This window comes from Anastrepha ludens, chromosome 3, assembly GCF_028408465.1.
Source record: "Anastrepha ludens isolate Willacy chromosome 3, idAnaLude1.1, whole genome shotgun sequence".
Classification (NCBI taxonomy): Eukaryota; Metazoa; Arthropoda; class Insecta; order Diptera; family Tephritidae; genus Anastrepha; species Anastrepha ludens.
In genome coordinates this window covers 42,783,901-42,928,079 of record NC_071499.1, presented here as the reverse complement: position 1 = coordinate 42,928,079, position 144,179 = coordinate 42,783,901, and the positions used below count along the sequence as shown (strand labels likewise).

The 144,179-nt window shown below is 38.0% G+C and overlaps 1 protein-coding gene across 1 annotated transcript; it reads right to left on the bottom strand.

Annotated features, from left to right (window-relative positions):
* Positions 1-58,962: 58,962 nt before the first annotated feature.
* Positions 58,963-60,339, bottom strand: LOC128856376 (uncharacterized). Its single transcript, XM_054091674.1, has 2 exons — positions 59,354-60,339; positions 58,963-59,290 (listed from the first exon to the last, which is right to left on the bottom strand). The coding sequence occupies exon 1, from the start codon at positions 60,082-60,084 to the stop codon at positions 59,698-59,700; it is 387 nt and encodes a 128-aa protein (XP_053947649.1). The 5' UTR covers positions 60,085-60,339; the 3' UTR covers positions 58,963-59,290; positions 59,354-59,697.
* Positions 60,340-144,179: the final 83,840 nt, after the last annotated feature.

The following is a 144,179-nucleotide window of genomic DNA, read 5'->3' as shown; positions in this document are numbered from 1 at the left end:
GCCTTGCGTTTTTCTGGTGGAATATAACACCTCTTTTGTTGTCCAATTTTGAACGTTTCTGGTCAATCGCTAGCTTCATGAAACGACCCAGTTGTTGACAGTAGGGATCTGAATTTAGTGTTTGTCCATACGAAAGCAATTCATAATAAATAATGCCTTTCAAGTCCCAGCAAATTCACAGTAGAACTTTAGTCCTGGTAAGGCCACCGTTTCAGCTGCTTCATCACGCTTTGAAAACGATCGTTTTTGCACAATATTGTGGTATGTGACCCATTTCTCATCCCCAGGCACCATCCGTTTAAGAAATGGGTGGGTTTCGTTCCGTTTGGCGCTTATAGAAATTCAATCCATCATGGTTTTTGGTTTCAATTGTTGTGGCCCCCAAGGTTAGGTTAGGTTGAAGCAGTCGTCCTGGGAAGCACACTCAGGCTAATATCCCATTGTGATGTCACATGGGGAGCTTGTCCCTATCTCTCCTAAGCCCAGTGTGTGTTTTTTCAGAGATTGTTTACCTACGTTTGGATAGAGCAGGGTAATGGCACATTAGGTGCAAGACTATGCTTATTTTAGCTCAGCAGAGATTCTGTGCGTTTAGCATTGAGAGTCGGCCACAGCTGTCGGGCGATTCTACAGGTGGTTTTATAACTCAATATTTCGTGCGCTGTTCTTACGATTTTTTCAAGGATAAGTAGCTTGCATGTTTGGAAGGGTATGCCTATGCCATTGTATATGTATTCATCGCTCAATTTGGTGCCGAGTCTCGCTCTTTCATCGGCTCTACAGTTACCCTCAATGTCGCGATGGCCAGAAACCCATGTTACCTTTAGGGGAAATAACTCAGCCATATCGTTAAGAGATGCGCGGCATTTCATGGAGGCTACCTTGGAGGTTGCTGATTGTTTTGTGAGGAATTTTATCGCCGCTTGGCTATCAGTGAAAAGGCAGATATCATTTCCGGATATCGTATCATACTGTATCAGTGTCGCGGCTTTCATTATTGCCATCAGATCAGCCTGAAAGACACTACAGTAGTCGGGGAGCCGAAAACTGGAAGAGATCCCTAGATGTTCCCAATACTCTCGAGCTTTGAGCCATCTGTGTATACATGGATATACTCGCCCTGTCTTACATCGTCCCGTTCTCACTCTTCCCTTCAGGGTGGGAGGGTCGTCAACGCTGTAATGGCAAGTGTAGGCGGGAGTGCATAGTCCATCAGTCCGGGAAGTCCCAGAGTGCCTGCCAGGAATTTAACGTGACCGTAATCCATGTTACTTAGAGTGTTCAGCCTTAATGCCGCATTGCGTGCCTGCAGACCTACCGGTAGGAAGCTTAATGTCGCTTTAACCGCTTTCGATGGTGTGATCGACATCGCACCGGTTATAAGAGCAGATGCTAGTCTATGAACCTTGTCAAATTTTGTCATGTTCACACCTTTCTCAACGGTATTTCACCATATAACAATACCATAGTAGAGAATTGGCCTAACCATTGCTATGTAGAGCCAATATAACGATATATCGGTTCCAAGCGCCATGTGGCACCCTAACACCTAGCTTCTTTTTGAATCTTATAGTCAATCTTTAGCTCCTGGGCGATGCTACGACTACTAATATTTGATTATTTAACGGCGTTTTCGACGACGGGCCTGCCTGTGCGGAGTGTATCTTTAACATTAAAGATGACTGAGCGGAAGTGGGGAAAGCAGAATTGTACGTAATTAGCTCACAGCTGTTACAGTATCGGCACCATAGACACGATTTATAATTTCAGCTGCCTGATTTGCATTTTTGCGTTTTCGCTTTGATCAACGAAAAAATTTAAAATATACCGATTTTTCTCTTTTTTGACTTCCATTGTTGACATCCTGTAACTCCCAACTTAATGGAACAAATAAAAATCGGTGAAAGAATTTCTTTAGTGTGGAATATCAGCTTGACAACGAGCCAAAAACTTTAAATTGTTTAAATGGAAGTACTGTGCCCTCTTTTCCCAAGCTAACCGGGTTTCGCTGCTAGTATGCAGGCATACCAAATTTAATTACCTTAGTATTAGTTCTTCCGGAGACAAGCAGTATTTATCTATGGACGATCCCCACGACCTTATCCTTTTTTTTGACTGACGCGTTAACCACCTAAGTGATTTTGGCCGAGCTTACAGCCAGTTGTTTCTCTCTCGTGCTAACCGACACCAATTAAACACACAAACTGAAGCCAAATGTTCCCCCAGTTGATTTTTCTAACGCAGAGGAGAGCTCCAATCTAAGCTAATTGTCTTGAGTCTGAGAGCTACATTGAAAAGTGAGAAAATCCAAATTACCTATAACCGGCAATATTCTATAACCAGACATTTGATATTACATTTACTAATCTAGCAATCAAAAAGCCAACTACCCCATCAATATGGGCCACTCAAGGCCTAATAGTTTCTTTTTTTCCGTTTTGCTTTTCTTGCTAACGGAATGCATAAATATTTCACAAACAAGTTTTGCGGTAATCAATGGTCGCATAAACAAAATTGACTCATATAAACGAAATATCAAAGCAATTTTTTTGCGGTAGGTAGCAAGGGACCTTCAACTTTTTAAATCGAACAAACATGTACAATACTTACATGCATACATACAGACATACATACATGCATACGTGCAGATGCCAAGTTATATTAGCGAATCTTGAGGCTGAAAAGGATAGAGCGGGTAAAAAATTATTGCCACTATGTCAAGGCAGCATGTCGCCATCAGCCAAGCCAAAAACTGTATATACATATGTACGTACTACGCGAAGAGCAGCGAAGAGTGGACAGACTGCCTGCCGACCAACCAAACGAGCAGTAATGTATAGCTGAAGTCTTTTGAGGCAAAATGACGACCACCTGACTGACTGACTGACTGCTTTACTGGCTTACTCGTAAACTGTTCGATTGTCTTGCTTGGCTTTGTTCTCTGCTGTTTGCCCTGTTGGCCGTCACCGCCGGCTGGCTGCCCTAACCACCTTTCGCATTGAAAAATGTAATTGGCACCACGATGACATGTCGTGCTGGCAAAAATGAGTTACGATTTGGTGACACGTTTCACAGCGGTGCACCAATACAAACATAAACACAGGCGTACATACACACACACACATGTATGTATATTAGCTTAGAGGCAAACATTTAGGCAGTATGGCAAGGACACTTTCGCTTTGAGCTAAGCACCGCGGAAAAATTCTACAGTGTGTTAGCGTAGCGGAAGCGACAGAGTCTCGCAATGGTAATGGAATAATGAATGGGGCGAGTGATGGCGGTGCTTTGAAGCAGAGCGAAATTTCTTAACCATGACGCGTCGTAAAATTTAGTTTTACGTCAATTTACTTGTATGCCTTTATTTTTGCATGCGCGTGTATGTGTATGCATGTGTATGTATGTATGTATGTGGGTTTAAATTTTACAGCGGCTATGGCCGCTTTGCCGCAATTTCAACGACAAATAAAATTTATGAAATTTTTCAGTAACAGCAAATTTGTAGCTCTTCTTGGCTGGCAGCCAGACTGACGACGGTAGGAGTTCCGGGTCAAAGCGGCCGCAAATATTGTGCATGCCAAGGAAGCACAAACATACAAACAACAACGCAAGAACGTAGAACCTGTGTGTGGTAGAGTGTGCCTGCTATTGCCATAGTTTTTGTACGTTTCGTACTTTTGCAAATTATTTTCAAACACTCATACCTTTTCAATAGCGCATAGTGAGTAATTTTGCGTACGACGGGTCGTATGAGTGATATTTGTGCGTTCACTTGCTGTGTGTTTTATTTTTATTTTCTTATTCGTTTGTGAGAGCTGCCTGCTGATTTTTATGGACATTCTTTCTTTGTGTGCTATAGAATTTTTTCGCATTTTAGCTGGGGCACATATTTTTGGGGTGTGTGAGTGCACACTCACATTCACGTAGTCACATTACACGCCTTACGCACATCGAGAGATGAATAGTCAAAAGAGTAGACTGTTTATTTATGACACTGATATAAATTTTGCTATTGTTCTTTTTGTATTTTTCTCTTTTTCTAGTTCGTTTTGTCAGCTTGCCATCATCACAAACACATTTTTCTTAAAAAGAACTGCTCCGCAATGCTCGATATCTTTGCTTCTCCTCTTCATTCAGCTACTAATTTATTAGCATTTTCTGTTCGTTTGCTCATATTTTTATGTAGAATTTTTAAATGCTGCTGACATGTTTTGTTTGCAGCAGTTTTTTTTTTTGCTTGCCACTCGATTTGTCTTCACTTCTTCATCACATCTCGTGCAATGTTCTGGTAGTAGGCGTTTTTATACAGATATTTCCTACAATGGGTGTGTGTTGGATACGTGTGTGTGTGTGCACATACACAAGCACATAAATTCCCAAGCCGTGAGTCCCTTTGGCTTTCACTCCAGCGACAGCTTGCAAATCTTAATAATATGCATCACAAAGGGCTTTCGACATTCATCATCTAATATGTGGACAGTTTTTGCTATTTGCTCTCCCACAATGATTGATGGCTTTGTTTCTCTGGAAGTGATAAATGTGACCTTCGACGCACAACTTCAATTAAATTGAGCATTTTTCTTTATTAATTTTCGAAACCTTATTGCGCATATAAGCAGAGAGGTGAAAAATTGTGTGGAATGAAGGTAAGAGGTCGTGAAATTAAATATGATTTTATTTTTCCTTTACGTTACACGAGGAAACGAACAAAAGTTCGGTCAATTGATGCTATTTCACATGTTTTTTTTCTAATCAAAAATAATATTAATTTTTAATCATTTTATGATGACACATTCTTTATAACACATAGGCTGAAAAGTCCCGGGCCCAACAAAGAAAACTTGATTTTGTTTTTGTTCAAATTAGCTTTATTCATCAACTTAATTTCCGGCAAGAATAAGGCAGTCCTTGCAGCGCCGCTCTAACATTTCAATACCACTTTTGCGGAACGATTTATCTTTTGCCTGAAAATAGGCCTCAGTTTCAACGATAATCTCCTCATTCGGTCAAAATTTCTTACCGGTGAGCATTTCTTTAGGTCTGCGAATAGTCACAGTCGTTGTTGCTGTTGAAGTGGTTGAGTATTTCCACTGAAATAATCTTAATTAGTGACCAGCATCGTTTTACTACCACTGTCCTCGTATAATAATTTATTTTTTTGTTTTATTTTATTTTATTTAATTTTTTTTTTTTTTGTTTTTTTTGTTCTAAGTCAAATCTATTTAGTGAGGTCCAAGTATAGCAGCAAATTCTTTATCTCGATGTCTGAGATCTCATTTATTTGCTGCAAGAAAGGCTTACCAAAGGAGCGGAGTCGTGTCCTAGCTAGCCCCGGACATTCACGTAAGTAGTGGAAAAGGGGAGGTTGAGTCTGGCTGCATGCTCCCCTACTTTCCAATGGCCTGTAAGGGTTGCAGTGATGCGTGAGATGTTTGGCCGAGAGCATCCTAACAGATCTTTCGACCTTTGGATTTTGTATGACGGCCATGTGTTTTTTGCTTCCATCTTCTTTCGGCTAAAGCATGATAGTGTGAAGCAATGGATGGTTTTAATGTGTTGAGTGGGATGGAGACTGCCACCGCATCTGCTATTTCTAGTGTCCAACATTTTCTTGCTAGCTGATCCGCTATCTCATTACCCCGTATGTTCCTATGACCGAGAACCCATACCAGAGTAATTTCAAGCCAATGACTAAGCATTTTCAGCTCCTTTCCCCACTGTAAGACTAGTTTGTATGAAATGGAGTTGGGGTCCAAGGCCTTTATAGCTGCTTGATTGTCTGAGAAGATAGGTACTCTTGCACCAACTTCCTTATAGAGCTTTAGTGATTTGCATGCTTCGCTGATCGCTAAAAGTTCTGCCTGGAACACGCTGGCATAGTCAGGAAGATGAATTGACTGAGATAGGTTGAGCGGCTCCGAATGGAAGCCAGCTCCCACACCACAGTTCATCTTCGAACCATCGGTTTAGATTTCGATATCGTATCTTCCAATCAATCACCTTCCCTTTGCTCCATTCGGCTCTCGGTGGAAAACGTACCGTAAAGCCCTTCTTGACGTTAAGGTCGGGGACTGTGTAGTCTGACCTGTTTTTGAGCAGCGGGGGTCCCTGTAGGAGGATCTCACTGTGACCGTACGACCTTGTTGTCCAGCTTCCTATGCCTCTGAGTCTCACTGCGCTGTAAGTAGCTATTGTTTCAATGTGTAAATCTAATGGTAGCAGATGAGTTAGTACATTGAGTGCTTCAGTAGGACAGGTGCTAAGCGCTCCATTTTTGTAATGCAATCTCTGCAATGCGATTTTCACTAGCTCCCCACTCCATTGTTAACAAGCGAAATATGCCACGAAACTGAGTATAATTTATGAGAAGACAAGGCATACGAACTAAAGCATAAAGAACGAAACTGCTCTCTGCAAAATTTTTCCGCCGAGCTTCTGAGGTTGACAAAATCTCAGCTCTCGAACCTCGTGGGTTTTCTCACAGGACACTATCCGCGAGGAGTTGATGCTGTGACTCTTGGAATTACCTCGAGTCCTTTTCGCGTCGGATGTATGGAGGGTGAGGTGGAATCATCTCAGCAGCTTCTCTTTAACCGCCCTGCTCTCGCGGGGCTAAGATTTAGGCATCTTGGCTCCTACTTTCTTGCTACGCCTGCTATAGGCGTTGACATTAAAAATGTGATGAACTTCATCAGCAGCATAAAGCGATTGACGCAAACGCAGTACAGTTATCGTTCAGAATCCACACACTCTAAACCCATCCCATTCCCACCTTTCTACGCCCTCTCCTTTCATCCCAGCGGTTTTCGCCTGCACCTTACTTCATCACCACAGAATTTATGGCAATACTATGTCGAGTCTTGCTTTGATTCAGGTTCATGGTCTTCGTCTCTAGCAACAGTCTGGTGCATAAATACCTAACAGATTTAGGTACCGGCGTGGATACTCCAATCCACTGTTGCTTCCATCATCTCATCATGTTCACCTTCGATCCACCAAGAAGTCCGTGAAGTACGCCATGGGAACTGATAAAACATTTTTTATTTTTGTTAATATTTTTTTGAACTTTTTTTTGTTTCGCTGAAAATATTTCACTTTGAAAATGCTACACCAAATTTTCAATATTAAATAAATTTCAAAATTATTAAATTTTTCCCAAATTTTTTTCTTCTTATTTCTGTTTTCTCTTATTGAACCCCAGTCTACAAATAAACCAACTTTCCAAAAAATTTTGCAAACTTTTTTTTCTCAAAAAGTATATTTAGAGGAAAATTAAATAGAAATTTTCAAAATCTTAAAAAACAGAAGATAATATTTCACTTTAAAAAATGCATACCGAAGTTCAAAATTGAAGAAGTTTTGAAATGATTAAATTTTTTCTTCTTATTTTTTATTTCTTCTCACTTCTTATTGTGGACAACCAGACATTTTTCAATCAATATTGCGTGTTGCCATTAAGAAGACAAGTTGTTAAGAACAGAAAGAGATTGGTGGCGATCTCTTCTGCAATCTTTCTAGATTTTTTTTAAGAATCTTAGCAGTTTGTCTAGTGGCTGCAGTTTTTAGTTCGCTATTCTTGCCTAGGATGGCTTCGTGCCTTAAATTAGTAAACGCTCCCTCCAATTAAGCAGCTCGTTTCGGCGGTACTTCAAATAATATTTTATTGTTTCCGTTTTATTTGAGTCTCAATGTCGTTTGTAATCAGTGTCGGTTTTGTACTAAATCTCGGGTTCGTTTAGCTGCCGTACTCCGTTTGTTTCATAGCCCCTCCGCCAATCCCACGTAGATACATTCGACCCAACATGATAAAATGTTCTGTGCTATCCTCATTGCTCTCCTCAGTGGATTGCGATCCTACTTATAGAGACCACATTTCGTCCTTATGATTGTATCGTCACACTAGGCCTATAAGGGCGTATGGCTCAATCTTATCAAGATTTAACTGAGAGGGAATTTTGTTACCACCTTCGCTAGTTTTTTCAGCGAACGGCTCTTCGGAGGTTTCTAATAAAATTAGACAATTAGATTGGCTTTAGTCCAATTGGATAGTCTAAACGCTCTCAGTTCGTCAATTCATCAACCAATTCGTGACCATGAACACCTCTGTATCTCGGCATTCACATAAGTTCCAGCTCATTTCACCGTCCAACGGAGTTCAGCCTCGACTTACCTTCTTTTGCCTCTTTTGAAGAGGTCCAAGCGGTTGCAGAGCAGCTTGGCTGTTTGATACAAAGAAGTCCGAAATGAAACTACTGCTATAATACGACAAGCAAAACGTTGGTACAGTCACTCAAAACTTAATCCGTCACTTCCAACAGGCGAACTGTGGCGCAACCTAAAAAAATTAAAAATTTATGGCAAGGAAAGTCCCGAATGTGAGATTGACCTTGATGAACTTAATAACTACTTTATTAGTGTTGGTAAGAAAACAAATTGTACACCAAATTTAAAAATTTCCTCATCTTGTGCTACTTTAAAGGAACAGTTCCAATTTATGACACTTAGTGAGGTAGATATCCTGAAAGTTCTATACAAAATAAAGTCTAATGCTTTAGGCGATGACGGCATCTCGCTAAAATTCGTCCGTATAGTCATCCAATATATAATAGGACCCCTACCGTCTACTCTCCCCACTACAATCTGGCTTCAAACAAAGTCTCAGTTGTGCGACAGCAATGATTAAAATACTAGACGATATTAGAATTAGTTTTGACAGCGGTGACTTGACTCTACTTTGTTTACTTGATTTTTCTAAAGCTTTTGATATACTGGATCACAAACTGTTATGTCCGAAGCTTTAACACTATTTCGGCTTCAAAGACAGTGCGGTGAAGCTCATGGCCAGCTACCTTGGTGGCAGAACGCAGAAGGTTAAGACTAGAAAATTAACATCTCAGCCTAGATATGCACATACTGGTGTTCCGCAAGGGTTTATCCTTGGTCTACTTCTATCATACTATTAAAGGACTTTAATCTTACTATGTGCTATTTATATAAATAAATAAATAAATAAAATAATTTTATGCAAATGTTTTATCTATCAAAGTAAGTCCACGTGCCTTAGTAACGTTTTTTGCATAATCTACTTCTAAGCTTTCTCTGCCACGCATGCAAATTCAAACATAGAATTCACGGAGAGTTCCTTTTATGGCCTACAAGTGCAAGTACAAGCATCGGAATGAGCCCGAAAAGTAATTTAAATAAAATTAATTGCTAATTTGTTGCGAACTGTAAACACAAACTGCATTCCAAGTAAAAATGCAAATACAGGAATTGCAACCCAAATAAGCACACGCATAGAAGTATAAATACACACATAGAAGTATAAGTACATACACGCAAACACACACACACACACACTTGGCTGTTCACAATTCTTTACGTTTAACCCAATTTAGCAACAGTGCCACTTATTGTTGTTGTGACTTCTGGTACCATTGCTGCGACAGTGTCTGGGATAAGTGCCTACGACAGCCAACAAATGCTTGAAGTTCGTGCCGAAAATCGTTTTGTGGCAGCTCATTAAAATGCAGAATGCAATTATTTGTGATTCGGATGGTGGACGGAACAACTTAGATGTGGACTTGTGTATGAGCGGGCGGGCTATTGGGGAGAACAGTATTTGTGTTGAGGCAAAAATTGGACATTTCTTGAAATCAACTGTTGCGTGACTGGCTTAGAAAACATTGTTGGCGATTCGACTAAAGCCCCAGATAGGAATGAAAAGTGAGTGTAAAGAGTGGATTCATTTTTTAAAGAAATGCAATACAAAGGGTGTGCATGGCTGTTTTATGTCATATAATAGCTATGGAATTCATTAAATTGGAAATGGAGACTTCGAATAAGTCAAAGGTCTTTTGATGATAAACGTAGTAACTGCATTTTGCTTATGTGGGCTTAAGCCTCGGTAACGATTTAGTTTCGGACACATCAGGGTGGATTTGAGGGCATGCATATATAGTGGCGAGCGGAACTGATTAAATATCTGCCACATTCCCGCATTTCTGATTGCTGTAGAACCATTTTCCAAAAAAAAAACAAAAGTCTAGCAAGTCTTCAGGTTAAATGTTTCATTTATTAGGAAATAAACCATTTTAATTCAAGTTTACAAAATATAAGTGTGAGGGAACAAGAAGCGCACTATTTTTGCGTAAAATTTTACCACAATTCGTTTAAAATTGTTTCATGGTCGATCTTTAGCTCCTGTGCGATGCTACGACTTCAGGTCAACTTCGATAATTTCTGTGATTTTATCGAAATTTTCAAAATGTTCTTTAACATCAAAAAAGCCTGAAGACGAGACTAAATTTGCATGTAATTAACTGTTACACTACCGGCATCATAAACACCATTCACTCGCCTTTATCAAAGAAAAACTGTAAGAAGTACTGAAATTTCTCGTGACTTCCTCATAACTGAATGGAACAAATAAAAAACGACAAAAGAATTTGTTTAGTATAAAATGTCACCTTGACAACGATATTGTCACCTTTGAATTGTTTGATCGATAGTTTATGAGAAGTTCTTCTTTGAATTTCTTGTTTCAGATGATTCTGTTGCGAGTTAAGATATAGAACGCAAAAAACAAAATTTCGCCACACCTCCTAAGATTCACTGCCACTCGCTCGTCTTTAAATATTTTGCAATGAAGATTTACGAAAATATTTTCCAAATGTTGTATTACTATAAATATAAATATTACATGAATAAACTATTCTTTTTTCATCGCGGCCACCGTAGCCCAATGGATTGGTGCGTGACTACCATTCGGAATTCACAGATAGAACGTAGGTTCGAATTTTGGTGAAACACCAAACATTTTTCTAATAGCGGTCGCCCCTCAGCAGGCAATGGCAAACCTCCAACTGTATTGCTGCCATGAAAAAGCTCCTCATAAAAATATCTGCCGTTCGGAGTCGGCTTGATACTGTGTCGATTTGTGGAACAACTTCAAAACGCTCGCCACAAATAGGAGGAGGAACTCGGCCAAACACGCAAAAAATTATATATATATACAGGGTGAACGATATGAAGTGTTACCAACTGCACACTGCTTGTATTTGTAAAACAGCTCATGACATCAACGTCAAAATTGTTCCAATGACAGTTCAATATATTGTTTATAAACCATCGAAAGCAGTTCATAAACACTCAAAACGATCGTGTTTACTTGACCGAACGCTTATACGAGAATTTGAGCCTACGTATGGCCACTCGAAGCAATTTCCCATCGCAAGTAATGGTTTGGGCCGCAGTGACCGCTGATGGACGCTCTCCAATCGTTTTTATCGAGCCTGGTGTCAAAGTGAGTGCGACTTATTATCAGGAAAATGTTTTAGAAGCTGCTTTAGAGCCGTGGATACACAAACATTTCGGTCGTAGACCATGGACGTTCCAACAGGACTCGGCACCGTCTCATAAAGCTCGTGTGAACCAAGAATGGCTAAAAAATCATGTTCCACACTTCATTTCGTCCACACAATGGCTTTCGAATTCGCCAGACGCAAATTCGTTGGACTATTCCATCTGGTCCATTTTGGAGAGCAGGGTGAGGTTTGAAAAATTTGCTAGTATGGATGCGCTGAAAAAAGCGATTATACGAGAATGGGCCAAAATACCTCAAGATCACATTCGGCTAGTTTTATAAACATTTTTAGAAAATTTTGTTGTAAACATTTTTATGCAAACTTGGTTTGTTTAAGCCGCGACAGAAGATCGGTGGACCCTAGCGATTCGACAACAGATAAATCTACCAGAATTTGGCGAAAAATATAGTTTCCCCAGCATTCACTCGTAAATACCTATTTTTAAGTTACATCAACCACATCTTACAAACTCAACAGAAAACGGCAAATCATTGATTTCGGCTGCATTTTGTCCATTTCGTTATTTCAAAAAACAGTAAAATCCTTACAATGTTAAATGCTAATAAAATATATGCAACTCTGTAGCCTACCTACAGAATTTCTAAAAATTATAAAATACTTCGCTCTCTCCATTTCAACCACCGCTGCTCTACTTTTGTCACATCCGCTTTGTTGGGTTCGTCGCATTTGCTCTGGCTTTCTGGCGGCTGTAGTGACACATTTTAATTAACAAGGAAATTAGTTTAAATCCAAGCAGGAACCATAAAAATTAAAATTCCACGTTGATGCCATTATCTACAATACAACAAAAACAAAAACAAAACAGAGCCGACGAACTGTTGCAAACTGACGGCGGCATATTACATATTTACATAATGGCTGCGGCATAAAAGATTAATTATTTTTTTATTATTGTATTATTTTTATAGCGGCAACTTTCGCGTCTATTGCCATGGTTAAGTATGATTAGCGCAGACACATTACTCACTCACCAGGTCGATGTTTTATGACACCTAAATAGCCGGTGTGGGTGGATGATGGCGCAGAGCAGGCGACCAGATGGGAGGGATATCCGGTTGAAAGTGAACATTGTAGGGGAATGAACAAAGTGGCGGCATGAATGAAAGTGAAAAATAAATTAAAACGAAAATGAAAATGAAAAATTAAAATGTGCATAAAAACAGAAAATACTGTAACAAAATCAGAAAAGCAGCTGCAAAATTATGCAGCGCAAGGTGGCAGCCGCACCGAATGGCATTCGAAAATTACTACCAGTCATCATTGGCTCGTTCGTCCTCACCCATCAACATCATTTTTTGATATTACGCACATTTGTACAAATTTACGCCTTGAAGCACAAGTATTTTTTGATTTTTACTTCGCTTTTTTAAAGCAAAAATGTGCGGAAATAATTTGTCTTCAAAGCGAAAATTTAACACAAAGTAAAATGTGTTTTCTCATTAAAAAAATTAGTAAAGGAGTGACTGAATTCGTGTGGAATGGCACCTTAAATACGCGGCGTGGGTTTGTGGTGAAATGTTAGGATATGAAGTATATTTTCGGATGGCCCAAAATCAACTTTGGTTTATTGATGGTATCGCCGCTTAAATTTGATTTTTGGAAAAACAAATTTAAAACTCTAGGTCTATTTATAAGTTCGTGCGGTTTTACAACAGATGGCGTAACTTGATTATTATTCCATCGATCCACATTTCCAAACATTCATTGGAGAGCTACTGTCGTAAGGCACAAACGTCAGTATAAGTTTTTTATTTGAAGCGTAAACAACAATATTTTTACCACACTTGAAAATGTCGAACTTCGTGCCAAATAATGTGTTTTTGCGGAGAATTCTTCTTCATTATTTTAATATGAAGAAAAAAGCAGCCGAAAGTCATCGTATCTTGGTGGAAGTTTATGGTGAGCATGCTCTATCTGAGCGAACGTGCCAGAAGTGGTTTGCACGCTTTAAAAGTGGTGATTTTGGCTTGGAAGACGAAGAACGCGAGGGTGCGCCGCCAAAGTTCATGGATACCGAATTGGAGGAATTGCTCGATCAAGATCCGGCTCAAACGCAAGAAGAGGTTGCAAAAACTTTGGGAGTTGATCAATCAACCATTTCCAAACGTTTAAAAGCCATGGGAATGATCCGAAAGGTAGGCCATTGGGTGCCGTATGAATTGAAGCCAAGAGACGTTGAACGCCGTTTTATGGCATGCGAACAACTGCTTCAACGGCACAAAAGAAAGGGTTTTTTGCATCGAATTGTGACTGGCGATGAAAAGTGGGTCCATTACGACAATCCAAAACGTCGGGCAACGTATGGATACCCTGGCCATGCTTCAACATCGACGTCGGCGCAGAATATTCATAGCCTGAAGGTTATGCTGTGTATCTGGTGGGACCAGCTGGGTGTTGTGTATTATGAGCTACTGAAACCGAATGAAACGATTACGGGGGATGTCTACCGACGACAATTGATGCGTTTGAGCCGAGCACTGCGAGAAAAACGGCCGCAATACGCCGATAGACACGACAAAGTTATTTTGCAACATGACAATGCTCGGCCACATGTTGCACAAGTGGTCAAAACATACTTAGAAACGCTCAAATGGGATGTCCTACCCCACCCGCCGTATAGTCCAGACCTTGCGCCATCCGATTACTATCTCTTCCGATCGATGCAACATGGCCTGGCTGACCAGCACTTCCGTAATTACGATGAAGTCAAAAAATGGATCGATTCGTGGATTGCGGCAAAACCGACCGAATTTTTCACAAAGGGAATCCGTGAATTGCCAGAAAGATGGGAAAAAGTAGTAGTAAGCGATGGACAATATTTTGAATATTAAATTTGTAACCATTTTACGTCAATAAAGTTTCAAATTTCGAAAAAAAACCGCACGAACTTATTCATAGTCCTATTAATTAAATTTTTTTTTTATTTAATATTTCTTCAAAATATATATAGTTTATTTTAATAAGAAATATTTAGAAATCAAAAGCTTTTTCTGTACGGAAATAAATTGCTAAATTCTGAAAAAAACTGCAATTTTCTAAATAAGATAAAGAGATTATTATACAGGGTCCGCCATCTATCGTTATGGATTTGAACTAGGTATTATTTGAAGAATGGTAACACTTAGCAATGGGAAGAACAAAAGCACCGAATGAAGCGTATGTGCGTTACTTCGTGAAAAAAGTAAGAGAACCTGGGTTGCTTATTGACAAACCCACGTGAATCACCAGGAACATTAGTTCACCGTCCTTCTCAACAATTGGACATTTCGGAGACATCATTGAGACGAATTTTGCGTAAAGACCTTGGTATGACGCCGTACAAAGTCCAATTGGTTCGGCAGCTGAAGCAAACCGACCACCCAATGCGTTTTCGCTTCGCTTCATGGGCTTGGGATCGACTTGAAGAAGATTAAGACTTTTACCGAAAAATCATCTTTTCGGATGAAGCTCATTTCCATCTCGGCGGGTATGTTAACAAGCAAAATTGCCGCATTTGGGGCTCAGAAAACCCGCACGCACTCGAAGAAAAGCCGATGCACTCACAACGAGTCACTGTTTGGTGCGGATTTTGGTCGAGAGGCATCATTGGTCAATTTTTCTGCGAAAATGAGCGAGGAGTGGCCGTAACCGTCAAGGAGAGCGTTACCGGGCCATGTTGAACGAATTTTTGTTACGAGAAATTGAAGAGGAGGATATTGGTGGCATTTGGTTCCAACAAGATGGCGCTACTTGCCACACAGCGAATGCTACGATCAATCTTTTGCGCACTGTCTTCGAAGATCGCATTATCAGCCGAAATTCTGATATCGAAAATGTGTTGAAAAATTGGACCGATCGTAAGGGATGGTGCATGGCTAGCCGAGGCAGCCATATGAATGAAGTTGTGTTCCATCATTAACCGGAAGGATTGTACTTCAAAATAAAATAAAAACAGTTTGGAAAAATATTGAGTAGTTTCTTTTTTATAGCATTTTTAATTCCGTAAAGTTATATGGCCGACCTTATATATACCCAATATTTGGTTTGGAAAATTAAAAAAAAACAACATTTAAAAAAATATATTACATGTTATAGAAAATTTCTTACACAAAAAAAAAAAAAACAACAACGAAGAAAAGGGCGTCTATAAAAATAGATTCAAATATACAGTGAGTCAAAAAAGTTCTCAGTGCTATAACTTTTATTCTAATGAAAGTATAAAAAAATAGAAAACGGTATTTTCTAAATGTATTTATTTATTACGTATCTGAACAAAAAACTAAATTAATTTCGACTTAGGTTTACAAGCTCAACCTTGAAAAGTAAAATAAGGCACGAATTGACATCAAAAAATTATTGGCGCAGGTGGCGTAATCAGCTTGCTCCATTGCAGCTGTAACGCGCTAATACTTTATGGGTCCTCCTTTAGACTGAATAACGGCCTGCACACGTCTCTTCATACTATTTACTAGATTTGAAGTTTCGGAAGGTGTTATTTTATTCCATTCAGCAATTATTGCATCTTTTAGAGAATCTCCAGTTCCAGAAGATTCCATACATAGGATACATAGGATTTAAATCCGGCGATTGGAGGGGGTATTTTAAGCTGTTTGCAATGGCATATCAACCACTCCTGCACAAGATAAGCCGAATCTTTAAGAATGTTTTGGGTCATTATCTTGTTCAAGTTTTCAAGTTGAGCCATTAAGGCCGAGTTTTTTGACACTTGGACTTACACTTTTTTTAAGAATGTCGCGATACACATGCTTATCCATTGTCTCATCTATGAACACGAGCTTTCTGACACCAGATGCCGCGAAACACCCCCAAACCATCACATTTCCTCTACCGTGTTTAACTGTTTTGAGCAGGTTGTCCTCTTGAAGCTCTTTATTTGGCTTTCGCCAAATCTTTTGTGTTCCATCTGACCCAAATACGTTGAATTTTGATTCATCACTTAATATGGTGGTGTTCCAAAAAGAGTCGGGCTTATTTAAATGCTGTTTAGCAAATTCTAGCCTCTTTTTCTTATTTACCTTCGAAATGAAGGGTTTGCGTCGAGGAATCCTCATGGCCGGGCCCATACCCAGTCTTAAATAGGGTATTCCGAACAGTTTGGGCATTGAAATTGGTTTCAAATGAATTTTGCAGGGTCTCGCACAATTTGACAGCCGAAGTTTTTGGATTTTGTGTCACTGTGGACAGCCCAATTCGCTAATGTCGTTCGGTTAATTTTTTAGGGCGCCCAGATCTGCTCTCCGGAGCTATTTTGCCGGTATTGCAATAATGCATAACGATGTTTCGTACGCGGGACCATGATTTATCGGCAAGTTTGCCAATTTCGCGATAGGATTTTTTTCCAAAATACAGTTTTATCATTAATTCACGTAGTTCTAGGGAAATTTCAGCATCTAATATATAAAAACAAGATTAAATATATTTTTTGTTCGAAATAAAATTTTTAAATATTTTTTTTGGACATTTGAGACGGGAAATGAATAAAACTGATTTGTAAACTTTTTATACCAAATTTGCGGAAAAGTGCGTTTTGCTCATAGGAATCCAAGGGTAACTTTCAGAGTCGGTAAGAGTCAGATAAATATAAAAATTAATAGCTACCTAATTTTATTGACAATAGAACAAATTGAGGGGGTAGCATTAAGTAAAAAAAAAAAATTTTTTTTGGCCATTTTAGTGTATATTTGAGCTTACATATTTACACTTCATCACATCACTCTGCCTTTTCATATTATTTGCATTATTTTTCATGTTCCATTTTTTGCTATTTTTTCCTAAAAATATAGCGCAATGTGTACAAAAGCATTATGAATAAAAGTTCTACAGTTTGTGAAAAAATTTCAGAATAAATTCTTACAATTTTTAACTTTCTAATCAGAATTTTTCGAAAATTTCTGGGTATACAGTTTCATAGCCTGTTCAATTTTAATAAAATGAAATGTAAGTTCCAAGTTATTTAAAAATCGTGTTAATATTTGCCATTTTTTTGCACACCATGTTGCTCATTTTATACTCATTAAAAGAACTGCAAATTTAAACAGTTTGGTTTTTGCTGCAGCCAGTTGGGTGTTACGGCGTCAAAAAATAAAGATAAAATAGAGAAAAGGGAGTAAAAAGGCAGACAGTAATTCTGGTGACATGAGTATCGAATGTGACGCCTGATCTCGTAGACTAATCGACGTAAATATTGATAAACCATCTGCCTATGTGCACAAATCAAATTAGATAGGAATCTCCGAAATGAGCGAACTGCCATTCTGAGCGACCTTCAGGCGGCACTGAAGACACGGCAATACTGTGAGGTTAAGTCCTCTCTGGTCTTTGAATGTATGGAGAAACTGAATTTTTTAGGAACGCACAATCGCATCACGCTTATATGGGTGCCCCGGACACAGGAGCATAACTGGGAACGAAGTGGCGGATACCTTGGCTACAGAGGCTGTGACCGCGCACATTCTTGCTAAGGGATAACAAACTATCAAGGAGAAGCTTAGAGTGAAGAGGTAAGGTTAAGGAAGGTTAGCTGCCACCAAATAATGGAGCTACGCCAGGCCAGATCCTTACTGGGAGTGCAATCAAAAGAGTTGTAGGAGACTCGCAACTCTCTCTAAAGAAACACTGAGAGTGCTCACGGGCATTCTCATAGGCCATTGCAGATTCGCAAAGTCCTCTGTACAGGATTGGAATATGGTGCACTAACCCTTTGTTGCTTCTACGAACAATTCTCGGAGTCTCCAATACACCGTGTTCTTGAATGCAGCGCTACAGCGCGGACAAGAGTGAGAAATCTCGGCCAATTGCAGCCACAAGAAAAGCAAATACGCTGAGCCCAATCCAGCTTTATCTTATGTTTAATAAAGGAACTGCGGTTAGTTGAAGTGCTGTGATGAGTAGAGTACACAAAATACTACAAGGTTGAAGTGCAAACCTCCAATCAATAGTCAATCTTTCTAAATATCGACAAGATAAGTCGGATCTTATTCCATTGCTCAAAAACTGCAGATTAGCTAAAAAAGCAATTCTTTAAAGAAGAGTTAACCTCGACTGTGGCTTCATGGTAATAGTTTTGTAAACAAAATTTACTATACCCTAATGCCCTAGTGCGCATGGGTATAATAATGAACCAAAGTCCAATTGCGTGCCACTGGCTTAATGACTTTATAATGACGCATTAAAAATTCTAAAACCCTTCCGGCCCCTTTTTTATTGGTAATTGCCAAAATAAACAAAATTACATAAACAACAGTACGCCTAACATCATGCGATTTCATACCATAAAGGAGCGGGAGGCTTTATAAGTTGAAATTTTTAAGTACGAGTTATGGGCTTTATTGCAGTCGAAGCATTTGTAAACACATAAACAACAGCGTTACGCTTTCTGATTAAATCCACCAATAAACGTAAAATTTTACGCGCTTGTTTGTTTTCTTCAAAATTTGCTGGTTTCATTGAAGGATAATACGCAAAAGAAAACGTAAAAGGGTAAAATCTAAATTCACCATAAAAGGTAAATTATTAGTAAACACGCTAATGTTCCACAGCGCCGGCGGCAGCACCATTGAACGTTTGCCTCCGATTGCATTCATTGTTGGTTGAATTCTTTTTTATATAAACATTTGTTAATAAGCGTCGAAGCGAGATACGAATACAGTGGTGGGCATAGAAAATTGGATAGCAAAAAATCAAAATCTTGTGCATTTAAATTTTTTTTTCTTACGGGTGGGCCATATAGCGTTTGCTTTTTGAACCACCTATTTTTTTGAGAATGGTAATACAAATACATGTCAGATGTGCTCATAATGTACTTAAAGGTTCGACATTTACGAAATGGAACGCTATATGCTTGAACAATATTGGAAAATGTTGAAAACCTATTCAAACTTTTGGCTACCGTTTTTGAAAACCGAATAATCAGCCGAAATTCCAATATCAATTGGCCGCCTCGGAGCTGTTATTTTTAGTGGGGAGCCGTTAAGGACAAAGGCTATGCGAACTATCCAGAGACGATTGATGCTTTAAAACACGAAATCGAAGTTGCCATTAATGAAATTGGAGCCCAAACAATCGAAAATGTGCTTAAAAATTGGGTTGATCGAATGGCCTACTGTAAAGCCACTCGTGGCAGTCATTTGAACGATATTATTTTTCATTCTCTCAAATCTTCAAAATAAAAAAAAAATATTGATCAGTTTTTTTATAGCCGATTCAAAAAGCAAATTTTTCCTGGGCCACCCGTAGTTCAGTCCTCTTAGGAGCATAGAGCCTCGCCAAGACCATCGTACCCGGTTCTGTGCTGCTGTTTTTGTGCCGCCCCATGAGATATCGGCATCTGCTAGTTTGCGCAGCATCGACCTTCTCAAAGAGTTTTTTGGTCGACCGCGATTTCTGCTCCCTTGCGGGTTCCAGTCTAGTGCCATTCTCGTGATGCTACCTGGTGATTTTCTTAATGTGTATCCTATCCATCGCTACTTTCTGTGTTTGATTTGTCCAAGGATGGGTTGTTCATTTGTTACTGATGGTGTTTGGCCAGAATATTCTGCACTTTAATAACACAGGCTGAAAAATGTTGATTGTTTTTCAGTACCAAAAACTGAAAAGATTTGACGGCAGCCAAATTGCAATCTTAGCGACTTGATTGAAATATTTAATTTAAATTAAATGTGTAGTTCCAAAATAACATAGGCCAGCATAAATATTGCGTTTTAAAGAACAAGATTTAAATTTTTCGAATTTGAATCTGATCTAAGAATAGCCCCGGCACATAGCTTTCCTGAGTTTAAAAGAACAAAAAAAAATATTTTTTGCCATATGTGAGGTTATGTAACATTCGAAGGTAGTTTTTTTAAGGTCATAACAGTATGTTACAGTACAACTCTTTTATTTGACTTGGACTATTCTCTGTTGAAAAATGTAGCTTAGTTCTTGGCCCAAAATATATGTTCGCCTGTGTTATTTTGCACATATTTTAGTTACTGTATTTTAGTAAAGTCGCTTAGTCAGCAAAATGTCACTTAATAAATTTTTTCAACTGCTGGCAGACGCAGATATTCGCAGTGAAATGGCATAGATGTGTCTGCTTCTATGTATTGGAGCGCACATCTGTATGCTGCTAAGGTTGTGAACTTTGCTATAATTCTGAGCGATGACTTCTGTGCGATTCCACGTCAAGTGATCCAAGTTTTTGGCAAATTGTTGTATTATTTATATATTTTTCTGAAAGTTGTTTTATTTGTATGTTTGGGTATAATAAGAAGTAAAATAGAAAAAATTTTTCAAAATTCAATAGTTTTGCCATTTATTTAATGTTGAAAATTTTGGTGAAATATCTTCAGTTCTTTTCGACGATCTCATTATTATTTGGGTACAAAGTTTTTTCGTCAATTTTTTATTAATAACTCAGACTTTGTTCAGTAATCCTTGAAAGTTTCATAGTAGGCGCTCCATAACTTTTCGAGTTCTACACAAATAGGTAATGGCAAACAGTGAAAATAAAAAAAACGTGCCTTCGATCTATTTCTAAATTAACGTAATTTAACTCGGAAAGTCGGCCAAAATCGTTTACGCGGTTATCGCGCCAAACAAGAAGAAGAAGAATGCAATCACATTATGAGACTTCCGGAGATTATAGAGCAATGCCTCAGCCATTAATGAAAAAAAAAACAATTAAAAAACTAAAAGGTACAAGATGACAAAAAATAAATACGAGGGGTGCCTTTTATATGGCGGGATTTGGCAACCCTGGTGTTGCAATCTGGCAACTGACAGCTGTATCGCAAAGTTTGACATTTTTTGGCTTTTACGTACTCAGAACGTTTTGAAATACCAGCGCTATTTGTGTTGTTTACGGTAACTTAAAAGATTCATCTCGGTCCAAAAAAGGAATTAAATCGAGAACATTTTCGTGCGATTATTTTTTACAACTTTCGACGTGGATTAACTCAGCAACATTGCATGGATGAACTTAATTCATTTTTTGGCGATGAAGCTCCATCAAGGACCAGTGTTGAATTCAATCGTGGTCGTAGTTCACTCCAAGACGAATTTCGTGAAGGTCGTCCAAAATCAGTTGTTGTTCCGAAAACCATTGATGCAGTGCGCGAACTGATATTGCAAGATCGTCATGTGACCTATCGTGAGATTGAGACAATCTTAGGCATTAGTGGGACCAGCATACATTCAATATTGCATAAACATTTGACTTGGATCCCACACAATTTGTCAATCGCTCAAAAAAAGGCTCGTGCCGATTGGTCGAAGGAAATGCTCAAAAAATACGATCGCGGGGCTTCGAAACACGTCTATGACATCGTGACAGGTGATAAATCATGGATTTATGCGTATGAGCCCGAAAGTAAACAGCAGTCGACTGTATGGGTGTTTCAAGATGAGCCAAATCCAAGAAAAGTTGTTCGCGCACGAAGCACTTCCAAGCAAATGGTCGCCTGTTTTTTCGGAAAAACTAGACATGTCGCAACCGTACCACTAGAACAACGCAGTACAGTAAATTCTGAGTGGTACACAACCATTTGTTTGCCAGTTGTCTTCCAAGAAATTAGGAAATCCAATCGCCAAAGACTGATCACTCTTCACTAGGACAATGCGAGCTCTCACACATCGGCGCAACAACTGCATTTTTGTGCACCCAAGTTACTTCTTTTTATTCCCGTACGTAAAAAACAAACTGAGAGGTCAACGTTTTTCGACACCTGAAGAAGCGGTTGGGGCATTCAGAATGCATGTTTTGGAGGTACCTCATTCAGAGTGGCAAAAGTGCTTCGACAATTGGTTCAAACGCATGCAAAAGTGTATAGATCTTCATGGAGAATATTTTGAAAAACAATAAAGTGATTTTCGATGATTAAAATTTGTTTATGTTCTCTAATCCCGACATATAAAAGGCACCCCTCGTATACTGTGAAATCTTCATGCGGAAATTCGCAATATTCTAGCTTCCACAGCTCGCTAACTAGGTAGAGAGCGGTCCGTGCGCTCCTGTACCTCAAACTTTAAACGCATTTATAGTTTTTTTTTTTTCCCCTTTATTTTATACATCAACAATTTGGCCAGGATTTACATACAGCGCTTAATGACCAGTGCCAAAGTGATAGAAATTTTAATAAACGAAATAATACACAATTAAACAATGTACAATACAAGTTTCATTTTACATAAGTACAATTGTACAACAATATAACAGCAATTTCACTATTTTTACATATTTATTGTTATCTAGCATTCATAAAGACGCTTGCTCGAGTTCTCTTTAGACGTCTTTTTGAGTTTTTTTCCCTTTCCAGAAGTTTGTTGATTTCTGCATTATTGCGTCCGTGTCCTTATTTAGCTCGAAACAACTTTCTTCGGCCTGGTGTAGCCAAAAAAAAAAACACGCTATTCAACTGAATCGTCTGAAATTTTAATATGTTGCTCACAATATTAATGGCTATTGCCAGTACTATATCATTCAATTGTGTTTTTTTAATTCAATTATTTCATATTTTTTTGATGAAAAAACTGAAAAAACCCCGATTTTAGAGTGTCAAATTCAAAACTGCGCCATTTTGTAAATTTTTTTTTATTACAGTACGGGTCATAGCTACAGTCATATTGTAGCCAAAATGGATCACACAGTCCAGGTCCAATGTTTGTTTTCCATCTTAAGTGTAAAAGAGGTAATATAAAAAGTCTAACAAATTTAAATATCGTTTTTCGTATTTTTTATTGTAAAAAAAATTCCTGAAAATAACGTAAATTTTCGAGGACCCCTTAAATGAAAATTAGGTGCTTATCATTCAGTTCTTCGCCGTAATACTGTTTCGCACACATTTGCGATTCATTATATTATAACGGCCAACCCAACCCAATTAACTTATCCACTTTTCCTTGCCCTCCACTGTATTACAATACACCCATACATAGGCGCACACACACATTAGAATATTTCGCAAGTAAACTCTTACAAAACCAGCTAACAAAGGGCAGTGAAAAGGGTTTCATGCTTTTAGCTAATGATGCTAAATATTTAGGCAGGAAATTGCCGAAGATGCGCTTTTGATCGTTTTATTCATATTAATGAAATTTACTGTGGTTATTATTATTAATCGCAGCCGCAAAGCTTATTAAATTTGTTACATTTGTTCATTTTTGCTGAATGAACAGCTAAGGTTAGTGGGTCACAAATAAATGTGTTTGGGTAGTTTTAAGAAGGGCGCAATTTAAACAGATGAAATTTGAATTTTTTTCATTAAAAATATATAAAGCGACTATATTTTAAATGGTTAAGAAAGAGGTTCAGCTATTGCCAGCAGAGATATTAAATACTATTTTGTGTCGAATGAAGTAAGTAAAGGAAGAGGTCGAAATAAGTTTACTGAGAATTCAATTCTTACCGACATAAGGCCGTGCTCAAGCTGAAGGTTTGTCGTATTATAGGTTATAGACGGCTGACTCATGTGAGGATAATAGCGTTGGTGGTCACTGTAGTGGAATTTATGCATACAGCCAGCAGGTCCTGGTTTGTGACTATAAGCATAAAAAAGTGAGTCTCTAACAGTGGTCATCCCTTGACAAGCAATGGCAAACAACTACTAATCATATTTATATGACTTACCTTTACGTTGCTTGAGAGCTGAATGCAGATCATCGTCCAATGGCCGCAGTTTTATTATGAAAACTAAAAGATGAATATTCATTTGGTTCGAAAAATCTAGAAGAGAGCCATTGGTTATTTTAGAATATTTTGAGTAATATGTGTCCACTAAACATTGAGACTAACTTCTGGCATATGCCATTTGAAAACAAATAATTGAATTAAAAATTATTTTTATTTGGTACTTCAGTCGATTGGTTAGATATCAAAAATTCATTTAGATTACACTCAATGGACCATTGCCTTCGATTTTTCGTAGAGTGGTGCTTATATCGATTTCTTTCAACTTTCGCTTGATTCGATTAATCAACTGTCGCTTGTTTCGTGCCTAACATCCCTTTTCGTATACCATCCGCTTGAGAACTGCCCAGAAATTTTTTATTGGACGTGCCTGTGGCACGATTGGAGGATTGTCCTTTTTCGGCACAAGTGGTATTTTTTGCTCAGTTAACTAGTCCAATGTTTTTTTTTGCATAATGGCAGCTAGCAAGGTCTGGCCAAACATGATTACGTCGCTATTGTGATATTTATCGACGAATTTCTTCAGTTTTGGCAAGCATTGACCGACATAAACGTCAGCATGGATCGCTTTGGCTTTGTTTTTGCGAATCAATGGTTCTGAAACACCTTCGAAGAAATGGCCACCCACACTAGCACCTTCAGCTCAAATTTTGATTTGCTGGCATATTTAACCTCGTTTGGTGTTGTTTCGATGTTATCAGTGTAAAAACTGTCGTTGCCACTCAATTCAAAATGACAAAATGTAAAGTTCATCGTCTAAACTTAAGAATTTTTCATTCGCAAAGTGTTCACGACGAAGTGCACGGTTGCAAAGTGGTATTTTTTCGAGTTGTTTCACTGTATATTTTGGTGCTCGCTTACGTTTACGATAAATTACATTGTTTTTCTTCAAAATCTTGTGAACGCCAGACTTCGAAATGCCAAATTTTCATGCTAATTTGTGTGTTGATTGACCAACCTTGTTTTTGGCACTTGACAGTAGTTTTTTCGTTGTTGCGGAATTGACTTTTGGTGGGCGACCCGGTATAATCTTATTTTTTGGTTGTTTCTCATTCCAGCAATCTTTAAAACACGAAAAATATTCGCACGGGAGATTGGTTTATCTTCAAACACCTTCAGAATTTCACTTTTACTGAGTCGTCCAAACAGACTGCCGGCAGATTTATGTAAAACCCTCTTGTACGGCATTTTGAATGGAAACTTTTGCGTAATAAGAGTTTGACAGTTAAGTATAATCACACTTGGGCATGACAAGTGCATGCAGCTACATTTGTGTGTTTCTTTATGCACTCAAATATATCGCACCCTCAATACAAAAGGGTCACAATTCAAAATGTACTTCTGCTCAAATATGAACGAGACGTTATCAATAAAACGGTCCGCGGATGACATATGGCAAAAACAAATTTTTTGTTTTTTGGTAGGACTGTTATAAGCTTACATGGCAAATTTCAGCGTGATATGTCACATAGTTTGTTTTCTGTGCTACTGTAAACAAGTCAAGCTCGAGTGTGGAAAATTTTGAGTTGTGCCCCTTTTGTATTTAGGGTGCGATATGTCTGAAGTTAGTCTCAATGCTTAGTGGTCACATGATATCAGAGATAATTTTGTTGTTATAATTTACTCAAAATGTGGATTCAATACCTTCGAAAAAATAAAACCAAGTAGATGCTCGCAGTAATAAACGATTTAAAAAATTTTTATTGGAGAAGAAGGAAAAGAGAGAAGAAAAAGTTCCGGGATAAAAGGGTCTTCATTATCGCGAAATGGTGAACAAGTTGTGACTATGTAGGGAAAGATCTAAGAGGAAGAGAGAAATACGTTTGATGTATATGTACATAAGAAGCCCAAATATATTTATGATATATTGAAAACTAATATATATATTTATTAATTACCAAATTTAACTATTTTAATGTAAACCCTAAAAACTTCCCAAAAGCAAAAGAGAAAAAAAATTATAAATTAAAACCAAAAAAAAAAATTTTATTAATGTATATTTACTTATTTTATTTTCTATTATTATTATTATTATTATTAAATTTGTATAATAACAAGTTATACAAATATAAGGAGGCAGCAGAACTAGCAGCATGGGCTGTCTGATAACAAAAAATGTAAATGTAGTTTAAATAAGGTCTAAGTTAAGTATTATCATATTTAAATGCTTATAACTAAACAAATAAACAAAGGTAAATGTAATCTAAAATTTTAGATCCGTCTTAACAAGTCGTTGGCTTTTAGACATTTGTAGACAGTCAGTATATTACTTACAGGTGGCTCTTTAAGAAAATCCGGTGCGTGGGAGGATCCAAAGAATTGTTGTCTGGAGATATGTAGATTTCGACAAGATTGTAAAATGTGATCTAAGGTTGCGGTTTCACCACAAAAGGGGCAATCGGCTGGCAGCGTACGTTGGAGGAGGTGTGCATGTGTGAGAATTGTGTGGCCCAGACGTAGGCGCGAGTACGGTTTGAGAGCTTTTAATGGAAGGTCGGAAGGAATTGATATCTTTGATCTGGATGGATTTAAGAAAGCGTAGTGGTGTTGATAGCTTTTCCAGTTATCTAACAGATAAATGCGCCGTTGTTTTGTAATCTCTAGAAGGATGTCACTTTTAGAACAGCATTTATGAAGCATTGACGGTAGATTAGAAACGCTTCTTGCCGCGGCATCAACGTTTTCATTGCCGGTAATCCCCGAATGTCCTGGAACCCACATTAGCTTAATTTTGTTTGGATAACTTATGAGTATATTTCTTATTGTATTTATATGAGTTTGATCGTGTATTGGACAACCGATTGTATTGATGCATTATTGACTGTCTGTGCATATAATTATTCTGCCTTTAATTTGTTTGCCATAAATGGAAGCTTCCAACAATGCCACTGTTTCTGCTGTAAAAGCAGAGCATATTGGGTGCAAAAAAACATGTTTGATAGTGTCCCCGTTTTCTTTTGTGATGGCAAAAGATGTTGAGGTTTGGGTTTTCGATCCATCTGTAAATATAAACTGCCATCCCTGTTTGGAGTACTTTTCTTTTTCGGATGTAATTTTATTTTTCGGAAGTATTTTACTCTCTATTTTAATAAAAATCCTTCAAAACGCAACAAAAAAAAAAAAAAAAAAATAATAAAAACCAAAAACAAATTGTATATTACATATTGCTTTTAATTTTTAATTTTTATCTATTAATTTATTGTATTTTTTTTTTGTTTATAATTTTGTAGACATTGGATGACTCAATTTATTAAAAACGTAAACAAACAAAAAAATTAAAAAGTGAAAAAAAAAAATATTTTATATTATTATTAATTTTTGTTTAGTTTTTTGGATTTTTTAATTTTTTGGACATTTGAGAAAGAAATTTAAAAAAAATTGATTTGTAAATATTTCTTTCTAAATTTACGGAAAAATGCATTTTTCCCGTAGGAATTCTTTGGCGACACGAATAAATATGAAATAAAAAAGGAAAACTGTGCACAAAAAATTATATAATTAATTAATTAAATGGATTAATTTACTAAAAAAATGTATGTCTCTTTTTGGCTCGGACAATAGAAAAAATTTAGAGGTAGCATCAATAAAAACATTTTTTTGTTTTTCAGCAAATGAGCTTTGGAAAGTGTAATCAGATTGGAGATACTTCTTCCAATGGGATTCTTTGACAGATCACGCATGACTACTGTCAAACTAAATACATAATTCTTTTCAATATTCATAGAAATTTTATCATGGAAAGACTTATGCCTCAACAATGTTTACAAATCGTAGAATTATATTTCGGAAATCGACGCTCTGTGAAAAGTGTTAATCGCGCGCTCAGGCCAACTTATGGTGTTCAGCGATGAGGCCCATTTTTAGCTTAATGGCTATGACAATAAGTAAAGTTACCACATTTGGGCTAAAGAGGAACCCGAAGCTATTCCAGAACAGCCATTTCATCTATTGAAAACAACCGTGGAGGAATCATCGGCCCATATTTCTTCAAGGACGAAACTGGCGTCAATGTAACAGTGAGGGGCGAACGCAATCGCGCCACGACAAAGGACTTTTTGATGTGGGAAATTGAAGCCCGTGATCTCCAGAACATTTGGTTCCAACAAGACGACGGACGGCGCTACTTACCATTCAGCGCGTGAAACAATGGATTCACTGGGTCGTATTTTTTTTTTTTAAGGAGGTTGAAATCAAAATGTCAGAAACATCTCAAGGGTGCCGTCACACGAGTGGTATGTGGGCCACGCTCCCACTAATACTATAACAATCCTCCACCTCAGCTAATTCTACCCTGGGACCACAAAAGTTTAACTTCTGGGTAGAGCCGCGTTCATGTCCGAAGACACAACAAGTACCTGCGTGCAGGTTCCTTTCCTGTAGGCATATGAAGACTATACACCGTCGATAGTCCCAATTACTCCCACTGGGTTTATAGGTGGTTCCAAAGTAAAGGAGAAATCGGAAAACTTGCAGTAGTGTTATCTTAACTCACTACCGTCTTGTCTTCTGTACGATACTGTATTGAGAGTTTCACTCAAACGTCTGTGCTTGTTGTCGGTTCGTTAGAAACTGTCCGCCTTCTCTGTTGCGGTATCACAACTGAGCAACTGCGAAAGGTGATAGCTGTTGTCTTCATGTTTTCTCATTAACCACTCATCAACACGTGGTATGAGTTTGTAGGTCCAACGCCCGCTTTGTGACTCATCCCACCGCTGCTGCCACCCGCCTATTGCTCCGCTGCTTTTTCTCCTGGTGTGGGCCGCGCTCCTTGTTCGTTATAGAGCCGAAACATTTCATCTGCCAAGAGGTTTAGAGGTATCTTTCTAGGTAATACGCAGATTGCTTCATCAGAGACCGTTCTATACGCGCAAGATACACGCAGCGCGCCTTGCTTGTATGTCTAGGTGATTTCCTGTAGATTAGACTTTTTGGTCCCCGCCCAGATAGGTGCTGCGTAAAGAATTATAGAGTCAGCAACCAATGACAGTAGTCGTCTGCGATTTCCCTAGGGCCTTCCTATATTAGGGAGAAGTCGCGTCAGGGCCCCATTGAATATTGTCGTATGTGCATTTCAATGAGCAATTTATCTCTCGCCTCAGACCAGTGGATTGGCCTCCAAGATTGTGTGATATCTCACCTTTGGAATTTTATTTGTGCTGGTATGCAAAGTCTAAATACTTTCTGGATAAACCAGCTTCGATTAAGGCATTGGAAGCCAACATTACTGAAGTTATTCAGAAGATACCGACCGAAGTCCTCCAACGACTCATTCAAAATTGGTTTCCGGCGCAGTTATGGCCAACCTGCGAAAGAGATTATCTTTAAAAAATAAATGTCCTGCATGGTTCTACATAAAAATAATAAAGATTGCATAGTCAATTTGAATTTAGTTTGTTTTATTTCAATTTAAATCCGATACCTCTAAATTGATCGCCCTTTATTTCATTCAAAATTTGATTAAGCGAATCATTTGTATTTTGTTTTTGTTAATTTGTATTTCATTTTATGATTCCATGAGAGAAAATACGAAAAATTTTGGAAATACGATAGAAAATTTAATTATGTAATATCTTAGAATTGCAAATATTTGAATTTTGATAAAACTGCCTACAAAACATTGGTGCATTCTACTGAATAGGAATTCATGCTGTACGTTCATTGAAGATGTAAATTTGTAGGCACAAACTTGTGTACGAAGAACTGCATACTTAGGCATACACAGGCGGATGAGGAAATTTGTATGCTGGGGGGAGTTTTCTAGACTAATATTTTCTATTACATTTCTCACTCCCATTTTCATCTGATAAACCGTTTATGCATCTATGGAATCGTATTACTAAATGCAAGGAATCTAGAAACAATTCCACATAAAATGGAATAAATAGATACGAGTGAATTTCTATATATCGTTTAAAATATTTCTGATGCATCAAAACAATCAAACAATTCAAGGGAAATAAATTACTCTAAGTTATACGAAAAGTACTTCGTTAAGAAAGTGTTCTATTACTGGAGTTACTGAATGTGAAAATGAGCTATATAACAAAAGAAAAAAAGGGAATTAATTCCTTACTTCCTGCCATTTGTTTCGAGGTATTGATCCCTTCGGCTCATTCTTTGATATGCAATTGAATGGTAAATACACGCATGCTTGTGTGGGGCAAGTGTGGAAATTTAATATGTGAATATTCTAAGTACTGTGGTTTGATGAATGTGTAATATTTAATTTACTTATAAAATCTGTTTTTATGCTTCCAATAATATTTATGAAATGCACTATTAAAATTGCTAAAATAACTTTCGGCTGCAAATTTCGTACGGTATCATGCAAATAAACATTGCTGCAGTTGTGTAAATAATAACATGAAATTACACACACACAAATATTTATTTATATAAGTGCCTGACTTTGATGTGGATAAAAAGTGTGCGAAAGTAGGCTAACAAATTTAAAATTCTTGAATTTCATAAAGCGCATCCAAAAACGGGTCACTAGGACTAGGCGTATGAGTTACCTATGCATACTTAGTAGCACATACACATACATATATGTACATATCATGCAAACGTCCAACAGAGTATGCATCTACCCTGTAGTGAAAAGCTATGCTGCTCAGCTCAGCACTCTAGTTAATCAATAGTAATTTAATGGAAGAAGCCATAATAGTCCGAGAGTGGTTAGAATTGTACTAGTTGCAGAAGTTGTAAATTTACCATGCATGCAAGAAAAATAGTCTTTTATTTAAAAAGATATTTTTTCTGTTCTAGAACGAATATATATAAATGTAAATGGAGTCAATCATTGAATTCACATTTTTTTTGTTACTTCAAAGATTTTTCGTATAGTCAATCGAAAGACAACTACAAGTATATTGAAATAAAAGACAAAATTTAATAGAATACTACTACAATAGAAATGCAGAATTTGAATTGCATATAAATGCCGATAGCTCCAGCTGCTAGTTTCCCGGTTACTGTAATGTATTTATTTATAATTATACTAGCAAACCCGGCGAACTCCGTTTCGCCACCAGATGGCTTCGTTTTTTGTAACATTTCGTTTGGGGACTAAAAGATGAAGAAAAATTATTTTTTTTTTTTATATTTGAAAAGGAAACATTTTATTTCATTTCACAACAGTAATGAATTCTTTTCGATTACAAAAATGCAGTGTAATTTAGTTGAACTTCTCTACGTAAAAAATGAAAGTGAATCCAAAGTGAATCGAAGTGCTATACGTGCCCGCAAATTATCCGTTTCATTGAAGTGCTCTTTGGTAAACCACATTTTTCGTTCTTTGGATGGTTTCCCAACTCGTGAACATGCAACGTATAGCTGCCCATGTGAAAAACAATCATTTTCTAAATTTATCCCGCAAACACTAAGCGATTGGCCTTGCGACTTGTTAATTGTCATTGCGAACGCAAGGCGAACCGGAAATTACAATCGTTTGAAGTCAAACGGAAGATCCGTCGGAATTATTGGTATTCGAGGAATACATACATTTTCACCTGCGTACTTTCCGTTAATAATGGTTGCCTCAATCAAATTCGGCATAAGTCTTTTCAACGCGAGTCGAGTACCGTTGCAAAGTCGCGGTGGACCCAAATTACGCAATATCATAATAACTGAACCAACTTTGAGTTGCAAGTTATGTGGTGGAACTCCTGGTAACTCCAGAGAGTTCAAAAACTCCGTTGGATAATTTACTACATCATCGGGATTTGTTATGGAATCAACGGATTTGTATGCCACCAAAGCGCCGTCGATTTTTGATTGAATGGTGAAATTCATTATTCTTTGCGGCGAGAATTGCTCGTTGAGTTAACCAAGCATAATTCTGATAATTCTCACTAATGTTTGGGAAAACATTTTCAATAAGAGCTAATAGAGAGTCTACAAATCGGCAAAAGTCGTTGGTAAGAGTAATTAATCCAGCTGTCGCATCAACTGGGGCTTTTCCATTTCCAACAGCTAACCATTGTTTGGAGAATTGTGCAGCACTTGGATCATTTTGAAGTTGAACTCTCATATTAGTGGTTAGCGATAATGTTTCTACGTTATTCCACAAAGGTGATGCCTTTAGGCAAGCATTCAATTCATCTGCATGCGTTCCATGGGGAATTACTGGCAACGTCTGCTTGAAATCGCCTGCCGACAATATCATCAAGCCGCCCAAGATTAAGTGAAGTTAAGTGCTTCAAGTGATTTCTTATGTGCCATTGTGCACTCATCCCAAACAATGAGCTTGCGTTGCATCAAAAATTTTCCCATTGCACTGGATCGGGGAATATTGCATGTTGGAGTATCAATTGTGTTTAAATTGAGTGGCAACTTAAGCGCAGAATGTGCAATAAGAGTCGCCGCAATTCCAGATGATGCTAACGCCAAAGCTATGTCACATCTTAATCAAATAGTGGCCAAAATCAATGAAATGACTAATGTTTTCCCTGTTCCTCCAGGTGCGTCCAGGAAGAATAGACACCTAGTATTATTGTCCACCGCTTGCATTCATGTTTCATATACTTATTCTTGCTGTTCATTCAGCAAAGGCACATTATTTCGAACGAATTCCTGCAATGTATCAACATTGTATTGCAGCTCTCGATTTAATTCTTGGTTGAATGCATCGTGCATCGATCGATTTGGCGTAATCCTTCCTACTTCAAAGAGTAGCTTGTTTGCAATAGTCAAGCATGGATCCTCAATCAGGAGCAATCCTTCATTGTAGATTTCATCGGGACTATTCGTTGGAATGCGCAAGCGATGCAAGATATCTTCACATATGTCGTCTTTGTATTTGTTCCATAACAGAATTGGGTGTGGTGGTGTAAGTAATGGATCCAGTTTGACTTTTCTAGCGCAGCATAATCCAGCCGTTTCTCTTTTGAACTTTAACGCATTGCAATATCGGCATACAGTCGTCATTGGTCCAATATCTAAATTGTCATCATCACTGTAGATCGCAGTGGGAACATATTGGAATGCCAAGCGATTGTATGATGCCAACGATTTTCGTGTGCTCACGTGTTGTCTCAATCGGGCATTTTCTCTTATTATATTTTGTCTTTCTTTGTTTAAGTTCTGTGAATACACTTGTCGCTGGCTTGCACGTCTTGTCCGGCGGCCGATGTTCGCACGTCGTCCTCTCAGCATTTTGGACTATGGAGAGACGATCCACATAATTTACCCAGTTCAACTTACCACCTTAAGGACAAATGCCTGCTGTTGAAGTTTAATAAAAATTTGCACATTACGCGTGATTGATTTGATGGTTTCCAATTAAACTGTTAGGAAACGAATAACTTTAACCTCAATTTACCAAATTTCACAGTGAACATAATACCGGTTTTAAGTTGGCGTTTGAAAGAACGTGCGCATAATAAAGGTCACATGAAATTAACTGAGCAGAGTACATGCTATAAACCTCACGGAGCCCGAGACCTTTTCAACGAATGCGAAACCGTGGAAATCGGTTCGTGCGTTCTGGAGTCATAGCGTCAGGAAGGAAAACCCGTCTTATTTTTATATTACAGATTTCACATAAATAAATTAATAAAAAATAGCATAAGCTTCATAAAACATTAAATTTGATAAAAGATATAACAAAAAATTAAAAAAAAGATTAAAAAAAAAATTGTGTTCGCCATAAATTGGTCTGGCGCTTTTTGTGTTTGTTCTGCATTAATTCATTAACTGGTCTACTGTTGATTAGTTCATTACATGATGTGTTGCTGATGCAAAGGCTGACAATTTATATTTTGGAAGACATTTATTTATTTTTTCAATTGGTCCGAAACGAGTGATTTTCATCCAAACTTGGCTTAGTGCTTTTCATGTCTATTATAAATTAGTTCTTTAACTGGTTTAATACTGATTTGGAGGCTGACTAGTTCGTTAAATGGTTGAAGTTGATAATATATTATCTCGTAGGACATTCACTTAATATTTCAATTAGTCTAAAATTTGTGATTTTCGCCACAATCAGTGTTCTTTGGCCCTATTATAAACTAGTTCTTTAAGTGGTCTAAAGCTGATGCAGTGGTTGATAATTAATATCTCATAGGACATTTATTTACTTTTTCAACCAAAAGTGGTGATTTTCGCCACAAACAGGACCAGTGTTTTTTTGGCCCTATTATGAACTAGTTCGTTAAGTGGTCTAATGCTGATGCAGAGATTGTTATTACTATCTCATAGGTCATTCATTTACTTTTTCAACCAAAAGTGGTGATTTTCGCCACAAACTGGACCAGTCTGTTTGTGTCTATTTGAACTAAAGCAACACAAACTGATAGTAAGGTAATTTCGAAGTACCTAGTAGAATTTACTGCAGGGTATATGTAGCACATTTTCGTTTATACAAACAATTCACGCTGCTAAGCATCTGAGCTCCTGAGCAAGATATTTGCAGCTGTTGTGCAAGCTAAGTGAGCATTATGCAAATTGACATGAAATCAATAAATATAATGTTCAATTCCAAAAGTGCTCTGGCAAACAATAAACACACACTTGCACAAACATATAGGTATGGTGTGTTAATGTATTAGTGTACTTTTGCCGTAAATATTTCATGCCCGTCAGATATTGTTTTTTTATATACTTACAACAGCACTTACAGTGTGAGCATACATACAGTTACCTACCTACATAGATTTAGATAACAGTGATACACAAATTATCCTTTGAGTGATGGAAAGTGATGCTCCACTTTGGATGCAATACAATTTCCTGCTTTCACCAGCTAAACGAATGTTTACTTAGATTCTGAATACTTCATACGTACGTACATAGTTTTTGTTGCTTAAATGGTTTTTCACTTGATTTTTGCAAGCTAGCATTTTGAATCGAAGCTAAGCATTCGTTACTTTTCCGGCGGTATTATTAGATTATCAATTGAATTTTCTTCTAAAAGGTAAATATAAATGCGGGAAATTGAAGTAATTACATTTGCAAGGAATGAAAAAAAAGTGAAAGAGTGCACTAGTGCGAAAGAGGGGCGAAAAACGAATAAGGAAAAGTGAAGTAGACAAAAGATTGCGTGCAAAAGAAAAAAATATGATTTGTCAGGAGACCAGAGCAAAAGGGATGTGAAAAAAGTGAATGGTTTTGGGAGCATTTTTTTCACTGATGGGAAGTGCTTGAAAGCCAATTTTTTGAGAGGAAAGAAAGATTGTACAAGGAGATTCTTGGAAAATGAAAAATGCGTGATAAGACAACGAAAAATTTCAGTACACAAGTAAAAATCTTGAGGAGTATGAAAATTCTGAATGGAAAATGAAAGCACAAACAGCTCAGTTTAAATTTTCTTTTTAAATATTTGTTTTTAATATGAAAATTACTGTTAGGCAGTTAGACCACTCAAGTGGCGGAAAAATATACATTTTTCGACATCCTTTTTCAGCGGGTCAATTAAATAAATCAATATTCGAAAAAAGTACAGGCCGCTGAATTTGTGAACGATGTTTATGGTGCCGATACTCTAACAGTTAATAACGTACAATTTCAGTTTCGACTCCTCCGTTCAGACATTTTCGATGTTAAAGAAAATGTCAGAGGAATAATCGAAATTGACCGATAGCTTAGTAGTCGTAGCATCGCTCAGGAGCTAAAGATCGACCATATAATAAAGGGTGGTTAAGTTTCAAGAGGCGGTGTTGATTTTGAATCAAATACAATTTTTTTAAGAAATATAATTGACATTTTTCTTTACTATGATAATATTGGTATGGCTCAATTACGTGTGGAATAAAATATTAGCCAAATGACCGCGGCGGCCTCGGCGGCACACCTCCAACCGATGGTTCGAATTTTCGATGACGCTGAGGCATAATTGAGGTTCTATGCCGTTAATGTGGCGAATTATCTCATCCTTTAGCTCTTAAATTGTTGCTGGCTTATCGACGTACACCTTTTCTTTCAGATAACCTCAAAGAAAGAAGTCCAACGGTGTCTTTGACGATTAGGTGTGGTTCAGATTCAACATCGACCCTCGAAATTTAACCACCCTTTAGTTTTAAAGAAGTTGAATGTTCGGGTGCTCCACCATTTAGTACCAAAAAAGATGATGCACCGACTTTCCATTTGCGAAACCTTGGCCAAACGACTGAAAATGGAATCATTTACCAGGTATACGAGTATATCTATGAAATAAGACTTTCAGCTATTAGTCCATAGATGTCGTTAGAAGTATGTTTAAACCTTCCCAAATGTCTTGTTTTTTAACGTTAAACGTATAGCGACTGGGAATGAGAAATGATGAAGCATTTCAAACGGTGGCCAAAGCAGAACTAAGGGCCAAATGCTCTATTGTGAATTTGGTGGGACGTGAAAGGAATCATTTATTATGAATTGCATCCGTATGACCAAACACTGAATGCAGATCTCTACTGACAATAACTGTACCGTTTGAAGTTAGCGATTGACCAGAAATGGTCAGAATTGGCCAAGAGAAGAGGTGTTGGGTTCCATCAGGACAACGCAAGGCCACACACGCCTGCAGTGACCCGCCAAAAACTTCGGGAGCTTGGTTGGCAAGTTTAAATGCATCCGCCATATAATCCGGATCTGACAGCAAGCGATTACAGCCTTTTTCTCTTATTGCAAAAACCTCCTGAGTGATAAGAAATTCGTATCAAGAAAAGATTGTGAAAATCGATTACTAGAGTTTTACGCGGATAAATATCAATATTTCTATGAGAGGGCTTGCCTAATTTGAAATTTTCTTTCATGTGTAGCATGAGTGCTTGCGTAGTTTCTTCCTCTTGGATTGCTATATGAAGTGGTAGGAGATTAAGGAGTGCTTGCATGTCAGCTATTGGGGTAGTTCTCATAGCCCCTGTGATGCATAGGCAAGCAAGCCTTTGCACTTTTCCCAGTTTTGTTACCGCTGTTTTTTGAATAGATTTGCTCCACCATACTACTTCAAATTAGGTAACCTCACCGGCCACCGAAGTATCCTAAATAAGGTCAAAAACACCATAAACATGGCTGAAGTTTCAGACCACACTGACTCAACCCTCTTTTTCACAAAAGGATACACAGTTACCTTTCCTGAGAGGAACGAGTGAAAACAAACCCAAAATGGATGAATGATGATTCACAAAAATGGTACACTGTTGGATCAAAAACACCTTATGGTGTACGAGCAGGAGTAGTGGGGCCCAGAATCCACAAATCATTCACTCTCATCAGGGAGTAATGAAAGCTGCAAACATCATGCAACGTAGAAACCACAAGAGAGTAAAGATCAAAATACTCTCGGACAGCCAATCAGTTCTAAAAGCTTTAGATACCTACAACTCAAAAACTCTCTTAGAATGCTACAAGGCCCTCAAAAACCTGACATCCAAAAAAAATGTCTTATTAATTTGGGTACCAGAACATGAGGGATAATGACGGCAACGAAAAGGCAGACTTTCAAGCCAAAAAAGGGGCAGATGTAAATTTCAACGGACCTAGTCCCATGTTTGGATTTAACAAAAACAGCCTGAACCAAAAAGTAAAATACTGGGCCAAAACTCTATTAAATCAGCATTGGAACAACGTAGAGGGTCTTAGACACTCCAAAAAGTTCCTAAGTTTCAACGCTAAAAGAGCTAACATGGCCCTCACGTTAAACAAAAAGAGCATTCGCACTCTCACAGGCGCCCTCACGAGTCACTTCACCTGCAACAAACACTTACATAAATTAGGCATAACTAACACCAGCACCTGCAGTTTTTGCTGCGAAGATGAGGAGTCTATAGAACATCTCATCATCGATTGTCCAGGTTCGACGAATAGAAGGAAAACGTTTATAAACAAGTTCATGCTTATAGATGAAGACCTACAATCACTCTCTCAGAAGGAGCTGGTACAATTCATAAGCATACTTAACAGTCAATAGACAGCATAGGGTGCACAAAAGATCAATATGGTCGCAGTGCTAAAGGTCCATATCTTAGCCCTTTACTACCATTAACCATTAACCATTCTATGAGAGGGGGCTGCCTTTAAAATGGCAACAAATTATACACCAAAATGGTGTATATGTGACTTAAAACGGATAATCTGAAATATCTTAAATAAAGTTTTGAATTTTACGCACAAATAAGGGATTTCTTTTCCCCAAACTGATAGGAGGTTGAATTAGTTTTAAAGGTGACACACAGATGGCGCTATTTATCACTTTATCGCGTTGGCAATACTGAATATATATTCATGACAAAGCCTCATCCCTAGGCTTTGTTTATCAGTATCTGTCATTTCGCTGAAGTATAAACAACGCAGTGTTTTCGTGCTCCGAGTATGTCAACTTTCGTGCCGTCGAAACGCAATTTGCGGGAAGCTTTACTTTTCTGCTTCAATTTTAAAAAAAATACAGCCCAAGTCCGTGAATTGCTGCAGGAGGCCTACCCAGACCATACTCCGTCGATTTCAACATGTGAGTACTGGTTTCGACGATTCAAAAGTGGTGATTTTCACACCGAAGACAAGAAGCGTCTTGGCCAGCCCAAAAAGTTCGAGGACGCGGAATTGGGGGAATTGGTAAACGAGGACTCGTGCCAAACCCAAGAAGAGCTTGCTGAATCATTGGGCGTTGATAAATCAACCGTTTGCAAGCGTCTAAAAGCGATGGGAATGATCCAAAAGCAAGGACATTGGGTCCCGTACGAGTTTAAGCTGCGCGACGTCGAACGGCGACTTTTTACGTGCGAATTGCTGATCGAGCGACAAAATCGGAAGGGTTTTTTGCATCGGGTGGTGACTGGCGACGAAAAATGGATCCACTACGATAACCCAAAACGCAAAAAATCATGGGGTTTGCCCGGCCTCGCATCAACGTCGACGGCCAAGCAGAATATTCACGGCAAGAAAATCATGCTCTGCATTTGGTGGGATCAGGTCGGCGTCGTATATTTTGAGCTGCTCCAACCGGGCGAAACAATCACGGGGGATCGTTACCGACTGCAATTGATGCGTTTAAGCCGGGCATTGAAAGAAAAACGGCCGGAAACGGTAAAAAGGCACGACAAGGTTATTTTGCAACATGACAACGCTCGGCCGCATGTTGCTCAACCTGTCAAAAAATACATTGGAACGCTTGGCTGGGAAGTGTTACCCCACCCGCCGTATAGTCCAGACATAGCTCCCTCCGATTATCATTTGTTCCGGCATATGAGTCTCGATTTGGCGGACCAGCGGTTCTCCTCGTACGAGGCTACCAAAATATGGGTTGAGTCATGGATAGCCAAGCAGCGGTCAGAATTTTGGAGAAACGGCATCCGGAAATTGCCCGAAAGATGGGCGAAAGTTGTAGCTAGCGATGGCCAATACTTGGAATAAAATATTTTGTACCGTTTTTTCTCAATAAAGCCCCAAATCTTCGAAAAAAACCTTTAAAACTAATTCAACCTCCCAAAATAGATTTTATTTTTTAGAAAATCAGAACATCTTTTTTGGGTATGAAGAGTGATACACCCTATTATAAGCACAAGTATATACACATACATTAGCCCACATGCATTTACCAACATCACTTCAGTTAGCTGCGCGAGTGCACATCCAAGTAATTTGCTTCGAAATATTTATGCGAATGCAGAAAATGCCATGTTGGTTTTGCTATTTTCGTAGCTGGAGTGCCGAGGTAAATACTTGAATTTCGTTTGACTATAAGTAGGCGTGGGTGTGAGTTGAAAACATGTAACTAATTTCATAAGCTTGCGGCATACCTGTCTAATTATATCTCAGGTACTGCATGGCAATACTAAAGGAATTATCTTGATAGTGGGAAATATTTGGTGTTGCATAGGTTGGAATTTCTGTGGCTATATTTAGATATGCCAATTGATTTACCACTTAAATTTATTTATGTTATAAATATTTTAATGCTCGGTAAGTGTGTATAAGTAGAAATAGTTTTGCGCGCTTGTATTTAGCATTGCGCTTACAGACAAAATTATGAGCTTTTTTATCAGTGAAATATCAAAATTAAAAAATTGTGCCAAGAGCAAATTATCTCAAAACTTGAATGATGGAACGCTGTTGATGATACGCTTTATTGGACAAGCAGCTGTGCATGTTTTTAAGTTTACCTTTAAGTTATGTCTAGAATTAACCTCAGGCTCTATTTTTAGATTCAGTCGCATCTTGTAAATGCCCATCGGTTTTTGTTTACCAGGAGCTTTTTCATGGCAGAAATACACTCGGCAATCTGCCATTGCCTGTTGAGGAGCGACGAATATAAAAAAACAATTTTTTTAACATTAATTCTTCCATTCACGCGGCTAATATAAAATTAATCAAAAAATTCGTTATGGATTTTTTTTTCATGCTAAAATTTCTTCATTATATCTATGGATCATTTTTGTATGGAACATTTCGCAACTAAACTATTTTTTAAGGAGACTCAGCAAAGATTTTATTATACTAAAATTTTCAGGGTTCGTTATATCGCAATATCTTTTCAGCGCTGACAGTTTTGACAATTTGGTAATTTCAGTAATTCTTTTTATGAAAATACAGTTAATTTTCCCATAAAAATCATTTAAATGTAAGTTTTAGACTAAAAAACAAGTTTTAAAAATTTTCATAAAAATTTGAAACTTTTTAATCAAAGTCTCCAGAAAAATTATATGGCGTTGTGTAACCCAATTATTTTTGATAAAAAAACCTTAAATCTCAATCATTTTGATTTTTGATCATTTTTTCCCTGAGTGTGGATGCATATTTTTTCCATATACAACAAATCCAGAAAAAAATTAGCAAAAAATCAACGCCAGTCTTGAGCCACTTTAAATCTACTTTTTGATATACGAAATTTATTGAGCTATAAAACTGCATACTCAAATTTGTTTTTGACTTTAACATTGCTTCGAAATATTTATCCGCTCTAAGAGACCTCCTAACTGGTCATCGGTATCCCATGACTGCTGTTAAAAGGGAATTGCATAACTTACCTCTCAGGAAAGCGCAGAAACGATGGAGCTCTATATCTTTATGTGCTATTTCAAAAACCCTTTGGAGCCAGTACAATGGACGAAGGACTCAGAAAGTTCCTGGGACTTCACGCTATTCAATTTCCAAACTCGTAGCTGTTTTTATCGGCCATTGGACGATCGCCACACAGGTAGAGAAACTAGATTTACCATTTAACGCCCATTGCACAAGCTGTGGGGACCTTTCAGAGAAGGAGAATGTTGAGCCCTTTCTCTGTAAATCTCCAGGATTGGCACCTACACGGTTAAGGTCAATGGGTGCTCTTTTCTTCGACAGCCTCGAACAGTGCACCAATGTAAATCTCATCAATCTTCTCCATTACATCAACAGCTCTGGTTGGCTGTAGATATCGGCCTTTTGCCTGTTCATTTATAAGATTTATTAAAATACTGAATTCTTAACAAGTAATTCCTTGTGTGTTATTTGAGCCCTTAAAAATGATCGGTTCGGTTTCCCTTCGGCCTTAAACTTAAATTTTTGTCGTTCTCTAGATAACAGTTTCGCAAAGTTTCGCTGAGTTTCATGAAGAGCCCGCGTTATGTTGGCGTCCACCACGGCAATCATCTCTAGTTTGCCTGCATAAATCATAGATTTTACGTAGTCCTATACAAATCGTCGAGCGGCGTGAAGTTACACGATCTCTATGGCCTGTAAATATCATCAACAGACGAGCTTTAGAAGTGTTCGAGCTTCTTATTAAATAGTTTTATTGCGTATCGTACAGTAAGGCAAGTGGCGTCATTTTGTTGAAGCCGTTTTTTTGGCGAAGGTTTAAAGTGCCTAATGCAACATCAAAGCAGCCGTCGCAGCAATGCCATATTCGGAGACTAAAAAACTCATCCTTCGAAAACATTTGGGTTGTATAAAAATTGACTTCATCGAAGTTTCTGCTGTACCATGTAGCGACGCCTTTTATTAGGCCATCTGCTACGTGTTTCGTTTCTCCAGTGGTTTAGCGATATCCTTATTGCTTCGTCCTTTATTTCGCTCTTTCCTTCGTTATATCGTTATTTAATGCCTACTACTTTTTCTTCTCTAAGGCTAGTAAATCTATCGGCATTGAACTGCTTATCAATTGAACAGCTGGCTCTGATACTGTACGGTAGGCAGTCACAACTCTCGGAGCTGCCGTTCGTTGTGCCGATGCTAGGAGCTTACACCGCTGATTTGCCTTTGGTGCAGTTGAGCTCTGTATAAGAGAAGGAAGATCATGGTAGCCATCAGTATTTTCGGTTTTCTTTGGGTTTATCCGCCTATGTTTCGCATCAGTCTACTGAATAGAGGGATACCATCTTAGCGGTTTTCTCTGCTGCGTGTTTTATTTAAACCCAGAAAGTTAGTCTTATGCCTAAGTACTTTAGAAGCTCTTTTGTGGTTTTTGAAGCCATGCAGACCATCCATTTAAGCCCAAAACAAGTTTGATATCGTCATCCGATATAGGTCGCAATTTACAATGCACGCAGCTCCTTGGGCATCTTCGAAGAAATAATTGCCGATCAGGTGAACAATACGCAATAATTAGCAACTTTTTTATGCAAAATAATTATATTCGCTATTTTTCAAACACACATCCTCTCCTTGCCGTATTTGAAACCTATTGTAAATTTCAAAAGGAACGCAGCTCCACAAAGGTCACACAAGCAAAAAGCCTTTTAAGAGTTTGAAGGTATACGAAATTCAGCACAAATCATTGAGAATCGCCTTCTATGGTCCTCCGTGGCACAACTGCAATAAAGAAAGTTACAAGCACTTACTTGCCCAAATAAACATTTCTCTTTGCACATAAATCAAAAGAATTTGCACGAAAGCTCTTCTTGGTGTATTGAAAACCGCATTGCTTATGCACAAAAAATGTCATGTCATTTCTTCCCGCGTAATGCCTTTGTCAATCGACGTCCATCGACAACCGTATCAGCTTTTATACCCAAAAGCTACAATACCCAGTCGTTCTTTGGTATTGCTTTTGTTGCATTTAAGCCATTGGCGGTGAAGTGGAGCAGAGCAGTAACTAAAGAACCAAAAAACAAAAAATAAATAAAAAATAAGAGATGCAAAATAAAATAACTAAAAGAGTTACACACAGCTGCGCACGGCCCGTAAATCGATTGCTGTTGAATGAATATAGTCGCAAGTTGTGGTTTTTCTTCCACCGATTCAGTGGCAAATTCACTTTTGTTTAAGTTTTGAACTGTTGGAAGCACCACCGCCGCCAGCCATTGACACACTTTCGAAATGCAATGCCACCGAGAATGCAAAAGGTCATTTTTTTAAGTACAAGGTTGTCTCATGTATGCATACTTTTATGCACATAAGTGTTTGAGTGTTATGTGTAAGCGAGTAGGTGAGAATATATGTGAAGTGAGTGTGTGATGAATAAAAAATTTACACCTCTGTGACACTGGAATAGTGTTTGCTGGGGATTGGGGATTGACCATTGCCAGAGCGTTGCTATTCATGTTACTCGAGTCACTCCGCACTCACCGCCGCTGCTTCATCAGAAAGAGGCGCGCACACACAGAGCGCAGATTACGAAAGTTTTCACATTCTTTCGTTGAAAAATATTATCGAATATTTCACTTTTGCGAGGGCAATTGTTTTATTGTTTTATTGTTTTTTATTTTGTTTGTTTGCTGATTTTATGTCGCTCTTCTTCATTGATTGTATTTTACTCAGCTGCGAGCTTTTGGTTTTAAGAACAGTGTTCTGTTTTTTATTTATAATGGATTTTTAATTTAAGCAACCATTTCCATTGAGATGTTTGCGCAAGCTTGTTCCTGAAAACTTTAAAACTTATACTAGCAGGGTTTTTTAGTTCCATTTTTTCATTATCAAAAATAGCGATGTTAACTACTCCGCTATAATTTTATATCTAAGCGAGATTTCGGAGGTTAAATAAAAAAAAAATAAATAATTGGCGCGAACACTTCGTTAGGTGTTTGGCCGAGCTCCTCCTCCTATTTGTGATGTGCGTCTCGATGATGTTCCACAAATGGAGGGACTACAGTTTCGAGCCGACTCCGAACGGCAGATATTTTTATGAGGGGCCTTTTCATGGCAGAAATACACTCGGAGGTTTGCCATTGCCTTCCAAGGGGCGACCGCTATTAGAAAAATGTTTTTATTAATTTTGCTTTCACCGAGATTCGCACCAACGACCTCTCTGTGAATTCCGAATGGTAATCACGCACCAACCCATTCGGCTACGGCGGCCGCCTAATTTTGGAGGTTATTATAAACTTTAATACCAACTTGATTAAAAAAAAAGAGGTTGTCTGTAAAGTCGGTTTACTGACGATAGTTTAACGTGATAACGTCATAAGAAAATACTGATTGAATGGTTGCATTTTCAAAAGAAAATTTTAATTTTATTTGTTTGATAGATATTTTGTATGGATATAGAGAATGAGTTAACATTAACATAACATAACACAACACAACACAACACAACACAACACAACACAACACAACACAACACAACACAACACAACACAACACAACACAACACAACACAACACAACACAACACAACACAACACAACACAACACAACACAACACAACACAACACAACACAACACAACACAACACAACACAACACAACACAACACAACACAACACAACACAACACAACACAACACAACACAACACAACACAACACAACACAACACAACACAACACAACACAACACAACACAACACAACACAACACAACACAACACAACACAACACAACACAACACAACACAACACAACACAACACAACACAACACAACACAACACAACACAACACAACACAACACAACACAACACAACACAACACAACACAACACAACACAACATAACATAACATAACATAACATAACATAACATAACATAACATAACATAACATAACTAACATAACATAACATAACATAACATAACATAACATAACATAACATAACATAACATAACATAACATAACATAACATAACATAACATAACATAACATAACATAACATAACATAACATAACATAACATAACATAACATAACATAACATAACATAACATAACATAACATAACATAACATAACATAACATAACATAACATAACATAACATAACATAACATAACATAACATAACATAACATAACATAACATAACATAACATAACATAACATAACATAACATAACATAACATAACATAACATAACATAACATAACATAACATAACATAACATAACATAACATAACATAACATAACATACCATTACATAACATAACAAATTACCCCGTATTAAAGCACTTATCAACAGCTTTCATTTGATACCCATATTGTACATACACATCCGAAGGTTACCCGGGTCCACGTTTTGACCTACATCTCGAGCCCTATTTCCAAAATAAAATAGAATCCATGTTACTCGTGGATGATGTAGCTTTCGAATGGTGAAAGAATTTTTAAAATCGGTCCAGTAGTTTTGAGCCTATTCATTACAAACAAACAAAGTTTTCCTCTTTATAATATTAGACAACATATCTTATAAGGTATATGGTAAATATTAAAATACATTTTTTCCTTCATATATAATAAAAAAATTAATAATTATAACATTAAAACAACGGGTATTATTAACAAACTTGGTTTTATTTTAAATTCTTCAAGTGAATCAAATTAATAATAATCAATAAGAAGGCATATGCAAATACAAATAAGTGAATTTATATATGTACATTTGCGCATATACATACATATATACGCTCACTTAAGTAGGAGAGAGCAAGATGTCGAACGTTGCCGTTCGTTTGCTTTGTTTGCTTTGTCGTTCGTTCCGCCCTTTCGCTTGCAGTTCATTCAATGCAATGAGCAAGGTAACGGCAATGAGCAAGGTAACACTAATATGAGCAAGGTAACACTAATGAGCAAGGTAACACTAATATGAGCAAGGTAACACTAATGAGCAAGGTAACTATATATGAGCAAGGTAACACTAATGAGCAAGGTAACTACATATGAGCAAGGTAACGACACATTTTTTCGTGCGTGCAGCCTGTTAAATCGAATTATAAGACGTTATCACGTCAAAAGTTCCTGGAACAACCGCAAGGTGACGTTCTAAGTCAACCGATTTGAGTTCTATTTGTTTTTAGGTTACGACATCTGTGAATAAAATTCTTACCAAAAGTGTATCGCTGTTGCTTGAGATTTGTAAAAATTACGCCGTCTTGAGTAAATCTAAGTCTGCACGTGTTTTCGATTTTTTTTTCAGTTTAAAAATGGATTTGTATTTCCACAATGATTTTGTATTAAATTTTGCGGTAAAAATATATTCGATGGTGCGAAATCCTTAGAAATGTTGAGAAATTATTTAGTTAATGATTCTGAACCAAAACAGGCGTGAGTGGCATGAGCGCTTCAGAAGAGTTCGTGACTTCATCGAGTATGAGGAACGTGGTGTGGCTTGGTGTGTTTCTGGACATTGAAGGAGCTTTCGATAATGCTACCCTTGACTCTATGTGCTCTTCTATCAGAAGTCATGGAGTGGAAGAAATCATTGTCATATGGATCCACTCTATGATATCCAAAAGACTGCTTACCATGGATAGAGAAAGCGATGAAGGAGTCAGGGTTGAGGTTAAGAAGCGTTGCCCACAAGGCGGTGCACTCTCTCCCCTTCTCTGGTGCTTCGTGGTGGACTCTCTCAATGATCTGCAGGAAATCGGACACATCCAAGCCTACGCCGACGACGTGTGCGTATTAATCTCAGGACGATCACTTAAAGTTATATGCAATAAAAAGCAGGTAGCTCTAAATAAGATTGAGTAATGGTGCGAATTGCATGATCTTTCGGTGAATCCTACAAAACGTACCTTAGTGCTTTTCACTAGGAAACGCAATATGTAAGGCCTGTTACTACCCACATTGAAAGGGGTAACATTGCAACTGTCTTCTGAGGTTAAATATTTAGGAGTAATCTTAGATAGTAAACTTACCTGGATGGAGCACGTCGAGCGAAGGTCTCTCGAACACTAAAGGTCTTCTAGCAGTGTAAGATAATCTTTGGCAAGATATGGGGTCTAAGACCGGCGATAGTGTACTGGCTGTACATCTCACTGATTAGACCCATTATTACATACGCCTCCGTGGTATGGTGGAAAGCCACAATGGTTAATTCCAGAGTAAAACCCCTAAACGGCCTACAGAGAAGTGTGTGCTTGGGTATCACAGGTGCCATGAGTACGACATCTGGTGATGCCCTTAATGCCATTCCGAACTTGCAACCTCTAGATCTTCAAATTCGAAAGGAAGCAATAAAGGCGGGATTCAGGCTCAAGTTAAACGGAGTCTGGGGAAATTAAGTAAGCACTGGCCACAGTCCGATATACCACCAGTTGTCAGAGCTGTGCACACTGTTCTCGATGCCGGTGGATAATCGGGTGCCTGTCGTTAGCTTCGGTATTAAGTATGACGTTTTGATTTCAGATAGAGATCAATGGTTAAGTCCAGAGAACCTATTAACAGGATATCAGCACACTTTCTACACCGACGGATCCAAAACCAGTGATGGAAGCAGATCTGGATGGGTATTCCTTACGAAAGTCTATGTCATCTTGAATGTGGCGCACTGGCTAATTGAGAAAAAGTGGCGGGGCAACAGTATTGGAATTTGTAGTGACAGTCAAGCTGCACTGAAAGCCCTTGCTAGCGCACGCTGCTCTTCGAAGTTAGTCGGTGAATGTAAGACAAAACAGAACAGTGTTGCAAAACACAACAAAGTTAGTCTTATTTGGGTGCCTGGACATTGTGGTATTACAGCGAACGAATTGGCTGATAAACTGGCTAGCGAAGGCTCTGCAAGTATGCCGCTAGGCCCTGGACCCTTTCTAGGTGTCAATTCCGCATCGATTCAAATATGGATTGAGGACTTCATGAGGTCTACCCACAGAGGTCGTTGGTCTGAGTTGAACTCGTGCAGAGTTGCCAAGTGCTAAGTGTGCTGAGATTGTGAAGGGAACATTTCTCCAAGCTGTTGGCAGAAAGAACACAATAATCCTGCCTCTGAAGCTTATATCACGCATATCCCTGCCTACAAATTTTACTGAAGTGATAGTTGCAGTGCAGCGGCTCAAAAACAACAAAGCTGGTGGATCTGATGACCTGCCTGGCGAGCTGTTTAAAGCTGGAGAAGATGAGCTGGTAAGGAGCATGCAGCGAACCAAGACTAAAAAACCCACATCGTTTTCAGCCAAAGAAGAATACGATGCTCACCGTTTTTATAGATTACAGCGGCATAGTACACCACGAATTTTTTCCAGAATGTCAGAAAGTTAATAAGAACTTTTACTAGGGCGTTATAAAATGATTATCTAAAGCAATTCCCCTCAAAGGAAAGGATTTGTAAGAAAACAACTCGTGGATTTTGCATCCTGATAACGCACCATCGCACTGTGTCATCATTATCCTTGAATTTTAGACCAAGAACTAAATGAATACTAGCCAGCAGACATCAAATTAACTTGATGTGGCTCTCTACGATTTTTTTCTGTTTAATTGGGTCAAAAAATATTATGAGGCACACGTGTTCAGGGAGTAATGGAAGACGAATCATCCTTTACTAAGACAATGCGAGCTCTCACAAATCGGCTCCCACAAGAGTTTTTGAGCACTAAAAAGATCGTGAAAATTTGTTAAAGTCTGAAGCTGTTGAAGCCTTTAATAATGTTGAGCCACCAATGGTGGTTGTTGTTTGAAGGATTGGTTAAAGTGGCGATTCATCCAGAATCCAGCTAGCGTGTCCCCACCACTTTGTTGTCACATCTTCGCTACCAACTTGTTTAACGGTTAATTACAGCATGAGTATATCCGATATGTGCGGTTTAGGAACCTTATTCGGTTGTTGACATCTAAGCCGGACAGTTGTTCGCGACTCTCTCTCGAGACAGTGCTTTGATAAGGGTTGACAGTCTCTCCTTGCATAAAACAGGACATTCACAGAGGAAAGCGAAAATCGTTACCTTTTTCTCTGGTTATTTACAACTCTGACAGTGTGTATTGTGAGCGATGCCCATTTTGGCTGCTTGTTCCCCGATAGAACAAAAGCCAGTTATCACCGCCGTTAGTCTGCAGGCATCCCTTCATTTCATATTTGCCAGTATTGGCGTTTGTTTGTGGTTGTAGGTGGGCCATAACGTTCTGATAACTTTGTCGTTGCCAGCACTTCCATCTGGGAGACATTGTAAGTATTGGGAAGACGCACACATTTTTCAATTCTAAGTCTATGAGAATATATACCAGCTCTAACACCACAAACCATCTGTGTAGACTGTGGTGTCTAAGTTGTTAAGTGAGAATCTCTTACTCTATTCCACCCGAGATGGAATGAGAGTGGCAAAGTTTCTATTGAAAGTTACCGTCGGGATGATATAATCAGTCTTTTCCAAGGTATACTGGGTTTATCGCGGTAATACACTGTAATGGTCATACGTTTTTTCTCCCCAGCGACGCGCTTCATTTAACCTAAATGCACTTATGGTAGTAGTCCTATTTTTTATAGATATTTTTTAGGAATTTTTTTTAAGAAAATGAAATGCGATAGTTTTGATTTTATAGTGGGTTATTATTGACATCAAATGGAATACAAAAATATTTTTTATAGCTTAAAAAAAGATAGGTGGCTTGTCAAGAGGATTTTGGCTCTTCAGGACAATCTTAAGGTAGCCCTAAGTTTGAAAAAAGTAGTCAAAGAACTATCCAAAGTTTTCAAGTTATTTGACTACAAAAGTACGTAAGTTAACAATAAAAAAAATTTAATTAAACAAAACGTAAAAATAAAACAATTCCAAAAATTATGCTCTTCTCATTTTTGCTTTACTATCCAGTAGACAAATAAGAGAAAGTAGATGCTAACAAGACGTAGTTAATTCTAGGATGAGCTGCCCCCATGCGCCAGAACAGCGCCGCCTTTGGTGTCAAATATTTTACAACATGATTTGGTGTTTTTGTGTCGGCAATAAAAACTTTTATTTCGCACTACAAAATAGAGCAATAAATGTTAAATCAGCAGCGACGACAGCCGGCAGTAACATACGAGTGCGCTCTCAACGCCCTCTCACGATTTCCAACAACACTTTCGAAACTTATTCTACGAGTACTTTAATTCATCTATATACATTGCATAGTAGGTGAGTGTAGAGCATATTTTGTGCACCCCCTGAGCCAACCATACACAAACAAACATACGCTTACTCTCGCATCTGCACCAAGAGAGGGTTATGAGGGTCGTGCAAACAACTTATACTGCGGCTGCTTGCACATTTGCGCCATTTATTTGCTTCATCAGCTTTCAGCAATTCAAACTATTATATTATAGTTGCAGTGCGTGCACCAATTGTGCGCTGTCGCTCTTTAATCTGCGGACGTGCTCAATCTATTTGCTCTATTTACTCTGTTGGGTGTTTCAAAATTACGCAGCAAGGCATGTGCACACATACAATAACACGAGTGATGAACAAAAGCTGAGTGCAGTTGTAGCAACAAGTGCTCAAACCCAGCCCAAACGTTTAGAGTCACAAATGACTCATTGGGGAGTTCTGGTTCAGAGAATGTTACATACAGGGTGAGCTGATTGAAGAATACGCACTGAAAGCCTGCCCCTTGTTGCGAATAATCACTTTACTGTGATCACTAACATATTTATTGACTCAGTAGTCATATGCGACTCATTTCGAATTCATATGTGACTCTTCTTTGACTCCAAATATGACTACTTTTATACTCTCTACTACTTTTATACTTCTACAAAGCATTGGCATAGAACGTATAATTTGCATGATATTATAGTCGTATATGATTCACTTGTAACTCAAACCAGTGCTGGCATTTGTCAACTTCGTGAACTCATGTTTCTTTATATATTTACGTACGTTGGACTCATTTACGACTTATACTTACTCGAAGCGTTTTGAATTTCTTCGCCACTGTCCGGCATACACCAGAGACATCTGTCAAACGTAACTGATGGTATGACGATAAGTGCCATGCGGCGACCGCAGCGAAAAACGCCGCTTATCAACTCAGGCTGCACTATGGGGCAACTGGTGCTGTGCGAGAACAGTATAAGGCGTTGAGAATCGAAGAGAGGCGCCTTATCAGCTGGAAAAAACTTGAAGAAGAAAGATTCGAGCGAGGAGAAATCGAGATGCGTCACACCATGATTAACGGCCGAAAACTTGACCAGAAAGTGCAGTGTCTGCCGCAAGGTTTTTAAGCCGGGGCGTCATCCTGTAGAGATGCAAATTGTGATCTGGTAACGGATTGGCTAAGTGTGCTCAGATTGTGGAGGTAACACTTCTCCAAACTGGTGGCAGAAAGAACACAATAATCCTGCCTTTGAAGCTTATATCACGCATATCCCTGCCCCCAATTTTTACCGAAGTGATAGTTGCAATGCAGCGGCTCAAAAACAACAAAGCTGGTGGATCTGATGACCTGCCTGGCGAGCTGTTTAAAGCTGGAGGAGATGAGTTGGTAAGGAGCATAAAGCATGCTCGCTAATTGGAGTCTCAGTACCCGTGATCCTACTCTAACGATAGGTGACCCCACAAACTGCACCAACTATCGAGGTATCAGCCTTGTCGCTATCGCTTATAAAACTATATCCTATACCTGCTATACAATAAACTGATATCTTACGTCCAATCCCTAATTGGGCCGTACCAGTGCGGTTTCAAATCTAGTCACTCCACCGTCGACCCAAGATTCACACTACAGCAGATCCTGGAGAAGACCCATGAGGACCAAGTTGACAAGCACCACCTATTCGTTCCAGTACAAGGCAGCCTTTGATAGCCCGATTCGAGACCAACAACATCGCATAATCTCTGAGTTCGGTATCCCTGATAAGCTGATACGGCAGTGCAGAATGAAGTTGAGTAGCACTTAATACTCCGTCAAGATAGGAAAGGACCTTTTCGAACCTTTTGAAACCATTCGAGGTTTCAGACAAGGTGATCCATTGTTATGTGGTTTTCTATAAAAGTGTCCAACTTTTTGCGAATGCTGATGACATCGACATCATCGGTCATTCCAGGCGGGATGTCGCTGCCCGTTTTACGGCTATTGAAAAGGAGTCTGCAAACGAGGACAAAGCCAAGTATATGTTGGCGTCCTGCAGGGAGTCATGACGTCTTGAACTACGAAGTTAACAACTATAAATTTGATGTGATCAAAGACTTAATTTCCGCTATTATTATTGAAATCAAGCGAAGGATAGCTTTTGCCAACAGGTGCTACTTTGTGCAAGGTGCGCAATTCAGTAGTAAAGCTCTCTATCGACGAACGAAAATAGCACACAAAAAATCCCGATCAGATGGAGTTTTCGGGAGGAAAGTTGACGGTCACCGCATTCGAATGAACCACACGCTGTATGAGCTTTACTGAGATATTAACATAGTTAAACGGGTCACCCTGCAGCGACTAAGTTGGCTGGGTCATGCCGTCCATATAAAAGGAAATCCGCTGGCGAAGAAGGTGTTTGAGACGGTGATTGGCAGTCGACAGTCGCTCGCCTGTGGTGGAAGGACCAAATTGAAGATGACCTTCGTTTTCTTGGCTTAAGAAACTGCGTAAGGTGTGTGGAAAGCCGAGACACTGGGCGAGAAATTATTCGGCCAATTAAGTAAATAAGTAAGCTGGAATATTTATTTTAGTTTGCGCTAGGACAAAAACAAAATAATCCGGTACATATTTTTACAAACGTTTTTTATATTAAAGGAAAAACGAAAACAAAGTGATAACGTTCAAACACAGGAGGATGTCTGAGAGGGCGTGGTGAATCAGTTGAGGAGTACTCTCTTCAATTGGGTCTTCTAGTAAGATTTCGATTCAGCCCCTAAGGCAAGAATCTCCCAGCAACGGCTAAAAAAAATATTCCTGGTTTCATAGCCTCCGAAAATTGACCGTCTGGAAGTTCAAACCTGAATCCATTGGGCTATAGTGTGTGGCCAGGATTGGAGAATCTGGCCCGTCGAAGGCCTTACAGAAATTTGGAGAGTCCCAAACAATCTTTGGTTTCAGCAGCAATATTCGTGGAAACTGTGCGTGCTGCAATAGCGGAATAGCCTCATAGTTTTAAGTCATGTGTAAAAGCTAATAGAGAACATTTGGAATGAAAATTAAAAAAAAAAAAAATTTTTTTATATATTTTCAATGATTAAAAAAGTATTATAATTTCATATCTTGATAAATATTCTAAAGGGTGGTTAAATTTCAAGGGCCGATGTTGAATGTGAGCCGTACCTAAACGTCCACGACATAGTTGGACTTCTTTCTTTGAGGTTATTTGAAAGAAAAAGTGTACGTCGATAAGCCAGCAACAATTCAGGCGCCAAAGGTTGACATAATTCGGTACATTAACGGCATAGAACCTCAATTATGCCTCAGCGTCATCGAAAATTTGGACCATCGGATGGAGGTGTGCCACCGAGGCGGCGGCGGCCATTTGGCCGATATTTTGCTCTGTACGTAATTGAGCTATACCAGTATTATCATAATAAAGGGAAGTGATAATAATTTCTTAAAAAAATTGTATTTCATTCAAAATCAACACCGGCCCTTAAAACTTAACCACACTTTATATTCGATATTCGATTGCCTAGTATTGAAAAAATATAGAAGACGAATTATTCCAGCTGCAAAGCAAACTAGTAGAAAGGTCATTCAGAATTAGTGTATTCGATTGCATACACACTTACCTTACACATTTACCTGCAATCATAGTTTGGTTGCAAGCTTACTTTTGTATAAAATGTCATAAAATAATAATCAGTCCAAGATGTGGATTGGCCATGGCGTATACGCATTCAACATACAGTGGTTATAAAAAAGTATATGATTGCTTGAATAATTCCTATTTTGTGAGCCTTTAACCTTTTAGCATTAAATGAGCCCTAAGGAACAATGCACAACAGTTTCTACTATTTCGTAATTTTATCGCAACTTAAGTGCATGCGCTTGTATGTGTGGGTTCGTGTGTGTTTAAATGGTAGTACAAAGCTGGAATTTTATAATAAAAAATGCTTGTCTGCCTTTCATGTTCTACAGCAAATGAACTCCCACCGCGTATTCCCAAAGGTTTCATAAGGAAACCAATTTGGGACAAAATAAAATTTTTTTTTTTATTTTTTTATTTCGGAATCAGCAGGAGTTGTCTGCCATAAGCGAATGCATGCAAAGTAAAATGCGAAGTATAAAAGATAAGATTTTTCCTTGACCCGTGTTTAAATTTGTTTATGTATGTATATGCGTGCATGCTCATTTATTCTGCACATTTCCCATTTATGATTCTACAGAATTAGATCTTTTGATTTCCCTGTGGTTTATTTCCTACTCCATGTATTTGTTTTGTCGATTAGGCATTTGGGTTTGGGTTTGTTGTTGCATATCGTTTATTATTTCGCAAGTGTGGGTTCGAAGCTAACTTTTGAGGTGCGAAAGTTTGTTTTGTTTTTGATTTTTTAGCAACATAATTCTTTTTGCAACAAAAGTCGTTACAATGGGAGGCGTCTGAGTCAAATTTTTGTTATGAAAACAATTTCTTCTACCACCCGCTCTGCGTGCGGAGGTGGCACCATAAGTGTGAGCAGAAACTAGGCCTAAATCACTCAAGTTAAATAGTTCGAAGCATTCAAATATTTTTACTTTTGGTTTATTTTGCCGAATTCTATTTGTTGGATTTATATTTATTTTGTTTAGTTTGGTAATCGAAATTTGTTTTAAGAACACTAAAAAGAACATTAAAAATTAAAGTTGCATGAATACTCGTTTGAATACCTTATTTTTGGCATTGAAACTTTTTGGAGTTTGCTACAATAGTAAATAAAATAAGGCTTGTTGGAAATTATAAATAAATATATTTATTTGATTTTATTTTTTAAGGAATTTTACAAATGTGGAATAATGAATAATTTGTAAATTCAAAATGAATTTTCAATAAATAAAAGTGCGCGTAGCGTAGTACACATAACAGTAGTGAAACTTTCAAGGCAGACAAAGAGAGAGGAAGAGACCCGAGAGAGAATGAGAGAGAGAGAACGAGAAAGAATACATATCTAAATAAATTCACAACATTGCAGAGAATACAAATAGACAAAATTTACAAGAAACGGAGAAGGATCGACCGGCGTAAGTAAACGCCGGACACAAACCGTGGCAACAACGCGCACTACTCCGAGCGTTTATCACACGCACAAACGCAGCGATTCCAGGACCGCAGTAATGGCACAAATTACCGCAAGTCAATACCAATAAATCCGACGCCGGAAAGGATAAAAATATATTTCCTACAAGTTTGCACCAATAAACAAGCGCCAAAAAGTAGACAGTGTTATTACTCACTAGAAATTAGCAACCACAAGGAAAAACTCAGGAAAAATAGCCCAAAGTGTATCTAAGATATATATACGGTATAGCTCTCTCTCTCCTTTTCCTCTGCTTTATAGCTGTTTTCTCTTTCGCGGAACGAAAATGCCCAAAATGTTGCATGGCTTTGATATTTTACTCTCCATTCTCGCTCGTCCATCGACGTCTAAGAAGTTTCACTTCAAAAAAAGGTGAACAAAAATTATAATAAAAATTAGTTTTAACACTGTAATTATTGTGCATGTAAAATTGAAAATCTCATGGTATCTGCACAAAGACTAAAAGCTAAAAATATTATACTAAAATATCTTCTAAAATCTATTAGATTTAAATAAATAAATAAATAATGGTAATATTCATAGATGAAATGAAATACACTAGAACGTTCAGAAAAAAGATTCGGCAAACACACCTTAGCCTAAAGCATTTTTGCAAGGTAAAGTCGGAAAAAAATTTTTTTTAAATTTTTGAAAAAATATTGACCGAGCGTCGCCTTTTTACATTTTTCGCTATATCTTCTGCGTTTACACTCGAATTTTGAAGTATGATACATGGTGGTTTTTCTCTAAAGGATATTTCCTTATTTCAAATGTCGTTGGTTTCAACCCCGCGTTATAGTACTTACCGACCAGATCTCAGTTCCTACCACTCTAATGTACCACCCTTAGATCAGTCAATTAAAGCTCGCCAAAAATCAATAAATTTTGGCTTAGAAAGGTTTTTGGTTCAAAATCAAAGAAGATGTTTTTATGGGCCGCTTAACATTTTTCGCTATATCTTCGAAATTTACAGTTGGATTCAAAAATATGATATATCGCTGCTTTTGTCTCGTGGAGACAATTTTTTGTTCCAAATTTTATTGGTCTCAAGTAAAGCGTTATAGTACTTACCCACCAGATCTCAGTTTCTATCAATCTAACGTGCGACCCTAATGCCAGTAAAGTAAAGCTCGCCAAAAGTCAATAAACTTTTACTAAGAAAGTTTTTTGATTCGAAGGCAATTTAGATTTTTTTTTGCCGTATTTTTTCATTTTTCGCTGTATCTTCTACATTTAGAGTTGGATTTTCAAGTATGAAAATCGGTGTTTTTTTCCGTAAGGAAACAATCTTTTTTGCTTCAAATTCCAAAGGTATAATGCCCACATTCCAGTACAAAGCACCTTTGTATGTCCAATAATAATTTTAAAAGTGTTTGCCACACGGGTAAATATTAAATAAAAGGAAAATAGAAGAGGAGTTTAATTTAGCACACCAATAGCATTTTTTTTATCAAAAGAGGTTTGGAAACTCATGACCCTGGTTGAAGATAAACTGAGAATGCTCACGTTCATTCTCATAGACCATTGCAGATTGCACAGTCATCTGCATAGGATTCGGATATGGTTCACTTACTATTGTCGTTTCCGCGACCAATTCCTGGAGAACCTAGTACCCCTTGAATGTAGCGTTATAGCGCGGAGAAAGTTGAGACCTCGCGGGCAGATGCAGCCAGCAGAACGGCTTATACGCTCAGCCTAACCCAGCTCTATTTTTAGTTTGGTAAGGGAATGCGGTTTGGATGAGGTACTGTAATGAGTAGAAGGCATAAAAGGCCGTGAAGTTGAAGTCAAAATCTCAAATTTTATTCTATTATAGAAAAATAGTAGGGAAAAAATAAATTCAAATATGTAAACATTAATGTTTTTCTCAGTTCCAACTTTTTATACTTCGTTACCACTTCCGCTTTGGAGGGCTTCGTGAGGATCATAATTAAATATTTCAACTTGAAATTTCAGCAAAAAAGCCAAGGCTAACTTAGGTATATGCTTAATACTTTTTCTTAAGCATTTGAAAATCACAAAGTTCTCTTACCAGCTAACTTGAAAGACTGACGAGTAGAAGGGTTTCACTTGCGTGTACAACTAAGTAGCTACTTAAGAAGTAGCTGAAGTGCTGACAAACTTCTTCATTAGTAAAACGCAAGACAGGGTCGAAAAATTAGGCAAAAAAGATTAAAAAGAACTGAAGTAGGAAAACATATCAGCAAATATTGTACATAAAGTGCGTCGAAAAGTGGCATGAAAGTGCACTTTGTTATTTGGCTCATTATGAATTTTACAGAGTGCATTTTGAAGTGAAACTTATACGAGTATGTGTACGCACATACATACACAAGTACATGCGGATATGAGAGGATCAACTTTGAAGTGGCGATGCGTATAAGGACGAAAAGAAGGAATGCAAAAGATGAAAGACAGAAAAATAATTTGTCTACTTATGCCTGCGCTGAGCCTGATGGCAGTGAAAGCATTTAAAAAGGATGTTTGTTGGATGTTTGCTATATTTCGTAAGAAGACAACTTCCAAAGATTGCAGACATGAATCGTGCATTGTTACAAAATAAAAGAAGTGCGGAAATGACTGTCGTATGCAGGTTATTATTAAGACGCTAATGGGTGGCATTTTATGATGCACTAAAAGGGAGCATCTCATTTTTTAAGTTGTCTTTCTTTATTTCTATGTGCGAAAACTTGAAGAGGTTGAATTTTTTTATAGAAAAATTAGGTAAGTCTGGAGTGGTATGGAATTGTGGATGGTCGGAAATTTTCATCAAGCATTTATCTAATATTGACGAAATTCTGGTATAATGTTAAATAAGGGTGAGGCTTAGGTAGTAGCATACGTCGAGGACGTGGTCCGAATGGTATCGAAACCATTTGCCTCAGTCATGGCTGAGATTTTGAAAAGTTCATTAGCTGTATTCAGTTGCTGGGCTGCCTGTTGCGGCCTCAGAGTCATTTTTGACAAAACGCAACTGGTACTATTTATTAGAAAATATAAACCTCCAGCCGTTAGACTTCCCAAATTAAATAATCATGTGTTGCCGCTGTCATCGGAAGTTAGGTATCTTAGAGCGCTACTTGACTCCAAACTCCATTGGAAGCTACACATCGATAATCGGAAAAAGAAGGTCAGTATAGGTTTCTACTCTTGCAAATCCATGTTCGGCAAAAAATAGGGGCTCAAGCCATAGGTCGTACTGTGGATGTACAACTTAGTAGTTCTGCAAATTTTAGCTTATGGATGCCAGGTTTGGTGGGAAGCGCTTCAAAAAGTCAATAATATCACTAAACTGGCGTGCGTGCACAGGACTGCTTGGATTGGCATTTCTGGAGCATATAGAACTTGCCCCAGTGCTGGCCTGAATGTCGCTTTGAACTTTACTTTACTTTCACCTTATCTCCATCATTATTTCCAGGTAAAATAAATGTGTGGAAAAAACATTTTTTTTCTTCCTACATTTAAGAACATTTAAGAACCACCCTCATTTGCTTATGTGCACATTCATTTGCTGCAGTAGCTTCATTTAGTCTGCACCTACCATATAAGTGAAGTGCACGTCTTTAAAATTTAATAATGCATGACTTTGAAGAGCCTCAATCCGGATGTTGCAAATAATTTAGTTAAGTGAAATACGAAGGTAATGAAAAAGTAATGCACGACCAGGCATTGTATCGTTCAGTTTGCCTTCAATTGTAGTTGTGATTTGAGTTTCAGCCTTTATTTGATACTTACAATGTTTCATTCGTTTATTCTGTATTTCTTGCTTGAAAACTAATATATTTCGAGTCATTTAAATTGTACAAATTTTATGGAAAAAAAAAACATATTCCAATTTGCAGGCGCATGCCACAATTCCATGCATGCAGTATGTAAAGTTGCTGTGGCTATTCGCAAAGTGCGGATGTTGTCTGAAAAATTTTTCAATTAGGCCAAAAGTGCAAACTCTGTTGTGAAGCAACGAATGAAGCGACCGGATTTTGTGCTCGTAAATCCGCAAGGATTACTCCTACTACTTTTACTACTTCCCTTGCCATGGTTGGTGTAGCTATGGTGAAAAGGGATTATATTATTTCTACATTCCTCGTTGTTTTCATTTACTTTTGCGTACTACTTTTGCACTGCACCGCATTTGTAGTGCAAGGTTGCGTATACGCCCAGTTGAGCACGTTGTTAGTAAACCTGATTCGCACTCGCTCACCGTTTCGCTTAAAAGCCTGCATAGGCGTGCATATTCGGCATACTTGTGTGACTGTTAAATCGAAATCATCGCTTTCCCAACTCCGGAGGCAGCGCAGGCAGGCTGTGGCATTAACCTATCACTTGGAAAGCCTTTTTCATTTGATGTTTTTGTTTTTTTCGGATAAACTTCTGGTTTTCAGTTCATATTCTTATCCGTTGCTCCCCATGCGCTTCCTTGTTTTCACTACTTTTGCATTTCTTCTTCATTTCCACTCAAATCAATGGGCCATCGCCCGCCGTTGAGCGCACCTCCTCTAGCAGTGGCGTTTGTGGTGTCTGTGGCGGCCTTTCTGCGGCATAACGCTTATTCGCGCGCCACCAGTCTCGCACGCGTCGAAGTTTTGTACGCTGGTCTTGCAATAGAATGCGTCGTCCGTTACTTCTTTGCCGTTCCGGTTGGTTGTGTTGATGGGCATGGCGCGTCTGTGGTCCAGGTGCAGCCATTTGGCGTTGGAAGCGTTGCACTGCTTGCAAATTGTTCTGATTCCAGTGGGAAGTAAGTATTAGCAAGCCGTAAGCAAGTAAGCGCGCGTAGGTGGCACTCAGTTCGTTCTCAAGGCTATCTGGCGCCCCCAGCTTAATGGGGCATGGAATGTGCATTTTTGCTGCAAATAGTGGCTTCTTGGCTGCCTCGAAATTCGTTCAGCGCTGAGACTCTTTAAAACCCACGGCGCTTTATTCCAGATTCTGCTACTTTTCCCATTCACTTAGCGTATGAGTGGGAAATTGTGTAATTTCGAAAGCAACTATTTAGAGCGGAAATTTTGAAACCGAAATTTTATTCGTTTTTCTGACTTTTATTTTTGAGAGTTATGAATGATTAATTTTGAAAATGGAATCAGTTTTTAACAAACAATATGGAAAGTATACATTTAAGGTTGAAAAGAAAAGGAAGGGTAGCTTATCTAAGAACTACCCATGATTAAATTATTAAAGGTGTGCTCACTAGTGCCATTCGATTTTTGACACTCTCTTACAAAAGGTTGTATTTAAGAAGGTGAATAAAGTTGAACAAATTAAATCCGTTTTGGTAAAAATGGTAGCAAAAAAGTACTTTCTTACTTAAATGGAAATAAACTCCGAACGGTTTAAAAAATTAATTTTAATTAATATTTGAACGTAAATAATTGTACAAATAGAAGTTATTAGCGGAAATGGCCACGTTTAATAGTACAACAAGAAATGATTTCATTTAATCCAAGATTTTATTTTGTGAATTAATTACTAAATTTAAAAATTTAAATTAAATTGATCAACAAAATTGTAAGGTTTATCGGAGCTAAGCCGATTGGTCTTATTGTTTTTGCTGCTTTGTCTACAAGGTAGATCTCAGTTTTGAAGACGCTACACCGATTTGGCAGTCTAAAGCTGCAAGTTAAGGATAATTGTTGACTACATTGCCGAATACACTACCGATCCAATGCTATTGTCCATCTTTGAGCCGCTAGTATAAATATGGTGACCACCATCACCTGATTTGACTCCCGTCTGCCAATACACGAAAGCTCCTTAAGTCGAAATGGGTCTGTTGCTCTTATTGTACACCCAGTGCCTTATATAAGGTTTCATACCCCATTTTTTGCCAAGTAACCGCTTACAGGTAAAGAGGACATTACAAGCTTTCTTCCTCCTTCTCCAAGAAAGTTTTGAGTCCGGAATTATTCGAAGATACTTGACTTCATTCGGTGGGATTAGTGTTACTCCCTTTTTAGACGGTAACTGAAAACTCGGCACCTTATATCTTCTAGCGAACAGAACTAGTTTGGTCTTGGCTTAATTAACCATTAGACCATTTGTGATCGCCAACTTAGCTTCTTAAGTTCCTTTAACGCAGATTGCCAGAACCCGCTGATAGTGGAGAGAAACTTCCCTGCCATCAGGATGACTACATCGTCCGCATAAGCAACTACCTTGATCCGTTTCTTGCTCATGGTAATAAGCAATTCATTTAAGAGAAGGTTCCACAATAATGGCGAGATAACCTCTCTTTGTGGGGTTTCTCTGGTAACTGGTTTTTCTAGACTAGTGATATTAAAGTTCGAGGTGATCGCTCTGTTAGATGGCATATTGTCTATCCATCGAACGATCTTTTCGTTGGCACCTATGTTCGTCAACGCTGAATTTATCGAATTATCATGCACATTATTGAACGCCCCTTCGATATCCAGAAAAGCCGCCATAGTAAACTCCTCTTTTTTGAGAGAGAGACTTACTCGTGAGATAAGCATCCCGTGAAGTGCTAAAGTTCACAGTATTAAGAGTGCTATGGATAAGTGAATCAATAAGTCTTTCTGATATTTTGAGTAAAAACGAAGAGAGACTAATTGGTCTGAAATCTTTCGCAGTATTATAGCCCCATTTTTCTGTTTTGGAAATAAAAACCACCCTGACCTTACTCCATATATTAGGAGATAGGGATTCCTAAATATCTTAACTAACCATTTACTTGTATTAATCGTTCTTATTGACTGTTGTAACATCATTGGTATAAATCCAACCGGCCCTCTTGAATTTTATAAATAGTTGGAAGGAGTTTACCGCCCAAGTTTTGCTTGGTCTCATAGATAATCTGCCTTGGAAGTTCATCAATCTAAATTCCAGGCTGGAACTTCGCAAACTGTTCGTCCATGCTTGACATGATATATTTTTGTGAACTCAGATGCTCTTCCAATGCTTTACAAAACCTCCTCCAGAATTTTCCGTTTGCTTTCTTTATTTCCCTATTAAAGGCATTGAAACTATTTTTTTCGACATGTCATGAAATTCCTGTTTTTTTGGTGAAATTTAACGTCCAAATGAGTAGACAATTGAAAGGTTGGTGCAAAAATTTCAAGAAACTGGTGCTGTCGAAGTGGTGAACGATGACAAAACGACGTATCTCCTGACATCAAACAAATAGTCGGCGCACTCGCGTATCGGCACCCACGTTACTGTTAACAGCTATGATTTCAAGGTTGTCAGAGACTTCGTTTATCGAGGAACCACCATTAACACCTACAACAACTGAGTAGTAAAGCCCTCTCTCGATGAACAAAACTAACACTCTACAGGACTCTCATCATGCCCGTCCTAACGTATGGCGCAGAAGCGTGGACGTTGACAACATCCGATGAAACGACGCTTGGAGTGTTCGAGAGAAAGATTCTGCGTAAGATTTTTGGACCTATGCACGTTGACAACGTTGGCTGGGTCATGCCGTCCGATGGGAAACGAATGTTCCAGTTTTGAAAGTATTCAATGCGGTACCAGCTGGTGGTAGCAAAGGAAGAGGAAAGCCTTCTCTGCGTTGAAAAGGTCAGGCGGAGAAGGACTTGGCTTCAAATTCAAAGAATTTACTGGTTCGGCCAAAATCGGATAAGCGTTTATCGCGCCAATAAGATTAAGAAGTGCTGTTGAGGATAGAAAATGGACAGGCAAGACTGGGGTCTTATGAAAAGCAAAGTCTATGTGAAGTGTGTGGGTTCGAGTGTCCGTGCAGAAAACAGCAAATGATAGAAAAAGTTGTTTATAATAGCGGTCGCCCCTCCGATGTAATTTTGCCATGAAAAGCGCCTCATAAAAAACCATCGACCGTACGGAATCGGCACAAAACTGTGGTTCCTCGATCTGTAGAAAAAAATTAACCCGCACACCACAAAAGTGATGAGGAGCTCGGAATAATATATATAAAATCTACGCGAATAAGCAAACAGCGATTCCAGAGCAGGACCACAACATTCGGAACGAGATAGCCAATTGGGTGTAATGTGAGAATGAGTCCTTGGAAATCTAAATTTTCGTATGACAGCCTCTTCATGTGCCCATTTTTCGCATATAAATGTTAATTTGGTATAAAAATAGAAAAACCTAAAATAATCTAAAGTTTTACAGATTTTATTTTAAAACAACGTCTCGGCGCGTCTCTTGAAAACCCCTTTATAATAGAAACGAACTTTGAAGCATTGCCAATCTCATACGTCAAAACTTCCAATTTTATTTGGAAATTTCTTGTTTGTTGTTGTTAAAAAATTTTCGTAACTGCAGCCAAATTGAAAATGTTGCATTAACTTTTGCACTTCTGCACACTTGCAACTGGTAAACCGCAAATACAAGAGTGGCGCCACTCATGCACGCAAATAAATAACTAGGCACACACACACACACACACATGCCGTTGCAGTGTTGCACATTTATTTTATAAATCACAAGCGTAGTCTTCAGCCAGAACTCATGCATACATACATACATGCATACATACATACATACATACATACATACATGCACCCATACATACACACATATACACATCGTTAGCAAAATGCCTGCGGAGTACACCAAGGAAAACTTGGCCAAAGAAGGCTGAAAAGGGGCTGTTAGGGCGCTAACATGTGGGGATTTGAGTAGCAGGCTGGCTGGCAGGCTGTCGGGCTGGCAGGCTGGTTGGCTTCCTACCCTGCATATGGAGTGAAGCGGTGTGCGTGCAGTGTGGCAATGGCTGGAGAGTAAAGCGGAATGGACCACATGCTGATGCCAATCATTTTTCTTCTATGGCAACCAAATATAATAAATACGTTTACATGTGTAGCTATTTTTTTTTTTTTTTTCAACTCGTGCACATGTAAATATATTGGAATGTGGACCATAAACTGCCTGCTAGTTGCCGGTTGCATGACTGTTGTCCCTTTTGGCCACGCACAGTTGGAGATTTTGCCATATTTTACTGTAGATTATTTTATTTTTTTATTATTTTTTTAATATAATTTTCTTTTATGCTGTGGCATGAATCAAAGCGAACATGTTGTACACATGTAAGTGTATGTGCGCCTGTATGTAGATATGTATTTTCCGCAGACTGTCTTCAAAAGTATATTTATTTATTTACTTCTGCCTACACACACACACGCACTTGTGTAGTTACATGTTTAAATATCCGTTTACATGCGACTGAATATAAATAAGCATACATTTTTACACACACACACACACAGATATAAATTTGCAACAAAACTCATACTTGTGCACAGTTTGCATACTTGTGAATTCATATTTTTTACACTTCAAAGTAGCCTCGCCTGGTTGTGTGCTATGCGTGTGAGGAGTACAAAAGTTCTTGAGAACCTGCAATCTGACTATTGTTGAATTTTTATGCTTCTGTGCTTTTCCAAAAGTGCATTTCCAACATACTCGGCATTGCTTAAGTGAGGCTAATCCAACTTTCTGTAGCTGCAGCTTCTACTTTTCAGAGTAGCGTTCAAGTGTTGTAACTTGAAAGAAATTAATTTTTGATAGAATGTCTACTGGCTTAAAGAATAAAATTAAATGAGAATTTCGTTACTCACTTACTCACTTACTCCCCTAGACCACTAGTCCTTACAAGGCTCTGTTTAGTGAGTATAAATAAAGTGAAATGTGCATTTTAATTATTTAGAATTCCGTAGAGAACTTAAATGAAAGAGAAGAGTGCAATTTGAAGTTTTGTATTTTCGTATGCACAATTTTATTTTGAATTTCCATACAAATATAACTGTAAGAGTGTACTTCTATATTTCAGAGTATGTGTACATACATATATGCGCTTTTACCTAACCCTTTACCGCATATGGGCCCATATACGGTATTGCTGTTTTGATTTAATTTTATTTCCAAATTAAGTATTCTAAAACAATTTAAACTATTTTAGTTCATCAAAAATATATTTCGCAATAATAAAATGCAAAAAGTTGTCTACGTTTTTATGAAATTTCGAAATAGCCTCACTTTCCGGCAAGTGGGTGAATGCAGAATTGAAATGCGAGTGATTCATTTTCAAAAAACGATAACAGAGTAAAACGTAAGTACAGTATAATCCCGTTAATTCGGACAATTAAATACCAGAGGTTGTCCAAAATATCGAATTTTCCGGGTAAAAAATTTAATAGAAAATCAGTAGATCAGTAATTAAATGAAATAAACTTTTATTTAATCTTAAATTGATTAATATTCAATGAGTTATATGTACATATATTAGTTTTTATTCGGCCGTAAAATAATTCAATATATTCGTTTGCCGCAATTTTTATTCATTTCTCTTTCTGAAGGCAATATCTCTGAGACTCACAAGTTTTAAAATGTCTCCGGATGAAAATTCCTGTTCCTCTGCATATTTAATACAACTATCAAATGCGACAATAGCTTGAGAGTGCGAAATTTTAGTCCCATCCTTCGTCATAAAGAATCTTGTTAAAACATTTTCTGAGCACGCGTTCATCCACATTTTCCAAGCATTAGACGATAAAAAAGCCACATCTTTTAATGTAAAGTTTTTTAAAGATTCCGGGAGATTGCTCGTTGGGCTGGACAAAAGTAGAGACAAAAAACTCTTCCGATAGTTTGTCTTTAAAATTCGGATAGCATTTTGGTCCATTGGCTGTATAAGAGCCGTGCAGTTTGGTGGCAAAAACATAACATATATGTCCTTATCGACATCCGACAGTGATTGGGGATGGCAAGTTGCATTGTCTAGCAGTAAAATGGCTTTGGCTGGTAAATTATTTTCCTTTAAGTAACGGTTTACTTCTTTAACGAATGAGTTTTCAAACCAATTTTTAAAGATTTGCTCTGTCATCCAAGCATTTTTGGTATGGGAGTACCCAAGCGGAAGGTTTACTTTTTTAAACACTCTGGGGTTTTTGGCTTTCCCTATCACGAACAATGGAAGTTTATGTTCTCCGGTTGCATTATAGCAAACTAGAAGTGTTACTCTTTCTTTTCCAATTTTGCGCCCGGATGCGGATTTTTCATTATGCAATGCAAGGGTTTTTATGGAAGTTTTCTCCAAAACAAAGCAGTCTCATCTGCATTATAAACCTGATCATACGTAATGCCCATTTCTGCAATTTTCTTTTGCAATTTTTCAATAAAGGGTTGCACAGCAATATAATCATTGTAAAGTTTTTCGCCAGATATTTTTAAGAATTTAATTCCATATGCAGCGAAAATTACTAAACCAACCATTACTAGCCACAAATTCCACACTTTGTCCGTAAATTTGGGAACAGAATTGTTTGGCCTTTTCTTTGATGATTTCCGAGGAAATCGGTGCATCGTTTCGTCTTGCGGTTACAAACCATTTATACAAGTGGTCTTCCATCTTTTCAAACTCCGCAGGTCGCATAGTTTCACGCTTTCCAAGGCCACATTCTGTTCTAGCAATGTAACTGCAAAATATAATCAAAGGAGTGTAAACTCTTCTTACAAAATGTTTTCGTTTTTTACCTATCAATCTTTAATCCACTTGATTTTATGTCCGAAATTCTAGATTTACCTACATTGTATTGCGCAGCTAGCTGTCGAATTGACTGTCCTTCACTTAGTTTCTTAAGAACTTCTTTTTTCTGGTCTATCGTTAAAAACGTATGTTTTTTCTTAGCTGCTGGTGCCATAGTTAAAGAAATTATAGAGTTAATGTTTGAAATTAGCTACTGAACTACACGTTACGCAAATATGCTTATAAATATGAACTAGGACGCTGACGAGCACTTAAACGCACTATTCACGCAAAGTAGTTAGCAGGGGAGTCCCCTTTATCAAATAAAATAAAAAATAACGGAACTCCTTTTTATTTCAGCATATTCACTGGAAAATAAAGAAGTGTCCGAATTTTAGAGGTACATGAATATGTGGTGTTCGGACTACAGAGACTTCAATAGAAAACGTTTTGGTGTCCGGATTACCGCGCTGTCCGAATTATCAAGTGTCCGCCAAGTGTTACCAAGATTAGACTGTACTATGATACTTTTTGATAAAAAACAAAAATAGTTTCATTGGGCCCACTTACTCATCTTTCGCGAAGAATAATAATTTTTTCGCGCTTCAAACCGATTGCTTAGAGTAAGCGGATAGCACTGAACATTTTCTCTGTGAGTGTCCGGCCTTTGCTAGAGCACGGCTACGAATTTTGGGTTCCAATGTCGTGAGCATGTGTAATATTCCTTCTCTGAAACTGGAGGATATTTTCAGATTTACTAAAGAATATGGAAAATTTTCACAGGTTGAACTACCTATTCCACCTATCTATTCTATCCTATATCTTTCTCCCTGTCACTTCTCTCCTTTCCTCTTTGACTGTCAACCCCCTTTCCAGAGTTTCGAATACAATGGGCTTTTTAGCCTGAGTATTTTAGGAGTAACCAAATCTCTCGGTGCTTCTTGGCTTGATTTTTTCAAATTTCAATTTCAAAAGGGTTAATACGAGGGTTGCCTTTTATATTTGGCGCCTGTGATTTTACCTTTCGATAGGTATTTTTATTAAAAAATTTGATACTTTTTAGGATAAATTTACATATAAAGTTTTCATTTACGACCTTTGTTTGTTCTTTTTTCAGTGAGTAGAAAAGTTCACATCACTAAAAAAATTAAAAAAAATTAAACAAACTCATGAAAATTTACGTGCGATGATTTATTACAAATTTCGACATGGATTATTTAGAAAAGAGTGCGTTAAGAGGGTATTCTAGCGTATAGGCATGCATTTATGGTGTTCTTGCGGGTGCTATAAATAAAAAACGAAAAAATATTTTTGCTTTCCAGTTTTTACCAGACATTAGTCTTTTAACAATACATAAAAAAGAGTGAAAAGATAAAAACCGAGAATTTTATAAGCTGTTGAAGTAGGCGGTCCAAAAAAAATGGCGCGCTAAACTTGTCATGATTTCAAGCTTTCTAATGATCTGAAACAAAAAAATGAAAAAGATTATTAATTTAGATGAATTGCACTGACTTAGAAAAAGTGGAACATTTTTTTTTTGCTAAATTACGGCTGTCCGAATGTATTACTTTTTCCTACTTTTTTGGACATTTGTGAAATTTTCAAAAATAGTAAAAAAAATATTTTGTCAAAATAATAGTGTGCACGATAGAGATATGTATTAGAAAGACTCACAGCAAACTTTGAATGTGTTTTCGAGAAAAACGGCTTTAAAGTTTTCAGACAACACTAATCGGAACCGATGCCGTGCCACCAAAAAGGCTAGAACTCGTGGAATAATAGAAATTTAAAAAAATCCTCTTAATGGCATATTCCTAAATCTCTGAACTTTGAAAATATGCAAAAAAAAAAAAAATCGATTTTTTTCAAAATTTTACACTTACCCCTTAAACCACTTACTTCGAGACTTTTAGCGTTAATTACTGTGAAGCGCTGCTAAAGGGTGGTTAAATTTGAAGGGCTGATATTGAATGTAAACCACGCCTAAACGTGAAGTTTTTTTTGCATTTCATTTGACATTTTTCAATCTCAGACTAACTCAATTTGAGTTATGGAAAGATACACAATCGAGCAACGCGTTAAAGTTATTCAGGCTTATTATGAAAACGGGCGTTCAAACCGAAATGCATAGCAAAGGAAATCATCTTCAGTGATGAGGCCCATTTTCACCTCAGTGGATTCGTCAATAAGCAGAATTGCCGCATTTGGGCGAATGATAATCCAAGAGTGATTGCCGAAAAACCAATGCACCCACAAAGAGTGACTGTTTGGAGCGGTTTATGGGCCGGCGGCATCATTGGGCCGTATTTTTTCCAAAATGAGGCCGGTCAGGCAGTTACTGTGAATAGTGTTCGCTATCGTGAGATGATAACGCACTTTTTATGGCCCGAATTGGAAGATATGGATGTGGACGATATGTGGTTTCAACCGGACGGTGCCACTTGTCACACAGCTAACGAAACAATGGCTCTTTTGCGCGAAAAATTTGATGGCCGAATAATCTCACGGCCGCCAAGATCATGTGACAAATGACAATAATTAAAAAAAAAAAATTGCACTTTATTCAAAATCAACACCGGCCCTTGAAACTTAACTACTCTTGCATACATTCAGTATTTCATGAATATTTGCTCGCCAGGAAGATTTTTTACGCATTGGATACTGCATAATTTGATAATTACGCAAAAAAGGATTCGTGTCGATTGGTGTAAAGAAATTTCACCACTGTGGCTCAAAGCACGTCTCTGACAGCGTAACAGGTTACGAATTTTGTATAGCTCCGGCATATGAGCCGAAAACAAAGCAGCAATCATTAGTATTAGTGTTCCAAGATGAGCTTAATTAAATAAAAGTGGCAAATGGTCGCCTGTTTTTCCGGAAATTCTGGTTGTGTCCCAAATGCGCCACTAAAAAAACCTAGAAAAACATTTGTTTGCCAGAAGTTTTTGGAAAATTAAGGAAAACCAACCGCTGAAGGCGAATAATCATTCTCCAAGACAATACGAGCTCTGACGTATCGAGAGAGAGTGTTTGAGCACTCAAAATATAGAACTAATGGGTCATCCGCCTTACAGCTATTGCGCATCAACGTACTTTCCATCAAGAACAGCGCTATCATTCCAGCGCTTCTTGAACATTTCACTACCACTTTTGTAGAACGATTTATCTTTTGTCTCAGAATAGGCCTCAGTTTCAGCGATAACCTCTTCATTCGAGCGAAATTTCTTACAGGCGAGAGCTTTTTTAGGTGTGTGCACAGCCAGTAAGCGCTAGGAATCAAATCTGGCGAATACGATGGATGGGGCAGCAACTTGAAGTTCAATTCTTGAAGTTTTGTCATTGTTCTGATTGACTTGTAGCACGGAGCGTTGTCTTGTTTTTGGTCAACATTCAGTAAACGCGGCACCCACTTTGAACGGAACTTTCTCATAGTCAAATGTTCATGCAATATACATAGTCCGGTCAAATTAGGTCAAAACGTAAGGGTGAAACGACTAAAATTCATAACAAGCTGAAAATGGATGAAATTGTTCAAAACATATGTAAAAATAAAATTTTAAAGCTCCCAATCGATCCGGCCGGGGGGAAAAAATTTACTCGAGGTCAAAAGTTAAAAAAATTGGTATTTCGTGAATTTCTCGAAGGTAAGATATAACGAAGTAAACAGTTGCAAGTGCAATAATATGCACAAACACGCCACGTATATACATTTTTGTAGCTGTAATATAAGTAAACATTCTTTTCTATTGGTGTTTTAACTGAGACTTAAAATATAAAACATACACAAAATTCTCAGGATATTAGGTATATTAGGTATGACACCCAGTCACTTATTTTATACGCTAGTGTAACCTTGAAACCACAGCGCCCATCTGTTCAATTGTGTGCGTGGCTTCGGGAGTTACGTCACTCAAAGATTCCGCCGAAAACATATCACCTGACCATTCAATCGACAAAGTTGAAGTTAATTAGTCAGCATAAATTTACCCTACTCATCAAAGTATCATCGCTATGCATTGTCGAAGTAACTCAATATGAGTGCAACGACACTTAGCAAGTATTGCGATAACACTTTGGCAATAAGTATTCTGATGTGAGAACGGGGGCGACGCCGTAGTAGAAAATAATTATGCATCAGCAATAAGTAACTATAAATATAAGTACTTTAAAATAATGTATGATATTTTCATTTTGAATTTTACCAAATAAAGAGTGGGGCGAAAACCTTATTTGTATTTTTTTAATGTGCTCCCTAAGGACACACATATTTCGGGCGTATACCTGCTGTGTGAGCGCCGGAGCAGCCTAAAAACTACCTGCTGAGATAAATATCGATATGCATGTTTTGTTAAGAATACTCGAAGAAAAACAAGTGCAATTAACTTGTCTTCCTTCAACGTCTGTCGCTGCTCATCAACATCTTTTCCGGGTGTATAACCAAGTTCAAATATGGCTTGGTAATCAGTTAAACCCAACAGATTGGGATTGGAGGTTGGTCGATGATACATTAGAACCGATTCAGACTTTACTGCCACCTGCACCAGAGAAAATACTAAACACGACTTTTTGCAACTGTAAAAAAGGATGCAGTGCCAAATGTGGTTGCAAAAAAGTAGGTCTGTATTGTTCTCTGCCGTGCACAAATTGTCAAGGTCGTCCGTTTTCTAATGTTGAATCACCAACATCAGAGATTCGTTCGGTTCCGACGTACTGGCATGCGATAATTTGTTGTTGACGCAATTTACTTGCAGACAGGATGAAGAAGAAGAAGAAGAAGAAAAGAAGAAGGTCGAGAAGAAGAGGAAGAAGAATAAGACTGTAACATATATGACTGTAACCCGAAATAATAAATTTTTTATCTACGATTTTTTAATTTTAATTCCGTTTTAAATCCGGAAAATCCATTTTTTACTTCAGTTTTTCTATTTTAATCACAACAGACTCGTGAAATAGGCCTACTGGGGAAACCACGTTAAAAAAAAACGCGCTAAGTACACTACTTCCAACGTGGCGCTTTTCGATCATTCAAACCGATTTTGTGGATTTCTTGATATATTCTGGTGCTACCGTCGCATTGGTGTCTAAACGATCACGTTTGAAGTCCACATAACACTTTTCATTGCTTTGCTTGAATAGTATTTTTTCCCATCAAGATGCAATGTAAAATTAAAACTCGAAATTCTTTTTGATCCATTGTTTCGAAAGTAACAAAAGCAGTGTCACTCTTACCATAATAACTCACGAACTAATAAATAGAAAATCCTGAAATGTTAACAGTTGTCGTTTCAAGGTTAGTATTAACTGAAAAAGAGGGGAATGCTTCATCTACTCGTGTATGTTAGACCTTGGACTTTTCAGCCCATGCGTTACTCTATCATGCCCTGACTTAAGCAGTATGTCAGCAAGTATTGCGTGTCATACTAGCCTTGGACATACCGATACAAACTCTTCCGCGAGTTCTTGCTTATAAGCACACCCTTTTCGAAAATGAAATGGTTTTCTACAAATTTAGCTTTTCCTCCACTCTTACTCAAAATTTCTAGAGCTAGCAACCCATCTTTGGCTGGCTGTAGATATCTTCCTGTTAGAGGTCTTGTAATGGGAGTAAAACGGCGCTTTAGTCCTACTTGGGGAGTGCCAGAGTGGCACTTGAACTATTTCTCCTATCTAACCCAAAGTTTTACTAAGGGAGCGGATTTGTCAAGAGAAAACGAGAAAGTTGCTTGCTGAGCAAACCTTTTATTATTCAATCCTGCTGTAAATGTCCTTTTATATTGTATTTTTAATCAATTTGAAAGTTTTCATAAGGTGAACGCAGATTTTATGAGTTATGTGATTTAGTGACGAGTAGAAATAATTTTAAATTTAATTTCATATTCTTTTCCTTTCAATTCGCGAAAAATATGTCAATTTCATATTACTTGCATAATCCTTTCCCGGCATACCACGTTCCCCTTGACCTTTCCTCGTACGTGTGTGATCTACTTATGAATAATTGCACGCCTTTCACTGATTTTATTATTCCTCGAATTACTGTATTCAAATTTGATTATCGCAAGCACTTTTTGCCGTGACGAAGCACATTAGGTTGCAGAATTTTCTTTCAAACAAATTTATTACAATTTTTCCCTTCGCCACACGCTTGGTTAATTTGTATAATCTTCTCTGCGCCCTGCATTTATATTTTGCGAAAATGGAAAACGGGTATGAAATCACTTTTTGTTGCGCAATTTCGTGCCAATCACTTACCGGATAAGGCTAAAGAGCCCGAGAACAAGTAAACAAACCAAGCAACCAAGAAACCAAAACAAAAAAAAAGTTGAAGTAACCACAATTCGCAACGACAATAAATTTTGCAATTTTCGTTCACAATTCCGCTGCCAAGTGCGAGTCGAGTAGAGGAGTAGCAAACAGGAAGTGTGTGTACGAGTAGATATGTAAAGCAAATGTGTGTAAGCAAATGTGTACATTTGTGTTTGCATTTGCGGCAAGGCCAAAGTGAATGTGCTTGATGTTGACTTTGCATGCGCGGCTCTCATATTTTAACGTAACGCGACTGGGCTCTTTCCACAAGGCGATGCATTTTATAATAAATCTAACGCGTTTATTGTTTCTTTGCGGTTTGTGTGCGGATTTGCTTATGTTTTTTTCGCATTTTTTGTTTGTAAGTTTTATGGAATGTTTTTGGAATTTTTATGAAATGTTTTTTGTAATTTTTTGTTGTTTTGTTGTTTTTTTGTAATTTATTTTTTTCTTTTTATTTTTGTATTTTTTTAATTTATTTTGCCGCTTGATGTGTGGTTTGCCAATAAATATGCATATTCAAACGCACATATATTTGCTCAGTATTTAATTTGTTCAAATGCCATATTTCCACTTACATACATACGCACCCGTGTGCTTCCTTCACTGTAGCTGCTCGCCTACAAATCATCGTTAAACTTTGCCTTCGAATTTTCCTCTGGCGTCAAATTAAACACATTTCCGGTTTTTGGAAGGTCGAAGGTGAGAAAATATAATAAAACGAAATTATTATAGGTTATGTTGAGGTAGTTGAAAATGGTTATTATCCTTGAGCAAGTACTAAAGCAGGTGGTATGCTTGATCTCAAAGTAACGGGAACAAGCGCCAGGTGACGCTCTAAGTCAACTGATTTGTGTTCTGTTTTGCTTTTTGCCATATCTCTGATTAACATTCCTACCAAGATTTTATCGCCATAGCTCGACATTTGTAAAAGTGACGCCGTCTTGAGTAAATCTACCTCTGCACGTACACTACCGGCCTATTACGCATAACATCTTATTGCTGCAAAACTCGCTTCAAGAGTTATATTATATTTCTAATTGTTGGTGTCATCTTTGTTATCAAAAAGGTAAGTAGAACAATTTTTTGTATTCCAAAAAATAACTGTTTTACAAAAACTTACATACAAGTCGACCTTATACAAAAATTATCTTCTAATTATTAAAATTGAAATAAAACTACATATTTCTTGTTTTATTTGTAGAAAAATTGGTCGGAAAGCAGAGCTTAGTGTAGAAAAACGAGCAGTCATTGTAGCACTACATGGAGAAGGCTATTCAACGCGAAAAATTTCTTCGAAATGTAATGTCTCTAAAAATGCTGTCATGAGAACGTTACAAAGAAAGAGCAATACTGGGTGCAATCAGAGTCGTTGTCGTTCTGGGAGGCCTAAAACTACGTCAAAAGGAGAGAATAAGTTCATATGTGTTGTGAGCAAAAAAAAATCGTTTTTTAACAGCCCCTGAAATTCGCGAACAACTCAATTCCTCGCGCGAGGCTCCAGTATCTGTTTCGACGGTACAGCGACGACTAAGAAACTACGGCCTAAAAGGGTGCGTCGCCGCCAAAAAACCTTTAGGTAGGTAGGTAAAGCAAAATAAAATAATAAAGTAAACTTAATTGGGCTAAAAAACATAAAGAGTGGACAACTGAACAATGGTCTAAAGTCTTGTTCACGGACGAGTCCAAATTTGAAATTTTCAACAAACGACACCGCCAACATATTGGCCGTTTGTCGGTGAACGCATGATGAACCAATGTGTTGTTCCCACAGTTAAGCATGGTGGAGGGTCAGTGTTAGTCTGGGGATGCTTTGCTGGAGACAAAGTTGGAGACATTGTGCAAATTGAGGGTATCGTGTACAAAAGGTCTACCCCAACATACTTCAATGGCACGTTTTTTCGTGTGGGAAAAGACTTGTGGGCAGCGGATTCGTTTTCCAGCAGGATAACTATCCTAAGCACACTTCAAAATTTTGCCAGGATTACATTGGGATTACATTACAGCCAAAGAAAGTCAAAAACCACTCAAATATATGGAATGACCTCCTCAGTCGCCGGATTGTAACTCGATCGAGTTGCTGTGGGACGAGTTGGACAAAGAAGTAAGAAAATTGCAACCCGCTAATACAAAATAACTTTGGACATTTCTGCAGAATTGCTGGAATCAAATAACAGCAGAGTCTTTGCGTAAATTAATTGATAGGATGCCCAGAATATGCGATGCTGTAATACGAGCAAAAGGCGGATATTTCGAGGAATCAAAAATATGAACAAATCCTTGCGAGTTTCTTTAAAAGTTAACATATTTTGTATAAAACACAATTACTTTCTGTAAAATAAGAATATTAAAAAATATTTGACGAAGAAAATCACGATTATTTGAAAATTTTTTACAATTTTTCAAGTGAACCCAAACTTTTGACCGGTATTGTATTTTTGATTTTTTACAGTTTTAAAAATGGATTCAAATTTGCAACAAGGTTGGTTGGTTGGTTAAGTGGTGATTCTTCCAGAATCCAACTAGCGCTTCTGCACCATTTTGTTACCACATCCTCGTTATTAACTTGTTTAACGGTTATTTACAGCATGTCTATATCCAGTCTGTGCGGTTTAAGAACCTGATTAGGTTGTTGACGTCTAAGGCAGACAGTTGTTCGAGTATCTCGAACAGCGGTTGCCCCAGGGTTAACATTCTGCCATTCCATAGGGCAGGGCATTCACAGAGGAAATGGAAGAATGTCTCCTTTTTCTCCGGTTGTTTGCAACTGTGACAGTATGTATTGTGAGGGATACCCATTTTGGCTGCTTGTTCTCCGAGAGACCAAAAGCCAGTTATGACTGCCGTTAGTCTATAGGCGTCCCGTCGTTTCATGCTTATCAATGTCGACGATTGCTTGAGGTTGTAGGTGGGCCATAACGTCCTGCTGATTTTGCATTCCGTCTGTTCTCTCCATCTACAATCTGCGATTCGAAGGTATCTTAGGGAAATTGCATTCTTGACTGCACCTAATGGTGTGAATACCGGTACTGCGAGAGCATTCTTCATGGCAGATCCCCCTCTATGGCTTTTTCGTTAAATTCAATGTTCCGATGTTCCGCTGAAGTTATGACGCCAACAAATACCACAGCAAAAGACATTGTTTAAAGAGAGTGTTCAGAATCTTTTCCATTTTGTATCGAGAGTTAAACAGAGAGACGCTTTGTTAACATTAACTCAAGCAGGTCTTACACCGGGCAAGAATTTACCTACCTTGGTATCAAAAAATTTTACTACTCCAATATGGCGCTGCATAAATCATAACTGATCGCCCGTGAGCAAAAATTAAAGATTTATGAAGCTCTAATCCGTGAGCTTTGGACGTTGAAAGTTGCTAACATTATGTAGCTAATGAACTTTAAAAGAAAAATACTACGAAAATTTCTGGACCTGTAAGGTAACAAGATTGCTTCTTGCGAATTAGATGTAACCATGAGTTGGAGCTACTAATCAAAAACGAAATCATGATTCATTTAAGTCTCAGAAACTAAGTTGGCTCGGGCGAGCGAGCAACACGAAAAGCGCTTGAATTGTGCGCAGTTGGAGACCGAAGGAGAGGACTCCAAAAAGTGTCTCGAAGATGTGGAAGTGACCTTAAAAAACTAAACGTGAGGCGTTGGAAGGAAGTGGTTTTGAATAGTGAGAGATGTGGTTGTGAATGGAGCAGCGGTTCATCAAGGACTGTGGTGCTGGGAAAATAAGGCATACAAATTTTTAGAGTAGCCTAAAAGCTTTAAAATTGTTAAGTATTTGCGAACCATTTGCTTTAAGTCCAAAAGAACAGTTTGGATTACAGCGACATGAAGGTTTTGCCTGAGAAGATCCCTAGTAAGAAGTTTCTAGAACACTTCAATCCTCCGACGACTTTGCAAATTCGGTTTTGGAGCGGTTTCTTGAAGTAAGGTCGAAACGACCCTTTTAGGTGTGAGCTAATCGGTTAAATTAATCAACGAAAATATGTCTCGAGAAATCTTACTGCCTTTCAAAACATGCGCCTGGGTGTTGTTTTAAAAGAAAAGAATTAAACATTTAGATTATTTCAGGTCTCATTAATTTTATTTAAAATATAGTGAAAAATAATATCAGTTAAATGTGAACCTTAAGCAGGTCTACAGGTAAAATCCGCCAAACACTCGATTCATGAATGCGAACGTCGTATGAGAACGTCGAGATATCGATGTTGAAGGTTATACAGCAATACTTTGCGCTACAACGTCAATACTATCAACAGAACGTCCAGTTTTTGGTCTGCCAGTTCTTTTTCTATCCTCAACAGAACCAGTTTCTTGAACTTTTTTCACCAATCCTTGAATGCTTGCCACATTCGGACGATTATTTTTCCCGAAAAAATCACGAGTTTCGTGACATTTTGTTTTTATGATCGTTCGTTTTATAATAAGTTTCAATAATTTAACGCGCCTACTCTTAAAGATGATATAAAAAGAGTACATGCCAGGAATTATTCATCACTAACATCTAGACGTCACTTTTGAAAGATCCCTAATATTTCAACTATTTTTTCCACATTTTTGAAAACAACTCAGGCCAGCACATCAAACTTTAGTATGCCGTGAACAAAATTCAGGCCAACTTTTTGATAAGTATTAGTACTTTCTGAAAAAATTAGCAAAGTCCGTGCCGATTTCGTTTATTGCACAGTGTAGTAAATATTCTGTGAAGCCATTTACGCGTTCATATGCAGCCATTTCTGGAATTTTTTTTACCTGCGCCAACCTAAAGTGATATATTTCTTTTAACAAAGATGCCAGCAACAACAAAATTTCTCACTACACTCCAACTTTGTCACTTGCTAATCTTAGTACCACACCTCAGCTGTGTGCAACAATTAGCTCTTAACTAATTGCGGCTTAGTCCCCAAGCACCTGGCCTATATATCAACGGTGACACCAACCAGCCACATACGCAAGCAGGTGGTGAAAAAAAACAAAACACATAAAGGTAGCAAGACTTTTTTTAAATCCACTTAATGAAGATGGAGAGTAGGCGGGAGGAAAGTGTGAAGAAAGTAATAAGAAAAGAGAATTAAAAAGCCACACAAATATAGATAAATACAAGTCAGCTTCGAAATAAAGTGTACTTTATTCCAATTAAGTATAGATAAGCTTTGACCATTTATTTATTTATTTTGCAATTTCAGTTATCTTTTTATAAAAATATATAAGTAGCTCATACTGAAATAACTACCATATAAAGCAAAGTTTCGAACTTCGTATAAAATTTGTAAAAATCGGCAAATTTCCATCAAGACTTCAAACTTTTTACTCACAATAAGTAGAAAATTTTCGGGTATGCAGTTTTATAGATCATTGAATTTTGAATACCATAAAGTGCAAGTTTCAACTGGTCCGAAACTCGCGTTGATTTTCTAAAATTTTTCCTTCTGACGGTGCTGCGTGTTTTCTTCTAATTAAACAAAAAAATTGGGATAGGCGTTAAATGGAGAAAATGCAAAGAAAAGAAGGCAACCGAAAAAATTCTCCAATTTCGATGTAGTCGGACAAATCTTCTCAATATGTGGTGACTATATATTATAAGCGGCAAGAGACGAAACGATAGCACGCCATTTTTTAGACCATATTTCTTTCATTTTTTGAATGCCCGCTTTCTATATACATATAATATTTAAAAATTCAGCCCTTTATCGCGTTGTGATGAACTTTATGGAGAATGGCTCAACCGATTTTAACCAAACTTTGCCACATTGAAGAGACACATGTGGAGAAGGTTTGTGTTTTAAAATTTTAAGAATCGGATACCAGGGTCTCGAGAAATAGGCCAAAACGTGGACCCGGGTAACCCTAGGATGTGTTTGTACAATATGGATGGAATGCTTTAGTACAGAGTATTTTTCATGCCGCTCCGTGACTGCGGTCTCGAGATATAGGTCAAAACGTGGACCCGGGTAACCTTTGGTTGTGTATGTACAAAATGGGTATCAAATGAAAACTGTTGATAAGTGCTTTAATACGGGGTAATTTTCATACCTATTGATTACTAGGGTCTCGAAATATATGCCAAAACGTGTACCCGCCGTGTCTTTGCACCGAATTAAACCAAACTTACGCACATTGTTAAGTAAGTATTGAAAATGGGTTTCGCAAAAAATTGGTTGTAATTCGGAACACCGGCAACGCGAAAAGCGTTCTTTTGAACCAGCCATAATGTCGTTTACTTTTTTAACGCTTGGGGCGGAACTGAACTGTCAAATTGACAGTGTGAGTTACAATGTGCCAATATTCCTTTCTGATTTGGACGCCATAAAGAGAAGGCGTAAGTGCAAAGTGTACACATTTTTTGTGAATTTTTTTGGAGTGGATTTTGGAACAGTGAATAATTTCTTACGAAAGTTGAGAATTTAATGTGAAATCCGAATGTTCAAATGAAATTATGTTTTGTGGATTTATTTTTTCGGTTCATTTGCGATAAGCTACGATACACCATGAGTGAAAAAAATGGTAAAAAAAATGAAAAAACAAAAGAAATTGTTAAAGGATGCAAGAGAAGAGCACGAAAAAAGCGTAACTTTGATGATAAAATCAATAGTCTTATCATGCAAATTGTCAACAATTTTCAGAAGAAACGAGATAATTTAAGAAAATCACAACAAAATAAAATAATCCTGACCATGTGGACTTGGGCTTTTAAACACATATGCATCGAAAATATAATCCACAAAATTGAAAAAAAACATGTTTTAAAATCTCAGAACACCATAATTACAATCATGTTTATTACAGTACAAATGCCAAGACAATCACATAATCATATTGGTCGTTCGACAAATAATAATAGGCGCATGAGAAATGCCGGGATAAACGCGAAGAATGTCAAGAACAAAATGAAGTAGTCAAACGATTGATAAATAATGTTATCCAAGCAACTATTTTAATTGGCAAATTCAAGAATGAAGACGTTCTAATACCATGAATTCCAATGATTCCACCTAAATTGCCATTTGAATTCAAGCGTTTGCAACTGCCCATTCGTTTAGCACTTACAATAACTATCAATAAACCACAAGGGCTAACTTTAGAAATATGCGGGATGAATTTAGGAGAACCAGTATTCACCCATGGTCAACTATACGTTGGCTGTTCACGTGTTGGGAAGCCAACAACATTATATATTTACTCAAAAACAAATAGAAAAACAAAAAATATTGTTTATGCCAAAGCGCTTGAATAAAGAATAAAGAAATAAATAATATGAAAACCATATCTTTTCTGTTCTAAACCATATCTATTCTATTTTAGTGTGTCCAGCGAAGCGGGCCGGGTTTACTAGTTTTTGTATAAAAGTATGGCTTATTGTCTAACAAAAACCGTTTAAATTCAATTTCAAAATTTTTGGCAAAAATTAGTAGAATTTCACAAACTTTGCATGCTAATTCCACGATTTTAACCAGAGTGTATATTGGGTATGGGTTTAAGTTTCAGTCCTTTTTTAGCCAAAGTTACGAATTATTTAAACAATTAATTAGTATGTGCTATTGGAAGCCATGACTTTACTCTTTTTTTTAGGCAGCACACGGATTCCTCTGACGAAAAATTCGAGTTCTTTTGACTTGGTCCATTTATTGCGCCAGTTTGCGATGCTCTCATAAGAAGTGAACCGCTCTCCAATAAGGGCTGACTGCATTGGTAGGAACAGATGGTAATCCGAAGGTACAATGTCTGGGAAATACGGTGGGTGCGGTAAGATTTCCTAATTTAGTCCCTCTAAATATTTCTGGACCGATTTAGCAACACGTGTGGCCTGGCGCTGTCATGTAGCAAAATCAGTTTGTCATATCTACCGTCCCATTCCGGCCGCTTTTCTTTGAGAGTTCGATTCAAACGCATTAGCTGCAGTCGGTAACGCTTGCCAGTGATGGTTTCAGATGGCTTAAGGAGTTCATAATAGATGACACCCTTCTTATTCCACCAGATGCACAACATAAACTTTGAAGCATGAATATTTTTTTTCGCTGTCGATGGACTTGGTTTACCTGGAAGGCTCCAACTTTTTCGATGCTTATATTTGTCATAATAGATTCATTTTTCATCGCCAGAAATACTTTTCTTTTCTTCCGTTCAAGAAGCATCTCACACGTCACCAAATGTGTCTCGATATCCCTCTCCCTCAATTGATGTGACACCCAGTTATCTGCTTTCTGGACCTTTCCATTGCGTGCAAAGGTTTACCGACGGGACGAACGTAGATATTTTTGGCGTCAGAGAAAAAAGGTTTTATACGCTTCAAACGGATGTCAACTATTGCGATCGAGATCTCACATATACACCTTCAAATATATATGGTATATTACTAGAGCGAGTATAAAAATAGTATCAGCAGCGACACCTCTTTTACGATGGGATAAACTTATTCCCATACCCAACAGAAAGAGTTTTGGTAAGCGGCTTTGTAGCTTAAATACATTTTAGTAAAGGGTGGTTAAGTTTCAAGGGCCGGTGTTGATTTTGAATAAAATACAATTTTTTTTTAATTTATTGTCATTTCACTTTATTATGATAATATTGGTAGATATCAATTACGTATGGAAGAAAATATTGGCCAAATGGCCCCCGCAGCCTCGGCCGTTAATGTGCCGAATTATCTCATCCTTTATCTCTTGAATTGTTGCTGGCTTATCGACGTACACCTTTTCTTTCAAATAACCCCAAAAAAAAAGAAGTCCTACGGTGTCGTTGACGTTTAGGTGTAGTTCACATTCAACATCGGCCCTTGAAATTTAACCACCCGACGCTGCTTCGCATTTTCTCCTTATCAAAAATGTCGTGCATTTATTGCAACGTCATCAGTTATGCACATCGGATGAGTTGGCGGCTCTCATAGCCAATTGGTTGGTTCGTGAATACCATTCGGATGAGCGTAGCTTCGTATCTCCGTGCATTAAATAGCAAAAAGATAGAAAAAGTGTTTTCTTATTGGCAAACCTTCGAGTGTATTTCTGCCATGAAAAAGCTCCTCATAGCAAATATTTGTCGTTCGGGATTGGCCTAAAACTGTGGGTCCCTCCATTTGTGGAACAACCTCAAGGCGCCCGCCACAAATAAAAGGAGGAGCTTGGCCAAAAACCTACCAGTAGTGTACGCGCCAATTATTTATTTAAATTTAAAATAAAGTTGTAGGTCTGCTAATATTCGAAGCAACTAAGTATTCCTCGCTCAAGCGAAATTAATATGAAAATACTAAGTAAATACAGGTATCCCTTGTATAACGCGGTCTTATACAACGCGGTTTCGATATAACGCGATTTGGAAAAATTAGGTTTCAGTACAACGCGAAATTTAGGCTTATATAATGCGAAGGAGAAAATACATAATTATAAAATCTGGTAACACTAATTTGCGTTCCACATATTTATAATATGTAATGTATTTTTAATGTAAACCGGGAATTACCATTTTTTGCCTTAGATAGATAGAATAGATATTAATCTAGCACCTTATTACGAAATTGAAAAGGAGCTTAAAAAAACCACCCACCAAAAACTGATAACAGATTTTGCAATTATAAAACCAGTAGAAGAACCACAAGGTCCCACAACTAGTTTCTTATCCAATAGCGAAAACTATGTTGAAGAAATATCTTCTGATGAAGCTATTGCTTCCCCAAAACGCCCACGCGCAAAGTACTTTGAAGACAGTGAAACAGATTAATTACCATATGAAGTTTGAAGAATAACAATAAAGTTTTTAAGAAACCTTTAATTTGTTTTAGTTTGTTTTTAAATTTTTTGTTTTGTGTTTTTAATTGTATTATAAAGTCTGAACTTTAGTATTGAGTTGAAATATATGTGCATCTGTTATTTTGGATGTATTTTATTTAAAAAAAAAACCTATTGGAACATAACCCCCAAATTTATATGAAAACTATGTTTTAGATAACGCTGAATTACATAACGCGCAATTCTTCTGGAACGTAACTATCGCGTTATACGAGGGATACCTGTACTAAAAAAAAGTAAATCAACATACATTTACGTATCCGCCAGTGTATAAGTGCATGTGGCTGTTTACATTAGCCAGCCCTTCCGTCATTTAAACGCCAAGTAAATTCCGAATGGAGTAGGAAGTGACATTCCAATATGTCCCTTACACCTTGCGTGTGGGTGAAATGCCATGTTGCGCTATTGGCTGCGCCCCAGGCGACCAAACAGTCAGCAGCCAAACATTGAATTGGCCAGACAAGTCAAAGTTTAACGGAATGCAGACCGTGACGTTGCCACAACAAAAATATTACTGAAACAACAACAATAGCACTTCGTTATGTAGGTACCATCTTTTTAAGGATCAGCAGCAGACAAGCTGAGGAAGTGAAAAAGTTTTCGGCGTCGAATGTCGTTGCCAACACATAAATCACTACAGAGATGTACAAATGCGTCTCGGAAACATACGAGCAAGGCCAGTGAACAAGTGCTAAAGGATGAGAAGTGGCGGCTAAGCATAAAAATAGGGCAAAAAATAAGAAATGTTTAAATTGGGTGTAAAAAAAAAATTAAGGAAAAGGCTTTGAGGCAAGTAAGGAAAAATCATTGAGCGTAAAGCTGAAAAGTAGACAAAAAGGCGTATAAAAAAGAAACAGAAAAAACAAAAAAGTTTAAACAGGAAAGTCTTTGGAAAACAAAAAAAAAAACGAAGGTTTGAATGACTCCGACGTAGTAGACTTTTAGAGCCAACAGGCAAATAAGCCAGCCCAATAGACCGGAACTACTATGAAGGTGGACGTTCAAGGTTTAAGATGTCAATGGAGTTGTCTGTGAATGCTAAGCGGCGTGACGCAGCTACTAGAAGAGGTGGAACGTCACAAAGAGGCGGAGATGTAGAGATAAGAAACAAAGGCAAAAAATACGTGCGAGAATGTAACTAATGATGCTACGGTGTCTACTTCATTTTTCATTTTCTTTGCCAACAATTTACACTGTTCTACTTAAAGTTTTTTTTTTTTTATTTGTACTTCTATTCCGCTTTTTACTTGTTTCAATGCTACCACCACCACTATTTATCTTGACTTATCCGCCAGGCGTTCAAGGTGATTTGCGCGCACTGCTAATTGTAATTGAACTTTAATTCATTTCTTACATACAAACTAAAGTGCCAGTTCATTATACCTGTTTCACTCACGCCTGCACAAAAGGGAGCGACTGACTGACTGCTTTTGCCTATTCGTAGGCGGGCGAGCGTCGGAAATGCATTAATTTCTCTCTTGCAGCTACAATTAATCAGTACTAGTTTAATTGATTATCACAGTTAACGTCAATACCTTCTTCCTCTGCTCACTTCTTTCAATTTCTTTTTTCGTTTCCCTGTTGGCAAGGCATTAAAATCGTCCAGTGTAAGTGTGGCAAGACAAGTTGTTTTTAATTAAGAGCTGAGTGTCTGTAATTGTATTTCCGGCAACAACTGATAGGTTATTGAATGATTTATCGATGAAGTGGCATCTTAAAAGGTGTGAGTTGTGTGCATTGAGATCTGAAAACTTTTTTCAGTTTTTTTGGATTTAAAAACGTAAAAAATGAATTTAAAGTGGGTTCGTTTCATTTTCTGTAGTAATTTGACTTTAAAAATAAAATAATAAAATCATAAGTGAATAATTGTTCAAATAAATTGAGCTGAAAATAAACTCTCACTTGGATAGGTTAGAGAGCAGGTGGCTGTACAGCAGAATTTTAAAAATACCGTGAACGGATAAAGTTTCTGCTAATGAAGTACTACAGCGAAGAAATAAAAATAGACAACTCTTAACCACTATTAAGTGAAGAAAGACAGTGTATTAAGGTCATATCCTCGAAAATTCAAAACACCTATTGTTGCAGCTTATCCTAGAAGGTAAAATTGCAGAGGGATGGCGAGTCTCGCGAAAAATATTGTCATGGCATTTTTGTTTGTGTTTTGTTTTTGGTGGGTGAGATTGGGTTCAAAACGCCTACGCCCTTACAGCGACCGTCGTCTACTTCGTCGAGTGGTGCGGCCACTAATACAATACCTCCTCTCCTTCTGGGGAGACACCCATCCCGGAACTACTTTCTGTATTACTTCGGGAGGGTCCAGAACGTCATCCCTAAAAGACCAATTCTGTTCAACATATTTATAGCCAGCTTTTATGGTATAGACTCGTCTTCTTGTGTTTCTATCTGTGCGGCTTTGCCTTATGCACTGTGTTGAGGTCTATCTTTTTTGTCATAGTACGTTCTCGATATATTTCTTTACCGTGTTCTAGCTGCCCTTGCACTCATTGTGTTGCTCGGCACTATGTCGCCAATCTGCTTACTCGGAGTATCCCTTTCCGCGAGCCATCTGTGACAATTAAAAAACGTGTGTTTAACGCCATCGCTCGGTTCCGCAGTATATGCACCTGAGATCGCTTACTTTGCCCATGTAGTATAAGTATCTCCGAAAGTATTCGTGGTCCGATAGGAACTTAGTTAAGAAGTAGTTCATTTCTCCAAAGTTCCGTTGGATCCATTTGCCAATTGATAGAATAAGTCTCTCCGCCCATCTGCCACTCGGTTCAGTGTCCCATCGGCTTTACCACCGCAGCAAGGTTTGGCGTCTCCGTTCTGGGAAGCTAGTGATGACTTCTTTCTTCTAGGAGTCCCATGCAACCATTCGTTTCGGGAATATGAGGTCGATGGGTATCTGACCGCTGATCACGAAATTTGCAGCGCCTGAGACAGTGCGGTAGGCTGAGGCAACTCTGAGTACCGCTGTTCGTTGCACAACCCCCAGCGCTTTGCGCTTGGCTTTGTAGTTTAGCACTATTCCCCATACTTCGCTGCCGTACAGGAGAATTGAGCTTGTGCCGCCATAATTAGCTTTCTTTTGCTCTGTGTTGACCCACCGATGTTTGCCATTAATCTACTTAGCATTCCCGTGACCTTTGCTGCTTTGCTAGCCACATGCTGTATCTGAGCCCAGAAAGTAAGTCTGCAGTTAAGTTGAATATCTGGGTATTTCATTACATTTTGGGTCACTAAGGACGTGTCGCCTATTTGCAAGCTGACCTCGAGTGGCATGTGGATGCCTTTAGTTTTATGCTTGGCGAGTTCCAGGCCGTGGTTTTCAAACCTTATCTGCAACCTTATCATAACTTGGCTCAGCTTCCTCCTTGCGTCCTCAGTGCCCCGGGCTGGTATGATCGCTGCTATATCGTCCGCGTATCCCACTACTATATATCTTCTGGCATTTCTATACTCAATATCTCGTCTTAGCTCAGATTCCAGAGGCCCGGGCCGAGGATAGATTCCTGAGCTGCTCCAGATGCTAACGCTTTTGTTTTCTGGCCATCTGGTGTCTCGTACACCAATTCACGTTCCCTCAGGTAGCTCTGGAGAATTCTTAGCAGGTATGTGAGTATTTGAAACCTTTATCGTAGTGCCTTTGTAATGTCTATCCATAAGCTTTTAAAGGCGTTTCTTGCATCAAGCGTTGCCAGGACGGTGATGCGGTTCGGGTAGTGGCGCCTGCGTTGAGCGCTGCTGCCATCTCGTCCATTAAGGGTTGATTTTCCGCGTCGGAAACCGTATTGCCTTGCTGACAATCCTCCTGGACTCTCAACAGACTCTGTAAGACTGCGCTGTATGAGTTTCTCAAGCGATTTCCCGGCACTGTTCAGCATGCAAAACGCTTTTACCCTTTCTGATCAGCTTCAATTTCTTCATTTTCCAAGGTGCGAAACATTAGCAGGAAAAATTATACAGGGTTTTCTAATAAGAGGAGTTATTTTGATATTCAATCAATGGTTTCGTTGCTTGTGTGGCACGTAGCGCCGTCTTGTTGAAAATAAACGTTGTTCAGATCAATACCATCCAATTCCGGTCATAAAAAATCGTTATTATCTCTCGATAGCGCAATCTATTCACCGTAACTGTTGCTTTAGCTTCATTTTCGAAAAAGTAAGTTCCGATGACTACGCCCAATGACCATAAGCCGCACCAAACAGTCACACGTTGAGAGGTTTTTCCACAATAACTCTTGGATTTTCTGAGCCCCAGATCCGACAATTTTGCTTGTGGACGAAGCCCCCGAGGTGGAAATAGGACTCATCACTCAAGTTGATTTTTCGATGGAATTCCGGATCATTTTAATGCATTTCAATGACCCAATCAGCAAAGACACGACGTTGTTGATGATCGGCCGGCTTGAGTTCTTGCGTTAACTGGACTTTATAAGCCTTAAGACTCAAATCTTTATGCAAACTAATACGGTGTAATGACGTTTGTGGAATGGCTTATTCCAAAGAACGACAAGGAATGGACAAACTTGGATTTTTTTCAACACTTTCGGCTACAACAGCAATATTTTCGGCTGTTCTTGAGCGACGTGCACGGGTTTTATTCTTCACATTACTAACTTGTGCCAACAGCTCGAATTTCACCAATTTCCGTATTGCGGTCCGACAAGATGCTTCGCGATGACCGAAAAATGTTCGAGTTTTACGAACCGTCTCTGCCAAATTTTCAACATTTTTATAGTGAATTTTAATAATTTCAATGCGTTGTTTAAGCGCGTATCGTTCCATTTTTATTAATGGCGTAGTTTCTACTTGTGAAACATCAAAAAATTACAGCTTCAAACGTAGCATCTACCGAAATAGCGGGCTATTCAAAATAACACCTGTTATTGGAAAACCCTTTATGTTTACCAACTCCACTCCTCTTTTTCCACAAATGGAAGCACCTACAGTTTTCGGCCACCTCGGAACGGCAGATGGTTTTTTATGAGGAGCTTTTTCACGGCACACATATACTCGGAAGTTTGCCATTGCCTACCGAGGAGCGACTGCTATTAGAAAAAAAAAAAACGTTTCCATCAAATGCAGTCTATTCGAATGGTGGCTCTTCATCAATTTCAGTGAAGTTTTAGGGAACTCAAAACAGTGTTGTTATTTCTAGATTCAAATATTATGACCGGCAGCTTAAACATCTTAAGAGAAGTATCATAGAGCACTAAATTAGTTAAGGCCCTCGCCTCATTTGAAATGGTGTTTCTTGTGTGTTTCTTTAAAATCTGGTAAAACGGAAACGAAAAAAGATTTTTTTTATTTTGGTTTCAATACATTAGTTTTTCCATTGTTAAAAAATAAAATTTTTTTTTGGTCATACGAGGTTTGTCAAAAAGTTGTCAGCTTTCATCCTGCACGAACCGCCTACTTAGCAGCATTTACATTTACATTTTTTATAACGGAACTCTAAGTTTGAATTTTGAAGGTCACGCCCTTGCTAGACAGACTGTACTTCGTGCCAGCTGGTGTCGGAACATCAAAATTTAGCATACGAGCTTGGCAGCACTTTTTTCGAGTGCATATGAATTTAGCGATAGAAAAATTTTCGTAGTCACAGGGTTGTATTCGTTGTTTCTTTGGCGAACTAAGTGATAAAGCTGCATATACAATATTTCATTGAGAAATTGCGTAAATATGCATGAGAGTGTAGAATGGGCGTCATTGCAGGCGCATAACATTAAAAAATCGCATTCTCAACCACAAAACTCATATACCCACAGTTACAAATAGAAATTTGCATACTTGCAACGGTTGAATCCTTTCGTTGCGTTGTTCGATTTTAAATGTATTTCCTCTTTTCGTTGCGCCACTTTTGTCGCCTTGCCATTTCGCGTAATTATTGTTGGTTTTTAAATGCTGTTTTTAGTTTTTATTGCTTCAATTTTCACGAGTAATACAGCTTTGGGGGCGTTTACTGTCGCTTGCACGCAATAAAACTCGGTTTTGTTGTTGTCATTGCCGGTTGAAAGTGCAAATATGCAAATTAGAATGCAAATTATTTGCACTAACTGTTGATGGAATGAAGGGAGGCCCCTGCACCTTGCTTGCCCACCAGAATTGTGTGTGTAGGTGTGTGTGAGTGCGTGACAATCACTTCGGGTAATGATTTTGTATGCAGTAATTGTTGTTGCTTTCTTTCTAATTTGTGTTGCTTTCGCTGCTTTAAATAAAGCTCTTCAAATTTATAAGAATTGTATAAATTTACTCCGGGTTGTTGTTGTCTGGGCTGAATTAATTAAATGGCAACATCCGTGCAGGCGTGGTTTTTTGCTGTCGTTGGCAGTTTGATCTACTTACTTTAAGTGAAGGGAGGGGAATGTGATGCAAGGTAAGCGGATAATGTGTTGGCATTTGCGTACTTAAAGCTTTTAAAACAGTATATATGGAATTGTTAAGGATTTAAAATGTGCTGGGGCTTAGTGGTTGGAAAAACTACTCTAATCCACAAAATGAGGAATAATCCATTTCGTTTTCTTTAAATATTGGGGCATGCGATTAAAAACCGTAAAGACTTTATTTGGTTTATTTGAAAACGGCCGATTATCTTATTCAAAGAAGAGTTAGAGTTCTGCCTGTAGAAAAGTAGCTTGGGAGACCCATAAAGCCTTGGCCGCTCATCGAGGTGCCACCTGCTTGATCGAAGCTTGTTTAAGGAGCTGGTGGCGTCAATGGACAGTGGACAGTTACGCGCTGAGTTGTATCTAATATCATTCGACATATCTCCTTTTTTCCTTCTTGGGTAAAGTGCATGCAATACTTATAATAGAGGCTTCGTGTGATTCGCCGATTGTCCGTAAGTAGTTTTTTTTTAGTTTGGCGATGAGGTTCGGTTTAAAATGACTTCGCACCATATAGCAGTCGTCGCTACTACGTGTGCGGTGATTCCACTAAAAATATCCCTCCTCTTCTCTTGGATTATTCCCTCCACCCCGGGACTGCTTCCGCATTGCTTCGACGTAGAGGGCCAAGACGGCGTCCTAAGAAGGACACTTACTTACTCACCCTGCGTCCAGGGTCCCCTGTTTTGGGAAACCTATGATTAATGTTCTTCAGCATAATTTTCCATTTCACGCTTCTTTTTTCGGATAATATCCTCCACGAAATTTGCGACGGCATTCCATTTTTCTTCGTCTATTATCACTTTCTCGATTATTTCTTCAAGTGTAAATACACCAATAGCTCGTTGCAGAAAGAAGGTGTGCTCCGCATCATCATACACAGTATCTCCATATAAGCAGTTTCCATTTGCTGCAAATACTTACGAAAGGACCCATGTCCGGACAAAAACTGTGTGAGGGAATAGCTAACCTCACCGTGCTTTCTTTCTACCCACTTTTTGAGATCGGGTATTATGTTAGTCTCGCTGTCCATCTACTATACCCTTCAGAGTTCCATATTGCCTGCCAAAGTATGAGCGTTTGAACTCTAATATTGAAGAACTGGGCTTCCTGTATTTATTGCCTCACATCTCCGTTTGCGCTCTTGTGCTAGAATGTCTATACGGGGATAGTTCCGCTGATAACTAACACCGCTGCTTCAGATATTGTTCTCTACGACGAAGCCACTCTGAGAGCGCAGGTGCGTTGCACAGATTGCAGAGTTTTCTGCCGGCATTGCACCCTTAGCGAATCCGCCCATATTTCGCATCCGTATAAGAGAATCGAGTTCGTCGTGTCCATTAAAAGCTTTCGCTTGTTCTGCGTTGGACCACCAAGGTTTGCCATGAGCTTACTTAACAAGCCGCTTACTTTGGCAGCTCTTGTGGCAGCATGATTTATGTGCACCCAGTAAGTTAGCCTTGGGTTTAATTGCACTCCTAGGTGTTTCCGTAAGTTTTGGAGGTAAGCGCTTTGTATAAATTCAAATCCATATCCTTGTTCGAGTTCCATAGTTTTTCGTTTCTTAGATTTCTTAGATTTAGTTTTGTTCTTTTCGCCTTTTTCTATCGATCGTTAAACTTAAAGAGCAAGTTTTTCTGAACACTTGCTCCAACTATGCCAACTCTCTCTGATGACAAAACAAAAATGTCCATCAATTATTCTTCCAACTCTGCACAATTTGTGCCTGACTTTTTGAAAAAGTCCCACAAAAATCTGTGAGCACGAACAAAGTCACTCGGTGAGATAACTAAATGATTAGATCTTTGCCAACTCAACTAAATATTGGAAGTTGGGCGTAATAAAGAAAACACATTTTGTTGTTCAAAATTCGCTTTATTGATCAAAATAATTTCCATCAAGAAAAACGCAATCATTCGAATTCCGTTCTAACATTTCCAGTCCACTTTTGTAGAGCGATTTATCTTTTGCCTCAAAATAGGCCGCAGTTTCAGCGATAACCTCTTCATTCGAGCAAAATTTCTTACCGGTAAGCTTTTTTTTAGGTCTGTGGACAGCCAGTAGTCGCTGGGAGCCAAATCTCTCGAATAAAGTAGATGGGGCAGCAATTCTAAGTTCAATACATGTAGTTTTGCCATTGTTTTGATTGACTTGTGGCACGGTGCATTGTCTTGTTTTTGGTCAACAGTGAGCAAACGCGGCACCCACTTTGAACAAAGCTTTCTCATAGTCAAATTCTCATGCAATATAAAGCCAGGACATTCCCTTGATATCTTTACGGTGTCAATTAACTCACGCCACTTCACTTTTCGATCATTCAAAACGATTTTATGGATTTTTTTTAATGTTTTCTGGTGCTACCACCTCCTTTGGACGTCCACAGCATGGTTCACCATCGATTTCTCTACGTCCACGTTTGACTCTAAACCATCGTGTTATTTTTTTTCTGATGGAGCGAAGTCTCCACAACACGTTTCAATCCAATGCTTCGCTTGCACGGTATATACGGCACCGGTACGGTATTATAGCGCTATAGTGCGGCACCACTTATTGCAGCTTAACCGACTGTGACGCTCTCATATCTTGTCACTAAGAACAAATCTTAGCATTTTCAATACCAGCAAATCGTTCCTCCTATATGGATATGAGATCTGGCCCATCTCTAAGCACATAAACAACCGCCTTTATATGCCGCATTTATAGGCCAAGAACAGTCTCCAACGCTAACCTTCTTTCGTTCACTGATAGCTGCCCAACAAATATTAAAATTAAAAGGTGAAAATGAAACTGGACTGGATTGAAACTTCTGCGTAGAGAAGATTACCTTGCACCACCACCTGGAATGATATCACACACATAGCGGCTGACAGAAATCGTTGGAGAGCCTTTGTTTCTACCCTAAGCTCCGACTAAGAGCGATACAATTTGTAGAGAGATGTTTATTTTTATGGTAGTTCTTTAGCTCTTCTTAAAAATGTCATCTAAAAGTATTGGGTGGGGGAAAAGTTCATTGCGTTTTTATACGTATTTTCTTTTATTTTACAATGATTTCTTTGATATTTAGCAAATGGTAAGTATTCATTCATTCGGTAGAACCCTTTCTGCTCTACAAAACTATGTTAATTGTGTTTTTAAGTTATTTTTTATTAGCTTTGAGGACTAGAAATGAAATAGCCAGGAGGCAAAAATCAATATTTTCGAAGCAGCTCGAGACATTTGCGACGTGTATTGGGAAGGTTTTATAGGCGAGTCTACATCACGGAAATGGTTTCCCGCGGCGGAAGGCCTTTTGAACTCGGTGTAGAACGTTTAAAATCACTTCTAAAGGAGAACGGTCGACAAGCCAGTTGTGAATTGGAGGAAAAAATGAACTACGATCATAAAACGATTCTCAATTACCGCAAAATTGGGAGCTTGGGTGCCACACGAGCTCAACCAAAAAAACAAAGAAACTCGCTTTCAAATTGATTCTCAGCCTCCCTCCGCCATCGAGCAACACGCGGTCATAAACAGCGCTCCTTGTATCGTATCGTCAAGGACGATGAGAAATGGTGCATATACAGGGTGATATGACGATATGAAGTGTTACCAACTTCACACTGCTTGTATCTGTAAAACAGCTCATGACATCCACGTCAAAATTGTTCCAATGACAGTTCAATATATTGTTTATAAGCCATCAAAAGCATTTGCGTCTTAGTTTGAATTTTTTTTCTGTGATGGAATTCAAACGTAATAGTGTGATTGCGTTATATATGGCTGAGAAACCACAACCAGCCATTGTTCGTGAGCTCAGTCACCTCAAAGTGAATAAAATGTTTGTGTATCGCACTATAAAACGTTACAATGATACTGGTAGCATTGCAAAACGCTATGGAGACCAAAAGAAAACCGCAACAACGCCAGAAATGGTTCGGAAAGTGAAGGCTCGACTTGAACGAAATCCACGTCGAAGTGGAAGAAAAATGGCCAAAGAACTGAAAATATCGCAAGACAGCATTCGACGCATATTGAAAAATGAGCTCAAGGTCAAGGCTTACAAGTTCCGGAAAGCACACGATCTTTCACCTCACCAAAAAAAAGTTCGGTGCGAAAGAGCAAAGGAGTTGTTGCGCTTGCACGAACGTGGCGAATTTCCTAACATTGTGTTTTCTGATGAAAACAATTTCCCAATTGAGGAGTTCATAAACACTCAAAACGATCGAGTTTACTTGACCGAACGCTCATACGAGAATTTGAGCCTACGTATGGCCACTCGAAGCAATTTCCCATCGCAAGTAATGGTTTGGGCCGCAGTGACCGCTGATGGACGCTCTCCAATCCTGGTGTCAAAGTGAATGCGACTTATTATCAGGAAATGTCTTAGAAGCTGCTTTGGAGCCGTGGACACGCAAACATTTCGGTCGTAGACCATGGACGTTCCAGCAGGACTCGGCACCGCCTCATAATGCTCGTGTGAACCAAGAATGGTTAAAAAATCATGTTCCACTTTTCATTTCGTCCACACAATGGCTTTCGAATTCGCCAGACGCAAATCCGTTGGACTATTCCATCTGGCCCATTTTGGAGAGGAAGGTAAGGACTAAAAAATATGCCAGTATTGATGCGCTGAAAAAAGCGATTATACGAGACTGGGCCAAAATACCTCAAGTTCACATTCGTGCAGCATACAACTCATTTTTCGACCGTTTGAAGGCTATAGTGAAGGCAAGAGGTGGTCATATCGAGCTAAAGTGAATATGTATATCTTAAAATTCTAATGATTTTTGAACAATTCTGTCTTTGAAATCAATAAAAACTAATTTCACACAAAAAAGTTATGTTGTGTTGAATAGGTATATCAATATGAAACAAAGAGAAAAGTGAGTGGCTCCATGAGATACACGAAAGCCGAGAGTCAAGCTGGACCTTCATCTAAAGAAAATTATGATATGTGTTTGGTGGGACTGGGAAGCCGTGGTGCACCGGGAAATGCTCGAGAAGAATGTGACGGTCAACAAGGAGCTTTACATTGTCCAGCTACATCGCGTGAATGAGGCTATTCGACTGAAAAGATCTGAGCAAAACTACAACGCTGTGACGTAATTATTGCTTTTTGTTGAAGTAATTCGGTAAAAACGCTCCCAACTTATTCCCCAAACTAATATATATTATCAAGGAATAAAAGAAGTGCACACAAACCAGCATAAGAGTATACATTCGCCTTGTACCTCGAGCAGCAACGCTGCCATTTAGAATCAAGAGTTAACTGGCCAAAAATAAATTGCGGTGCGTTAAAAGTGTATGGAACCACACCCCGGCCACAATACCCTTGCCAAATTTGCATACAACATTTCTGAGAATTTTTTATGTTTACCGCAATGCCATCCACAATGCTGACTTCAACAATTGAGCGTTGTAGGTTTGTATGCAGCTGTTTTTGCCAGCGGAATATTTAAGTTCGAGTGTGTGCCAAAATAAATTGTCATGCATTTTATCGCTATAGGGGTAAGCATACACACACACTAGCGTACATACATAGAGTTAAATGTGGAAAGGTAAATTCATTTATGCTCTCATATCTGCGTATCTTTGTATGTGTAAAAATGCACTTGTTTACATTCAAAAAAAAACAAAGTTTGAATAAATAAAGTGGCATTTCGGAACGAGTGAGTGTGTGGGTGTGTATGTGTACGTGTGTACGTGTGCGTGTATTGTTCTGGCTGTTGGTTACGCTGCTGATTGCCACTGTTACTCGTATGTTTTAATGCAAATTTTGTTGCAACTCGACCACTCACGTGATTAAGAATGCAAAAGTGCATTTGTAGAGAACAGATATGTGTGTATGTATGAGTAGGTTGCTTTATAGGAACATATGTGTGCAGAAGAATACAAGAACAAATATGCCTCTTGGCATTCAAGTCCCTGGCAGTTAGTGGCCGGGTAAGGTGCATACAGGCGGTTTACTCGATGCCAGTGAATGTTGCGGGTAGAAGCGGTTTCTTGGAATTTTCACTCTGGAGAATCATAAATGCAAATTTCCGTTGTTAGCCATTCGTATATGCATATCTTCATATGTGCGGTCGTAAGTATGATCCTTTAATATAAACATATTAGATGCATAAGGATGTGTGCATATCTGTATATCAAGCACGTGCATATGCACATTAAGGTGGTGTGAGTGTAAATGGAAAATTTGGTTTTTAATTTTTTTTTTTTTTTAAATGTCATAGCAATGAAATGAGGCCTTTACGATTATAAGAATAAACAAAATCTGCCAAATACAAGGTGACACAAAATGAGTCACCCAATTTTCGTTTTTGACTAACTTTTTGCTAAAGGAAAAAATTATTTTGAGTAATGAAATCTTTATTTTCACCTTTACGCGCTTGATTGCTTGTCTGTTTGTACACTGCAGCTATCTACGTCACAAGTGTCAAATGTGATTGCCACATGATGCAATTTGCAAAAATTATAAGTTTTCGGGAAGGGTGATTAATTTTGCGCCACCTTGTTGTTTGTCTTTTTTTTGTTTCTTGTCTGGACAGACTAGCAAGTACAGCACTTAGACACATTTAAGTCCATTGTACTGCACTGGGATACCCTTTTTAATTGTCTTTAAATCTACTCGACCTCCGAACAAATCTGAGTAGATCTTGTGGTGCCAAGGAGCCAAGGTGGTTGCTTCTTAGCACATCAGTGCTAAATACCTCAAACCTGATTCGAGCGAAAGCTGGGCAGACGCACAGAAAGTGGTCCGCCGTCTCATCCTCCTCTCCACATGCTGGGCAAAGTTTATTGTCTGAGATGCTCACCTTTTCCATGTGCTTTGCCCATAGAAAAAGGCCCGTCATCAGTCCAATCAGCCTCCTACAGTCCCGTCTGCTTAGTGACAGGAGGAACTGCGACAGTGGGTCGGACATGATAGATATTATCAGTTTTGCCCATCTTCAGCCTCTTTCAGCTGGCAGAGCTCGTTTGTGGGTTGGAGTAACCTGTTTGATAACCGCGCCACCTTATATTGCCTTTTTCGGATAACGTTTTGACATGCTGCCAGGTAAATGAAAGCTGGAAAGACAATCGAAATTGTACCCATCTATTAATAAACTTCACATATCAAAGATTTGAAGAATATGATTTAATTTATAAAGATTTTTTTTTTAATTTTAATGTAAATGCTTGTAACTTGGTTTAACTGCAATACTAAGGTAAAACCATAGAAGTTTTAACAATAATAATAATTTACGTAATACACAATAAGAGCCGAAACAATTTATCACAAACAATTTTACTACGATTAGAAACGGGCTTCAGGAAATTCAACGCATGGCAGCGGCGCTCTTAGAACCTCGTTTTCTTGTGCTCTGCTTACTCTTTTATTCTTATCTCGTTTTAATTTGGTTTGTAAACAGAATGAAGGTAATACTGCTGCTCGGTTTGCCGCAACTAGTCAATGACACGTTTTATGTATTGGACAATCGATCTGAAGCCAAAAATCCAGTTGACTATTGTTCGAATGAACCATACTTTTATAGTTTATTTCGTACAAGAATGTAGCTAGATGTGATTGGGTTGACAATATACCTCGTCGGAAAAACTGTTTACGGTTCTTCTCTGATGCCTCGAAGCCTGCTAGTAAAGTTGGATTCTACTGTAAAAAGCCTACTGTAAAAGTAAACGTTTCGGCTCATCTTCCTAATCACTTTAGCGTATTTTAAGGCTGCCATTTTAGTCATTAATGGGATAGCTCTATGGTTATACAAAAAAGTGATTACCATTAAAGAAGCCTATATTTATGCTGATAACGAAACGGTGATTAAGTCTCTTGGCAAGGTTGCACTAATTCCATCATTCCTCGCAAATGCCGGGCAACCTTAACGAGGTGGCGACATATTTCTGCCCCTATTTGATATGGATGCCTGGGCATAGTGACGTACCACGGAACTGTAAGGTAGACGAATTAGCGAGAGAGGGCACTTTTATCCGCCTCCCACTTGTAGGCATTCTCCTCTCAATCTACAACCTGCGTGGGGCAAGTAGCATTTCCACTTCAGCCAACGCGAGATGTGTTACATGTCTGACATGTAATGCTGCAACAAGAATTTGCCCAAAATGAGACGTCAGGCGCTCTAAGGCGCTACTTAATTGGTTAAGGAAAAACATCTCTGTTATTTGCTTTGATCACTGGCCATTGTCTCCTAGCTTGACTTGCTCACAGATTGAACGTACCCTGAAACGGATCCTGTATTTTTTTTTTGAGGAGGGGAGGGGGGAGCGGCTTTCCACTGTCCACTTTATACTACTATATAGTTACATTTGCAACATTTACAATTTGAACCGTACGGACATTTGTTCTAGCAACATATAAGGGAGCACGATGAAGAGAAAATCGAGGAGAGGAAATAAACTTAACTTCTTTATTAACTATCTTTCATTATATGATTTACAAATCAAGTAAACAAGAAACTTAAAATATTTCTTATTCTTAAGGAATGGACACCAAATATTTTTTGTGGGATCTCAAAATTTCGGTGGGAAACTGCAATAATGAGGGAGAGGAAGAGTCTGTCAGACATCTTCTCAATCACTGTAAAGCATGACTCCGTGCTTTAACGGCTCTAAAACTTTAGACGGAGTGGGAGCGAGTATTTACTGCTCAAAACTAGGGATAAGGCAGCCTATCAAGCTGCCAGACCAGAGCAGTATTTTCCCAGTGGAAGTTTTCGCTGTGGGGAAAGCCACGGAGCTAGCCTACACAAGAACAAGAAAGAACTCAATGATTAATATATACATACGTGGACAGTCAAACAACAATAAAAGCAATAAGCTCGTGTTGTATTAAGTCCAAAAATGTTCAACGGAGCAGGGAGGCCATAAAAAGGCTAGCCGTAAACAGAAGGCTGCATATCTACTGGGTACCTGGTCACAAAGGCATTATGGGGAACGAAATAGCAGATGAGAGAGCAAAAAGTGCTGTTAGACTACCATTTGAACAAGAGAACGACATAGAAAAACCGCTAAATACAGAATACAAACGAAATGGACGACTATATGAAAAGGCGAGTGGAAGCTAGATGGACTAATTTGACCACATGCAAAACTGCAAAAGTTACTTACGCTCTCGAGAAAAGACTGCACAGCTATCAGAGGTATGCTGACAGCACCATAATCTATTGGTGGCACATGCGTACAAGATAGGGATTGCTTACACGGATAAATGCAGGAAATGCAGAGAGGATGTTGAGGAAACTTTAGAACACCTTTAGTGCATCTGTCCGGCATTATTAAAAACGCGTTTAAAATGCCTGGGAGCCCCTTTGTGTGAGGGTCTGGAGGACGTCTCAAAAGCGGATTTCCCAGCTCTGCTTAGATTCGCTAAAAGCGCTGACAGCCTACATGATGTTTACTTCCAGTACTCATAGAGGTCGGTTTCCATCTGGTATCACTAGGGACCAAAAGGTCTATGCGTGGCTTATTGCCAACCAGGCTAACCTAACCTAAGCCCCAAAAGTATAAGTAAATTTAACGTTTTTTTTTCGAAAATTACTGGTGTTGAGTGCACCTCTGAACATACGATGCGGCAAATAGCATATTGTATCTTTGTTTCTAAGATGAACTTTCTGCAGGTTTGCCAAAAACGATGCAAAAAAAAAAATAAATAAAATAAAATTCACTCCACCCTAATGTGCATGTAATATTTGTTGGCCATTGCTTGCTACATTTGGGGGCTGGCCTGGTTTAACATTTTCCTCGTCTGATGTAATTAAAACAAATATAAACTTATGTATTTTGCACTATACGAAAACTTTTCAGAAAAGATTGTTCGTTGAATATCTACGTCGCTTTTGTTCGTGCCTGGTTAGTACAAATTTTGTAGTCGATTTTCTGCTAAATTCTCGATGAGTTAAAGACTCCGAATTTTAAGTTTAGATAAGATCTCTAAGAATATTTACCACTATACCCGTATCCGCCTAGCTTTAATTTTTTAACTATAATTTTTTTGGTTTATATATCATAAGATCATAGCAGCAAAACTTATGTTCTATTTTTGTTAGTCTAATTTTTTTTTTAACTTTTCTAATATAATCTACTTGTTGTTAGTGTAGCAGCAAAACTGCTTTTTGCTGCATAATAGTCCCACTCAAGGGCTATGACGCCAGTGCTAACTCAGCTTAGTGACGTTCGAAACCTTCCCGTCAACGCACCCAAAGAAAAATGAGTGAGGAATTCGCGAAGCGTTTTGAGGCGGTATTTTTATGCACGCCTTCGAAAGGGCCGAAATTATCCTACGCCGCGGCTGCAAAAGTGATTAAAAAATCAAAGAAGTTTGTTGAGATGTGGAATCAGGGTTTAAGGTGTACAAAAATGTTGATGGCTTTTCCGAGCGCGGATTGAAGCGAGTTACGACAAAAAAGCAGGATAAAGTGATTGTCCAACTTTTTAAGCGGGACCCTTATTTGTGACTACGCCAAGCACGATCAGTTCTTGCTAAAAAGGGAGTAGATATGAGTATCAACACCATCGAACGTCGGGTGAAGGAGGCGAACATATCCTACCGTCCCACATTAGCAAAACCACTGGTCTCAGAAAAACACATTGAGAAACAACAAAACAAGAAAATGACATCACAGTGTTGGACTGGCCTTCCCATTCCCAAGATGCCAACTCTATTGAAAATGTGTGGCGAACTATGAAAACGCATCTTACCGAAAAGATAGTCCATGATTTAAAGCAACTCTTGCGGCAAGTCAAATTTAGTCTTGTTTGGCGACGAGCTACGCAGAAAAGCTGGTTGAAAGCATAAAGAAGATGCCAGGCTATACTCGACAACGAAGAAGACTACATGGGTTATTGAGTAATTGTAAAATTTTTTCAAATATATATCTTTTATACTTCATGAATAATCGCGGTTCCTTTTTTCTGACACAGACTGTATATGGGGAATGCTGCTGGAGTAGAGTTTTTGGTCGGCTGTAAATCCGGGTCATTCCGGTAACAGAGAAGCGACAGTCGGGGAAATGATCACGAGTTACTCGTACAGTGTGATTTGATATTTGAATCAACGATTTTTTTGACGTTCACAGCCAAAAAAGCATTGGTGCTGCTTCAGAAGTTTAGTTCATGGGAAGAAATTAACAAAATGGGTTGCGTGTCTCTTGAAGAAAGTTACTGAATATGAATATCGAATATTCAGCCAGAAAGGTGATATCTATTGTCGGCTTAGAAGCAACGACTTTACTTTTTGTCGTGAGGCGTTGCTGAGCATAAATTTTACGCCATTAATTCAGAGAGGACTCAAAAGTTGAAACATCAAATTGAAGTTTCCGTTGGTGAGACAAGTGCCGAAAATCACGAAATGCACAGAAAGATTGGGTTGAGCGATTGGACTATTGTAGAGTCAGCCCAGGAAGTTATTTAAATGAAATTATGTTTCGTGTCAATCCATGTATTATAATGTGCGCGAGTACAAGTTGTTGAACATAAAGATATAAATTCTAAAGTCTATACACACCTTCGTAGTGAGGCGAGATAAAAATATAAACGAACGCGATTCCTAGGGTGTTCAAGTTTGACTCCAGTTTTCATGCCTCTTCCGTCATGAAATCATCCACAGAATGTTACCTTAAATCACTTGTAGTCGGTAACAAAGCACCCTATATATGGTAGTAATGCCACATATTAAATTTTTCATTTTCTCATCAATTTAAGTTTTTAAAGCACTAAATTTAAGAAAAAAAATTATATTGGAAGGAAGATATCGAGCTCTAAAAAAGTCTATTTTCCGCCAGTACAAATATATATTTTTTATAGTGTACTTTGCGATTAATTTATTTCAAAGAAGTAGAGTTCAACAATTTTTTTTTTTTTGCGTAGAAGTTCAACAATATTTGTTGAAACAGACGTTGAAGGTAAAACAAAAAAAATGTTTATAGAAAAAACTAAAATGTTACCCTGCAAGTATCGTGACATGGAACGGAAGTCAGTTTTCCCAGTTATTTCAGAAGTATCTAAGCAAAATTTGAAGTCGCCATGCTCATCCGTTTGCGGGTCATAAAAAGTTAATTGTGAGTAAAATTTGCCATAAAATTGTCGTGAAAAAATATATCCCTTGAACGAATATCGAATTCAATGTTTGCTCAAAACTAATTCATATTTATCATTTTTGTTATTGTATAATCATTTGAAAAAAATTTACTTATATATAAAATCGTCTTGTTGAATTCGGAGAAATATTGTCCGCCAGCATTGATGCAGCTGCTCAAAAATTATTATAAAAGGTTTTCTAATAACAGGTGTTAGGTGTTAAGTAGGAGTGATGATTAACAAGTTTTAATGGCCGGAATTGGATGGTATTAATCTGGACAATGTTTATTTTCAATAAAACGGCGCTACGTGCCACACAAGCAACGAAACCATTGATCTTTTACGGGGAAAGTTTCCGGACCGTGTCATCTCTCGAAGAGGTGATCACAATTGGCCACCGAGATCTTGTGATTTAACAACTTGTGACTTTTTTCTTGGGGGCCACATGAAAGAGAAGGTCTACGCCAACAGCTAAGGATCGATTCAATACCTCAAATATGGAATTCGTGAGGCTATCGAGGACATAGCGCAGCCACTTTGCAATTCGGTTATAGACAATTTCATGAAAAGGATATTGTCCTGTAAGCGTGGTCATGGTGGTCATTTGCCTGATCTTATTTTCCGCTATTAATGGCATACCTTCCTCTTTATAATGAAATAAACATCCAATCATTTATATTAAAAAATAGCATTTTTCTTTGAATATCAAAATAATATATTACCTCTTACCTACTATGCCCTATGCAAATGTGTTGTTATTCGTTCATATTTAGTTCAGATACATATGTCTACTATTACCGTTACGCTTCATCAAACTAAAACAAAAATAATGCTGCTAGAAAGCCTGCAAAAGTGTGAAATTTCTCTCTGGAAAACGTTGTTTCGAATGGGTTATAAAGGCTTTCTTTTTCCCATTTACTCTCTAATTTTACAGTCACTCACACCTTATTTGATACAGATACGTTTTTTTTGTAAAATTTCTATTTCTACACAACTTTAATTTAATTAACTTAATATTACATTTTAATAAAATTATGGTATCACAGTAAAAACACTTTTGCTTAGTTTGAAAACAAATTATTGACACCTGCAAACTTGAAGTATAAATTTATTGAAAGGTGCATACATTTTTATTATTATTTGGTGAATAAAGAAACACAAAAAAAAAAATAGAAAAAAAACACAGCTGTCAGTTTAAGTTTGGCGCATAACCAACAACTTTTCGATATTTTCACTCGCCACATTTTCTGCATTCGGAACTCTTACCAATAAACTTGCGTATATGAGAAAGTATATACAAGTACATATGCACGTATTTGTTAAGTTGATAGGTATGCAATTGCGAAAATAACTTTGATGAGTATCAACACCCAAGTACGCGCGTATATGTATGTGTGTATGTATTTGTGCTCACATATCTACTGCGCTCAGTTCTACTTATTCTGCCAGATATTCATAGCTAAGCACAGCTTTTTGTGTTTGCTTTTGCTCTTTCTTTTTGCTTTTGTTTTTCTTTGACAGTAAAGTTGTGACGCTAAGTAGCTTGTAAACACTGTCAATTTTTCAAACAAGTTAGTGAGTGACGTGCGCATGAGAAGTAGTGAAATGATGGCTACTGCATAAATCGTAATCGACTTGGGAAGAAAGTTAGTACAATCTTCTGGTGAATGCGGATTATGGTGGTTGCAAAAGAGTTGAGAAAATGAAAAAAAAAAAAAAAACATAAATAAATGTAGATGTATGTGTGCAGACATGTTTTTGAAGAATATTATATTTACTAATATACTATGTATATGCAACAGATTACTATACAAAGCTGGGAATAAGGATAAGATGGATAAAGGTTAGGTTGAACTGGTTGATTTGTAGTTCCCGCATAGACCGGTTCGGTCCATATCGATACCAGAAGGAGTTCATTGGTGATGTGCTTAGTATTTTGAAGAAGTAAGGATAAATAACAGTCGAAGAGGCAAATACGAGTATAGAGGCGGAGGGAGGTATAGAGATAAAGATAAGCAGACAAATTCACAGATAAAACCGAATCAAATAAAAACAACTAATTACAATGGGAACTATTATTGCCCGAATTTTCGACTACGGGCTTAACAGGTATGAATTGAACTGTGTGAACAGCCCAATAGTTAATTGTTTTTATTTTGAAATAGGGGTTCGCTTATGTGAATCCCTGCATTGAAGGGGGGAAGTACCTTTAGACGTTTCAAAAAATCGATTTTTTTTTTATTGTCTTAACCGATAGGTATATGCTCTAAGAATATTATTGCAAAAGTTCAAAAGCCGATCTTGAAAATTATGGAAGATATGCCACTTGAAAGTGGCGCGCGCCGAGCCGACCGAGCGTTTCGTTTTCCTTGACCGCGAACTTTAAACGGCGTTTTCTCGAAACCATGTTTTTCAAATTGGCGTAAGTGATTACGGAAAAAGTATTGAACCAATTTTCTTCATCAAGGTTTCATTTTAAAGGGCATAAAAAGCTACTCTAGGTAGACTACGGACGAAAAGAAAAAATAATTTTTAGATACTTTTTAACACAAAAATGTTTGAAAATTTTTGCAAAAAAAAAACCAAAAGTTTTTTTTGAAGCCTCATTTTAATGGTTAATCTTCGAATTTGTTAGAGATTGTAGTCTATCTAGGATAAAAAACCCTCCTGAGTAAAATAATGTTTGATTTTATGATTTCAGATGAAAGTTGCGGTCAGGATCGCTTTCGCCGAATTCGATGTCAGCGGCGACACGATTTACGTGAACCGCCATAACTCAATTAATTGCTTATTTATAATAATGTTAAATACGCTTTTTTCTTCTTGGAGCATTGCCCTAAATATATATCATATTAATTTCATGTGCACTGTTTTCATTTTCCCAAAAATAAATCACGAAAAACTGGTTTTTTTCGGCCCTCTAAAGGTACTTCCCCCCTGAAGCTTACACGCGTATACGTACATACATACATTCTGTTAAAAAAATATTGAGAATTGTTCATTTAAAAAGCATCGGAAGAAGGTGACGGAAGACATACTTGAGCAAGTGAATTTGGACCCAACGTTTAACCAGCGCTTCAAACAGGTGTTGAATGGCGCTATCCACCTGAGCCGAAACCCCAAAACCCTCGTCAAAGTCGCTCAAAAGCGAGAGTCTGCTACTCGTTTTCTTTGTGCACTCGGAATTCGTTCCAAACGATTCTACGGTAAATAAAGAATAAAGAATATTATTTGGAAATTATGCGCCGTTTCAGAGAGAATGTGCTTGGGAAACGGCTCAATTTGTGGAAAGAAAACTCATGGATCTTGCACCATGATAACACACCGTCTCACAAGGCTCATATTGTGAACACTCTTTTGACCAAAAACTCGACAAATATCACAAAGGGCATATTAATTAAAAAGTAATTTTGAATGGCGTTGCCACTTGCTTTTGAATTCAAAACCTATTGGAATTTCCATACAATCTCTACTTTTCGAGGTTTCATTAGCCTAAACCCACGTAGAAAAATTACCACTCAGCTATAATAAATCACATAATTCCGAGAAATATGAACAGATATGCAATGACGCATACCCCGATAAATTTGGCTATTGAGATGAATTAACTGCTTATTCAGTAGAAGCTGAATTGCCTGAAATATGAAGGTTTCAAAGCACTCCAAACAACCAAATTTGAAATCCCCTAGATTGTGCAGTGGCACACGTTTGCAAGTTAGGAAAACAACAACAAAATATTATTCAAGCAAATATGAAAGCGAATAGGTTTTAATTCCCTTAATTTGAATTAATCCAATAAATCATCAATTTCCGAGTACTCAATTATACGTCGGGTGATGACGAGGAAGTTCCTTAATGATTTTTACATTTTCACTGCCGATAAAAAACCCAAAAATATTGTTTACAGCGAAGCACTTCAATGAATATATGTATACACATATACATATATCTACTTTAAAATAAAAAAATGATATCAACCAAAATTATGAATTGTTTGCTCCTCCGTTTTAGAACTTCATCGTTGGTAAGGGAAGTCAGGGTTGGTAAGGGGTGAATGTTTATAAAATCATCTGATGTAAAAATTACACAAAAAATATATGTCAAAGGCATTTGTGTGAGAAGCTTAAAAAGTTAGCAACATATTTACGTAGCAACAAAGAGTACAGCAGCCACAACTTGACATTCATTTGAATCGATTCATTTCTTTTTTTTTTGACTAATTTTCGAGCGAAATTTTATGCATGAAAAAGATAAAATGAAGTAAAACGCCAAAGCCATTACAGACCCCTTATTCCAAGCAACACAAAAATTCCACACTGATGAAAAATATATATAAAATATGTATAATAGGACGGAGCGATTTAGAAATAATAAACGAAAACTGTAAGAGAACAAAAATGCTTTTTGAATGTTCAAAAGTGTCCTCCATCGGATGCCTGAAATAAAACAAATATGAAAACAATTTCGATAACTCAGTAATCCTTCGTATACCTATTTTCGTACAAAAATCATTGAAAAATTTCCAAATGTCTTGGTAATTCAAAATATTTAAGCCATAAATATCCATTTTTGAAGTCCCGAAATTCATTGTAGGCAGGCCCGACGAGAGGGGGGGGGGGGATCGGATACTTTTTCCCCCGGGCCCAGAGTTTTCAGAGGGGCCCGGACTCGAGGGTAATTCCAAGAAATTTCCTGCTTGAAAAAAATATAGTAAAGTCACAGACTTTTTTTGGTGTCACCATATCGAATGTTATGATCACGATTACGAAGAATAAATATAATATGGTGATACAAAAGTGTATATTATTGAGCTCTTATTAAAATGGAACATTTTATGCTACTGATTTATAAGGTAATTAATAATTATAGTTATGATTAGATTAAATTTAGATTGTTGTATTTTAAATGAAGACCAACTTTGAAACGTAGTTATTCTTTAAAGCAATTTGTCCTTACGTTGCAAAAGGTTTGCCAAACACTTCGTCAACATTGCCAGCAAGCCGAATGAAGAAACGTAATGATGAAGAACCTGAGAATTCGGCGGAAAATATGACCCCCGAAGAAATTGATTTCAAGAGGAACACATTTCTCGTCATCATGGACTCAGTTATCACTGGTATTGAAAATCGGTTTACTGCAATTAAAAACATAAACAACATTTTCTCATTCCTGTGGCTATTTCCTAAAATTGAAATAGCAGAACTTCAGACAGCAGCTCTTAATTTTGCTAAAAAATACCCTTCTGATGTGTCGGAAGAAATCTCAATTGAGATGTGTCACTTGAAGAGTGTTTACAAGGCGAATTTTACTGGAAATTCGGAATATTGTATGCCTCCGTTCGAGTGGTTGAATGCCATCACTGCTAAAAACTTGGATACTCTGTTCCCGAACATCTGCATTGCTTTGCGAATATTCTGCACCCTGCCAGTATCGGTTGCCGGCGCCGAAAGATCGTTCAGCGCTTTATCAAGGATCAAAGACTACCATCGTTCTTGTTCAACTCAGAGTCGAGTAACAGAATTGGCAACTTTGTATTTGGAATCTGAGTTAGCAAGGAAACTCGACTTCGATGATATTATAAGAGCTTTTGCCTCAGCTAAAGCAAGAAAAGCAAAATTCTAAGCATCGTGGCAGTCATTTTCAAATATTTGTAAGGCTCACAAAATGAATAAAAAATTTTAACTTTTTTCAGCTGCGTTTTTTATTTCAGATCTGCTGAAGAGTTTTCTAAAATTCATTTTAATCAATATTTCATAATTAATTATATCAAAAATTTTATCAATTAGTTTCTAAATGTTTAAATGTTAAATCACTATAACATAATACGCATTTTGATAAATAAAAAAAAATTGAAGGGGCTCGTATCTCAAGTTTCCCCGGCAGGGCCCCCGGGTCAATGTAGGTCAATATTTTAGGACCACTTCTTACTCGCAATGATAAGAGGAATCTAATTTCAACGACGCGATATCAAAAAGTGAATTTCATTAGCAAGCGATTTCGTGCCAAGTATTTTGGATGTTTAAGTATTTTTGACATTTTCGTAAATTCTTCGAAGTCAATAGTAGGAAATCAATAGCACTGAATTTTCGAGTAGTGAAGAAGAAGATCTTTGTTATGTAAAGGGTGGTTAAGTTTAAAGGGCCGGTGTTGATTTTGAATAAAATACAATTCTTTTACAAAATTATTACCATTTCTCTTTATTATGATAATATTGGTATAGCTCAATTACGCACGGAACAAAATATCGGCCAAATGGCCGCCGCGGCCTCGGCGGAACACCTCCATCCGATAGTCCAAATTTTCGATGACGCCTGAGGCATAATTGAGATTCTATGCCGTTAATGTGCCGAATTAACTCATCCTTTAGCTCTTGAATTGTTGCTGGCTTATCGTCGTATATATTTTCTTCCAAATAGCCTCAAAAAAATAAGTCCAACGGCGTCAAATCACATGATCTTGGCGACCAATTGACATCGCCGCGACGTGAGATTATTGGGTCACCAAATTTTTCGCGCAAAAGAACCATTCTTTCGTTAGCTGTGTGACACGTGACACCGTCCTGTTGAAACCACATATCGTCCACATCCACATCTTCAAATTTGGGCCATAAAAAGTTCGTTATCATCTCACGATAGCGAACACTATTCACAGTAACTGCCTGTCCGGCCTCATTTTGAAAAAAATTAAAACAGTCACTCTTTGTGGGTGCATTGGTTTTTCGGCAAACACTCTTGGATTATCATTCGCCCAAATGCGGCTGAAGATGATTTTCTTCGAAAATTGGTCATTCACTGTCGCCATTTCCTGCCCTCATTCCGACCATTGACGACGCTTGAAATGGCCAAGAGGCTTTAGTTCTTGAGTCAATTGCACCTTGTCAGCGTGTAAATGCAAGTCTTTATGCATTTTGTTCATCAACGACGAGCGTGAGAGGCGCAATTGTTGAGCACAACGACGAGTTGAGGTGGACGGCTCCTCAACCACACTATCGCGAACAGCAGCAATATTTTCTGCAGTACGAGCTGTACGAGCATGCACTGGTGTTTTCACATCTCCTACAGACCCGGTTTGCTCAAACTTCTGTACAATTTTTCCGATTGTACACACATTTGGACGATTAGATTGACCGACAAAATCACGAAGTGCGCGATATGCATTTTGATTTGAACACCCGTTTTCATAATAAGCCTGAATAACTAGAACGCGTTGCTCGATTGTGTATCTTTCCATGGCTTAAATTGAGTTAGTCTGAGATTGAAAAATGTCAAATGAAATTCAGAAAAAACTTGAAATTTAGGTGTGGTTCACATTCAACATCGGACCTTGAAATTTAACCCTTTATTTAAAGTCTATTTTGTTCCAAAAGTTCAAACAGCATATAAAAATGTGAAAAATAACGAAAATATTTCACTTGTTTTTGGAGGAAAAAATAAATTTTTATGTCTAATGTCTATTTAAAGTTTATTTAAAATATAATAATTTTATTAAAGACTATGTCTATTTAAAATATATTAAAATGTGAAAAATAACGAATATATTTCACTTTAAAAAACTTTCTATCAAAAATTTATATGTGACCTGGTCTACGAAAAGGTACCTTACGTGCGAAAACAAGTTTTCGAGAAAACAGCAGTTAAAGTTTAAACTTCTAAAAACCCTTGTAACTTTTTTAAATATTAATATTTTTCAATCCGGATTGGCTTATTTTCTTCAGCATAGATCACAGTATCAATAAAATCACAGAATCAGTGAGAAACAATTTATTATATATAAATAAATATGAAAAAGTTAATGCAAATCGCAGAAATCGTTTTAAAAAATAAGTTAGCTTAAGTACCGACATCCATGCCAAAAAAAAACTTATAAGACCCGGTGACAAAAATTTTTCGAAATCAGACTTCAGTATCGTATTTATTACACCTCAGACTGTCCAGGAATGGTTCAGTTTTTAATTTGCACAAATTATTGTCTTCGTTATTCTAATTTGTGTCAGTCTTTTTATTTGTACTTTTCTTTTTTTTTAACAAACTTTTAAACAAATTATGACTTTCTGGTTTTCACCATTTTAAAGAGCCTTTCACACACTATTCGAATCAACAAAAAAGTGAAAAATGATTTTTTAACACTTAAGGTACCTTTTCATAGACCAGGCCACATATATTGAATAAATCTCGAAATTACAATATACAATTTTTTTTCAAATTTTTTCAGCCCACTTTTTACTGTACTCAAGCCAACAAATAAACCATTTTCCACAATAATTGACGACAATTTCTAAAATTAAATTTGCATCCCTTGACATGGAACCGCTCACAAATCGCTCCAGCCTAACGTATAATTAATATATTATACATGCATGACTGTTTCACTTATATAAGTTCATGTGTGTGTGTAGTGTGTAAGTGTATGTGTCTGTGGCAAAGTATTCACAAAGTAAACAAAAATCGCCGAATGACTAAAATGAATATATCAGTTGGTGTTGTTGGGTGTGTCTATCTTAAAATCCATTCAAAAGCGTTGTCGGCAGGTGGGGTGGGATGCAGAATTCGCTGGTGTTAATGCAACAACAGCTGTTGTGGCATGTGGCAACGCGCCACTACACTTTAGCGAATGCCGCAACACTTAAGCGCTTTTATCCGACGCCTTCATTGCCGTTGACATAATTTCATTAGAACAGTGCAGGAAAGGGTGGGCGGGGGCGCTCGGTAGACGCATTAAATGAGTGAAAGACAGCAACCAACAAAAATGCAGCCATGAACTGTGGGAGAGAGTAAAGTAATGACAATAAAATAAAAATTTGGGAGAAAAAAAATGAATACAAGAAATCCGACGAAATGCGTGAAAATAAAAATAAAATTAAAGAAAGGGCACAGAGTAGTGCTATTTAATGCATTTACGCGAATTTTCATACAAATTGTCTACATATTACAGAAGTAGCACCTTGGGTATGCGAGGTTTTTAGGGGTATGACTTGTGTTTAGTAAAAAAGAGTGTTTACTCGCCAAAAAAGTTAACATTTGTTAGAAAAAAATTACATTATAACCTATCAGAGATACAAAGTGGCGCAAATTTAATGGCAAATGACGTAAGACATCAATCATATTTTACACTTTTGAACTAGAAAGCTACGTAATTTTTGGATCGTTTCACGTTGGCGATGGTGAGTAAAGATCCAGCGCCTTTGTTGCCTGGGTCATGCTATTCGAATGGATAAAAGCGCTCCGGCTTTGAAAGTATTTGGTGCGGTACAAACTGGTGGTAGCAGGGGAAGAGTTTTAAATACCAGGTGAAGAAGAGGTGGATCTGGCTTGGTGTGCCCAACTGGTGCCGGTTAGCGCGAGAAAGAAACAACTGGTGCGTCTTGTTAAACTTTGTCTAACTCACGTAAGCGGTTATCACACCTCATCATCATCTTTTGGCTCTACAGCTCTTTTGTGAGCTTTGGCCTGCTGCACGTGGGACCTCCATACGTCTCGGACGCTTGCGACTTTTTTCCAGTTCGTTATGCTAAGTTTATTGATGCCGTCCTCTAGTTCGTTGGTCCGTCTTGTTCTCGGCCTTCCTCTTGCTCTAGTGTTGAACGCTCTGGCTTCTACGATTTTCTTCTGCGCCCTTGTACCGTCCATTCTTGTAATGTCACACAGCCATCTTAACTGCTGCGCTTTGAGGAAACGCACTTTATCAGTTGATCTAGCTCGTCGTTCCATCTTATCCGCCACTCGCCGTGATCTTTGATTGCTCCGAAAATGTTTCTCAGTAGTTTTCGTTCGAAGGCTTGCAGTTTTGTTTTATCTGCTTCAATTAGCGTCCACGTTTCAGCTGCATAGCATAATACTGGTCTATTGATGGTTTTATACAGAGTCAATTTGCATTGTCTGTTTAGTAGTTTTGATTTGAAGAGTTTCGTTAACGACGCATACGATCTGTTCGCTGCTACAATTCTCTCATCGATGGTGAGGCTCATTGAATTGTCTCTACTCAGTTTGAAGCCTAAATAGGTAAAGGATTCAACGATTTCAAAAGAAAAATCGCCAATTTCCAGTTTGCCTGATGTTGGTTTATTTTGACTGGAAATCATCATATATTTCGTCTTATCTTCGTTGATTTTAAAACCAATTTCACTAGCAGCAATTTCAATACTCGTATCAGCGAAGGTTTTGGTTAGGGCGTGGATATTTTTGCTGACAATTGCTATGTCATCTGCGTATGCGAATAATTGGGTAGTTCTGTTTAAAATATGTCCAGTTCTTTTTGCGTCACTTACTTCATCGATGGCACAGCATAGCATAAGGTTGAAGATTGTTGATGAGAGCGTATCCCCTTGTCTTACTTCAGTTTTAATTCTGAAGGGGTCCGATTTTTTATCTTGTATCATTACTTTGGATACAGTTCCATTCAGAGTCATCATCACTATTCTGGTTAGTTTGTCCGGGATTTTGCATTTATGAAATATTGTGGGGATCGCTCTTCTGTTGATGCTATCGAAAGCTTGCTTGAAATCAACAAACAGCATGTGCAGCCCAATGTTATGCTCAAAAAATTTCTCCATGGACTGTTTGAGAGAAAAAATTTGGTCTATTTTAACCTTCTAGGACGAAATCCACATTGATACTCTGGAAGTACTCTTTCCGAGTGGCCTATAAGTCTTTTGTTAACAATTCTTCTGAAGATTTTATACGTTGTGTTGAGTAGAGAAATCCCGCGATAGTTTTTGCAGTTTAATTTATCGCCTTTCTTGTGAATGGGGAGTATTATTGCTGTGTTCCAGTCGCCTGGCAGTGTTTCATTGTTCCAGATCAATGTGGTCAGGTGATGCATTCTTTCAATGAAACTAGTACTTGCGTTTTTTAGGAGCTCAGCTTCTCCAGGCGCTTTGAAGTTTTTCATATATTGTAGTTGATTGCATTTAGTATTTCTTGTAATGTAGGTGGTTGTTCGTCAGGGTGGTCTAGAACTGTGTTGTTGTTCGCATGAAGTATGTTAATATCTGTAAAAGCTCCAATTTCACCAGCATACAGCAGCTCTCTAAAGTATTCGACCCACCTTTATACTATCTCCTGCTCTTCCGTAAGTATATCACCATTTTTGTTCTTGCATATATTTGCCCTTGGTTGAAATCCGCGCTTTTCTGCCTTAACTTTGCTATACAATTTGCGGGTTTGCTTGTCGTTGAAATTTATGCATAGGTTCTCTATCTGCTTTTTCATGGAATCTCTTTTCTTTCTTTGGCACATTTTCGTTGCTGCGTGCCTTTTTTCAATGTATGTTTCTTCAGCAACCATTTCTTCCTCGCTTCATTTTTTAGGTCAATCATCCTCTTGCATTCTTTATCGAACCATTCTGAGTTCAAGAGTTCTGAGAATCGCATCCAAGTTAGGTTAGGTTATCGCACCTATCAAGAAGAAAAAGAAGAGTAAGAAGAAGAATAACTAGACAGCTGGAGTATACTAGGTTAGTTATCGTATAGTATTAGTATAAGTTAGGTTAGGTTATCGCACCTATCAAGAAGAAAAAGAAGAGTAAGAAGAAGAATAACTAGACAGCTGGAGTATACATAGAGACAAACAATGGAGCGCGTAAAGGTTAAAATAAAGAATTCAATACTTAAAATCATTATTGTGTTCATTAAAAAAGTTATTTAAAAACGAAATTAAATGTTTAATTTTGCGTTGTATACAAATACAACTGCGATACAATCAAAAACTGACTTTGGTAAAAAATTTCCCAATCTTAATTTATTCGACGAAATGCATTTAGCCTACTTTAAAGGGGATCCCTTTCGATAAAAAAATACCTACGCCATCGTTTTTTTCATTTTATCACAAAATCAGCTAGACCCGATTTTTCGAAGAGTCTTCAGCTCACGCATGATTAGTCGAAGAAATCACAGAAAATATTGAAAAACGAATCTGATTTATTGTTGAACAAATCACCAGGTGAAGGACAAAACACCAAGTGAAGGCCAACACATCGAGAAGAGTGATGCTTCATATTTTGTGTAACAGTTTTGAATACCACAAAGACGCATTTGATCTCCTTTGTTTTAAAACATATGGATTTTTTTTTCAGAAAAATATCGTCGAATTAACAATTCCGAATAGGGTGCTAAATAATTACATTCTACTAACTCTCTGAATGCCCTGCCTTATGGAAGGCGCGATTGTTAGCTCTTGGTAAGCCGCTGTCTGAAAACCTCGAAGGGCTTGTACAGATACAAACAACCTTTTAAAGTTTCTTAACCGCACAGACTGGATTAAGTCGTGTAGAAATAATCCGTATTGCTTGTGGGTAGCGAGAATGTAGCAACAACATGGTGGGAACCACTAATTGGATGTTTGATGAATCATCACCCAACCAACCATAGCACAGGGACATAACGACAAATTTTGGCAATTTATTTATATTTGTTTTAATTTTCATAGTTTGGTATTTATGAAAGTATATTTACTTCATTCTCCTACTATATAAACCCAAGTTTAAAATTTTATGCAAATTAAAAAAAAAAAATTCAACAAATTTTCATCAAAGCTTCACACTTTTTAATCAAATTTTTATTTGATTTTTAGGTATCAAGTTTTTGAGCTCATTAGCAATCGACCACCGACGTTGCTCGGACGTGATATACAGGGTCCGGCACCAATTCAAAAGGCTAAAAATTTATTTTGGAAAATTACTTTTATTCAATTCAAAGTAAAAAATGTGTGAAAATAATACAAAATTAAAAATAAATTTACTTTTGCTTGATATGACCACCTTTTGCCTTGACTATGGCCTTTTCACGGTCCAGAAACGCTTGCGGCTCGAATGTAACTTGCAGGTATTTTGGCTCACTCGCGGACATTGCCTTTTTTCAGCGTCTCGAGACTAGTGAATGTTTTAATTCGGACCTTGCTCACCAAAATGGCCCAAAGAGAATAATCGGATTCACGACTGATGAATTTGAGAGCCATTTTGCGGATGTTATGAAGTTGGGAACGTCCAATTTCAATTGAACTTTTCAATGTATATAACTATAGGCCCCTTCGATTCGCTACTTCTCTGCTCGCTATCTCTAGGCTCTGCGCACTTTACGAAAAATGTGCATTTGAAAGCTACAACAAATTAATCGAGTAAGATATATTATACCTCATAAAGCTGGTATAACTCACTATTTCCAATGCTGCCAACTCTCTTTCAAGACAGATTCTCTAGACCGCTTTTATACAGGGAGACTTTTGTTGCTTTAAGGCCCTCGTCTCATTTGAGATGGCGCGCTTTGGGTTTTCCTTTAAAAGCGTGTAAACGGCAACGAAAAGAGGGTTTTTATTTTTGTTTTCAGTATTTTATTTTCTGAGCCATTGTTAAAAAATAAAATTTTTTTTTTGGCCATACGAGGTTCGTTCAAAAAGTTGTTAAAAAAAAAAAATAAATAATTGGCGCGTACACTTCTATTAGGTGTTTGGCCGAGCTCCTCCTCCTATTTGTGGTGTGCGTCTTGATGTTGTTCCACAAATGGAGGGACCTACAGTTTCAAGCCGACTCCGAACGGCAGATATTTTTATGAGGAGCTTTTTCATGGCAGAAATACACTCGGAGGTTTGCCATTGCCTGCCGAGGGGCGACCGCTATTAGAAAAATGTTTTTATTAATTTTGCCTTCACCGAGATTCGAACTAACGACCTCTCGGTGAATTCCGAATGGTAATCACGCACCAACCCATTCGGCTACGGCGGCTGTTAGTATTTATAAAATGATCTAGCACTGTTGAACTATTTCTACCGCGTGCCAAGGCTCTTAGTTTGTCGAATGATTTGCTCGTCTCTCTGTTGATTGCCCTTCGCCATATTGTTTTCGGTCGACCCCTATTTCTCCTTCCTTGCGGGTTCCATTCCAAGGCGGCATGAGCTATTCCTCTTACAGGTTTGCGTAACTTGTGACCACTCCAGCCATACTTTCTTTTCACAATTTTTTGCCAATTGGTTGTTGCTGTGTCCATAGCTGCTCATTACTAATTGTTATCGATCACCATATTTTTTAGATTTGTCTCAAGCATTTATTAAAAAAAGGGTTTGCAACTTATGTGTGATAGAGACCCTCATAAACCATGTTTCTGAGCCATAAAGCAGCACTTTTTTGATGCAAGCATTAAAATATTTTTATTTATGTAACATCATGTCAGTCCATAAGTTCGTGGTATTTCACCCATCATTTCACTTTTGATCGATTTTTACATACAAAAAATTATTCGCGGAATATAACGGAACTATTTATATTTTCTTTGATATATTGTGCATTCAACAAGTGATTTTAACCGCGTGTTGTTAAAAAATAAAATGGAATCTTCGAACGCGTATAAGAGGCATATTTTGTATTTTTTTTATAAAAGTGGTAAAAATGCAACAACTGCTCCTGCAGAAATAAACACTGTTCACGGCGAGGATACCGTGAGTGTAAGGACTGCGCAAAAGTGGTTTTCAAAATTCCGAAGTGGTAACTGCGACGTGGAAGATGTCCCTCGCGCTGGTCGTCCTGAAGTCTTTAACTCCGACGCCTTCCTCGAACTCGTGGAAACTGAGCCAAATTTCACAGTCGATATGATAGCTCAGAGGTTAAATTCATCGCATGGAATAGTTCACAGGCACCTGGTTCAGTTGGGAGAAGGTTTCAAAGCTGGAAAAATGGGTTCCGCATAGACTTGCCGTCGCCAACCTTCAGCAGAGAGTGAATGTGTGTTCTTAAAAATGAAAGTTTTTTTAACCGTATCGTTACTGGTGATGAAAAATGGGTCCTCTACAATAATCTTGTTTGCAAACGCCAATGGTGAGATAAAGATGAAACACCAGAACCGACCCCTAGAGATGGTCTTCACCCCAAGAAGATTCTCCTGTCTATTTGGTGGGATATGGCGGGTATTGTTTATTATGAACTTCTGGAACCAAATCATGGGATTATTATTCCCATCAGTTATCAAACCTGAATGAGGCACTTACAAAAATCAACCGTCTTTAGTGAATAGACGCAAAGTTCTGTTTCACCACGACAACGCAAGACCTCATACCGCAAGGCAAACATCAGGCAAGCTGAACGAGCTCGGATGGGAGCTAATGCCACATCCACCATACTCTCCGGATATTGCACCTTGTGATTATCACCTTTTCCATGGACTTCAATCCCATATGAGTAACAAGAACTACTCCTCAAAAGAAGCTATAAAAAGGGATATCGAAGCGTATTTTGGCTCCAAGGACAAACAATTTTTGGAGCTGGGGATTAAAAATTTGCGTAAACGTTGGGAAGACATTGTAAATAATGAAAGAAAATATATTCTTGATTAATAAATACTTTAACCATCTTCTTTATTAATTTTAAAACCACCTTTAAAGAACGCACGAAGTTATGGACTGTCCTGATACTAACAAGAGGCTTGTTCTCCAGATTTTGGTTGGTGATGCCAATGACAGTACTCCCCTCAGGAGTAATAATATTCCCAAGGTAATTGAGTAACGTCTTCTACTAGATTGCCACTAACATTAAACTGAGCATCATTTTTGGGGTTGATTCGCATCGATTTAGTTTTATTGATATTAATGTTGAGATATTTCGTATCAAGTCCGGGTCTGAGTGCACTCAATCTTTGCACAGCAGCAAATGTTTTCGCTAACTACCCAATTTCAATAGTAAAATTGAATTTTTTGAAAGTTTTATTATTTATGAGTCTTTTTATTATTATTGTCATATTTAAGTTATACGAATAAAACTAGCAAAACGTCTTGGGGAGTTAGGGGTATGGATTTCTGCAGCTTTCATACCGTGTATTTTCTTGTGTTGCTCAGTGTAATTTTTTTAATTAATTTGGTTGTGATTCACAACTATTCCAGTGGTAGAAATTTATTGATCGGGAATAACTTTATACACACAAAACGAAATTCTAATTTTCTCACCTGCTGAGGCAGCCACTTCAACAAAATTTGGACAAATATAAGAACGACCAAAACAAGAAGTCATGCCCCTAAAGCATACTTGTAGCATGCACGTACAAGTAAATGCCTGTATGAACGTCTGTTCTTACGATTGAGTGTTTGCACGCACTCCAAAAACCGCGCGATTTTACGCGTGGCAAGCATGAAATTCCGCATGCTGCGTGTATGTTGCGCGAACAAAGTTCAAGTTTGTTATTTATATTTTTTTGTGATATAAAGCATTTTAAAGGCTGCAGCTAGATTGAAGACACTGAAACAAAAACCGTGAAAATGCAGTAAAGTTGCCAAAAATAGGAGAAAAAGTTAAAGCGCCGCACAAGCCACACATAAACTATTGACATAACCAAGCGAGATGCCACATTAAAGTAATTGTAAATGTATTAGTGCAATGGACAAAGGGAAGCACATGTACGGTGATGCATACATATTATATATGTATGTGTGCACCTGTAGAAGCTGAGCTTGTGCAATGTTGCTTGGTACTTACACAGCAATAAAATTAAAAGCAATAAAGGATCTTGCGGCGATGTGAAGCAAAAAGCAAAAAAAAAACAAAAAATGCGAAAAAACTCGAATGAAAAGTAAATAAAATCAAAATGCCAGCATTTTGCTTGCATGTGTAGTGTAATGCCTGTGGCATATGCGGCCATTTTACTTCCACTGGCGCAAAACAAAAACCAAAATAAAAAAAAAATGAAAATGTAACTAAAAAGAGAATCTTCATCGACGCGCGTGTATGGAATTTAATTTACCAGAAAAGTGCAGGTAACTCGCGACGACAACACCCGCCGCAACAACAACAACAATATACACTACAGCAGCAACAATGGCGATACAAGCGACAAACCGTGAATGTTGTAACGGTAGTGCACTACAAACACCGCGCACTGACTGCTCCATTTTCTGTGCTTTTTGCTCAAAGCCATTTGTGTGGCACAAAATATCATTAAGAATTGAAATGAAATCAGTGACAAGAAGCACAAAGACACCGAGTAAAAACGCGCGTGTAAATAAATCAACAAGACCGTGGCAAATGTAGATGTGGTAGTGAAAGATGACGGCTTCTGTGTGGGCTTTTTGCACAAATGAGCTGGGCCTGTATTGCAGCGGCGGCAGGTGGCACAGGCAGCTAACATCATTAACCCATATTCCAAGTTAATATGTCTGGATCTGTATGCTGCTGACGCTCAATCTACTGTTATTACCGCTGTAGGCGACGACATGTGGTCGTGCTTTACTGATGCTTGTTGCATCGGGTGTAAACAAACATAATTACGTGCGTATGCTTTTATGTAAAATGATATATGTACATACCTATAAGCATATCTTCGGGCGGTGAAGCAAAGAGAAAATTTAACATCAGTATTCTGGGTGGACAAAAGCTACACTGCGTTAAGTCATCATAGCACGAGGACGGTTTTGCGAGTTTCTCGTTTTTTATTTATTTTAATACTGCTTTTATTCGAAGATGTGAAGAACTTTGTCTACTTTGGGACCAGCATTAACAACAGAAATTACGTCAGTTAGGACAAACGCCGAACAACTCTTACCAACAGGTGTTACTTTGGGCTCAGTAGAGAGTTAAGAACTAGAGCTCTCTCTCGAAGGACTAAATGCACGCTCTACAAAACGTTCATCATTCATGCCCTACTATAAGGTGCAGAAGCATCGACACTTAGACCTTTCGCAGGTCCATTGTGATACCACTGAAGCTTATCCTTACTCTACGTGTTCCTTTTCAAACCATCCGGTAGCTTTAATAAACGGGCAGAGCTTCGTTAGTTTTAGATGGGCTATGCCCGCTACATTGGCTGAAAATGCTGTACTATCAAAAGTGCGCAGCCTTCTTATAGCTAGGCTTTCACACTCACATAAAAGGTGTCTGACTGTTTCCTCTTCTTCTGTATTTAGACAGCTTCTACAGAAATCGAAGTACGGGAGTCCTAACCTTCTAGCGTGGCTGCCTATTAAACAATTACCGGCCATTTTTCATTATAGTTTCTCTGTTAAATCTTAACAAGCTTTTCGATCGACCGCTGTTCCAATTCGGCCATGTCTGTCTGCTTAGTTCGCATGTTGTGAGGTTTTGCCAACTTGTATTCACCTTTTTGATGGTTTCCCTGTCTATAAGTAATTTACAAGTGGCTATGGCATGGGTATCAGCGCCTTATCTGGTTCCAGATCGAGCGTTGTACCGGTTCTTGCAAGTTCATCCGCCTTGCAGTTTCCTGCAATATTCCTATGGCCTGGCACCCAGATAAGGTGCTCCTTGTAGCACTTAAATAAGTCATTTAGTAGTTTAAAACATTCTAGAACTGTTTTTGACGAGTGCTTTTTTGATTCAAGCGCTTTTATTGCCGCTTGACTGTCGTAGTAAATGAAGACTTCATTTGTGGATAATACTCTCGTTTTTATTTCTGTAAGTCCCTCTTTTATGGCAATGACTTCCGCCTGAAATACACTGCAATTATCAGGGAGGCTAAATGATTGGCATAGTCCAAGTTTATCGGAGTAAACCCCTCCACCTACTTTGTTGTCCAGTTTTGAGCCATCTGTGTAGATCTTTAAATTATTTTTCTTAACAATAAGTCCGTTATCCCATTCCTCTTGAGAAGGAAATACTGTGAAAAAGAATTTGTTTAAATTGATGTCCTTGGTCTTACAGAAATCCGTTGTGCCAGGAATGCAGGGGAATTGTTCTAAAATTGAAGAGTGTCCTCTTTGATTCGTTCTGAGTAGGCCGATTTCTCTTAGTCTGAGAGTTGCTTTGGCAGCTGTTTGCTTACCGAATTGCTCTATTGGTAAAATATTAAACATAATATTTAGTGCATCTGTGGGTGTGGTCCTAAGAACCCCGCAGTTGCAAAGATTGGCCATTCTTTGTACATGTACCATGGTTCTTTTAATGTATAATTTATCTAGACTGGCCACCATACTAATATGCCGTATGTTAGGATAGGTCTGACAATTGCCGTGTAAAGCCAGTATACGATAGATGGGGAGAGACCCCAACTTAGTCCTATCAGCTGTTTACAAAAGTATAGTGCTATTGTCGCCTTTTTTACTCTATCTTCGACATTTGCTTTCCAAGTTAGTTTTCGGTCTAGTATTAGACCTAAGTAGCGGGCCTCATTACTAAATGACAGTGTCCATAAATGAAGTGCACGCAAAACTTTAGACGCGATTATCTCGAAGTCGTGTTTCTTGACAATTACCGGCACGGTGTCATTATTTATCAAAACCTATTTGACTGGTTTGCATAACCTGTTTTTTAATTATTCGAAGTTACAACCTCGTGAATCTGAACGGTGCACTTTTTATAATTATTTGCATAGATCGCTGGAATTAATTTTTTTCCATTTTTCAACCCCTCAAAAATCGTTTTTTTTGGTGCAATGCGGTTTTCATATCGAGAAAATTGTTTTTGGGTAAATAAAAAACGGCGTTTCGGGGGAGGGGCGATATCAACAATAAATAATAACATTTTTTAAAATAAAAACCCCAAAATGCATTCTTCGAGAGTTACCCTTCAGTATGATATACAGTGAGTCACAGTCAAAGTGAGCCACACTTCCTAGTCATCAGATTTAGTAGAAATTTGTTTAAAAATACCACAGATTGGAAAAAAGGCTTATGTGTTTTTATTGTTTGAATATTAGCTTCAATAATTCATCGGTGACATGAAGAACTTTCTTTGTTTATAATGAACAAAAACTAAAATAATTCACAAATCTATCTCACAGTGAAAGTGAGCCACCTTAGCTGAACTGAACTTAAATAACAAATTAATACTTTGTTGGGCCACCTTTGGCGGAAGGAATTGCACGCCACTCGTCTTGTAAGGCATCTAAAAGACTTTGTTTTGAAGAAATGCTATGTTTCCGCAGGTTTTGGTCAAGACGGACCCATAAGTTTTCAATTATATTTATATCTGGAGACTGCGGTGGTACTTCCAATACGTGGGGGCAGTTATATCATAAATATTCCCGCGCAACAAACGACTTGTGCTTAGGATCATTGTCCTGGTAAAAATAGAAGTCGCCTTCGATCCCTAGTTTTTCGACACTTGGCTTAAGATTTTGCTTCAAGACGTCTATATAAACGTATTTATCCATTATGCGTGGAATATGTTGAAGATTTCCACATCCACCACCTGCCATGCAGCCCCAAACCATGACGGAGCCACCGCCGTGCTTCATACTGGGAGTTAGGTTTTTCGGCTGAAACTCAGTGTTTTTTTGTCGCCATACCATCTTCTTACCGTCAGAGCCAAATAAGTTAAATTTACTTTCGTCTGTAAAGAGCACCTACAAAAATATTATTATAGCCTCTACGTTGCATTATACCGTTATGAACCTTTTGCCAGAAACTCATATCCTTGTAGACATATTTCAGCGCAAACTCCAACCTTTTTTTTCGATTTTTGCTGCTAATAAATGGCTTGTTTCTGGCCGTACGACCATTATAACCATGCTTTCTGAGAACTCTTCTTACAGTTTCGGGGTTAACGAGGATATTTAGCTGCTCCTCAACCATCTTCGTCAATTTTGGAGCGCTAAGATGAGGATTTTTCTTCACTTCTCGCAAAATAAATGCCTCGTCCCTTTCTGAAAACGCCTTTTTTTTGCTTTCTTTCTGCTTGTTTCCTACTCTTCCTCCTCTAGTAAAGCGATGTATGATGTGCTGGACAGTTCCTCGACTTTTATTCACATGTTACGCAATTTTTCTTTGGGATTTTCCTTTTTTAAAAAGATCAATTACTAACTGTTTAATTTTAACACTTGTTTGTCGACCCATCTTTATAACCCGCTTGATAATAAACAACTAAAACACTAAGAATAAGATGCAAGCGAAAATTAATATCCAAAAATACATATCCCGTTATTTTAAAAGAAACAATGTTAGGTGGCTCACTTTGAGTGTGACGTTAGTTTGTGCGTTTGTTTTTGTTCTTCATTATTACTCTTACTTCGGCAGCAAACAAACAGAAAAAATACAGTTAGATTACACAAGCATGCTCACTTGATAAAGTTGACAAAAAATAATGGGTGTTTGAAAGTATTTACAAAAGTTGTTTAAACAAATATCTTCAAGGAATTGGTGGCTCACTTTGACTGTGACTCAATGTATGCCTGATTTGAATAAGCGTGCAAAAATACAGCGGCTACGCCATGTGACCCGTATGAAAGAACACGCTCCAGCAAGGAGAATTAGCGGCCCAGTACCCTAAAAAGAAAGGCGTGGAAGAGGAATACCACATCTCCGTTGGAAAGATCATGTGCTGCTGGACCTATCAGCACTCGAGATTTCCAATTGGCACCAGCGAGCACAGGACACAAGCAGCTGGCGCGCTATTATGGATTCGGCGAAAGCCGACACACGCTTGCAACGCCACATATGTAGGTAAGTATGTTTTTATAAAAAAAAAAACATTGTTCATTCTACTACCAAAACCATAAAAATCGAAGTTTCGAAATTTTACTTTCATCAAAATCTCAATCTTTGTGCGGGTTCTCTTTTGCATTTTATCCATGTAATGAATGCTCGACATGTTTTCATATGAAAGATTAAAATTTTAAAACGAACGCCCGTCGGTTCGGCCCCCTAGCGCTTACGATGCAATGCTTTACAGGTATTTCAAGCGCGTTTTTCTCGAAACGACTTTTTTTTGATACTCTGGCAACGATTTCTCGAAGATTAATGTACCGATTTTAATTTTCTTTTTTTCAAAATTTTTGTTATCGCATTGGCTATCGTTGTACATAGGCCGATTTTCAAAATTTTGAAAATAACAATTTTTTTGGGCCTGTTGAAAATCAAAAAAATGGTCAAAAACACACTCGAAATTTCAATCACCACCATTTTGTTAAAAAAAAAACAAAAAAAAAAAACAGCTACGCACAACGATAGCCACTATTGTGTAGAGTAATAAAATTTTTGGTTTTTTGATTTCAGATGATTATTCATTGCTGTATCGCTGCCACCAGATGAAGTAAATTTTTTTAACTCGTTACGTTTATTTACATAAATTTGTCACTTTTTAATATTTTTTTAATAAAAATTTACATCAACATAGTACATTAGTACATATATATTATATCGATTCGTGGATTGCGGCAAAACCGACCGAATTTTTCACAAAGGGAATCCGTGAATTGCCAGAAAGATGGGAAAAAGTAGTAGTAAGCGATGGACAATATTTTGAATATTAAATTTGTAACCATTTTACGTCAATAAAGTTTCAAATTTCGAAAAAAAACCGCACGAATTTATTCATAGCCCTATTAATAAATTGCCTTTTGCCCGATCCTCGAATAATCATTCCTACTTACAAAAAAAAAATTCCCAAAAATCTACTATTTTTTGACCCCCCACAGTAGCGTTCCCGCTTAACGCGATTTTCGAGCCAAAATTTTCCTGAAAGCTCTTAGTAAAAGTGTGAAATTTTGTTGAACATTTTTTAATTTTTTTACTGGTATGCACAAAGTTTCAAACTTGGTGTTTGGTTATGGTTTTTTAGTGGAATGAACTATAGGGGTTTCCAATAAGAGGCGTTATTTTGATATTCAAAGAAAAGTGCTATTTTTTAATATAAATGATCGGATGTTTATTTCATTATAAAGAGGAAGGCATAATAACGGCATAATAGCGGAAAATAAGATCAGGCAAATGACCACCATGACCACGCTTATAGGACAATATTCTTTTCATGAAATTTTCCATAACCGAATCGCAAAGCTGCTGCCCTATGTCCTCGATAGCCTCACGAATTCCATCTTTGAGGTCTTGAATCAATCCTTAGCTGTTGGCGTAGACCTTCTCTTTCACGTGGCCCCAAAGAAAAAGATCACAAGTTTTTAAATCACAAGATCTCGGTGGCCAATTGTGATCACCTCTTCGAGAGGTAACACGGTCCGGAAACTTTTCCCGTAAACGATCAATGGTTTCGTTGCTTGTGTGTCACGTGGCGCCGCCTCGTTGAAAATAAACGTTGTCCAGATCAACACCATACAATTGCGACCATAAAAAATCGTAAATCATATCTGGATATTGGAAACCCCTTTGTAATATCTTGAAAATATTGTGTGAAAGTTTGAAGTGAATCCGACAAATAGTTTCGATTTATTCAATAATTAACAAAGAGCGCTCGGGCGCTCCGGAGCGTTTGAGAGTAAGTGGCAAATCGCAAAAACAAATAGCAAAACTTTAAATGTATTTTACTCAAAACTATGTTTTGTGAACTGGTGATCACTGTAACTTAAAAATTACTTCGTAGATTTCAATAAAATTTATACTGCTTTTGAAAAACATAAAAACTCGTGGCTGATCGAAGGATTGTTTTTGAAAAATTTCGTTTTTTTTAACAATTAATTGCGCGTTTTTTTCTCGAAAATCTGAAAAATATTTCCTGAGGCCGCAATATTGTTAATTTTGAAAAAAAGCTTCCATCAGTCAGAAGATTATCTATTAATAAAACTAATTTCTCTAGTCCGATTGATTTTGAATGAATCTCCAAGGACTGGTAATGATCACCGCAAGGAACTTCTGGAGAAACGGGCTACACACAAAAGACGATAACTTTTACAGATATTAAATTGTTTTCTTGAAAGTTTGCTAAAGTCAAGTCAAATCATGATGTATTAATACCAGGTTTTTATTTTTGTAAAGTAAAGCAATTAACTAGCAAAAATAAATGATTGAAAACCATCATTTTCTTCGGGCCTCTGGCTACCCCTAACCCCTTATACCTATAGTCATGCGATGCGAACCTGTACTCTGTCACTCAAGCAGAATAAATACTTATTTTTGTAAATTAAATTTTAAATAATTAAGTATTATAATATATAATGTGTATGTATGCACGATTTTGTACATTTGCTGCGTCATTGTAAACTTTGTTGCGTTAGACGCTCTTGTTACAGTTTTGCAATTAAAGTCACTTGACCAGGTAAACCAAAAGCACAGCTGCGTTTACATTCAGCTGATTACTTTTTCATTCCAGTACTTCAGGTGTTTCCTACATCAATAAGGTAAATTCTGCCCGTTGGTAGGGAGAAAACTCGTTAAGCAATTTCGCTTTTCATTAAAAAAACTTAAAGCATCGAAATAAAGAGCTTTGTTCTTTGCTTTTTATTTAATAAAAAAAAAAAAAAAAACACATACACACACACAAAGAAAATATAGAAAGAAAGCACAAAAAAAGTGTGTTCAACAGAAATTGAAAGCCACAACAGCTTGTGCCACGTTGACAGCAACATTAAGTGTGATGAATTGAAATGAAAGAAAAAGCGCCACAAAAATAAATAAATGTAAAAAAGCTGTATGGAAACTGCCGTAATGAGACGAGCGAGAATCAGCTGTGTGCGTTCGGTCGTTGCTCAAGGCCTTTGTTGTCGCCTGCGTGGAGCGCCAATGTGTTAATTGCTATAAGTCAATGACGAGGAGCGCTTTTATCAGCCACCGCACTTATGAAACATCCGGCAGCTTCATGGCCAGACACGAAAGAGGCAAACTGACATTTCACAATCGCTGAAGCATTGCATAACCCGCAGGCCTATGCGAGATGCCTACAGTAGATGAAGAGATGCGGGCGGGAGTGTTTAAATTGGCTTGCTCATTTTGGTGCATATTTGCAAAATAAATTTGGCTACCGATGTGTTTCTGATTATTTTATAATAAATACAGACATATTACTAATTAAATTTGTTGAAGTTAAATAAGTCAAGTTTTATATAGTTTAAGTTTTTGCCTTTGAAAGTTAGAAGTTTGTCAAGCGATATTGTGGCAAATTATTGTACTTTAATATAATAAAATAATCTAAACTTGAATGTAATAAATGAAAATTAATAATAAATTAATAATTGATAATTAGCTAAATTATTAAAATAAAATATATAAATGTGAAAATGTAAACGAATAAAATAAAATATGTAAATGTAAATTATATTTAAGCTTAATTTTAAGTTATTTTCTATTTTTACATTACTGTTTCTCGCTTTCGCTACCTTCTTTACCTGCTTCTATTTACTTTCGATCATTGACTCTATTTCTACAGCTATACTTTCCGTTCTTTCTATTTCTATTTACTTAACCACATACTCTCTCTAACTCTCCACGTACTGTTTTCTATATCCGCTATTTCTTTTATCTTAGTTTTAGGACTAATATAAGGACAGAACATGGAAAATAAAGTCACTTTTGAATTGTTAATCGGACGAGTGCGGTGTTCCTTTTTAATTACGCGACGCTACAGGCAATATTCATTTTAGTTCGCGCTTCCCCCCTTATAAAGTTTTTTTAAACAATTTAAATATCTTCACAAAACAGTGAAGAATTTTCAAAGTTATTGTCAGCGTGCTTGCGAGGGTTTGAAAAATTGCTAAACCTCACTAGACGGCGCTCGTGTAAGTATTTTTACAATATAAAATCGTATTTCGAAATATATCTAAATATGTACGAACAAATTTTGGATTGCTTCATATTCAGTATATACAGTCGACTCTCGTTAATTCGAAATTCGAGGGACTCTTAAAATATTAAGAATTATCGAGTGTTTGAAATATTAAATGGTTCGAAATTTTTGATAGAAAATAAATAAAACTTCGAACTATCAAGGGTTTTCATTTAACTGCTAATGCCGTATCCATAAGAAGGGCGATCCTGCAATCTGTGCCAATTACCGCGGGATTGGCCTTCTAAATATCGCCTATGAGGTCCTAGCGAGCGTATTGTGCGAAAGGTTGAAGTCCACCATCAACCAACTGATTGGACCTTATCAGTGTGGCTTTAGACCTGGAGAGTCTACAATCGACCAAATATTCACAATACGCCAAATCTTGGAAAACACCCATAAAAGGAGAATCGACACACACCATCTTTTCGTCGACTTCAAAGCTGTATTCGACAGTACGGAAAGGAGTTACTTGTATGCCGCGATGTCTGAATTTGGTATCCCCGCAAAACTAATATGGCTATGCAAGATGACGTTGCTCAACACCAGCAGCGCCGTCAGGATTGGGAAGAACCTCTCCGAGCTGTTTGATACCAAACGAGATTTCAGACAGAGGGACTCGATGTCATGTGATTTCCTTAACCTGATGAGAGCATCGTACGAGCCGCAGAACTTAATCGCTCAGGCACAATATTTTATAAAAGCGCCCAATTGTGGATTATGCCAATGATATTGACATTATCGGTCTTAACAACCAAACTGGATAAAGAGGCAAAGCGAATGGGTCTGGTGGTGAACGAGGACAAAACGAAGTACATCCTATGATCAAACAAACAGTCGGCGCACTCTCATATCGGCATCCACGTCACTGTTGACAGTTATAATTTCTAGGTTGTAAAAGACTTCGTTTATTTAGGAACCAACGTTAACAACGAAAACAATGTCCGCCTTGAAACCCAAAGCAGAATCTCTCTTGCCAACAAGTGCTACTTTGGACTAAGTAGACAACTGAGCAGTAAAGTCCTCTCCCGACGAACAAAACTAACACCCTACAAGACTCTCATCATGCCCGTCCTAACGTATGGCGCAAAAGCGTGGACGATGACAAAATCCGATTAAGCGACGCTTGGAGTGTTTGAGAGAAAGATTCTGCGCAAGATTTTTGGACCTTTGCACGTTGGCAACGGCGAATATCGCAGGCGATGGAACGATGAGCTGTATGAGCTTTACGACGACATAGACATAGCGCAGTGAATAAAGATCCAGCGGCTACATTGGCTGGGTCATGTCCTCCAAATGGATACAAACGCTCCGGCTCTGATAGTATTCGATGCGGTACCAGATGGTAGTAGTAGAGGAGGAGCAAGGCCTCCTCTGCGTTGCAAAGATCAGGTGGAGAAGGACTTGGCTTCACTTGGTGTGTCCAATTGGCGCCGGTTAGTACGAGAAAGAAACGACTGGCGCGCTTTGTTAAACTCGACCGCGTAAGCGGTTATCGCGCCAACTAAGAGGAAGAAGAATGTTTTACATATTCACAATGTAAATTAATTAATCTTTGAAAAGAGCTCATTTATACGGGTTTGCTTCGAAGTACATTGCTGCTGCTCAGACTTTTCAATATTTTTTTTAAGGAGAAAAAGTGTCTGATTTGCTGTTTCATCAGTTTCAATTTGTAAACAAAAGCTTTGTTAGTTATCGAATGAGGTTCTTGCTACCTTAACTGACACCTCTGTTAAAGGTTTTGATGTATCGTCTTCATCTTCATCGTTGCTCTTTTCATTCGTATCTGTCGCAGATAAAATTTTACCGTCAGTTAGTGATCCTGAGACAGCAACATTCTCATCTGCTTGAACATAATCAGAAAAACTCACACTGCTGGTGTCAACTCTTCTTCATCATCCATAATTATTTGCGAATTGTCCTGATCTTCTTTTACGAAACCCGGTTTTTAGGACTCATTTTTAAAACAAATTTTTAATCTTTATACCAACGAAGCGACTCGTGCAGAAGCTGGCGTCAAAATTGCCCATGTTTTATGCGTAACACGCAACCACGTACAGTAATGGGACTTTCAGGGGAGTCCCAAAATTCAAAGTTTTTACTAAACACACCAAGAAACTTGGCAAATTTGTTGAGTGTTTGACTATATGAGTTCAAATTACCGCGTCTTAGCAATGATTTTTTCATTCGAATTACCGAGTGCATAAAAATGTATGGACATAATTCGAAATATAAAGAGATTTTGTAGGGGATTCGTGATGACTTTGAATTAATGAGAGGTTCGAAATATCGCAAGTTTGAATTAACGAGAATCAACTGTATTTACATAGTTCCATTTTTAGATATGAGTCTGGTTGTTTCCGGTGTACTTATATTTTTATACGCTAAGCACAATTTCTGCATCCCACCCCACTGACTTGCAGGTATTGTGGCCCACTCGCGGACAAAAGCTTTTTTCAGTGCCTCGAGACTGGCGAATCTTTTAGTTCATAGCTTGCTCTCCCAAATGGCCCAAAGAGAATAATCCATCGGATTCACGTCTGGCGTATTTGAGAGCCCTTGTGTGGACGTTATGAAGCTCGGAACGTTACTTTTTGGTAATTTTTGGTTCACTCGAGCTTTGTGAGATAGTGCCGAGTCCTTTTGAAACGTTCGTTGTCTGCCACCGAAATATTTGTCTGCCCACGGCTTCAAAGCAGCCTCCAGAATACTTTCCCATTTCGCATTTACTTCGACGCCAGAGCACGATTGAAGAGCGCCCATCTGCGGTTACAGCGGCCCAAATTATTACCTATGGCGCGTGCTGCCTCCTGCTCTATTTCAAAAATTTTCTCGTCAGAAAACACAATGTTCGGAAATTGACCGCTTTCGGCCAAGCGAAGCAACTCCTTCGCTCTCTCAAGTCTGACTGGTTGCTGCTTTAGTGTGAGATCAGGCCCCTTTTGGATCTTTTAAGGCTTGTCTTTGAGATCATTTTTCAGTATCCGGCGGATGCTTTGGTCAGATATTTTCAGTTCTTTCGCTTTTGCATTGGATTGGCATTTCGTCGGAGATTTCGCTCAAGTCGCTTCTTCACTTTTTGCACCACTTCACATGACGTTGAAATCTTTTGATGACCACCTCCATGACGTTTCGCGATGTCACCAGTATCAACGAGTAATGGTGCGATAAGCAAAAACTTAATGTACTTTAAAGTGCTCGAGCTCACGAACAATCGCTGGTTGTGATTTTCCAGCCAAATATAAACAATACTTTGGTAAAATTATACATTACATACATTATTACACAATTTCACATACTTAAATTGCTTCCTTGGATGAAATTATATTTACCTCAAATGTTTCGCGATATTACAGATATCAGAGTAGACGCTGGGTTCGCAGAGCCAATGTGTTTTTTCCTTAATCTCTCCAGAATTAAACAGTCATTGAGGAAATGCTCCGCTGATGCTAATTTGGAGCAGAAAGGACAGGAAGCAGGAGAATCTCCAGTGAGTAAATGCTGATGCGTTACGTTGGTGTGGCCAATCCTCAGGCGGGTAAAAATTGTTGATTGGTGACGGGTGGTATCCTATTAGTTTCATTTGATTCCTTTTAGTGCATGGATAATATTGCCAGCGACTTTTATTCTTTGTACACCAGTTACACCGGCTTTATTTTGGATATTTTTGGGACCACTCATTTGTATTGTTGAGCTATATTTTCAAAGTATTCAAAGTGGTACGATACGTTCTCTGGTTCTTCTTTTGTTCATCATTATTATTCTTATGTAGGAATTCAACACTGCGAGCTGAAATATCTATTTTGCCCTCTTCATGCAGTCACAGCATTTCTCTGAGCCCAACTTCCTTAATTAATTTGAGTATTTGCCCTGAGTTGAAAGAGTTTTATTTCCTTGTCTGGAAAAATATTTCTACCCAGGTGTTTGTGCCGCCTGTACCTTAATGCTGAGCCGATGCCAGCATATGTTCGGCGGTTTCCTTTTCCTCCCTACAGAACCTGCAAGTTGCATTGGATTATATTTCCACATTATATAGATTTGATTTTTTATGAGGTTTGCAAGTCGACCTCATGGCCTTTTGTGCCCCAGGTTAGTAAGATAATAATTCAATCTACAATGCTCTATTAGGATTCTAAACTTATTCTTATATAACTCCTTATCATCTTTAAATCGGCTTAATCGGTTTAGTTTAAAGCTAGCTATCACAGATTTTGATTGCGATAAACTCAGCAGATTGTCCCAGTATGATCTTATTTCTCTTTGAGCTACCTTTGAGAGGAGGCGCTACTCTTCCCTATTGCTCTGGGCCTGTAATTAAGGAGACCGGCTTTGTCTAAATTATCTCTCATTTAATCTCGAGTAATACCTATATGCTCTAGAACTAATAGGATACGGACCTAGTTGATTGTTCTAGCCTAAAGGATATTCAACTGGCCAGGACAGTTTTGATGTAACCGGGAAAGAGTTGAAAACCTTGATTGCTGTCTGGCTATGAGTAAGTATAAATAGGTTTCTGTTGTTATAGTTGCGTTCAAGGTTCACCTCTCTATTGCGTAGATTTGCACTTGAAATATACTTTTATTCTATCCTTGCACTTCTGAACTTTTTTTATATCGCTGCCTAAAAAAATAAACAGTAAAACAATTGAATAGTCAGCTGTTATACTGCCATTTTTCACTGGCTTTACCAATATTTTAGTGCAAAAATGATGCACAATGCAAGTCTTGAGTAATACCTTGTGGAACATCTGGTATTTAATCTTCATTTCAGATTGATCAAAAAACGCCTTAAAGTATGCTTTTTCACTTGCAAAAAAATCGCTTTCTCTGGCACTAAGCCGTACATGCGCAAGTGTGTGGAAAGAAGGAGCTTTTATTGTGCCGCACGTTTGTTACATAACACCTCTTCTCATGCCCTGTTCATTCTGCAAAGGGATTTCAGTTTTGCAGCTTTCTCTTCCACTACATTCTTGCGTACACATTTAAAGCCTTTTATCGTCTTTCATTCATATCAACACGTCTCGAAAACTGCTTGTTCTTTATTTCTCAAATAGCCAAAGGGTGTGCTTTTTTAAACAACTAAGAGGCAATTATTGTATCCAAAAGTGAAGCATAACTGAATTTGTAAGTAAATCCGTTTAAAATAGCCATTTGTTCGGATAAATAGCGCACTGATTGTAGCACCGATTATTCATTTCAATTTGTGTACACAGAATGATTTCAAATGGGATTACTCAATCATTTTATTTATTTACAATGGATTCGCTTCGATAAAAACACGATAATGGCTCATTAAAGGGTTTGCATATTTAAATTTGTAAAAAGGTAGAAAAGGTAAATCAGTCATGCATAAAGTTTTGCATTTTCTTCCTTTGTCCTGTTGAACGGAGGGGGGCACTAATATGTAGAAGTAGTTGCAAATTTTTTAATATGTTTTTTTGCATTTATCAGTTGGTTAAAAAGGCAAAAATTTACGCTTGTGTTCCCAATAAGAGCAGCGCAATGTGATATATATTCATATTGAATAGTTTATATTTTTTATTTCTTTTCTACTTTATTGTTTCTTTGTTCTTTATAAGTGTGAAGCATACGGAAAGAATAACCGCATAACTTTCAAACTTTGTACAAACATTAAAAAAAAAAAAAATTCATCAAAAATTCAAACTCTGATTAGAGGTTTTAGAAAATTTCCGTAAATGTAGATCTGTAGTCCATTCAATTCTGCTAAAATATTGTGGCAGTTTAAAGTGACTCAAAAATCCCGCTGATTTAGATGATTTTTTTTCTTGGTGCTGTTACCAATTTCCTTCCAATAAAAGAAATGTCAAGAATAGAAATGTCGAGCAACGTCATCTTGCATAGCCGTATTAATTTTGTGGGGATACCAAATTCATACATCGCGGCATGGCAGTGATGTCAGCCTTTACTCTCTCGAGGACATCAACCAGCCAGGCAGTGACACCTTCCCCATTAAGGGACCGGACATTCCAGGGGTATGCCCTCAAATCATAATCCTTATTTCGTTTGCAGTGGTCGTCATCAGTATAGGGAGCGGGTCGCAAACCCAGCGCAAAAGCAGCTATTCTGGAATGTTTCGCCTTCTCACGTTAGCTCACTCCCGAGCGGGTGTTCGGAAGCTACCCAGAGGATACGTGGGCTAATCCCGGAAGTTGGGAGCTGCGTGATCCATATGCAGAAGAATCGTCCTGGCCACTCCCAAGTGAATGGCGATCAGTAACTTTCCCCACTTGCGTGGACTTCTACATATGGAACCATCCTCCATAGACCTCCATATTATTGTACCAAAATTTAAATAAAAAATCAACTACCGTTAGGAAGCGACGTAGAGTTGTAAGTCTGCGCCACAAATAGAAGGAGGAGCTCGGGTAAACATCCAAAAAGCGAGTAAGCGCTAATTATAACGGGTGGGCCATATAGAGTTTGCTTTTCGAACCACCTATTTTTTTTACAGAATGGTAACACAAATGACATGTCAAATGCGTTCGTAATTTACTTAAAGGTTTGACATTTACGAAATGGGACGCTATACGCTTGAACAAAATTGGGAAATATTGAAAACCTATTTCCAAAGTGGTGAGTCTTCTTCTTCTTTTTTTGATTTTCACATCGGTGGTTACGTCAATAAGCAAAATTGTCGGATTTGGAGGTCAGAAAATCCACACGTTACTGTAGAGAAGCAAATGCATCCACAACGAGTCACTGTTTGGTGCGGTTTTTGGTCTGGCGGCATCATCGGGCCATTTTTTTCGAAAATGAGCGAGGAGCCGCGGTTGCAGTAAATGGCGAGCGTTACCGTGACATGCTCAACGAGTTATTTCCAAAAATTGAATAGGCGACATTTGGTTTCAACAGGACGGTACCACTTGTCACACTGCCAAAGTTACACTCGAACTTTTGGCTACCGTTTTTGAGTTCCGATATCAATTGGCCGCCTCGGAGCTGTGATTTAAGCCCGTTGGACTATTTTTTGTAGGGAGCCGTTAAGGACAAATGCTATGCGAACCATCCAGAGACGATTGATGCTTTAAAACACGAAATCGAAGTTGCCATTCATGAAATTGGAGTCCAACCAATCGAAAATGTGCTTAAAAATTGGGTTGATCGAATGGCCTACTGTAAAGCCAGTCGTGGCAGTGATTTGAACGATATTATTTTTCACTCAGAAATGACAATGTTCAATCTTCAAAATAAAATAAAAAAAGTTTGAAAATATAGTGATTAGGTTTTTTTTATAGCCGATTTAAAAAGTAAATTTTACATGGCCTACCCTATGCAAGGTCCTAAATAAACAAGAGTGAGCTACTATATACTAGAAACGACTGGAGCTTTGTTCTGATAATTTCGAGTTTGTTCATTCAAATGACTACCCTCTGGCCCCGATACACTGTTTTGCGCGATCGAAATGCTTTTCGAAAGAATGTATCAGGTCAGTGACCGTAATGTCCTTAGGTTGTCGGTACGCAAAATGTTTTCATATCACGGCCAAATGGCAATTATAATACGGTGAGTGATTGAGTTAAAATGCGATTTATAGCCAAAAAATTCATTCTCCTACAAAACTCAGGTAAATCCAGATTTCAAACTTTTACTTTTTTTATTTTTGTATTTCTATTGTTTTTTAAATACAAAATTCGCTTATTCCGCTTTTCGAGGGAGAAGAAAAATGCACATCATAGGCATTGCATCACATTTTGAAAGAATGAAGCATGAAAAATCCATACAAGCCACGAAAAGTAGAATATACTAGGCTGCTCAATAACTTTTGCTGTTCGATAAGACAAACGCAATTCTTTAGTTTAAAATATATTTCATTATTCAGCATGGGCTCTTTGAACATTCATACACTTGTCGCAACGAGTTTCCTGTTTATGAATTCCATCCCTGAAGTCAGAGCCCGGAAGGGCTGAAAAATACGCTTCCGCTGCAGTTATGACCTCATCATTTGATGAAAATCGCTTTCCACGCATGCATTTTTTTAGGTCTGAAAACACATGGAAGTTGCCTCTAGCGAATGTGGGGAGTTTGGTAGATGCTTCAACAATTCCTGCTTTCATTCATGGATTTTAGCCATTGTCAAAATGCTCTTGTGACGCAGTGCATTCTTTTGATGAAAAAAAATTTTTCTTTTGTAAATTGGGTCTGCCTTTACGAATTTTACCAGTTTGCAATTAATCCACAAACAAAATTCCTTTCGCATTCCAAAAAGCTAATGCTAACACCTTCTTGGGTAATTTACGGAGGCGCACTCGTTTGGTAGCCGAAAAACTAGATCCCTTTCAGTCACTCGACGATTTTCCAATACGATGGCCGGCATTTTCTTCTACGATTTTTAGTGTGGTTGCTGTGTTTGGGCGTTCTTGACGTGGATCGCCTTCAAGGCTGGCACGACAACGCGTGAATTCAGCAACCCATCTTTCTGCTGTACTAATTGATGGCAAAAAGCCCTAGGTTAGGTTAGGTTAGGTTGATATGGTTGTCCAGGGAATGGGCACACTTGGACGAAGAAGGATTCGTCCTTTGTGATGCCATTATGGAGGGGTGAGGCGGGAGAGAAAGACCGATGGGATACAGGGAGAGGGCGGGGAGAGATGGTGCTGGGATGGTTAGGAGCGTGTGGATTACGAACGATTACTATATTTGCGTCGACCGCTTAATGTTGCTGATGAAATTCATCAGATTTTTAATGTCAGCACCAGCTATATCAGCAGGCGTGGCAAAAAAAGTAGGAGCCAAGATGCCTAGATCTTAGCCCCGCCAGAGCAGGGCAGCTAAGGAGAAGGTGCTGAGATGATTCCACCTCATCCTCCATACATCCAGCGCAGAAAGGACTCGAGGCGATTCCAAGTCTCACAGCATCCATTCATCCCGCATTGTGTCCTGTGAGAGAGCCCACGAGATTAGAGAGCTGATATTTTGTCAGCCTCAGAAGCTCGCCCGAGCGCCTCCGGTCCACACGTGGCCAGAAGGATTTCGCGACCTTACTTACCTTACCTTAGTCAGGGGGATCCCGATTCTCTCCTATCACGGGGAAATCACCTCGCATGTCCCTTGTCTGGCCAGCTCATCTGCCTCACAGTTTCCAGCAATGTCGCTGTGACCAGGAACCCAGATGAGGCTGATGTTAAAGAATTCGGACGCAGTCGAAAGCGAGGTCAAGCATCCTAGACCCGAGGGCCCTTATTGCCGCTTGGCTGCCGGAGTAAATATTTACTTTCTTGACCGTTAATACGCATTTGAGCAGCCAATCGGCTGCCTCCTTGATTGCGGCTACCTCTGCCTGGAACACACTGCAGTGGTCCGGTAGCATGAATTTGAGTCTGATGGGGAGCTCCTCGCAAAATACTCCTCCGCTAACCTTTCCTTCCAACTTCGATCCATCCGTGAACAAGTTTACCAGGCCCTGCCCCCAAGTGTAGCTCTCCGTCCACTCTTCCCTTGACGGAATATAAGTGGAGAAGGTTCCGGTTGGGCTAAACGATGGTATACACTGATCCGTTGACAGAGGGATGAACTCGAAGTTTCTGAGGATGCATGAGTGCCCATAAGTGAGATTAAGCTTATAGCTCCAGCCCCTCAGTCTGATTGCGGTACGCGAAGCGGCAATTCTGCCTGCGATGTCTACGGGTACCACATTTAACATTGCGTTGAGCGCCAGAGTAGGAGTCGTTCGAAGCGCCCCACTGATTTCAATGAGTGCCGACCTCTGAACTCTCTCCAGCTTCTTCACCAATGTCGTCTTCTCTAGTGAGTTCCACCAGACTATGACTCCATATAACAAGATAGGCTTTACAATAGTATTATATAGCCAGAAAACAACCCTGGGCGAGAGGATCCATCTTTTACCAATTGCGCCCTTGCATCCATACAAGGCGATTGTTGCCTTCCTCACTCTTTCCACAATATTGGGCTTCCATGTAAGCTTGCTGTCAAGGATAATACCTAGGTACTTTACCTTGTCAGAAAGCATCAGAGGAGCGCCCCCTAGTGAGGGAAGTTGAGCTCTGGGTATCTTATGCTTCCTCGTAAATAAGACGAGCTCCGTCTTAAGAGGATTCACCGACAGGCCACAATCCGTTGCCCATCTAACAACTACGTTAAGATATCCCTGCATCAGGTTGTACAGAGTATCCACAAATTTTCCTCTGACGATTAATGCGACGTCATCCGCGTAGGCAACCACCCTGCAGCCCCCTTTCACCAGCTCCTCCAGCAAGCACTTTACGACAACGACCCAGAGGAAAGGCGAGAGAACACCACCTTGCGGAGTGCCCCTACTCACCTGCCGGTGAATGGAGATGCCGCGCTATTCTGCCGGGACTGTTCTGTCGCTAAGCATTTTATAGATAAATCTGATCAGGTCGGTTTCGACCCCCAGTTTACCCAGAGACCTGGTGATTGCCTCCGGGAGGACGTTGTTAAAAGCCCCTTCGATGTCGAGGAAGGCGCCCACCGCAAGCTCCTTCTGAGAAAGAGACTCCTCCATCTCTTTCACAATTGTGTGCAGGGCAGATTCCACCTATCTGCCCTTGCAATAAACATGTTGGGTATGCGACAACCGACCCCGAGGAATTTCGCTTCAGGTGCAGGTCAATCAGTCTCTCAAGGGGTTTTAGCAAAAACGATGAGAGACTGATTGGCCTGAAGTCCTTAGGGGAGACATGCGAGCACTTGCCTGCCTTGGGTATAAAGACAACCCTCACGGCCCTCCATGACCTCGGTATATAGCCCCTGGCTACGCAGCTCGCACAGCCCTACGTTCGTTCATAAATTTTCGTTGCTCTTACACTTTCTAAAAATAAAAATTAAATCACTGCAGGATACTTGACTTTTTCCATTGTAAAAAATATGTCACAGTATTTCGTCGATACTAAATGGCTTGTAAAGAAAGAATGAATTTACAGATTGAAATGAAACTTCATATGAAGAGTGTACCAACATACCACAAAACAAAAAAAAGTTAGGCTAGTAGCAGTGCCCTCTCTTATCGAACCGTGTAACTTATTGAACAACCTCTATGTATTTATATAAAATGGCTGGAAATGCTTTCTTTCAGCCACTCGTAATTTACTTTATAATGGATTCCTATCTTAATATACTTCCATTTTACCTGTCTGATTATTTTCGTAAGGGACGGTTGAACGTCACAAAGCGATCAAATTACGATGTAATAGAAATTTATGGCCCAAATGATGCGCATACAAAATGTACAATATGCATGTGTGTGTGTTTCTATATGGATTTACGTTTATAGTTTACTAAAAGGCAAAACCTGTTAAAGCAAAGTGTAGCAACATATGTATGCAGGTTTGTAAATTTGTAAAACCCAAAACAGCGTAAATGGAACTAACGATTCTTATGAAGGGAGCGTAGGGATAATACGTGAATATTTTAGTGCTTGTATTTGTACGTACATACAAATAAATTCGTTGGGATATTAAGGCTGACCAGCAAGTCAGACTCGCCGGTACAATCCATAAGCGTCAACGAGAAATTTATTCCGGTGACTCATGCATTGATGTGCAAAGGATTATGGCTTTGCTGATGAGCGACAGGCATGAGCGGCAAGAGAGGAGGATTGTGTACATGTCGAGATATTTTGTGACGCTAGTTTGTGAGCAAGTTTTTCGATTTAGTGTAAAAGTGACTTTCTTTCTTTGTCTTTTTCAACAAATGAGTTATTTTATCAAGTACTTTCTGGACTTTTTGTGAGGTTACATGGGGGTAGGAGTCAATTGAGAGTACGCCTGTGGCATTTGGGAACATCCCAACTATTGCTTTAGATCGTAGGTGTATAGCAAGTATAGGATGGGGCCCATAATACTGTCTTGGGGTACACCAGCAGAACTTTAATTGAGTTCAGACTGTTCGCCGCCTTGCTAGACAAAAAATATCGAATAAGTAATAATTTGTTGGATTACTTGAACCCTGTTTTATGGATAGATTTAGAATTTTGCAAGTAGCACAAAATCGTACGTACTTGCCTTGCTACTGAGTGTAGATTTTCTTCGTCGTAAATAGTTTAGTATTCGATTATTTAATTTACGAATTCAACTATTTTCTAAACAATTTTAATATAAAAACTTAATTAGATGAAAAAATGCTCATGCTACTGCTTAAAGAAAGGAGATTTCGAAGATTATCTCCATCCGCCATTTTGATTTACATTGGTAAGCCAAAGAATTATTTTCAACTTTTTTCGGGCCAAAGCTTTGATAGTTGATCTCACTTAATTGGGACCTTCCAAATGCAACGACGTCCTGCGTTTTGCCAGATTGGCTCCAGTTTTTGAGATAACTGCGTTTGGAAATAGGTCCAGTGCTACCGGATGCTCAGTTAGAAACAACATTTTATTTATAGCCAATGAGTTTTCGTGGTGGCCGCCGTAGCCGAATGGGTAGCTGCGTAACTAACATTCGGAAGTCAGAGAGAATGTAGGTTCAAATCTCGGTGAAACAATAAAATAAGGAAAATGTTTTTTTTTAGTAGCGATCACCCCTCGGCAGGCAATGGCAAACCTCCGAGTGTATTTTTGCCATAAAAATATCTGCCATTCAGGGTCGGCGTGAAACTGTAGGCCCCTTAGTTTGTGAGACAACATCAAGACGCACGCCACAAATAGGAGGAGGAGCTTGGCTTAACAACCAAAAAAGGTGTATGCGCCAATTATTTATATATAATGAGTCTTGGTATCATTGAAGGCAAGTTTGAAGTGGCACCATAATGGCGTTGAGTTTTGACAATTTTTCTTTCCTGGTGTTTCCATATAACAAATGCCTCTTATCTTTGTGTACGGACAAAAACACCTACGGCTTAAGCGATTTTTAAGCGCGAATCGTTTCTTTTTTGTGCTAACCGGTACCAGTTGGATACACGAAATGAAGTCATTCTGTCTACCAGAGAAGGCAAAAGTGCAAAAGGACCCAAAAAACTTATTTAAAATCAATGAACTCTGTGCGCCACTCAAAATTTAATGCGCTAAAAAAATTACACATTCCAATATCACAATATAAAATCTGATTATTAAATTTGATATTTCGATAATTTTTGTTTTAATTTGCACAAAGTTTGAGACTTAGAAGAATGAACTATATTTTCATGAAAAAATCATTGAATTTAATAAGAATAAGTCAATAAGTCCCTGTGCTATAAAAATGCCATATATCCTTTGTTAAGTGCGCCAGACTAATTTTTATTTTGAATTTTTGTTGCACTTATTTTGATTTGCTCTACATAACATGAACATATATGTGTGGGTATGCTTGTATGACTTTAGAATTAAAGTGAATGGTGTTCGAAAGGTCAAAAGGCTGGACCTTGTTCAGACGTGCTGTGCCACTTTTGCCATAAGCCCATATATAAACTCATAGAAATACATACAAGCGTAGGTATATTTATGTACTTTTAGTTGGTATATCTCAGGTGGAGAGCAATTCTGCAAAACTAACCTAAATAATGCTGATAAAAAGTTAATCGCATTTTTGTTATGGCATTTGAAATCAAATACAAAACAGTTAGGTGCACAATTTTCCTTGAATTTAGATGTTTATTTCTATGGAATTTTTAGTAGGCTTCAGAGAGAGCATAGCACACTTTGCTTCAATCAGAATATGTTGCACATATTGTGGCGTTGAAGGTGTGCAATTGAAAGGTTAATATTTTACATTTTTCCTCTCTCAAACTACCAATCCAATGAGCAAAGCTATTTAGAGCTGCTACGAAGAGTTGCTGATTGGGTTGTGGTGTGTCAGACCTGATGGAAATTTATGAACGATTAAAATCAAAACGCATTTTTGTTGCATGAATGTATAATTACGGGCGTACACATATGTATATGTGTGCGCGCCATACACGCTACTGAAACCTTTTATAAAGCACTTCATTGCACGTGTTTTGCGCCTACGGCACGTATACGTCACATGCATTTTAATATATCTGTGAAAAATATTACGTATACGCCACGGACCACACATGCGCTTGAGCAATTTAATGCCAATCAATTTTCAGATGAAAATTTATACTCCTCTTGCAAATAATCGCTTACGTTTAACGCTTATGAGCTCATCACGCTCATTATTATGTGGCCTAGTTGGGCGGCAATCGATGCATGAAAACTTCTACTGTTGTTGTTGTTGTAGCCGCTCAGCTGCTGTTGCGAACAAAACAATGTAATTATATTACATCACCTTAATGCCATCATCATCAATATGATAATTTTATGCAACTGGCAATATTGGCTGGAAATGTTCCAACATTGGTGGCCATTCATAAACGAAATTGTGAGCCCATTATCATTGATGATTTCATTATTATACATAGCTATACATATAGGTATGTAAGTATGTATGTATGAATGTGCATAATCACATATGTGCAGTAGGTATAGGATTTTGTGCAGCTTAATTTGAAGCACAGACTAAAATGTAAATGTAAAATGCATCTAATTTGGCAGCATTTTTTGGTTTGCTGTCTTTGTCGATTTTGTATTTATTGTTTGCCCCCACAGGCCATTTATTAATGGGATTTCATTCGATTTTGCTATTGCCAAGCACTGCAGATAGCCGCGTGCGCTATTTCGAATTTGGTCCAGCAAAATATATTTAAAGGATGTTCATAAGAGGCTGAGAAGGTCTTCTGTTGGAAGAGTACAAAATTTGTTGGCGGTAAGAGAAATTTATCTATCTTTTGATGCCTAACAATTTATTGTTCTGCACTATTTTATGTATTTCATATATTTCTACATTTTTTTACAACATAAAACTTAAGTAGACAAATGAATCTTGAATAAATAAAATTTTCCTGCATATGTTTGTGAGCGGTAAATAGATGAAGTAGCCAGCCGATTGAGTTAGAATTCACTGGATTGGAGATATCTCTGAAAAACTTATTTAGTTTGAGATCGAAAGATATTTTAAGGGGTTACCTACTTCCAGCAGCACCAAAACTGCGCTGGAGGAAAAACTGATTTTAGAAGAGATAACAATAGAAATAAATATAAAAAAATGTATACGTTGTTTATTAGTACTTAAACTTTATAAAAAAAATTATTTTTATTTTTCTTTACAAAAATTAGTATATGGTATAAAAAGTCAAGTGACTCAATGAACAAAGAAAAAAAGTTGCTGCATGGTCTACATCATTTCTCCTTGAAATGTTGATGGATCTGTAGGAAGTAAGAAAAATTCTTGTGAAACAAAGTTGTAGTTATAGTCTCTCGAGCCAGATTTTTGAATTTCGAAAAAAAAATCGATTTTTTGAAAATTCTGGACTTATGTAACCCCTTAAAAACACAAAGAAAAAAATATCTTATCAGAAGATTAGTATACTAGTATTTATTATTAATATTAGGCTAGTGTGCATTGCGACCAAAATATATCTATTGTGCAAAGCCTGTTGAGGTACCCTATATTTTAAGGCTTTTTAAAAATTTTAGTACGTTCTGGGGTTTATGGTTGCAAAATTTATATGGATGCACGGCAATACCACCACATTGAAAAATACTGTATTCTGAATTTTCAGTATCCATTTCACAGAATCGACATATGATGGTCCCATAGAGAACAGTTTTGTTTAAGTGGTATCGCAGGCTACAGTGGCCTGCAAAGTAACCAGCTAGAAGTCGTAAACCTACTCTGCTGAGTGAAAGTAGTTTATGAGAAATTTCTCTATCCTGTGTTAGAAATTGTTTCGCTTGTCGCTGATCGATCGAAATCCGCCAGTGTTCAACGAATTTCTTCTTGTCTCACCTACGGAGAAATTTGTTAAAGTGGCCGTTTGTAAGTTCACAGAAACTCTTAGGACCAATTTGTGTTAATTCATTTCCCTTATATCCTTCATGTACAGGAACCCAACCTAATAATACTGTGGGTTAGGCAGATGAGCATCCATTTTTCCTTTCTTACCTCTTTTTTTTTGTGTTGGCCCTGAGCAAATCTTTTACCGAAATACTTCAAAACCATATGGTGATAATTGATAATACTATGGAATTAGTCGTATAAAATCAGACTGTGTGCAGCGATAAATCTGCAGGGAAACTAAAGTCTCTAGAAGTTTGCATTCACTCAGCTTCATCGGATTCTAGGCCAAAAAGCCACACACAGGAATCAAGTAGCCGATGGATTGACCCTAGAAGCTGCGGCTGCCAAACTAATAGAACTTGGGCCCTTCTGAGAGATTGGATAACACACCATAGAAGAGCAGATTCAAAGTAGAGTGGAAAGGCTAAAAAGCATAAACTAGCAAAATACCGTAGGTAAGCGCTAGGAGAATGAGCTGTGGTCAATCTTAGAAAGTCCAAATAACCTATAAAATTCCCAAATAACAAAGTGAGAGGGCATACAGGTAATCCCATGGGCCATTGCAAACAACGAAGTCATCGATGTCCGCTTGGGACTACCTCTAACTCTTCTCGTTTATCCGACTCCTGATAGTCTGTTACTATTATGTATAACTAGCGCGTTTTCTTAAACTCATCCAAAATCGCGTAAGCGGTTATCGCGCCAATCAAGAAGGAGAATAACTATTATCTATTTCTAAAACCGCATTTGGCGATGGGTAGATCACGAACTTATTGAAGCCTTTCGAGCCGCTGTGATACCCTTGCCAATTCATATTTCTGAAAAAGATAATACGTGTCAAGAGCGGCGAGAAAATTGATATCTAGGATGGCGTGCAGTTATTATAAAAACTGTAATTTAAATGTAAAAAAAAAGTAATTCAATCAAAGTAGATACATTATATTTCACGATCACACAACCGACGACTACAAAGAGCTTACGACAGAAGGGTAGTTTAGTGAGTAAGAAAAAATATTTGTCCTAAAATATTCACGGGTTGTTATTATTTGTAAAAATTGTGGTTTCTTTCGAGTAGTGGGGGTGTATTCAAAATTCCTTAAAAGCTATTGTTATTTTTGTAGAAGGCCTACTTGGCGTTGAAGAGATGACGCGCAGAGGGTCTTAGCTTCAGTGCGTGTGTGTGACCGGTTAATGTGAGGAAGAAACGATTGGCGTACTTTATTCAACTGTGTCAAAATCACAAAAGCGGTTGTGGGTTGCCAATGAAGAGGAAGTAGAATCGTCTTCTTATTGCGTGACTATTACTATTCCCTGGTTGTAGTTGTTGTTAGTTATAATTTTCGCTAGTTATAATTTTATTTTCCAGATATTAAATTTTTTTAGTTTCATAGGTTTTTTGTAGGTTTTTTATTTTAAAATAGACAACAATTCAAATGACGATTGTATGCCGCCCAACCCAACTTATTTAAGGTACTTGACCACCTTGGAAAGCTAAAAAGTACAACATATTCAATAATTTTTTTTTCATGTTCTGTATAATATATTAAAATAAATTTTTTTTTAAATTTTTATTTAGAGCTTATATAATACAAAAAAAAAATTGATTTATTAAAATTTCTTTTTTTAACATATATCCAGGAGGCGCCAAAGTCGAGGCCTGAAGAAAATCATGTCTTGCGGCGGACAGTTAATCTTA

Excerpts from the sequence above, each read along its gene's own strand:
- LOC128856376 (XM_054091674.1), bottom strand. The coding sequence starts at position 60,084 with ATGCACATTCCATGCCCCATTAAGCTGGGGGCGCCAGATAGCCTTGAG.